Below are 143,566 nucleotides of genomic sequence, written 5' to 3' on the forward strand. Positions count from 1 at the left end.
GGTGTTACACAGTCATAGCACCTGGATAAGCTCTTCTTTTCCCTATCTTGTTTCTCTCTCCTTTCTCTCTCTTTTGTCTCTGTCTCTGTATGTGTGTGTGTCTCTCTCTCTCTCTCTCTCTCTCTCTCTCTCTCTCTCTCTCTTTCTCTGCTTCTGTTTTGGCTCAGAAGGGGACAGTTCAGAGGAGGACTCAGATGAGTGTAGTTGTGCCAATGGTCGCTGTGTGCGTTCCTACTTGGGCACTATGTGTGAGTGTAACACAGGCTTTAGGCTGGACCACTCCCGCACCCGCTGCACAGGTATGTCTACAACCCACCTATCTTTCCTCTCCACCTCACCCATATGCAAACATACTGCCACTTAAAGTTTGGCCAAAAAATGTGGATAAAGGGCTCATACTTACGAAAATAATTTATTCGAAAGTGAAGTCAAAAGGCCAATTGGATGCTCATCAATTCTTCTAACCAGTTTTCCTTTTTAACCTGTAGCTGCTGTCCAAGTGTCTCACAATCAAATGTGGTATTTAAAGGAACATCTGGTTGTTGATTTTGTATGTAAATGCATGTGCAGGCAGATGGCAAGCACTCCCATTATTGCCCTCTCATCTCTCTCTCTCTCTCTCTCTCTCTCTCTCTCTCTCTCTCTCTTTCTCTCTCTCTCTCTTTTCAGATATTGATGAGTGTGCCGAACCGGGGGTCCGTGTTAATCCATGCAAGAATGCCCGCTGTGTCAACACCATAGGCTCGTTCAAGTGCTACTGCAAACACGGCTTTGTACCTGCACGAAGGCCCAACATATGTGTCCGTACCAGGGCTCTATAACGTCTCTGTGTCTATCCCTATGTACAGTGCTGCTTGGAAGTTTGTGAACCCTACAGGGATGGTCATTATTTTTGTATAAAACATTAAAATGAACTCATAATAAAGACATTCCAAATAAAGGACACAAACAAAAAAAATATGATATATTTTCATTGTTTATTTAACGAAAGTGGTTTATTTAACTAAAACTTAATTTCATGTAAAAATATGTGAACCTCTTCAGTCAATAGCTTGTGGAGTAAATGTCTCATATAGCCACTAATCAGTCTCTGACATCTGTTTTTAGGGATTTTTGCCCACTCCTTACAGAACTCCAATTAAGTGAGGTTGCATGATTGGAGTGAGGTTGGGTGTCTGGCATGAACTGCCCACTTCAGGCCCACTTCAGGTCCTGCCACAGCATCTCGATTGGATTTAGGTCAGGAATTTGACTTGGCCAATCCAAAACACAAATCTTCTTTCTCCTGAGCCATTCTTTGGTAGATTTGCTTGAATGCTTTGGGTCATTGTCTTGTTGGAAGACTCATTTTCAGCCCAGCTTTAGCTCCTTGACTGATGGCTTGACGTTCTGTTCAAGAATCTTCTGTTATACCTCAGAATTCATGGTTCCCTTAATGATGTGGCGTCGTCCAGGTCCAGAGGAGGAAAAGCAGCCCCAGATCTTGACATTCCCACAACCATGCTTGACTGTGGGATAAGGTTCTTTTGGTGGTAGGCAGTGTTGGGTTTTTGCCAAACATTGTGGTTTTGATTGTGACCACAAAGGTAAATTTTGGCTTGTCTAGGTGGTCTCTGGCAAAGTTAAGACGGGCAGTTTGGTTCTTTTTTGACAGCAAAGGCTTCTTCCTAGCAACCCTCCTAGGAATGCCATTTCGATACAGTGTTCTTCATATTGTTGAAGCATGCACAGTCACCTGAGATGCAGCAAGGGAGGTCTGCAAATCTCTACATGTTATGTTTGGGTTGGCTTTTACCTGATTTATTATTATTATTATTATTTTTCTTGTGGCTCTTGGGGATGTTTTGGAAGGGCGTCCACTTCTAGGCCGAGTTGCTGTCATGTTAAATGCTCTCCATTTGTAAATTATTTGCCTCACAGTGGACTGATGGAGCTCAAATCTTGTTGAGATGATTTTATAGCCTTCCCCAGACTGATGTGCAGCTCTCACTACCCTCTTCCTGATGTCCTCTGAGATCTCCTTTCCTCTCGGCATGGCGTGTTTTGCATTCACCTGTATGGGTAACACAAAACTGACCAGGTTTCTTATCTCTATTTATCCAAACTCCCGCCCAAACTCTTTCCTAAAGATCTCTCCTTTGATTGGTTCATTTGATTTAACCAATGCAACTTGGGGTTCACTTATTTTTACACCTGCACTAATTTCTTTATAATTTAGTTTTTCTAATATGCATGATTTCCTCTAAACCAACATATGGAATTGGTAAATATAAACCTGTTATGTCAGATAAAAAAGACTGGTTCTGATTAAATAAAGGTTTCATGGTAAAAACTAAAAAAATCTATCATTGCACAAGGGGTTCACATACTTTCAAGCAGCACTGTATGTCAAATACACACACAAACACTCACACACATACTGTTAAACTCAGCTGTCTTAAAAATACGCTACTCAGTGTTCCTGTCTGTCCTTGGAGTGTCCCTCAAAACATATTTTCTTTTGAGGGGCTTTGTCCCTCAAACGGTTATTTGAAATCTACAAAATGCATTGTTGTCTGCTTCACTTTGAGATTAGATGCAGAACACAGTTTGTCTCTTTACTGTCATATTTCTTTAGTAAAAACTAAAGTAACATATTGGTTCGGTTTTTTTATGTATTTTTGTAATTATTATTTTTTTAAACTGTTTGTGTCTATTGACTGTTAAATTTGCGCTTTGTTTATTTGTTGACTTGTCTCCCTGTTCCTATCATACATCCCTGAATCTTAAGCCATCCTGCAGTTGGATGAGTAACTTCATCTTTATTAAGTCCACTCTATTGCCATTATTAGTAATGAATCTGAGCTTCTGTGAGTGGATGTCATCCATTTTGGTAATATACATCTCAGCATGTTCTCCTTCCTTGTGCTCCTCCTTCATTGTTCAATAACTTTGTACAGTTTGTAAAGTGGAGAATCCTTTGTTACCTGATCTATTGGTGCCTATCCTGCCCCTGCAACCCTCTGTTGTATGGGATTTCTAATCACTCCATCGGTACTGAGAAAAAACAATGTAATGGGAAACTCTTTTACAATGCTTTTTAGAATTTTGACATGTGCACATTTGAAGCTAGACAAAAGCTTCAGCCACCGGCTTAAAGGAGATCTGGATCTGTATGAGCAAGGCAGAGAATCGAACCGGAAATAAATGGATTGACATGATTAGTGACTTCTCTTGACAAAATGACAGCAATTGTTTGCCTATGCATTGTGAGGAACCAAAGAGGCTTTTGAGCAAAAAATAAAAGACAGAAGTCAGCCACCCACGTGTGTGTTTGTGACTGTATTCTTTATGTTGCAATTAACTTCATTTATCCTGATATGTGTGCTCCCCGCTGCTGGTCCTGTTCTGTCTGGTCTGAACACATGCAACAGAGGTTGTTTAGTAGAGCTGGTTGCTTCATGAATTAATAACATGTTAAATGTCCACTTACTGTAGTATAACCAAAATAAGGGCCTCTTAACTAAGAAAGGATATGTAACTGAAACTGTTTTAATATTTATTTGATTGTTGAATAATCATCTTTCTCTGAAGACCTCTGGCTGAGAAATTCTGATACTCTGATACTCTGTGTATGACATCAAAGAAAGCACATCTGACAGATGCATTGAACTGAAGAAAGGAGAGTTTTTTTTTCTGTCTGTCATAATCGATGGAGAGAAAAGAAGACATAACTTCAAAGAGACAGCCCAGCCCTGGCTGGCAGAAAACTCATATTGTGACTCACACAGAGACGGAGAGGAACTTATGTGTGTTCATTCATGAGTATCATTCTGTATGCCTGTCAACATCATTAGTGTTCATGAGAATGTTTATTATTCAACATCTTTGCTAATATACTGGAGCAGTCTGCAAAACGTTCATCATTTTCAGGATAAAATTCAGCAAAACTTTGTTTTGATTCTAATTCTAATGTACTTTACATTTTTATTTTATTTAACCTTTATTTATACAGGGGAAACACACTGAAACCAATGCCTCTTTTGGAGGTGCACTCTGTCCACAATATTTACACAATAACAAAACAATACAACACAGTTCAATACAGAAATCAATACATCATATAAAACCACAGTATTTGCCCAAGCGGCACCAGAACATCCAACAGAATTTTTTTCTATAGACTGTTCCAGCAATTAGGTTCACCATAACTAAAAGCGGATTTACCCAATTTGGTGGAGACCCGACGAACCTCAACAGTTAGCCAATTCTGAGAACAGGTTGGGTAATTTATGTCCTTGAATTTTAATAATGAGGTTAGGTAAGCTGGGAGTTTACGCAGTAAGGCTTTATACACAAATTGAGTAATAAAGCGATCTACAGGATTTTAACGAGGTCCAGCCAACCTTTTGATAAAGAATGCAATGATGATTATTAAAACTACCACCTGTGATAAAGCAAAGGGCGTTGTGGTAGATGGCATCCAAAGGTTTAAGAGTAGTGGCTGCTGCATTTTGGTAGATGATATTACCATAATCAAGTACTGGCATGCAAGTTGATTGCACAATCTGCTTTCTGCTGTTCAGGGAAAGGCACGATCTATTCCTATAAGAGAAGCCCACCTTAATGGGGACACCACCCAAAGTACATATGCATAAATCAGATACATTTTTCTATGATTTGGTAAATAACATATATTTTGTCTTTCCAGCATTAAGCACCAACCTCAGCCCAACAAATGCTCTCTGCAGGACAGTGAATGCCAACTATAGCTCAGAAAGAGCCTGGTCAGTCGTGGGGGCAATAGCATATACAACAGTGTCATTGGCATATAGATGCAGTTTACAATTATTTACAGATAACCCAATATTGTTGATGTAAATAGTAAAAAGAACCGGACCAAGAATTGATCCTTGTCGAACACCCATTGTTATGTCCAGAAAACCTGATTTAACATTATCAGACACACTGTCCAGTAAATAATTTTCAAACCATCTACATGAAGCCTGATTAAGGCCAATTTCAGACAACCTCTGAATGAGTAGATAATGGTTGACCGTATCAAATGCCTTGAAGAGATCTATAAATAAGGCAGCAAAATGTTTTTTCTGATCTAGGCAATTTAACAGATCTAAAATAAGCGTAGCAGCTGATTGTGCCATGACCAGGTCCAAAGCCAGATTGGTGCATATCTAGAATAGAATGTGAAGATAAAAAAGGTTCTTAGCTGGGAGTTGACCAGGGACTCTAATACTTTGGAAAGGCAAGGTAGCTTGGATATTGGGCGGTAGTTATCTAGGTCAGAGGGGTCACCACATTTATGGAGAGGGAGCACATGAGCTGCCTTCCAAACCTTGGGGATAGTACCTGAGATAAGTCAGATTAAAAATATGCGTCAATGACTCGGCAATCATTTAAGCAATTAAATTATTACATTGTAACAAAGTCCGTTGTACACAGAGGCAGACGCAGTATTTTAGTGAGGGATTTGGTCCCGTTTATTTGCACACTCATACACAGGTTTAGCTTTTCAGCCCGTCTTAAAGTTCTAGCGACTTTCCAGCCGTCAGTATCGGAAACCTCCGTCGTTCCCAGCCCACCTACTGAAAAAGCAGAGGCACACATCTTAAGCACTAGTCAACGAGGCTTTATTTGCAACAGGTGTGCAACGAAGCCTCGCCGACACAACCCTGGCCACGGTCCTGTAGCTCCCTCTACAGGCCGAACGCTGCATGTCCCCCCACATACCCCCACCGCCCGACACAGGCCGGGGACACGACGGCCGATAACCTACTCCCCCCCCCCACTGCACGGGAGAGGAAGTCTGCCACGACCATCTGCGCCCCCGGTCTGTGCACGACCGAAAAGTTGAAGGGCTGCAACGCGAGATACCACCGGGTGATCCTCGCGTTCACATCCTTCATGCGGTGGAGCCACTGGAGGGGAGCATGGTCGGAGTAGAGGGTGAAGGCGCGACCCAGCAGGTAGTAGCGGAGGGCGCCGACCGCCCACTTGATGGCCAGGCACTCCTTCTCCACCTTGCTGTACCGGCCCTCCCTCTCTGATAGTTCGCGGCTCAGGTACAGCACCGGCCGGTCAGCCCCCTCCACCCGCTGGGTCAGCACTGCTCCCAGGCCTCTATCCGACGCGTCCGTCTGTAGGGAGAAAGGGAGGTTAAAATAAGGCGCATACAGGACCGTTTCTCCACAAAGAGCTCCCTTAAGGGCCTCGAACGACCCCTGGCACTGGCCCGACCATTGGACCGGATCCGGGGCACCCTTCCGGGTGAGGTCCGTCAAGGGACTGGCCAGCTCCGAAAATCCCGGCACGAACTGCCGGTAATAGCCAGCCAGCCCCAGGAAGGCCCTCACCTCCTTTTTCAGTCTTTTCAATCTGCGGCCGCACCTCCCCCCGACCCAAGTGGTACCCCAGATACCGGATCTCCCTCCGCCCGATCACGCACTCCGGTAGCCCTCTTCACCGCTTGAGGAAACCCCTCCCAATCTACACCTAGAATCAGGGGATGCGTGAGGCGTGGGCTAACCGCCGCCTGTACACTGTTTTTTTCCCCTCATAATGAATTTCGATAGCGACCACAGGATATTCGTGAATGTCCCCATGCACACACTTCACCAACACCCTCGACGCCTTCAACAATGCCCCCGGTCGAACCAGGCGCTCCTGGATCATGGACTGCATGCAGCCCGAATCCAAGAACGCCTGGTGCGTATCATGCTGTATCCTTACCGGAACACGATACGCCGCTCCTGGTCCGGGGGAAGGCCCGGTATGTCGCCGATGCGGACGACCTGCCCCACCTCCATCACTGTGCACTCGGCCTGCACATGGCCCGGCCGTCCGCATCGCCAACACACCCCCCCCTGTCGCTCGGGGTGCTACCTGTGGGGCCAGGGCTAGCTCCGGATGGGTGCGCCCCTGCCATCTCGTCCTCTGGGCGGGCGCCGGCCTTTCCCCTTCCGGTTCCTCGGCTCCTCCCGGGCGCCGGCCCCCCGCCCCCTGGCGCGGGGCCGGGGTTGGTCGTCGCAGATCCCGCGGTGGGAGGGAGAGATGGTCCTCTGCTAATCCCACGGCGGCCGCGAGATCCTGGGGTCGGTGGTACTGGACCCAAGCGGCGGTTCGGGCCGGGAGCCCCGTGAGAAACTGTTCTAGAACTACCCGGTCCCCGACCTCCTCCGCCGAGCTGTTCCTTGGGTCCAGCCACCGCCACGCGCTGTCCCGCAGCCGCTGGGCGTAGGCGAAGGGCCGGCTCCCCTCCTCCATAGTCAGGGCCCGGAACCGGCGACGGTGCTCCTCCGGTGTGAGGCCCAGGCGGTCCCGAATTGCCCGGGCCAGGGACGGGTAGTCCCGTTGGGCGGCCGCTGGTAGGCTGTGGGCCGCGAGCTGCGCCTCCCCTGACAGGAGGGGCAGCAGATGGTAGGCCCACTCTCCGTCCGGCCACCCCGAGATCCTCGCCGTCCCCTCAAACACCGCGAGGAACGCCTCCGGGTCGTCCAGGTCCCCCATTTTCTGGAGGTGGATCTTGGGGGGGCCTTGTGCCGACCCGGCCGCCGGCCCCGACTTGATGGCCCCGGCGAGGTCCCGGAGGAGGGCACGGTCCTCAGCCCTCGCCGCTGTCATCTCTCCCACCGTGACCTGCTGGTTCTGCTGCAGGAGAGCCTGCTGCTCCAAGACCAGCGTTATCTTCACTATGGCCGTCGTCAGCGTCTCCATTTCTGTGTCCCAGGTTGGGCGCCAATGTAACAAAGTCTTAAAGTTCTAGCGACTTTCCAGCCGTCAGTATCGGAAACCTCCGTCGTTCCCAGCCCACCTACTGAAAAAGCATAGGCACACACATCTTAAGCACTAGTCAACGAGGCTTTATTTGCAACAGGTGTGCAACGAAGCCTCGCCGACACAACCCTGGCCACGGTCCTGTAGCTCCCTCTACAGGCCGAACGCTGCATGTCCCCCCACATACATTTTAAGCAGGGTGTCTAGTACATCACAAGTAGAAAATGGTTGAAATAAAAACAAAGATTCGCTAGTAGTTGACTGATCTCTTATCGAGCCAACTGGGGGCTGGGAGATGGGAGCGTAGTTGACTGATAGATCATGGTCAGCCAAACAACCATTTCTCTCAAATAAAGAGCCTGCTGAATTTTCTCTGTATTGGGGCCAGAGTCTGACAAAACGTCTTTAGGTAGGGATGAAGAGGAATTTCCACGCTTCAGGGCATTAATTGTTTTCCAACATTTTGTAGGATCACCAGCAGAATCCGAGATAGCACTTAGGAAGTAGCTTGATTTAGCTTTCCTAATTGATGAGGTACATCTATTTCTCAGTTGAAAATCAGCCAATAGCTACTGAGTCTGTTTTTCTAGCTTTGGCCCAGGCCTGGTTTCTCAACAAATGAGATCTGAGAGTTCTGTGGAATACCAAGGATTAGATCTATTCTTAATTCTAAGGCGTTTAAAGAGGGCATGCTTGTCTGCCAGAGATGTAAGATGAAAAATGTTCTAGAGCCAAATCGGGGTCAGGTATGCAGCTGATAAGAGAAAGATTTGACCAATAAAGATCATGTAAAAAACTTTGCTCACTAAAATGTTTAAAACTTATTTTTGTAATGAAGCGTGGAGCAGATTTTTTGTATCCTTTCATCTCTAAAGCAGGCTATTGGACAGTGATCGCTGATGTCATTTGAAAAAACACAACTGGATATATATTTATAAGGCCTATTTGTTAGAATGATGTCCAGAAGGGTGGATTTATCTGGATTCTTCAAGATAGGCCGTGTTGGTTTTGAGATTAACTGTGATAGTTGTAAGCCATCACACAGGTGTTTGATTTTATCAGAGGTTGGAGACAATCAGTCTAAATTAAAATCACCTATTATTACTACTTCTGAGTGTACATAGGAGGATAGAAGTGCAGCTAAGTTATCAAGGGTACTATGATGAGCAGATGGTGGGCAATACACTCCTATCACAGCTTAGAGTTATTTCCAGAACACACACTTAAGAAAAAACATTCATATTGATTTGGTGCAGTGGAGGACAGCAGAACAGATGCAGTAAAACAGTTTTTGACAAAAATAGCCACCCCCTCACCTGTCCCTTCTCTGTCTGTCCTAAATATGGAATAGTCATTTAAGGACACATCATTGTCAGGCACTGACAAATTTAGCCATGTTTCAGAGATCACAAAAAAATAAGTTTGTAATCAGGTTTGCCTGACCATGTGTTAATGAAGTACATTTTATTTATTTGGCATTTAAATGTAGTAGTCCAAGCCCATTTCTCATTTTAAAATCGTCTGGTGTTTCTAGGGTGGGTAACTCCCCTGAGGCGTAGGCCAATTTGCTAGCCTGTACTGAAACAGGGTTTTTTGGCAGTGAATGGAGGAAATGGATTGGGGTTACCTTAACAGGGCTAGGACTAGCGTCCCCTCACCATTTTAACAGCTTCTCCATGTTGTTAGGTAAGGGTTAGAGTTAGGGTTACGGTTATCTCTGCTCCTCTTCTGTTTGGGTGTACTCCTTCACATTTAAAAAATGCTGGTCTCTCCCAAAACAGGTCAAAATTGTCTACAAATGGAATGTCCTCAGTGTTGCAGAATGCTTTCAGCCAGTGATCCAGTTTGTATATTGTACCTCCTTCTAATAGGATTTTTTCTCAAAAAAGAAAACAATAACACTTATAACAATGAACACTACTAAGAGGGTAATAAAAGTGATGGTCACATATAATTCATTATTTAATATTGATAAGGGTGTAACTACTGTAGTTGTAGATACAGTTTGGCGTTCAGTTGAGACATCTCTGACCATTACACTTGCATGTTTTGTGATGACTGAATCTGCTCTGACTGTTGCTGTTAGATGTGTTGTTATTGTTTGATTTGCAACAGCTATGGAAAAAGAGGTGGATGTTTTTGATGACAAATTATGAGTCAAGGTTGCTGAGAGGACACTTGATGTGGTCATCTTTTCTGACAAAGCCGCAAATGCTGATGTAACAGGCCTGGTTGTGGTGGAAGATGTGTTTACAGATTTTGAGGGTAGGACTGTAATCATTGTGTTTTCATGTGAGGTTGTTGCTGTTCCAACTTCTGTTGTAGCTGATACTCCAGGGAGGAATCCCTCTGTGGTTACTGGAATGGTTAATGATGATGTCTTATTTGTGGTTTTGGTTGATGTTTCAAATGTAGCTTTGGATGTCTTTGACATTGATTCTACAGATGGAGCTGTAGTTCTCCTTTCTGATATAGTAAAAGCTGAAGAGTCAGTTGTAGACCTTGGTGTTTCAAGTGGTGCTATGGTTGAGATTTTAGTTGCACTTGTGGTTCCAGATGTTATTTTAGGGGAGGTTGTTGACAGTTTCTCAAGTATGATAGTGGTTATAGTTCTATCAGTGGAAAAGGATGTTTCAGATGTGACTTTAGCTGAAGTTTCAGGTTGGTTTGATGGGGAAGTTGTTGTGTATGGGATTCTGGATGATGTTTCAGATGTAAGCCCTGTTGTTGATTTAGGCCTAGTTGTAATGGACACAGGTATATTTCCGTCTGTTGCTCCATATGTATTTGCAGCTCTAGTTGTAGGTGTGTTTTCAGCCATATCTCTCTCAGTTGTACCTTTAGCTGCACCTGTGCCTGTGGTCAAAGTTGTAGGTATGATGGTCTCAGCTGATGTATCAGGTGAAAGAGAGGTTGCAGAGGGAGTTGATGTCACCATTGTAGAGACTGTTGTTGTTTCCGATGTTGTTTGAGGGGAGATTGTTTGAGGGGAGGTTGACAGCTTCTCATGTGACATGGTGGCTGTGCTTCCATCCATTGATTTAGGTCTTTCAGATGTGATTTTTGTTGTAGTTTCAGATTTGATTGGTGAGGTGCTCTCAGCTGTACGTGTAGCTTTAGTTCCATATGGATTTGCTGTTGAAGTTGATGCAATGGGTGGGACCATAGCGATGCTCTCTGATGTAGACAATGTCTCTGAAATGTTAATTGACACAGTGGAATCAGATTTAGATGTTGACATTGTAAATGATATCACTTTAGCTGTAGGTGGTATTTTGCGGTAGGTGGTTGATACATTTTCAAGTGAGATAGTGGCAGTGGGTTCATCTGTTTCAGATATACTTTTTGCTGATGTTTCAGGTTTGGTTGAGAGGGGTGTGGCTCTGGATGATATTTCAGGTGTCGGCCAAGTTGTTGATGATGTCAAAGGTGTGATTGGCACAGGTATGTCTCCATTAATTGTTTTATTAGCAGCTGTAGTTTTAGGTGTGTTTTCATCTGTACTGTCAGTTGGACCTGTAATGTTAGTGTGAGGTGGATTTGCTGATTCAGGCATTGTAGTAGTAACTGATACAGTAGTGGGGGCTGTAACTGTGGACAAAGCTGTATGTTCTGTAATTGAAGCTGATATATCAGGTGAAAGAGAGGCTTCAGATGGTGTTGCAGATGCTGTTGTGTTTTCTGATATCCCATCAGGTTTTTCAGTTGATGTTTCTGATGTGACTTTCACTGTAGTTTCAGGTTTGGATGATGATGATGATGACATTCCATAGGTTTTGGTTGATGTTTCGAATGTAGTTGATGTTCCATGTCTGGGTGGAATGGACACAGTCATGGGTGAGGATTCAGGTTTGTCGACATCATACAAGTGTGTCGCTGTAGTTTTAGGTCTGATTGCAGCTGTTGTTACAGGTGTGTTTTTAGTTTTCGTAGCTTTAGTTTCAGAGGGAATTGCCGTCATAGTCCCAGCTGTGAATGCAGTCGATAGGTATATAGATATAGATGGGGGTTTGGTTATCCTTTCTGATATAAGTGTAGGCAATGTCTTGGGTTCATTTGTCGCTTTTGTTGTTTCTGACAACTTTGGAGCTGCAATTTCAGATGTTTCAGACATTGTCTTTGTGATGTGTGCTGGTGTAACAGTGTTTGTCACGACATGTGAGGTTTCTGCCATGATGTGATTTACAGGTATGGTAGCTCCTGAAATTGTTGAAGGGGGGCTAGACTTCCCTTGTTGAGATTTTGTAAATGATGTTTCTTTGGTGTTTGTAGACAGGTTTTCAGGCATGGTTGTTCTTTCAAGCATCGTATTGACAAACTCCTTGAATGTGTTTGTAGATAATATTGCAGATAATACAGTGGATTTAGTATCTCCAGGATTTCTAGGATCAGTAGTAGGGCTGGGACTGCCCCTGATGTCAGCATAGGTGCCATGTTCATTTGGATTCACCCTAGAAATCAAAAAGAAAAGAAAAGAAAATGTACTATGGATCTTTAGGTAAATAAGCATAGTACGTCATTATGTTGATATGTTTTCAGTCAGTGGCAAAAATGAATTGTCTGATAAGGAGACAGAACAAAACAAGATAAACCATAGAATTTGTATACCTGATAGTAGTGACCGGCAATGGGGAACCAATGGACACCATTCCTGTAACAAGAGGCATTTGAATTTATGGTTTAATAATTCATCAGACTGTTTGCTCATACTCTCCACACGTCATTGGGTATCTCTGAAAAAGACAAAACAGTCATTCGCCCTTTTACATTAAATTTGCAAAAACAATCCATTTGACAAGCAATGCAATATGTTGCTAATGACTATTTACAAACAAATGCATTTGGTTGAAACTATGGATTGGGAAAGAGGATGCTTGTCCTGCATACCAACAAACCGCTACATCATCTCTGATATCTGAAAGTGATCTGCAAATGTTCTTGGATTAAGCCTTCTTAAACCTCTCTTTAGTGGAGATGGAAAGAGGTATTACTTGCCTGTAATAATGAGGAGGTAGAGGGTTTTCTCTGCCATATTGAGCACAGGTGTTTCCCACATGTATGTTCCTAGAGAGCACACAAGTCTGTGTTCAGACAATAAACACCCATTGCTATCAGATTTATGACTTTTAAAAAGTGTTGATGTTCTGGGAGATACATCATTAAGGTAGGTGCTATTAAGCAAATACAATACATTTGAAAGTCATGTTCTTCAAAATAATAACTGTCAAACTGCCAAAACAATCAGAATATCATGTTTACTTTTACATTTTCCAGCATTGTGTTTTCATAAGAATATCATGTTTGATTTCAGATACATGCAGAAGATTACCTATGTTAATACTTTCAGCCCCAGTGGATTGTTATTTTGGTCAACTAGACTGAACATTGCTTTGTCAAAATTGTCTCGCAGAAGAGTTGCATACAGTACATTCATCAGAGTACAAGTAAGGCTTCTTTATGGGACCTTCATTTGCCTTACAGATACAGTAGAGATGTAGCTGGCCTCATATAACACTTAGTCTTTGTTGCATTAGGCTGGAAAACCAGCGTTCAGTTTGTTATGCCTCATACAGGATCAGGTTTTACTCCCATGTTTCCATTAACCAAATATCTGACATAACCTCATAACATCATTTAAATATTTGTTCTAAGATTGTGTTTGTATTGGCATTAAAACTCATTTTAGACTAGTACAAACTTGTAGTTTACGCATGAGTTGGTGTACTTTTATACATGTTTATATTGGGAATAGGTTTAAGCTCAAAATCTACCCACTTGGTAAATAGATTAAATATTGCATCTGTAATAAATCAAGAAATACTTGTTAATCATATGAAACATTTTAGATCTTTAGTATAAACATTCATTACAATATTCTTATTAGACACATTACACTCATATTATACATTATTATTCAGCTGATTGATGCAAATATCACAACTAAACGGTTCTCTCTAGCCCCTGGTTCTAGTGTAGGATAGACATGTCATATTTACTTGAGGTGTGATGAGAAGCAGGATACTGGTACCCCTGGCCCGTTGGTTGGTCTCACTGTGAGTGGCACACATAGTAGTGAGCAGAGTCATATAAAGACTGTATATGACTGGTCGACTTTCACACCCTTGCTCTACCTGTTTTGCATCCAAGCAGGTCATTCTGTCTGCCATATACTCACTTGAACGAGATGAGAAATGTACTCTGTACAATACACACAGATTTTTAACAGTACAACAACACAATCCTACTGATCCACAAACACCTCTTGATTTGTATTTGTAAAAATGCTAAATTATTTGTGAGTAAATGCTCTAAAATGTATAAACAAACATCATGATGTGTGAATAAAAACGAAAGCACTTTGAAACATCTTTTCAAAGTTATAAAAAAAAAACATTGCGTTGAGTTAGAACTGTTGAATCTGCATTTACGGATCATATTACGTATGTGGATCTGTTTACATTTGTTTACAGAATTTTGGCACTAACATTACGCCTGTAACATGCAAAACTGTTTCACAAATGGATGGCTTTTACAACTCAAACAGTGATTACAAAGACAATGTCTGAAATATATGAAATGGCAGCTCCAAAGTTGTCAGAAACAACAAAAGCGACAAATGAACCCAAGACAGTAATCTATTTCCATGTGCTGGTTCAGTTTTCAGATGTTTTATTGATCTTTTATCCACTAGGGGGAACCCTTGCTTAAAAATGCTAAGGGGTCAGTATCATAGCAGGGAATACTTGATAAGCTATCAATACCAGTACATTTATAATTAAATGAGGTATGTGTATTAATTGGCATGTTGTTAGTGACTGTGTAATGGGGATATATTAAATTTTTCAGTGTTTTGGAAGCAAGTGAGGCTAGACGTATCTGATTGACTCCACATCATTCAATCAAAGAATAAATGTTGGGTAGGAAAAGTTAGGACCATTATTTTTATAAAGGGGAACACTCTCAAATAATATCACCCTATTATTCTTAGACCGCTGCAAACATATTTCTAGATATTTACCATTCAGGTTTATTCATGCTGGTTCCAGAGCCAGCTCATAGCCACTCTCACTGCTCAGTCTACTGGTCTCTAGCTCTAATCTGCTGCCCCTGTGGGTCAGATGAGTTACAATGACCACCTGTGATGGCTGACTTATGAATCCGTTTTTACTCCAGTGTAGATGGGAGTGGAGTGGGTGGGGATAGGGGGTTATAGGTTGTAAAAGGCTTAGCTGGGCAGGGTCACTAGGTGCAATGAATGGCAAGAGTATTGTAGGAGGAACAGGTTCAGAGTCAGCCATTTACTAGACATAAATACTTACAAGACAGTGATAGTGTTTAGATAGAGATTGGCTAAAGCGCCACTCAAACAGACCTTTCAGAGCTTTCACATCCACGTTGACTTGGATGCATTTGTTCCTCATTTGATTTGAGGAGCTCCATGTTTCAACTTGGCTGGCTGGTGAAAACCAGAATGAGACTATAGTTGCATAGCAACAGGATCCATGTTTGACTGGTTAATTACCATTCAAATAGCAGGGATGAAAATAATGTTGGAAGGTAACGAGTGAGAATCAGCATGGAAACTAGGACTGTAGTGGGCTTGTCTGCATACTGTCTCACTTCCTGTTTCACAGCCCACTGTTATTCTCAAAGATCAGTTAAAGAAGCCACCTAGACGTCTTTCTTTAAATATTGAAGTGATTAAGGCCCCATAGGCATGGCACCTCGTTAGGGTATAATTAGTGAGGTTTGCTAACGAGGAGGAGGCAGCAGATCCCTATCCACAAAGCTCAGGGTGGTGGTGGGGGTGGGGGGCATTATAGATGTGGGCCAGTGCCGTGATTTTCACTCTAATAATACACACTTTACACTAGGGCACACTTACAGTACAGCAATACTCACCTACACTACTCCTACACAAATACAATGTCTGTTACACAAGAGAACGCCTACACTTACTTGCTTATCTATTCCTGGTAACACATATCCACTACCGCAAAATTGGTATGAAAGAGCAGTTGTACATTATTTTTCACAAATACATACATACAGTATTGTGAAACACACTTTGCTAACATTGCACGAACATTGCATGCTCCATAGACTTATATGATGCAATACAATAACAGTTTACATAGACACCATTGGCTTGCTCAAAGACCTGTTCTGAAAACCCTCAGCAAAATAATTGACATAAACAAACCCACATAACCATGTCGATACACAAAGGCGTCAATGCTCACCTACTGCCAGACATTGTGAGAATGATGTCATTAACTGAGCATCTTTTTACAGACAATCATAATAACAGATGTCCATCTGAGAGGTGTAGTGAGGGGTGATTTAGTAGTGAACAGGACAGTGTGTGGGGATACATAGGAAGACTGCTGCTGTAACCTGTTTATGGGCCTACTGGCTTATGCTTTACTGTAACTCATAAACACATCTTGCCATTGGAGCACATCATTGTAGGAGTTGTCCTGGAAACAGGAGCTTGCTGATGATGGAGAGGAATAGATGGTTTCAGTTTATTAGGTTCTGTTCCACAACGTGCTGATTCTCCTGTGACCTGATTTAATCATTCACCCCACCCACAAGAGTAACAATTGCTCTCAAATCAGGTCATATCCAGGCGAGATCTCTGCTGTATCCTCACTCTAAAACTGGATCTCTCTTTCTCTTCTGAGCCCAAAAAAGTGAGAGATCACGTTAACTGTGTGATGTATGGACTTGAATGCGAGCATGCACTGGTTCTTGGAAAGAAGAAGGGGTTTCAAGACGCATGACGCTCAACAATGGCTATACAATTCTCTGACATTGCTTCTGTTTTTACATGTCCAGGTCTGTCACAAAAAAAAAAACAGCCACTGCCTGAGAAGGTGGGCGCAGAGAGGAAAGGTGCTCTTCTTCACTTGCCAAAACTGACTTTACTGAGACTCATGTTATCATAATTGTACTAATGCATGCAATCATAGCGATCAATAGATTAGGGGATAACATTGTTGAATGTTATCAGGACACTGAGTGTTTGTTGTTACAGTACTCTGATTTGAGTGTTGAACTATGTAATATGTCTATAACAAGGCGATTGTAGACATGCAATCGCATCATGGCCACAGCACTACCCAGGCCCTCTGAGGGCCACCTATCTTTTATAATGAATGTTAATTGAGGGGGCGATCCTAAGATATGAAAGGGAAGAAACTATACATTTCTCAGGATACTCAATCTCTATCTCTAAAATTCAATGACACTTGCTGTTAGTCTTCTTCATTTAGACTTGTCTATCTCTTACACCACACAACCCTCTCCCCTTGACACAGAAACATAAACGTGTACTGCATGTCACACCAGCTGTTTGTTTGCTGGTTTGCAAATCATGAAACAGATGTGTGTGCTTTGCTTGTGCTGTAACTCTCTAAGCTACATCAGAGAGACCTGCGGTCCTCATCCCCTGATCTCACTGAGTCACGTTGCTGTGGCACCCGCTCTCCTCTCTGTCCTGGTTTCATTCTGTCTAATTATTCTCAAAGTTCAAACTAGAACAGCAGGGTGACCTTCAGCAACTAGTTTGGGGAGGAAGAGAGGCGTGGGGAGGGGAGGGAGCAAGGGAGAATGAGCAAGAAAGACACCAGAAATAGGCTGGATGTCCCAGGGAGATGACTCGAAAAAGCAGTGGGAGGAATATAAATATCTTTTTAGTAGGTCGTATCGACCAGAGAGTAAACCGTTTGATATTGGCGGCAGTTTGCTGGAGACTGTGACTTTGAAAGTTTCTCCTTTGTACTGATGTGTTGATGAGTAAGGGGATGTGATGTCAATGTTAGATGTCAATGAGATTGCAAAAGTAAGATTGATCAATCATTGTCACATGGGATCAATCATTGTCACATGGGGTCAATCATTGTTACCTGTTTTGTGACACTGTAACCTTAAGAATAGTGATCATTAGGGGACACCCACACCTCTATCTTGAAAGGAGTGTCTAGACTAAAATCAATGACAAATGTGTTATGAGGAAAAGTTGTGGATCTCTGTATGGATTAATCCAGCTTCCCTCAGGAATAGAGCTAGGCCATTCAACCGCAGTATCCCGTTTTGCAGGAGTGCTCAGTGTAGGTGCTTATTCTTCTGGAGAAAATCACATATCTGAAGAAGTACTGGGAGAAAGACAATTAGGTGGTCATGATCTTGGGCATTGTAGTAGCAGGCCGTGTGTCTTGAGCACTCTCTCCCTCCCTCTATTCTTCTGTGTGTGTGTGTCTCTAGATACGCCTGTCTCCTCCTCTCTAGTCTATTGGGGTTTGATGCAGCAGTTCGAACCATACAGTAGCTGATTGAGAGGCCTTGGGGAGGGGGGCAACATGGAAGGCCCTGCTACTGGGCTACTGTAGTCACATGCTTCAGCCCATAGGGTAGGATTATCAACTGCACACACACACCGTACACGCACACACACAAACACACACATGCACATACGCACGCATGCATGCACACACAGGTGCACACACAGACACACACACACACACACACACACACACACACACACAAATACACAAAGGCACACACTGAATCGCTCTAAGGGAAAACCGTGTGCATACAACTGTGATGGGCAGTAAAACAAACCACAATCACAGGTGGCAAATAAATATGACTGACTTTGTCTACCCAACTCCACCCCATCCCTCACACTCGTGATGCCCTCCTCCCACTCCCCCTCTGGGATCCGTCCATAGTGAGTGGACAGAGGGGGGTTTAGCTTAAACTGCTGCAATCTGCAGAAAGCACCCCTGTGTAAGCACTGTGCCGGCCAGAGTCTGGCTGCCAGTTGCACCCTGATATCCTGCACTCAGCTCTTTCCCTTTGTCACGGTGGATTGTGGATGGGCCCTCTGTTAAAAGAGGGGACCAGGTAGGGGTGGGGACGGGGGCAGGAATGGAGAGGGGGCTGTGGGGGGATGGGGTGCTCTATTGAGCACTGGTTAAATTCTCTGGATTGTTTCAGTCTTTAGTTCATGTAGAGGGAGAGATAGGAGGTAGAACAGCATGTATATTTGAAGTTTGGTGGTGAGTTAGCATACAGGTTGTTTGTTTTTACAAATGTGCATGGAAAGAAAACTTTAAAGCTTGATTGTGTGAAAAAATCACTATAGCCTTACACATGATTCCAGAAAAGATTATGGTTTTGATATTCTTTTGATATTTTGCTATTCCTTTTCACAGTAATTCAAAATACATTTTCTTTTGCCATCTTACCAACATTAGCCCGTTATACCTCTTAGCCCATTATACACACGTGTTCACACACAATTAAGCAGGTACTGTATGCACAACATAGAACAGCACTTACAAGTGCATACACACACGCATGCACACACACACACACACACACACACACACACACACACACACACACACACACACACACACACACACACACACACACACACACACACACACACACACACACACACACACACACACACACTCATCCCCTCCTTATATAGAGCAGCCCAATGGGTCACTCTCTCTCTTCTGATATGGTGTCACTCCTGTTGATCTGGAGGGAGAGTCCAGATGGTGATTGTCTAGGCCTGAGGCCTTCCCCTCCTGCCACCCTGTCCTCTAAAGCCTGAACATACTGGTGTGTTTTACTCTCCACTACCCCCTGTCAGATCTCAGCCTCAGCCCAGCACAACACACACCGACAAGCAGCCATCTCTCATCTCCTAATAACTGCAGTGCAAAGCCATAAGGAGCTTAGAAAGGAGAGAGCCGGTAGTTAGCTCACAGACATAGGCCTCAAAGAGTATGCTCATACAGTTCGTCTCAAATATTTCATTTTAGACAATAGTGTTTGGCTCTGTCTGCAGTCATCATGATGCTGCTCCTAATAAATGTAACTTAGAACAGTAGAGTTGTTGATAAATCAAACAACAAATTGTTGTGCAGCTGTGGAATAGGTCTTCAAAATTGTGTCATGATGACTAGTGCTGACATGAATAGCCTATATGTTCTGAAAATACATGATCAGATTAAATTTGACAAGATTGAGCAAAAATTACTTTTTTAAGCCATGTTCTGTTTCAAATTGGTTGGTTTTAGAAATGCAACATTTGCTGGTTTATAAGCAAAAGAAGAATTCCTCTGTAGCCTATTTTCATTGGAACACAGATGAGCACCTATGTTAACAACAGGTTTGCTGTTCTCGTGTTGTCACACCCACAATGGGGTTGTGCTGTAGGGCCTATCTAGGATACATATAAAAATTCAACTAAATCTAGGCCGCCACCATCTCACCTTGGTTCACATTTGCGGGAATAACACATTTATGTATATAGTTTTAACCATCTACACAAATAACCGAGAAACTGAAGGTATGATGAACCACTAGCACCAGGGACAGCAGCGGGGACAGGGCATCCTCCTCGCGCACCCCAATTATTGTGTGGAGGCTTGCACGCGGTATTTGAATGTGATTGACTGACTGACTGAGCGGGATCAGCCCCCCGGTATTACATTCATTCTTTCTCTCCCTGTTGAACGGGAGTAGGGGACGACCGTCGGAGGTTAGAGCGGGGAAGCTGCGGACATCTGTCTGATGTTGACTTTAAACGATTTTTTATATGCTAGGCTTTGCGAGTAGCTACGACCATTCTTATTCTGTCAAATGTAGAACACCGCTTTTTATGTTCCGAAAGCGTAACAAGCCGTGCTGCACTAGCAGCGTGAAAATATCTGATTCAAGGATGCGGATTTAACAGAAATGCGTTGTCAACTGGGATTTTAAACATTAACATTGAATTAAGTCACAAATACTAGTAGCCAGAAAAGCTATTTATGTTTGTTTTACATCTTATCAGTGACGCGTTAAAAATATCGAGAGCCTCCCACTAACGAAGATAACGGGAACTGGTAAGCGTGATTTTTTTTTCCTCCACCATCATCACCACCACCTATACCAACACGCTAGCGAGAGAATGTGATGAGCTATTCCTAATATTCAGGTAGCCAAAGACATTATTGGGATTTCGTTTTATTCTCTCATTTTGAAGGGGCATGTTAGAAACATTTTATTATGAAGACAGGCAGTTATTAAACATTTGCTTCCAAGTTGGGTATCAAGGTATTTTGTTGGCTACCTCGCCATGCTGTGTGTCGCCTTTGTCTGAGTCGGTGTACGCCAGCTTGCTAGCCTACCCAGCCACATCCTCTCTGCTCTCCTGTGTGTTGTGCGCTTAGCTAGCCAGCTACCCAACCTGGCGCTGTGTCACTCCGACGTTCGCTATATGGCATTTAGATAAACGTTGAGCAAGGTTACTACTTCTCCTCATGTCATGTGCAGCTGTATTGATACCAGACCCTCACCATTATTATTATCATTGTCAAATGTGTGTTTGTATTGCCGCCATTGAAAATATTTTTCTGGACGAGCTTGGTGTTTTGATTTGTCATTCGTATCGGGTTACCTGGCTGTTGCGCTGTCTCATGATGAGACCGAAAAAACATTATGCTAGAATTCATTATTTGGGACACGCAGGTAGCCGTAGCATCAGCTGCTGCCTGCATTGCAAAATAGTGTTATTTGCCTGTGGAGATGAACCATAAACAGCGTCATAATTTGCAAGATATAGCTTGCATGCTTGTTAGCTAAATCAAGATCATATCTCAAATGGTATAAGTGGTTTATTGATACCCTTTCTTCAAGTGGCTTCCCTTTATGAAGCCCGTGTGGCCTATATGAAGAGCATCAGGTTAGAAGCATACAGTAGCACAGACTAGGAAGAGAGAATGTATGGATAACAAACATCCGATGTCATATGGCCAGTGTTATGTATGTCGTGAGTCTGTGTCTGTATCAAGTTTTTGTCCTCTTTAATTTGACCATTGTGAATATGATCCTGACTCCCCCCGCCCCCCCCCCCCCACCCCAAGAGCCCCTGTCCTATAGCTTTCAATACCATTCCTAAATTACCTATACTTAAATATTCTCTAGTGTCAAATAATGTGTAGGCCTTTTATTATACATTTTATGAGTACTGATACTAGGCTCGGCAATCAGCTATTCAATCTGGATGTTGTCCAGCCATTGCTAGAGAAGATTGCACTGTTAATATTTATGGATTTTTTTTTCTTCATCATTCTAGTCAGTGTTGTTTTCATTTTTATCACATTTAAAGTCTAGGCTAATTTGTTTACTGATGTTGGGAAATGTTCTTTTTATTGTTTTGGAGGGTGAAGGTGGTATCTCTCGGGTAGATGATGAGAGGGATGAGCATCCTCCTCTAGTTATTGCCTACATTGGCTTGAATCTATGCAGACCATGAAAAGGCTCTGTTCAAAAGTTATTGAGACACTTCTTAATTTAATTAAAAGGAGACCATGATGGATGCTTAATGTAGATTGTGTGATGCAAGTATTCCATAAATACAACTCTGACCTGAAAAACCTGGAGGGCATCAAGAATTCTTCTTGTGAGATCCACAGTCAACTGCTACTTGACACTGGCATAGAAAGGATAAAGGGTGCAATTCATGCATTTTCAGAGCTTGAACACTGAAGTACTCCTGGAAGCTGTACGACTTGTGCTCCTGAATTTGGCCCAGCTATTCATTTTTAAATGCCTTATATCCTTCTCAATGCGTTCTGCAGATCAATTCATAGAGTAGACTGAGTCTGTGCTATGATCAAATGTTTTTTCCATTGCAGTTAAAGGGAACATTTAGTGGGGCAATAGGCTGTGAGGAGGACAGATGGATGGATGGACAGCACGAGCGATGGAGGTTGGGGAATGCCAACATGGGCCCCCCATAGTGCTGATGCTCGAAATCCCTCCCATACAAGCTTGTTTCAACTCCTGCCACTCATGGACTCATTGTGCGGCAGTGAACCATGTCAGTTAAGCTAAGCCCCGTCATTATAACTACCGGTGTTATTGTCTCCTATCAGATGTGCAGGTCTTGAGGCAACATTCCTCTAAAGTACAGCCCCCCTAGTTTGCCATTGAGATACAAAGGCAAATACATTTTCTTCTTTCTGTTTACTCTCCAGTTTTGGATGGATTTTGGTTGGAATTCGATACTTGAAACAAGTGGCCTTCATTTTAAAGTCACAGTTCAGGTCTATAAGTCATGTTACAATGCGGGCATTAAATCACAGCTGATTGAAACACAGCTTCAAGAGTTTAGAGATGAAGAGGGTCTAAGCCCACCTGATTGTTGGCACCCCTGACATGTTTCTTTCCCCCTTCTCTTCTGGTCTTGGTGTTATATGGGGTCTTGGAATCACTGGGCTGCCAGTAGTGTTTACAGTGTACTTGGTTCACATGCCCACAAACTGAGTAGGCTAAGTTGTTTTGAAGACCCTAGCGATCTACATGAGCCACAGAGCTTCATGGTCTATCATAGAGAGGCCTATGTTTGGGCCTATTTTAGGCTTTGATTCTCCTCTCTTTAATTAAGAGTGCTGAAATGACATCTCTTGAAGAATGCTGTAGAGGATGTAGATTTAAGAGTGGGATGTTAGCCCTTGAATGCCCTAGTATTTAGGTCTGGTATGAATGTATGTTCTTATTATTTCACAGGTTGATTTTGCTCCTAATTACAGTTGCTGTTATGCACATTTTTGTCTTGCATTACAAAACAACAGCCAATGTTACTAATCTTGAATATGTGTGGGAAGGAGGTTTGCTGTCTTTATGTTTATCACATCCTTGAGGTGATTGTTTTTTCGTTTTGCCTCACACACCATCCATTCTATGGTAGAAGTTTGGTCTCCTTGGAATCTAGGCCTACATTTAGGGGTGGGGGGTTGAATAATTTGCAAGTTGTTGACACATCTGTTTGCCCCCACGCCTCCTCTGCCCTCTTCACAGAACACGTGTTCCTGGTTTTTCCCTCTGAAGTCCATGCTGGGTTCAAGGAATTCACTCTAAATCCCCCCAGGTTTTACTGCAGCTTGGAGAAAAGGCTGCGCACAAGGCCAGCAGAGCTCCGATGAGCCATCTCAAATAAAGAAGCAACAATCCGTCCATTTGATCCACCACTGGAAGTGTTCCTGGAGCGTCCATTGCCTTAAATGGTGAAAGGCCCTCTGGTTCAGAGGTGGTACATGGAGCATCCAGAGCAAGGGCTTGGAATGATTGACTGTGAGGAAATCTGTTGAACGAGCCCATATTGCAGGCTCAGAGAGACTGAGTAACTGAGATTAGGCTAAAGGTCTTTTACCCAGAGGAGAGCCAACCCTGACCCTCCTCGTATGTCTTATGACCCAGGCTCCGTGGTTTGTGCTGCAGCAGATCACAAGACTGTGAAGGAGAGCAAGGAACACATTGGAGAGCGCACTTCTGCCAATTTGGCACCATCGCTAATTCAAAGAGCGAAAATTAGAAGGAGGAAGGTGGAAAAGATGAGAATAACAGTTAGCCCACCCTGCTGGTTTTCGAAGACTGTGGCTCAATCCAGAAACAACCAATATCGGTTTCCTTCTAGAAGTTCCTAGAAACTTGCGTAGATCTGTAAGGACTGGATAGATAGGCCTATAATAACATGGTAAACAAGTCCCCGTAGTCTATCATAGGGCCAGGTGAAGCTATGACTATAATTGCTTCCAACTATCCATTATTTGATCTCGCCCATATAAAGACCCAAGGAAGCTGTGGCCAGGGGTTGTTTTGTTTCATAACCGGGCTTGTAAGTTCTAAGTATCAGGGAGTTTACTGTAGCATTCGATTTTATCGATTGTGTGAATTCAAGAACATTAAGACAGGATATTTCCTATCCTGTCAGTACTATTTCAATGCTCAGTCATGTAATTTGGGTTAGGCTACATTGCTCAGTCCAGCAGAGTAAAAAGCATACCTTCAGTGTGGAGAAATTCATTCTGGGAGGTTGTCTATGTATATACTGTAGCTCGTCCCGGCCTGTACAGTATTGATCCGCTCTGGTCACCCTTTTCTGCACAGTTGCTGTATCCGTCATGGTCTCAAGGTGTTCCGTTTCAAACATAAGTGATGTAGCCTAGGGATTATCATTAAGCAATGAGGCACGAGAGGCTGTGTTTTATTGTGAATAAAATCACAGCTGAGAGGCGTTGTTAGTCAATCCGTCAGCTTTATTCATGATAAAGCAAGGAAACAAGTACCTTATTGCTTTTATACAACGGTTCCAAATCAAAGAATTGTGACAAGGAAACAATGCCTTAAAGGTCCAGTGTGTAACATTCAAGCTTTCTAAAAACGTCCTAATGGTTGTAATGACTATGTTTAATCGCTAGCGATTGGGGAATGAGATTCCTTGAGAGAAGTATTTCATTAACAAACGTTGTTTTGGTCCGGAAAAAGCGCCCTCGAAAATGGAGTGTCCTACCCGACACGTGGTTTGCATACAAACATGTTGTTACTGGCCAGAGGGGTGTTCTAGGGGAGTAGACTCACCGACTCACCTTTCTGTCTCTGGTCGCTACCTCTTCAAATCGTGCAGACTTGCAGAAATACAACAGCTAATGTCCGACACTGGAAGTCTATTTGGGGGGTTATAATATTATTATTGGGAGGATGTTGTTGTTTGAAACTTCCAACTGAATTTCTAAAAGGTGGCCAGAGGTGGCAGATTTCCAACAAACGTACGCCCAACTCCTTTATTTTGTAATAGATTGTGATGGTTTCTGCATGGCGCCCCAAAATAATAATGCATGGCTTCGAACGCCTCTCAGCCGATCACAGTGCTCGTTCTGATCAAACTGATGTGTGGTGAGTCATCATCAGATGTTTACTGTAATGTGTTAAAGGCGACTTTGTATAACTATAGTGTTGGAGTGTGCGTGCAGCCTGTATGAGTCTCTAGGGGTGTGTTCTAGTGGATTAGGCTTGTAGATGTGTCTACCATAGATGTGGAGGTGTTTTATGATGTAGGCCTTGAGTGCTAGTGATGTGTGTTTGCCAGGTCAACATGTGATGTGGGTGATCATGATGAGTGTCCAGTGTATGTAGGCGAGGCTACATATTTCTCACGAGTGTCGGTTTGTCTGGCCACCAATGGTAAAACTGATGTTTCGTGGAGAGACCCATAGGTTAGATGTGTGTGTTAGAAAGGAAGACACATTGGGATTGATGGAGAGTTGAATATGAGTATGTCACAGTGGTGTGTGGAGGACCCTGAGTTGGTGATTGAGATGGGGTGGGGGGGGTGCGCTGGAGTGTTTGATGAATGTGATGCTACAGGCTAACAATGGGCTGCCGCTGCCCTATTCAGCAAAGCATTCAGGCCTGGATCAGCGCCTGTGAGCAACCCTCTGATACATGTGTGTCTCTGGTCGCCTCATTTCTGCAAACAGGAAAGGCGCAAGCTGCTGGCCCCTCTCTCTGCTGACTCCTCCATTGTGTGGGGCCACAGTGGCGGGACAGGCTTTGTGCTGGGCTTTTTGGGATCTCGCCCCCCCACCTCTGCCCCATCTGAGTCTGACAGACATGTGGACGCTCAGCCAGATAGGGGTTACCCCCCCAGGAGAGGGCATCAGCTGGTGTGAAGCGAGTAGAGGGGTTTGCTGCAGTGATTAGCATTTGTGATTATTAGCATAACAGTCCTAGTGAAATATCATGCAGTGTTGGAACGGTTGGGCTGGTCATGCAGCCTCCATTGTTGCTGTGCACACAGTTTGATCTTTCTGATTGGCAGAACAAAACACAATTATTTTAGGCAGTCAGCTGTGTGTGTGTGGTCTCCTTTCTTCTCTGAATAAGAGAACTACAGGATTTGTTGTGTTGAGGGGGGATGCACAGTAAGGCTTCTAACCCACTCTCTAACTCTCTGAGTGAGTAGGGGAGAGAGGGAGAAAGGGAGGGAGTGAGTGAAGTGTGTGCCCCATCCCCCGGACGTAGGGTGTGCGCGTGCCCGTCTGGCATGTGTGCTTGGGTTATTCCCCCTGGGCGACTGTGCTGGGCTCCATTTCTCTCTCTCCCTGATTAACTGGTGCAGTGAAAAACAGACCAGCTAGACAAAAGGAAAACAGGTCAGGGGGGGGAGGGGGGGAGTGGGGGAGAGGAGATCGAAAGAGAGAGAGAAAGAGAAAAAGAGAAAGATGGGGGGTTGGTGATGATGCTGCCTCTGATGTTGCTTACTATGTCCTGCTCTCCCCAGTTCCTGTCCTTCTCCTCTAAGTGATGCCATCGTGTCTGCCTGGTCAGAGGCTAGGCCTGGGCCCACAGGCATCCTCAAGGCCCCGTTTTCAGTCTGGGTGTTTCTAAAGAGCCATTCTTCTGAACCATTGCACTGATATTCCCCCCTTACATTATGTTTGTGTTAAATGTAGGCCTGTAGAGGGCCTTTCACAGCTTTGTTGTTGATGCAGAATTGCCACCAACATTCAAGCCTTATCCTAATTAGGCAATATAGATAACACTGGGCTAATGTAAAATGACATATCTGTCCTCCTCCCGACTCTTTGAGCAGGGTTTTTAATTTGGAGATTATCTTGTGGGCAGCAGAGCAAGATAAGAGGTTTGGAAAGCGTAAGGCTCTCTTGTATGAATATATTCTCATGTTCATCTCAACATGGCAGTGAAAGACTGCTGCTCTCATCTCCAAACACTGCAGTGTAATCTATGGGAGCAATTCATCTCTATCATCTGTAATATCATCTGTAATTGATTACAGATGTATAACACTATCATTAAGCTACACTAATTTTACATTTTTCAGTCACATTTCAAGAGGCTATTTTCCTCTCGAGCATAGTATGCCATAATCAAGACGTCACATCGGGAGGAGTGAACTGAAGATAACACTGATCCTGTCGGATCTCTCACTTTCTCTCGTTCTCTCTTTCTACACACACACACACACACACACACACACACACACTCACCGTTTCCATGCTGATGAATGGCATACAAGGAGAGTTCCATGGCGTTTAGTGTCTAAGCACTCCACCACTCCATCTTGGCACCCCATTCCAGCTATGACCAAAGCTTGGAGGTCTGATTATGAACGCAGTCTTTGTGTTTATTTGTTTGTCCCCTTAATATGTCTGTCAAAGGGACAGGGGCAGATTATTCAGGTCATATTGTGTGGCACATTAAGATTAAGACCATTTTGTAAATCATCCATTATGTGTTTTTTTGGGTCTAGGTGTCAGGGGTTTGACCCATAAATCCACTCTGGCTCCACAGATGTAGGCTAAACATGCTGGGGGACCATAATGGCTCTCAACACATACCCCACACATTAACAGGGGGAGGTGGGGACTAATAAAGCTCAGGATGGGGTCAGCTGCACTGCAATGAGGTCACACAAATTCTCAATATAAGTGCTGTAGAAAAAAAAACCACGATCAGTGTGATGAGGTGCTGTGTCTGTGTGCGAGGGGGTGGGGTGGGGATGAGTTATATGATTTGTATGTGTGTGGTGGTGGTGGTGGTGGGGGGGGGGGGGGGGGGCTTTGTGATAGAGAGAGCTCTGGGTTCTCCAGTCTGGGTTTTCTGTGCACCAGACGGTCCTAACAAAGCCCTGTCATCTTCCCCTACAGGCACGACTTGGTCCGGCCCTCTCCTGCTCTAAGACCTATTGATTTATGTCCCCTCCAATTCCACACCTTATCGGCAACCAGGAGAAATAGTAATTAACAGATAATGTCATTTAAACTGCAGTTTTTCTGATGATGAATTGGCTGTATTTTAGGACTAGTGTCACATTGACTTTTTAGGGCTACGCCTACAGGGGCGGTGACTGTTATCATAATGAGAAATGGCAGGCTGGAAGGCTGCCTTTTTGCCTCGTTAACTTTATTAATTAAACAAAATTATTCTGGTGAGCTTTTTTTCTCCCTAAATGCTTTTTGCTCCAAGCTGGACTTTGGACTCGTGGCACAATCACAAGCACAAGCAAGTGTGCCCCTGTGGGAGGCTGAGTGTGGGAGGCTGAGTGTGGGAGGCTGAGTGTGTCGTACATGGGAGATTGTATGTTGTTGGCTGGGTTCGGAGGCTGTGTGGGACTGGGGAAAAGGATTCTGTGTCTGATCCAATCAGGAGTGATTAGTCCAGACACTGAGCCCTGGCTCCTCCTAGCCACAACAGGGATTAGGCCTACCCCTACTCCACTCCCCCCCTTCCCAAACTCCCCCACCCTGCTCCACGGACAGGAAGTCATGGTCGCCATGGCCACCCGTCCGGGATCACTGTGTCCTCTGGGTGGCACATGGCTCCAGGCAGGAAGGACCTGGTGACACAAGCAGCATACTGATCTCAGCATTAGCCCTGTCAGAACCACACTGTAGCGCCACAGATGGAGAGTGGCACACAGCTTATTTAGGCCCAGTGAGGCCGTGCTGATGATTACATTGTTCTGAACATTGAGAGAGAGCTGTTTTATAATTTGTGATAGTTTCTTAGCGTTAGATTATTGTATCACAAATGAACTGTTTAGTTGAGTTGCTCTGTCTGTGTTCATTTTTGATGTCCTCCTCTTTCAACCAAGTGCAGCATTGTTTTACCTGCAATTTTTGCAATTAGCTGGCGCTGAGTCAGTAATTTAGTCTCAAGCCTGGTGATGAAGAGTTGAGCCATGAGCCATCTGTCAGTGCACACACACACACACATATACACACACACACACACACACACACACACACACACACACACAATGTCACGAAGACAGAGGAGAGCAGCCCTAGGCTTCAGGCAGGGTCCTGGTCAGTCCCAGAAGGCCCATGATGTGTCTGTCCTGTGAGGAGGTAATGGGGTCGCTGGGGCAGTTAGGAGGCGTTGCTATGTCTTAATCCTGGGATAATTACTCTGTGCTGTATCTCTATCCCGAGCTACTTCCTAATCTGCCTCTAATGGGCTTTGCCTTGCTTTTTTTCTGTTTGTTTTGTTTTGATATTTACGTGTGTGTACGTGTGTTTGAACTTGCCCGTGTTATGTTGTGTAGCAAGGTGTGTGTTCCATTCCGTCCCTGGTCCATTCCGTAGGCTGACACATTGATTTCTTGATTTGATTTAGAAATGTGAATTCAGGATAAGCCCCTTGAGAGGAGGCAGCTAGTCAGAAGAATGGTCCTGTGAGACACATTATGGACAGCTTTTATACTCTGGCTCATCAGTCTCAGTCACATCCCATCCCCATGTTTATCAGTCACAGCGCCAGGTATGGTCCCATCCCATGAATGCATTTAACCTCATTACTGGATGCACTGTGTTGTTTGGGTGGCCCAGTTTGTCTCCTCTCAGGCACCGTATCCTGGACTATAGGGCAGAGTTCTATCTGAAGGTCTCTCGTTGCTCAGCCTCAGAACTGATCCACACCTTTTAACAAACCCTCTGTCCTGTGTGTGTGTGTGTGTGTGTGTGTGTATCAGGTCTCTCACCATTGACCACCCCACCCCCACATTGACTGCACCCGTCCCTCCCTCTGCTGTCACACCCCATCCTCCATGACACACCACATGTCTCCATATCATACAAGTTCTCCTCTATTCTCTCCATCATCCCTGCCTGCCCTCTGCCTTTTGTCTGCTCTTTGTTTTGGAAGGAGGGATTGGGAAGATCTCTTTGAAACGTGTCAAGAAATGTCTTTGAAACGTGTCCCCAGTTGTCATTTCTTCTTCCTGTTAATACTGCAGGGGGAAAGGCTTTACAGTATGCTGACACTGTGGTTGAGGACAGAGAGACTCGGAGAGCAGAGAAGACTGTGAATGCTCAATGTGTGGAAGGCATCACACTCTGCTGTATCTGATGAATATATGACAATACCGCATGAATATATCAGACTTTTTTTCTCACTCTCTCTCACAACGTTGCTCAGGTAAAACTCTGCCTGTACAATCTGTGTGTGTACTGTATCCCAGGGCTCATTCGTAGAATACGGATTTAGCTATTGATATGTCTGAATTAAGCAATGTGTGTGTGCTATACAGTACATGCTTGTAAGCATGTTTACCACTGTGCGTTCACACAGCTGTAGCTGACAGGCAGGTCTCCCCATCACTCTGTCCCAGTCCAGGTCCATGCAGTTGTGCTGACATGGGCTCAGGGGACATTCCATGTCCCATTGCCATGTTACTGGGCAGCCAGTTGACTGATGGAGCTGTCGTCTAAGGCATGATTGCGAGGCGTGAGGCTGTGCCTGGATTAGAGCAGCCCCCTGCAGGGAGAGAGCCTGGAGGCCTGTCAGCCTGATGGAGGACAGGAAGGGGGGAGCAGCCACCCGACGCTCCACCCCCTACACACCCCCTTGCCCCACCCCTACTCCTCCACCCCACCCCCAACCCCCCGCCCCTGGATCCACAGCTAGAGATGTCGGGCACAAAGCCAGACGCAACAGAACAAACAAACAGGCCTTAAGTAGACAATAGATCCAGTCGGTAATCTGGCCCCATGCTCTTTAAACAAACAATAGGTCACGTATCTAATGGGCCTTTTGGTTTGCTTTGCTGTGGGTTTAATCTGAATAGATGCCCCATGGGGAGTGTGTGAGAGGGACCAGACCCTACTATAGCTGTCAGTGGGGATAGAGCGGGGGGGGGGTTGAGCAAGTGTGGCCGGGGAGAAGCCTTGTAGTGGAGGATGTCTCCACCCCCTCCCCCACCCCCTCCCTTCCCCATGGTAGTGCTTTGTGTGTAGACTCTGACCGTGCCACAGTAGAACACAGGGGACCTGTGAGTTTCTGGGAGTAAGTGCGTGCCGCTGCGTCTCTCTCCCTCTGATTTTCCCATCTCCCTCTGCACTCCTCTCCTGCTTTTAAGCGCCATCACTCTGAAATATTCATCACCAAGTCTCTCCTGATCAGAGTTCAGTCTTCCCCCTGGTAGGTGCCTCTGACCAGGACTATAAGGAGGAGTGCACCCACCCATCCCTCTCCGTATCCACCACAGAGTGAAGGATGTTTTGTTTAGGATTTCAGTATTCTAGCACTGTACTCTGATGTCTCCTCTCATTATGAATCCTCTCTGAACAAGGTGTTCTGACACATGGTGAGGGTCAGTGATGGACCTGGGCTGTTGACGTTTGTCAGGGATGATTGGTGGATTGTTGGCATTGACCCCCCAGACAGGAACAGTCAGTCTTGGCTTCCCATTGGATATACAGCTCAGTGGAAGAGGACAGATGCCAGAGTGGCATCATAAAAAAGAGTGTTTGTGGTGTTTGGTGTTTAGGATTGTGTTTGCTTGTGAGGCATGTGTGTCCCTTGAATGCAGTTTGGCCTGTGTCTTTCAAACAGATTTCTCTGTAAGACACATCACAGTTGCACAAGTATCTGCCCACATCATCATTTTGCGCGTGTGGGTGTGTGTTAAGTTAAGAGGTCTTATTCATGTAGCTACTCCTCTCATCCAAATCGAGATAAGAATGAGATTAACTGCTCTGCAATATAAGAGCAGTAGCATTCAAATATCTAGCTAGCTAAGTAAACGACCAATGACATAACAGTTAAATGACAGTTAAAGTGCTTAACAAGCCTTCCCTCCCCACGTTCCACCTCTGCTGATATTTTCATCAGCCTTGTCATATCCAGCTAGCAACTGTAGTTGAAGTGTGAGTCTGTCAGGATGCAGCTCAGTAAGGGAGGGGTGTCTCAGTGCTATTCAGGGAAGGACTGATCTAAAATCATTTCTCAAGGTCTGAAAACTCTATGCTATTTTAATGTGCGAGTCTTGCAATCCGTATGTATACTCAAGGCTCATTTATCTGACTCAAGCCTCAGCTCTGCGTGTGTGTGTGTGTGTGTGTGTGTGTGTGCGCCATGCAGGTTGGATGGTTTTTCCCCTACCCCGGACATCATGAGCACCATCTCGCCCACCGACTTCGACAGCCTGGAAATCCAGCAGCAGTACAATGACATCAACAACCGCTGGGACCTGGCCGCAGAGACCGACTGGGACAATGAGAACAGCTCGGCACGCCTCTTTGAGCGCTCACGCATCAAAGCTCTGGCAGGTAGGACAGGCCTTATTATTAGTGTGTGTGTGTCTTGTCTCTGTGTGTGTCTGTGTCTTGTGTCTGTGTGGGTGTGTCTGTGTGAGTATGAATAGGTGTTTGTTCAATTCAGTGTTCAACATCCTCTGGTGGTCTCTTGATCTCCAACCAAGCAGGTTGCAGTAGCATAGAGGCCCCAGCAGAGGGAAGCAACAGGCAGCACTGCAGTCAGAGGCACCATTGGGTCCCTCGGTCTGCTCTCACTCTGCCAGTGACACAAGCACATCTCACTGTGGTCACAGTGAAACACAGACACACCCCAGCACTCTCAAACTGACACCAGAACTCCAGACTGTGTGGATAATGATGGTGTGCTGCAGAGGTGAATGCTCTGCTCTCAGGGGGAAGCCTCATCACCCCAACAAAAGCAGCTCCACTCACTCACTCACTTACTGTGGTAACAGACTCATTCAGACCTGTTCTCTCTCACTCACAATCTTAATTGCATATCCATGTTATTTTGTATGATATTTTGTATGTAGATCTGTGTAACTAAATGCCTTGTGCTGCCGATGAGCTCATGAGCCCTCAGACAATTCTGAAAGGAGCACGAAGCCGTCATACTGTTGGCTGTTTGTCACCCACTTGGCAGGGCTTCACACACCTCTGGAACAGATCACACTGAACTGAGTAACAAAGCAGTGTGACCTTGTGTGTGTGTGTGTGTGTGTCTTGGTGTGTGTGTTTACATAGTGTTTCCCGCATTTGCTGGAGCCGTACCTGTGTGTGTGTGTGTGTGTGTGTGTGTGTTTGTGCTTTACTCATCTCCCTGTGAATGCCACTGATATCATCTTATTTTTGACAAGCAGGGGCTTGATGTGCACATTCTTTGACACGCTGTAGCAGCTATCCCCCCCAGGCCCAATGCCTCCCTTGCTAAACCTCCTCCTACAACAGCTCCTCCCTACATGTCAGCCCCTCCTGCATTTCTGTGTGTGCTGCTGTTCACTTCCTTTCTTTCTCTCTCTCTCTCTCCCTATGAATCTATTCCATTCTAATTCTCTCTGTCACTGCTTGTCTGGTCAGTCCTTATCTCTCTCCTCCTGTACTCCTCTTCCCTCCCAGTGGAGGCTGGTCATCCTCTCCTGGGCTTCAGTTCATTTACATAGATGTGTCCCTCATTTGTCTGGACTCCTCTATGCATGGCCACAGTTATACTGCCTCTAATTGGTCCCTCCCTAGTCTGACACTATAGCACTATTATACCAAGACTGTAAGGAATCATTATCATGAAACAGTTAGTTGAAAGTGCCCACGGGCATGTGACGTCCATCAGCATCTCTCAGGTCACCTGGTCTCCATTTGCCTGCCATGACCTTACAGTGCCTTCTCTCTGGTACTCGTGGAAATTGTTCTTGTGACAGTTGAGCTTAGGTCAACGTGTGTGTGTGTGTGTGTGTGTGTGGCGACTTATCTACCCCAAGGGTGGGCTAATGAGGAGGACTAGTGTCCACACCAGACATGGTAGTTTGTCCGTGGGGGAAACTTAAGAGTGTGAAATGCCTCCGTGGTACATTCCAGGCCCAGGTACAGCACACACACCTCACTGAGAGCCTCCGGCTGGGAGCTTTCAGAGAAATAGGAAGTCATGAAGCCAGGGAGAGTGTGTGAAACTGCTGCTAATGAGCCCCTCAGTGTGATGGAGCCTGAGGAGTGATGAGGGCCTGAAATCTGGAAGCATGCCTCTCTCTCACCTGCAGTGTGTATGGCAGTTGGGTGTGAGTTCCAGTTTTAGGCTTGGCTACTCCTGTGGGTGTCTGTATTCTCTCCCCCCCCCCCCCCCTCTCTCTTTCAGAGGAGTGGGAGGTGTATCAGTGAAAACGCCCATGTGAGTGATACCTTCTCTTGTCCTCCCTTCCGGGGGTTAGAATGCCCTGAGCTCCGTGCCTCCACAGGGGCAGAAGTGTGGTTCGTCTAGGGAATGTTCCGGGCCTCTCGCCCTCCTCCCTGGCTCCTTGTGGAGGAGTTGTGGAATGGGTGAGATGTGTTTACTCTCACAGCCATGTCAGTGGATCACTCCCCCGCCCCCCCCCCCCCTTTCTCCCTCCCTGGTCGGATGTCTCGGTCATGTCCGTAGACCAGGCCATTATCTGTAATTGCAGCGTGCTTCATAAAGGCGCTCCTGCCAAGATGCTCCTTGTATACCTTTTTTTTTTCTCATGCAGAAAGTGGTTGTTTGTCCCTGACTGTTTATCTGGCCATCTGCACAGCAAACAGACAGCATATTTATAGAGGAAGCAAGCCTTCTTATCCTGAGGCATGTACGCACACACGCACACACACACGCACACACACGCACACACTCACACGCACAAACATGCCTTCCTCATCACCCCTTATGTTAACAGGGATGTTTGATAGTCATGACCACGATGTGTCTGCCTCTGAGCTCTGCTCTCTTCTCATCACCCCTGGCGACGGAGACAGACCCCCCTCACCCCCCAATGAGAGGTGTCTGTTCTCTGGGCCTCATTAGTCCACTTCCTCCATAAATTCCGGTCACTCATTGGCCCTCGGGCCGCTCACTCCTCTAATGAGTGCAGCCCACTGGTTGGGAGCTCTGTCCAGGTCAAACAGGCCAAACACAGCCTGTAAATGTATCCCTAACCCTAACCCTACACACCAGTGGCCCCCGGCTAGGACAGTCTGCACTCCCTGTCCAAAAGGACATCACTGACTGACAAGTTTGTTGATGTGTGATGAGACCTCATCTATGTGGCTGTTTCTGTGTTCACTTTTATGTGTTGTCATTTATAATGTCATGGCAGAACATAAAACACTTAAGTAAGTTAGATTATTCAGGTTGTGTTCAGTAGGCACGAAGTGCAACGTTTTAAAATGTTTTAGACATTTTGAACTATAACTTTTTCAGTTAGAATGCTCATTTAGTTTTTCCCATTTTCTCCTGTTTGCTCCTTCTGAACGCGACCCTGAAACCAGGTCATAGAAAGAAACACTCCTGTTGCAGCAAATAGCTTATCACAGCAGTCGGCGCAATGCACACACCTGCCCCCTTCATTTTTCATTTTTACACATTTTTACTTTAGTAGTGTTAGGCAGTGTTGTCTTTCAGGACATAAAGACAAGCAGTAAGGCAATCCTTAGATGTGTTGATTGTGGAAAGTGATACTTCAGTGAATCACACACATGCATAGATATAAACTCTCTCTTACACACACACACACACACACACACACACACACACACACACAAACACACACTGCTCGAGCAGGAAAGAGCTTGTTGTTGCTGCAGCTGACTGTTTCTCAACTACTTCCTTCCGGTCTTAACGCCTTATTTTAGTCCCATGCAGTGAAGCGGAAAGAGTAAAATAGAGAGATCAGATGTAGGACAGAGACACATGGAGAGGATGAGAAAACAAGATCCTAGGCTGGTTTGTGTGATGCACCTCATTGGCTGACCACACCTCCCACCTCCATGCAAATCACAAGGATTGGAACAATCCACCTCCTGCCTCACCCTGGTGTACCTTTCAGAATGGTTTATTCCGCGCCTCCCCTCCTCCACTCCTCCACCCCTCAGCCTGCTCTTCTCACTTGCTCCTCCCTAAAACACACCTTATGCAAATGCCACAGCTTTGAGAGAGCAGCAGGCTCTGTTTACACAGCCATCCGTCGTCCACGGCCGTTTCTCTTGCTCTGCTCAAACAAGGTGTGTGTTTCTGTGTGTGTGTGTGTGTGTGTGTGTGTGCTTGAATGCGCGCTCAAAGTTTGGAGAGAAGGCAGGGCCAATGTTCATTTCAGAGTGAGTGTGTGTGAACGTAAACGTGAGGAGCTCTACTGCACTAAAGGTTTCTACTTTTGCCCAGAAGCCAGGAGTGTGGCAGGGACTTCAGAGGAGGTGAAATAGAAGAAGAAAAGAGAACATTTTGTTCTTAGTTTTGTCTGAAGAACTCCTCCACCCCTGCAAATACCACTGCTTTTTTACTGGTAAAGAAGAGAGCGAGAGAAGGGGGAGAGAAAACAAAGGAGGAGGGGGGAATATTTGAAATTGGAGGGATAGCATGGCGTTTTCTGCAGATTCACTCTGCTAGAGGACAAAGACGGTATCTTACAAGGAAGAACTAATTCGCCAATTCTGGGATCTTACGAGATTTTACAAGTCTTACAAGTCTGGTTTCCATAACCCTCTTGTTGACTGTAGAGGTAGATCGCTCCTCTGTTGGAGAAAGCCCTGCTGGCCCTGTGCTATGCTGGAGAGCCTCTTGGCCCCAGCACCCTGCAGAGCTCCACACCTAAGGAGGTCATTGAGGTTGAGAGTGTGAGGAGGAGGTCCGTTGGAGGGAGGCATGGAGGTGGATCACCAGAGAGACAGAGAGCCCTGTCTCTCCCCGGCAGCGTTTGTAAACCAGGTGCAGTACTCCAACATCCTGGAGGGACGGTTCAAACAGCTGCAAGGTAAGAGCTACACTCACCAAGATTTATATTATACACCTGGTTTGTTCTCTTTAAAAACCTGGAATAGAAAATGGAGAGAAGATTTGGCTTATGATGTATTAGACATGTCGAAAAAAAATGTATTTCCAGCACTTGTGTGATGAGAGAGTGAACAAATGAGTCCCAAAAAAAGCTTCATTTTTTTCCCTCTCTCCTGGTTTTCACGGTCACCTCGACTGCGCGAACATTGTCCTCGTTAGAGTGTGTGTGTGTGTGTGTGGGTGTGTGGTGTTTCAGAGTGTAGTGACGCTGCATGGCCCCAAGCTCCTGTCCCAGATCTTGTCCTGAAGAGCAGAGACACTGCGTGGGCATCAGGTCAGCTCTTTAAGGCCAGCATGGCACCTGATCACTGAGCCACCTGTCCCTCCATATCCAATTACAACAGAGGCTTCTCCGTCTGTGGCCTAAGCCATGTGAGGTCCTGGGCACGGAAGGCACTGTGGCCATAGTAAGGCACCTGTTCAAAGGCCAGACAACTGGAGTAAGTCATTTAGCCCTAGACACAGCATGTAAAAGGTTTAGATTATTCATGACAAATTCCCCCACAATTCATCAAATGTTCATGATTCATTTTGGGGTGTGTCTTCGAGTGTAATTGTGGTAAATTGAGGTTGAGGTAGCAGTAATGAGCAGGGAAGGGTTCGTTTTAAGAACTCCCTGAAATAGTACTTATGTGTCGGAGTGTGTACACTGTGTGTGTGTGTGTGTGTGTGTGCGCTCATCACGCTATGTTTAGTTTGTGTGTCTGGGTTGTGTAATCAGGTGTGTGTGGCTCCTTTGAGCAGTATGCCTCCCCAGCCATGGCAGGGTGGTTAGACATGCAGGAGTGTTTAAAGCTGTGAGGAGGGGGAGGACAAGGCCTGTCAGTCAATGAAGACCACTAAGATCACAATGTTTTGCCAGTTTTCTCTGCCTCCCCTCGCTGTCTGTACGATTTAAGAAACTCCGTCTGGAGATGACTTGTGGGGCAAGTCCACACACCCTACATGTTTGACATTCTTTCTGTGCACTAACAATATTTCACGTCCTTGATTGAGCAATCTGTCTGTCGTCACTAAGGGAGAGAGGACATTGTTGAAGGATGATTTATTCTTTTAATGCCACAAGGTGGCATCTCCCCGACTTGGGTGTGTGGGTGTGTGGGTGTGGGTGTGTGTGTGTGGGGTGACATTTGGCCCTCCTTTTACTTGTCAGTGTGATCTTTCTCTTTGATACACCCCACGTGAGATCATATCTGTGAGATTCCTCTGTGTTCAAAGGAAGTAAATAGTGTGGGGGGAGAGAGGGGGAGAGAGAGAGAGACACACAATGGCTTAACGTGAGAAAAAAGGGGTAAGTAGCGCAGGGTGGGCTTATGCTATCTCAAACCTCTTCACTTCAAAGAAACAACCACCAAACCACCAATTTGGTTAAAGGTCGGAGTTGCTAACAAGTGCTAGCTTGTACAGTAGTAGCATGATCCTACTCTTTCTCGGCGGGCAGGTGTGTGAATTCAGAAATGAGCCGTCTGGCCCTGTCAATCATCTCCAATCTGTGTGTGTGCGTGTTGGTAAAACAGAAGCCCCGTCTACTGATGCCTCCTTTTCAGACATGTACGCATCACTCACATACTCCTGAGTGTTGTGCGGTGACAGACGGTAGAGTCTACTGTTTACAAAGATGTAATGTCTGGAGAAATGTGCTGTACAAGAGAGCCTGATTGTGTCTCTCTGGGAAAGGGGTGTTAATGTTCCTGGTCCCTGATTCGTCCCGTTCTGTCCTCTGTCTCGTCCCACTCCTGTAATCTCTATAACTGTGTGTTCCGGGCATTACAGCCCCACAGGCACAGAACACACACACACTGTTGTAATTCCGGTCTGACTGCCCTTGAGGCTCCATTCTCTCTCTCTCTCTCTCTCTCTCTCTCTCTCTCTCTCTCTCTCTCTCTCTCTCTCTCTATGGCGCTCTGCGTCTCTAAGACTGGGGACTGGGATGCTTGGTTTGTTTCTGCCGGGACACTAGTAGCATAAGGACCTGTGTAGTGATGTTTAGTGTCATGTCACTTCACGTTAAGGCATACCAAACGTGCATGGTGTGAGAAAGAGACATCATACCTGTTCTGTGACATTCTTGCAGTGTCATTGCCCCACAGACGGTGTTTGAATATGGCAGGGATTAGGGGAATAGGCCATGCAGGATAACAGTCCAAACTACTTTGAGCTAGCCCCCATCCCTAGGAGATGACCATTCATCAAGTACCTGCTTGATATCAGGAGTTGCATCTCTTGTGACCCCTCACATAAAACTGTGATGCAAGTATTTCTTTCCATTGAGAAAAAATATTCACAACAATGGTAACATATAAACCATCTCACCCGGGTGAATGTGTAATGGTGGTAACTGTGGCAGGGTGACGCCTATGGTTGCAATGTCTCTGGCAGTGTTACCTGGAGGAGCCAGCTGTCTAGGTTGTTTTACACAGCAAACATTTCAACAGTCATCCACCCTCAGGCCTGTTCATCCTGGCATACCTGTCTGTCTGGAGACCTGTCTGTCTGGAGACCTGCTGAAATGGCTCAACTTCCAAATGATAGCACACATCAATGCCCAAATCAATTATTATCACAATGAATAGCCTCTTGAAAGGAATTTCATCAATGTCCTAAGCTACATAGTATTATAAAATGTTGGCTTTCAGAATAATTGTTTTCAGGCCCAGTTGAATCCTCAGCAGGGAGAGCTGGTGTTCTGCACAACAGGGTCACAATCCCAGGTGCCAGTGACCTCTGTCTCCACCGCTGTGTGTGTACACACACACTGATGTGTGCTTTAGGAGGGACTACTGCCCGACTGACATTCGCAGTGGGTCTGTTCAAACAAAGGGAAAACGATGATACACCCTTTGAAGAGAGCACAAAATATCTACAGTATCTATCATCTTCAAAGGTTGTTGTTTTTTAAAAAGATGTGTGGATGGGGCGGTTAGGTTTCAAACAAAGCTCTGTGTGAGGGGAAACAACTAAGCCCAGAGTGAAGCTGACCCACCTGATCGAGACACACAGGGTCGTATAACCATTGATTCAACATCATTAACTGCTCAGCAGATAAGGTGGGATCATAGTGTGTCTGTGTAGGTACTGGGAATAGTGATAAGGGTCGTTCCACACCTGTGAAATAGATTTTAAAATGGTTGTGTCACACTTTATCTACGGTAACCTATGTGAAGTGTGATAGCTGTATGTGTATGATAACGGTGTGTGCTAGTTCCTGGTCGGTATGTAAAGGTTAACCTGATCATGGCCCATACAGATCTTTGTCTCAGTAAAAAGTACATCCAACTCAAGGGTCACCAGGGTGATTGAATACTCCTTAGCCCTGATTGGCTGCCTATAAGCAGCGGTAGGGAAGTGACTATTATTGTGGCCAAATGTGGTCAAGGGCAACCCCCTGCTATGTAACTGTAGTAGTATTACTGATGAGTAATTCTCATCTAGATTCAGTGGAGTTGTTCTCATTGGCTCATTCCCTGGGAGAGCCTTTGAGCCCTGTGGTGGAGTTGAGTGTTCAGGTAATGAGAGACTTGGTCTGGTCGTCCTAGCTCAAGTCATTTACACGCTTGGGCTCTAGTTCTTAAGCATTTTGTTCCTTTACTTTATTTAACAAGTTGAATAGGCACTTGTGGAGATCCATGTCCTGTTTAAAGGTCAAGTTACAGGTATACAGGCTATACATTTACTCTATAGTAACTCTATATTACTAAACCTCCTAGTGAAAACACTGAGTCTAGAAGCCTACAGCTCAGTCACATTTCTATGGTAAGGATTTACCCCCACACACACACACACACACACACACACACACACTACCTTACCAAGAACATTTTTGTTGACACAGTTCTTCTTTTATTTACCGTTTCCTACTTGGGAAAGTAGCAGAAAAGTGCAGATTTTGGGGTTTCAGGGCAATTAGTGCCTCCCTGGCTGTTGACACCCACTCTGCGTCCAGATGTTATGGCTGAGGAGTGCCTCTGTCTCCAGTCTCATGAGACTGGCCTTGGGTTCCCCCCTCCTCCTCCTCTCCCTGTTATCAGAAGCAGATGCACATGGCAGAGAGAGTCCTTGACCAGGGCAGGGTCCACCTTCCCCAGCTAGACTGGCCATCCATGTATTGCCACTGTTAGAGCTGTCCTCTATGACTAGTCTGGTGCTCTCTTTCTCCCAATCTCCCTCTCCGTTTCTGTCTTGTTATAGGGGGTTTACTTAGACAGAGTTGGCACCAGATCAGGCGACACACTGCATTTGTTTTTATGCTCATGCCCAAAAACTGTAAAGAATTAAAAATAACCGGCGTCACACGTGGCTAGTCTGTGGTGTGCAGCTTAGAGGGTTGGGTCACATCTCAGTCCTACTCTCTGAAGTCTAAAAGAGGATGGGCGGTTATGTTGTTGCAGAGAAAAGTGCGTGCGTGCGTGCATATTTGTTTGTGTCTTTCTGTGCCTTTCCTTCAGCTTGCACTTCTACAGACAAATGCCTAGTTTATGTTCTGATTTGAATGTCAAGTCCTTGCCCATATGCTTAGTTTTATAAATGTGACAGCGCACACTGTGTCAGTGCAGCCATCTTGCTGTGCTGTCCTTGACTAACCCACAGAGGACATGTTAGCCTGCGCTAACACAGATTAAGCATTCTTGTGATGGGTCAAGCTGCATAGAAATATGATCAGTTGTATTGAGGCCCGGCACCAAGTCTAAGGTTTTTTGGGGTGATTCTTTGCTGCCCCAAGGTCATTACCATGCAACTTCTGCTCCGTTGCTCTGTGCTGAGGTAGAGCCTGCGTGTGTGTGAGGCTGTGGGTGGTGGTGTTTGTGGTCTAACCTGTGTTTTCTCTCGAAGTGTTCGCTGTGCTCGGCCAGACATGTTTGTGGTGGTTGGTTGCCTACTGTTTCGATTCTTTGGACAGATTAGTCAACATCCCTGTTCTTTGTTATACATTCCTGGTATGAAATGTAGACGTCTTGCATGCATCCAAGTCCCTCTATCTTAAGCTGCCCTTGTTGTCGAAACTAGTAACTCTGTAAGTTAAGATTGAACTGAAATTGAACTTTTACTTTTCAACATGTTCCAGCTTCACAGCCTTTTTACATTCCACCTTGTTCTTGAATGGTGACATCGCCTGAGAGGCAGGAGAGAAAAATGGTGACCAGACGCGAGAGGTGTTGTTGAAACCCTGATGGAATATCTCTCCCTCAACGCTGCCACCTGTGTGTTTGTGTCATATCATGACCTGATATTTCTATGAGTCTGTTTATGTATATGCATTTATTTTGCCGTTAGCTGTGTGTGTGTGTGTGTGTGTGTCTGTGTGTTAATAAGTACCCTGGTGCTAGTCTCTAATCACAGGCTGTATGGCAGCAGCTGGAGGGAGCTGGCTAAGAAACAGATCCTTCAGCTCAGTTTGGGGTTCAATTACAGAGCTGGAGCATCCGAGACTGCACTAATACTGCCCTTCTGGCGGGGGGGATTATTCTCTCACACACACGCACACACTCCGATAAACAAACAAACAAATAACACATCTCAGTGCCGTCACAGTGAATGTGTACTTCTTTCTCACACTTCCTCAGCCCAGTACACATTCCTCACACACACATGTTCCCAGTATTGTGAACTACACATCACTTAAGTACTCTATTTTACAAACACCATTACCCAGAGCAGCTTACAAGTCAAGGCACATTTTTAGTGAGAGCTGAACATTGGCATTAATACGGAATAACAAGCAAACCCATTTGAAAGCTAAATGTCACTACACATTCACAATCACAATCATTCCACTTGAATTGAATGAATGAAAAGAGCTGAATAAAACAGTAGCCACAAGTGCAGGCCGTGGTTCTTGAGGCTTTGGTGTATTTTTAAAAAAAACATGTGACAGTAATATAGTCTGAAATGGAAAGGCAGTCATTTTTCAATTCAATTGTTGATTGATTGATTGAATTGTGTACAATAGTTCTCTAACCAAGTCTCTAGGCTCACAGACCATGCTGACCACACCTCTCAAAAGAGAGCTGCTTTGCTTGGATCAACACTTGGTGTTTTCCCTCTTGACTGCCACAGGGAATGTGTAGCCAGATTAGGGAGTTTGTTGTTGATTCTTTCTCTTCAGATGATTCCAGAGCTGAATTTACATCCACAGGTTCAGAGGTGGAGGCCGTTAAACTGGGGGCCACGGGTGTGTGTGTGTGTGTGGGGGGGGGGGCTCTGTAACCCTCCGTCCCCCTTAATCCTGTACATCAGTGGGGAGTGTGTGACAGAAGGTCATAAAGGCAGACGGACTGATTGGTGGTGGGAGTTTAGGTATTATTTCTGAGGACGAGGTGACCCCAGAGGCTCTGCTTACACAAGCACGGTGTGGGTCAGTGGAGATAAGGAGGGAGGGTAGACTTTTTACAGGGTCGGACGCATGCAGAACTGGGCCTGGTAGGAAGAAGCCGTGAAGGGTGAGAAGGGAGTGAGAGGGCCGGAACAGCAGATGAAAGGAAGAAGGAGAAGAATGATTACCAGCCAATGCCAGAGCCAGACGCTTGTTTTCATGCTTGGCCGTAAACCATGGAAGTCGGAACTAAATCATTTGCAGAGGGGGAAAAAATGGTCAGTGTTAGGAAAACAGAACCCAGGTGAGAAGACTCACACACACACACACACACACACACACGCACACAGTGCAGCTTACCTGTCACAGTTAGGAACTGCACAAAGTATCTATTGCATATAGTAGTCTAATCCTACGCCACCCCTTACCTGAGGTCTATGTCATGCACTCTCCTCTGTACTCACGTCGAGGCCAGCGAGCGGTGCCAGGGTTGGAGAGCTCACTGAGGGATCGCCCGCCTGTTTAGAAAACAAGAGATCAGCAGAGCCACCTGGCACAGCAGTGGAGGGTGACAGCACGACTATAGGACATGCTGCACCTGAGAGAGAGAGAGAGAGAGAGAAGGGCGAGAGAGACAGAGAATACTGTAGGGGGACACAGATGAATAGAAGGGTTAACGGTTGATATGAATTTGAGTCAGGTTCAATTCCAGGCGTCTGCGTGGCACTCCACCTGACTGTTGAAGTCCCCCCCCCCCCCCCCCCCCCCCCCCTCTCTCTCTCTCTCTCTCACTCAGACAGGATTTAATCAGGTCCTGGCGCAGGGATGCTGACATATTGTGTCGGGCCACAGAGAGTGTGTTGTGTGTGTATACCTTGCTTAGTTTGCCGTCAATAAGGCGCGATGACACTGCAAATGACGTCAGCTTTCTCAGACATCCACTGACCCTGAAGTCTGCCCCCTTAATGAAAAGCTAGAGAGAAGTTAGTACAACTTCTGTTCTGTTTCCTGATCAAACGTGTCATGCTCTGTTTAACAGCACAGTGAAGGCATTCCTGAAGTGAGACACGTCTTCTTATTGTCTTGCAGGCCATAAACTGTAACCTTGCCAAGGAACCAGATGGCAGAAGTCTTTTATGAAGGGCAGACAAGTTTTCTTTGGAAACATCTTGATCAGCTCAGATGCAGATATGGCGTATGATTTCAGCTGGAGCCAACTGTAGAAGCGCTTAAAGACCTGTAGTCCTCCTCATCTGTCATCTTGTACCTGTAGCTGTGTAGCTGACAGATGGAGCATTTGTAGTGGCATAACTCATGAGATTGGGTTATGATAGCTAAGCTTTCATTGGCAGTACAGCATCCACTTGTTGTGTCTGCCTGGAGAGTGTGTGTGTGTGTGTGTGTGTGTGTGTGTGTCAGCCACAGGCCCATCCCACCGGTCCTATCTGTACCTGCGCTGCACCTCACAGGCCCCCAGCCTGCATGAGCCACACAGACACAGGATTAGCACTGGTGGCATTCGTGCTTGGATTACCTGCTGATCATCATTATTATCAGAGTTGCACAGATGCTATCAGGGTGTGTTTTTGGACGTTAAATCAGCGGGTAGCAGGGCGGACACAGGCAGGCCTAGTATTCAGTGGGAACCACACAGGGCCTTATTATGAAAGCGCCCGGGGAATGTTTCATACAGTACTATGGATGATGTAACCCCCTCCTCCCCCCAGGGCAAATACCTACAGTATACCTGCCTGAGACAAACAAGACCAAGGTGACTATACACAGTCATGCCTGCAATTGAATACACACACATTCACACCAACATTCTTCCTGTACAGGTGATTTATAAGGAAACAGTACAGGTCAACGGTGTATGCTGTTATGCATTTAACACAGCTGATTATAGGTTTGTGTGAATTTAGTATGATGAGCAAAGTCAGCGTGTGTGTGTCGGCCCTGTTATTAGGGCTGAAGCAGGGAATCTGGCTGCCTAGTTTCTGTTAGGCCCCTGCCACTACCACCACCTCCTCCTCCTTAGGGCTGGGTGCTGTCACAACACGACCAGGCATCAGGAGGAATGTGGTCCTCTCCACCTTCCCACACCAGGCCCACACCCAGAACTGTAATCCACCTCAGGTGGCTCATTGACCAGGCTCTCCCTGCAGCTCCCTCCTGTAGAAGAGGTAACCGCACGCCCGCAGGGAAACCCACACGCTATTATGTAGTGCTTGTTATGTGAGAGAAGCAGCGAGAGTGAGCGGTTATTATTGCCCGGTGAGTTGTGTGACATCGCAGATGTTCTCACAAAGACTCAAGACAAACAACAACTATCAAGAAAGGCTGTGCCCTCTTATGAGGAGAGAAATATCTTTTACATATCTTTAAGGAAGAAAACAAACTGCTTTTCAGCCATCGAGATTATCTTTGTCTCATACGTACACATTGTGCTGTCCTTCTATCACTCTTGTTTACCTTGAGAGCAGGACAGTCAATCGGAAGTCGGTGTGTGTCCATGGCAACAGTCAAGGCTAATAGTCTTGTGACTGGACCTTGAGAAGCCCTGTGCTCTGATACCAGAGGCTCCAGCTTGCTGTCCTGTCTCTGAGTACAGCTGGTATTAAATCAACCATATGTCTCTCCTTGAGTGGGAATAGAGTGTCAGGAGATCAGTCTCGTTGTTACCAACATTAATTTGTTTTTTGTACTCATTAGGATGACTTTTATCTGTGTGTGATGTGATCATTGTTCTGAATACGTTGTCTTTATCTCTCTCTCTCTCTCTCTGGTTGGTTAAGTTGGCCTACATGTGTAGATTTATTACATGACTGTTTTTGTAGTAAACGATTCAAGTTTTGTCTGTGTTTGTGAGTAGGTACAGTGTGTGTGTAGGTGTGCATGTGCACACACATACCATTATTATCCATGTGTGTGCATGTGTGTTACAAGTCAGGTCATTACCGTCCCTAAGCCAAATACTCATCTCTCTGTTTTAATCTGCTGATGTGTGTCTGCCACAGGTTTATCTGCCTCTCTCTCTCACTCTCTGGCAAAGCCCTGAGGCTGCCAACCACACAAAAGAATGGAGAGGGAGAGGGAGAGGGAGAGGGAGAAAAAGAAAACAGGACAGAGTAAGGTATACCATATTGCTACACAGGCACATGAAACCCAAGACTCACGCTGAGGCAGAGGCTTCTGAAGGGTTAAAAAAGAAAAGAAAGAAAATGCTTTTGAAACAGGAAAAGGTCACCTAGAAAAATATATAATCATTCACACCTGAATTACAGGTAGAGGTACAGCCGGGGGGGATAATACTGTGTGTCCACGAAACGTGTCATTGTCTGGCTGCCTGTCTTTTCTCGGTCTTATCTGGTGCTCCTGGTGGCAGAGGGACTTAGAGACCCATCTATGCTGGGGGAGATAAGTGGTGGTGATGTGATTCAAATGCCGTTTAGCATTTATCTGGACTCAATCACAAATGCATCACACTGCTTTTACTCACTTCTCTATTTTTATGCCCCCCCCCCAAAAACCGTTTTACCAGGTTTTGCTCAACATCTCATGACAGTGAAACCATCTCTCTTTTTTCACTTCCTATCTGTCTTTGCAATCGAAGATAGCTCAAGGGCGTGGCTGTCACTAAAGCCACACACACACACACACACAGTGTCACTTAAGAGTGGTGTGTGTGTGTGTGTGTGTGTGTGTGTGTGTGTGTGTGTGTGTGTGTGTGCGCGTGAGCGTGTACGCGCATGCACACTATGTACTCTCTTTTTTTAATCTCTGTATTGTGTAAACACAGTCATGAGGTCCTTGGAAGAACATACTGTTTGTCGAGATGTTGACATTGTTTTTGTCACTGTCCTCTCAGCGTGTTTATTGCATAGTTTGTAACGGAAAAAAAAGGTGCAATTTCCTGCACATAGTTGAGGGGCCTTTAGTCAGAACCCATGCCAGAGGAATTATTTTAGACAGGCTGACTTCACTTAAAGGCTGTGAGAAGGGTTGCATATTGTAATGGATGAGTGTACTGTCCATGAGTGGCATAGTAGGCTATGTTTGGATGTTTTTTGTGTTTGCTTTGTTTGATATAGAGTGCTGCTTTCTGGCCCCCCACTCACCCTATTCCCTAAGCAATTCTGGAATGCTATGGGGCGGAATGTGTTACTGTAGACTTTTTATTTCCCTGTTCTCTTTATGGTCAGAACACTCTAGAACACTTCATTTCACTGCTGCACACCTCAGGGCATCTCAACGGTGGTAGACTAATATATCAGCCCCTCGGATAGAAAATATGAACGTGTATGATTGACCACTTGTCTGGACTTGAATCCTGTGAGTAACCGATTAAGCTGCGAAGAAAGTGCTTTTGCTCACTTTGTCTGGAGGCGATTGGCTGATCATGCTCATTTCATTGACTGATTGGCTCTCTCTCTGTGTGCTGTACCCATGCCCAGATCCTGCTTCTGACAGCTACACGTCGTTTGCATTGCAAAGCAGTCCTGTCCTGATTAAATGGGTCACCACCACTGTACTGCACACTTGGCCGCTCTCTCACTGGGCTCATACAGCAGTCTGTACTCTGAAGGATTTCTGTGACTGACTGACTGATGTATTTCACTGTGACCCATTTCCTCCAGTTCTCCACTTCTGTGCCGTTGATTGTTTGTGTCATCAATGTGAACAAGCTGATGGATATGAATGACGCAGTATAAAGGTGATTGTGGAGAGGTGAGATGCAGGTCACCCTGTCTAGGCCACTACAGCCAGGCTTAGTCAGGACCCTGAGACGTTCAAGGTTGCCAGATCCAGGCAAAGAACCAGCGCCATGAGGGAGTTTGTCCGCCCTTCATCCTACCAAGATAACAACTACCAGTGCCTGTCTCACACACACACACACACACACACAGAGAGGAAGCTAACGGCAAAAGAAATGCATAAACATAAAACAGACTAATAGAAATACCAGTCATGCGTGATGACAGAAACACACACACGCGCATGCATGCACACACACACACACACGCATGCAAAGCCACTCTAGCCTCCCTAAGACCTTTTCCCTGATAACCTGGTGAGTGCTCTGTTTTAAACCCCATGCATCCAAGCATCTGCAGCCAAATTCACAGCCCCGGAATTCCATTTATTTCTTAATTGCTCTCCTTATCTTGTGTTTAATAATTCATGAAAGTCAGACAGCCCTTTTTTAACTCTGCATATCTTACAGTGACTTACTGCTATGTGCATCCCATGTCCTCCCTGGAAGTGTTTAGAGTGGGAGAACATTCCACATTCCTCCCAGTCAGGGGTAGTGGAGTACTGGAGGTGTCAGAGCTGCTTCATAGCGGTCACAGGTCAAGCCCAGGGGGATTTAATTGGGATTGGCTGGAGCATATTTCCTGGTCCACACCAGAGGCCAATCTGTTTACTGTTCATTTTATGTTCTGTTCTGTTCATATGTTTATTTTTTTACAATAAATGGACCGACAGACCACTGTTCAATGGAAGAGGGAGAGAGAAAGAGAGATTCCAGAATCGGTCATCTCAGTTTGGTCCTCCTGTGTTGAGGTTGACGAGGTGTAGTAGACCTGTCAGTGTTCGTGTTGTACCGGTATGACGTACTTCAACGTGAGACGTAAACCAGCTGGACTCGTTTCTGAGCTCTATGCAGATGACACATTTACCAGGTCGTCATGTGATATGCGTGCTTTGCAAATAGGGGTTTCAGTTAGATTGAATGGTTCAGCATTATAAGAACTGATAAGAACCGTCTAATTAGAGTAATCCTATAAAAGGACCCATTTCATTCAATAAGGGGCTGCTGCTTAGTCCTGCTTTGAGTTTGCAATGACTGGTTACTCTGTCCATGTTGACATCTTGTTGGTGAGATCCGTTTAGAATATTTGTGACAGTGATCGTTGAGTGAGTGGTTGTTGGGTTTGTTTGATCATTGTTCGAGTCTCAAGGCAAATGTTCACATTGCTTGGACAATAATGTTTTTCTATTCTATTCTTTATACATTCACTGAGCACTTTATTAGGAGCACTATACTAATACTGGGTAGGGCCTCCCTTTGCTCTCAAAACAGCCTCAATTCTTCGTGGCATTGATTGCAGATTTTTCAGGTGCACTTTCAAGCTGTGGATCTCCTGTTCTACCACATCCCAAAGGTGTTCTATTGGATTCAGATCCGGTGACTGGGAAGGCCACTGAAGAACACTGAACTCATGAAGTCATGTTCATGAAACCAGTTTGAGACGACTTTTGCTTTGTGACATGGTGCATTATCATGCTGGAAGTAGCCATTAGAAGATGGGTAAATTGTGGCCATGAAGGGATGCACATGGTCAGCAATAATACTCAAATAGGCTGTGGCATTCAAGCGATGATTGATTGGTATTAACGGGCCCAAAGTGTGCCAAGAAAACATTCCCCACACCATTAGACCACCTCTACCATGAGAAGGTGTACAGGTGTTCCTAATAAAGTGTTCGGTGAGTGTATGTATTGAGTTTTTTAGTAGAGTGTTTAAGACTCCCTCTCAGGAGAGTAAAACCCACCTGACCTCTCTTACAAATACTTGTTGAGTGTTGGACAACTGACCAACCCCACCTCCTCCTCCTTCATACCACACTCCATCATGAGCTCTGAACTGTGCAGGCTGTCATCTTACTCATGCTGGCCTTCTCAAGACCTCAGAACAGCCACCTGACCAGCCGCCTGACCCCCCCCCCCCCCCCCCCCTCCTCCTGAACAAACCCATTAGCGTTTGATTGAAGGGATCCTCAGCAGGGAGAGGGGGGCTTTAAACCTTGTAAAGTGGCCACCTAATCCCTCAAGTACAACCATAGATCAGCTCAGGATTACCTAACACTCTGCCACGCAGCCAGCTGCTCTCCCACCCGGCGTGCCTGTCCGGCTGGGTGCCATAGGGCCACCACAGAGCCACTGCCACTTTGGCCAGGCCATACTGCCTGTTCTGTCCCCTGTTCCCCTGCTCCAGCAGACTGGTAGCTGTTAGTCTGGGCCCAGGTGGAGCCCAGCTCAGCCTGATGGAGATCCAGGGCTGAGACGCCTGTCTGAGTCAGAAGGGTGGCATCCTGGCCAGGTGGGGCAGCTTTTCCTGTGTCTTTTAGTGCCAGTCTCCCTGTGTTTGATGCGACTTTGCCTACAAGTTTTAATCCACACTTGACCCCATGTCTAGGTCACATGTCACGTCGCCTTTTAGCCTGAGGAGTGTAGCCTGTATCTAGAAGCAATAGACTAGAGTGTTGTCTCCAGTCATACGATGTGTGATACAGCACCTAGGCCTGTATCACACATTCACACAAGAGGTCAAGGAGTTTTCTCTGTCTCACACTGTCTCGCATGGAGAACCGTCTCACTGTGTCTTACAGATATAGTGAAGCTTTCGTTAACACCATGAATCAAACCCCTGTGTGTTGGCTCTGTGCCCTCAGTAACCTGTTTTAGAAGAGGAATTTTAGATCACAAAGCCATGACGGTTTTCCTGATTGAATTTGGAGATGCTTTAATCTTTACCTTGATTACTGCAGTCATTTTCACACAGTCAGAAATGATGTGCTCATTTAACTCACCGCCGCAGGATCTGATCTTTTCATTCTTTCTTGTATTTACATGTGTTTGCGCACTGTGTGTGCGGGCCCATGCTTGTTGTAACGACAATCATTTCACTCTCAGACTATAATGTTTTTTTTCTGCCATAGATTCGACCTAGCTCACAAAGAGCAAGACCATGTTACCTGGAAATGAGGTCACCTTGTTAGGTGGCAGGTATAGCCTCTGCTCCATATGTCTATGGTGCCGCTGTGGCATCATTCATTCTATCCCTTTATATTCCTGTAACATGACTTTCACCCATTTCTGGTGTCCTGCGACATTGCATCACGGATTTTGACCCTCACCCTTTGCATGTTTTGTGTCATTCTGAGCCGTAAGCTGGGCTCCCATCCAGACCTGTGCTGTCTCAGGCTAGTGGCAGTGCCCACGTCAGCAGTGCAGTCACTCACTCGGGTTCACTAAAGGGTCTGAGAACCCTTCCTAAGCTGTCACATCAGTGATCTCAATGACCTAATGGCATAGCTCATCTGTGAACTGTACTGCGCTGCACGGGGGGCCTAGGTCCACATAATTTACTGACTCTGTCGTCAGACTCAGCAGAGGAATGATTGAGGCTTTTTAATGGAGGTATAAGGCTACATAAGTGTTTGTCTAGAACAGATTTGCATCCCCCCCGAGATATTTATTGCCATAACAGTCTCGGTTGGGGAATAGTTCAATTACAAATCAATGCATGACTTCACATGAGGGGCAATGATTGCTCTGTCAGTCATTTGGAGCAGTTTCATGATTGGTGTAGCCTTGCTTTAACCCTTTTCCTTTCCTCTCCTGTTGTGTCCTCTGCAGACGAGCGTGAGGCGGTGCAGAAGAAGACCTTCACTAAGTGGGTGAACTCTCACCTGGGCCGTGTGACCTGCCGCATCGGGGATCTCTACACTGACCTGCGCGATGGACGCATGCTCATCCGCCTGCTGGAGGTGCTGTCAGGAGAACAGCTGGTCAGTAACTAACTTTACCTCTGACCTCTGACCCCTGATTCATGACGACTCATCAAGTCACCTTGTTGTCCTTCCTACACAAACCCCATCACTCCTGCATTCCCTTGCCCCCTCCTCCCCTCACGCTCTCCACTCTCCCTCTCTCTCCTCCTCACTCTCTCCTGAATATGAAATCTCTCTATCATTCTTACACTTCTTTTCAATCTCTGCGTTCCCTCTCTCTCTCCCCCTCCCCTCTCGCACACCAACCTGACACCCCTTCCTCCTCTCTCTGGTCTCTACCTCCAGCCGAAGCCCACAAAGGGCCGCATGCGAATCCACTGTCTGGAGAACGTTGACAAAGCCCTGCAGTTCCTCAAGGAGCAGAAGGTCCACTTGGAGAACATGGGCTCCCACGACATTGTGGACGGGAACCACCGCCTGACCCTGGGTCTGATCTGGACCATCATCCTCCGCTTCCAGGTAACATCTGCTCTGCCACCCCAATGCGCCCAGTCCTGTCCCGTTCTCTCATGCACATCCGGCTCCTGCCGCATTAACTTTCTTTAGAGAGGAACTGAAGCGAAAAACCCAACAAAACGGTCTGTGTAGCATCGGTACAGGGTTCTCCCCAGGATTGAACCGTGTGGCTCTGGACTGCATTATCAAAGCCCGACTCTTGTTTATTCACGTCAAAAGGCAAGAAACAAATCTCGTTCTCAGTTGCATTTTTGAGAAGGAAGAAGAAAATCAAGGCGAAATTAGTCAGGGCAGTCTCTCTTTAAAACCACAGCCTGGGTTTGAGACATCAGGTCTCTGCATGTAGCTCCGCCCCGGGCTACCTAATGGGAATGGAAGCAATTACTGCCTGGCTGTGGTTTTCTGGGCCGATTCTGTTTTCAGATGATGTTAATATTCTGATGAGATTTCAGCAGTCTATTTTTCTCACATGAAGCAGGACATAATTACAATTATGACCCGTCAGCTTTTTTTACTCTCCACACTGATATGGATCAGAGAAAATCTCTGCTGTCAAGTAGACTGATTAGATTTGGGTTGTGATTTATCATCAAACCGAATATAAAAAGAGCTGTAAAGCAGATGAAACTCCAGTGATGGGTCAAGTGTTAAGTAGGCCAGGTGTCTGACTGTGAGAATGCTCTCTCTGCTTACAGATCCAAGACATCAGCGTGGAGACTGAGGATAACAAGGAGAAGAAGTCGGCCAAAGAGGCCCTGCTGCTCTGGTGCCAGATGAAGACTGCTGGGTGAGAAGGGGGAAGAGCGAGAGAGAGAGACAGAGCGGGGGGGGGAGTTTGAGAGATTGAGGATGTGTTACACATACTGTAAATGCAAGTTGTTTGTATTGAATCAATATAATTTTAGGAATTTCCAGTGTTACTTTGTCACTGTTAAAATTAAAAGATATATATGTATATATATTGCTGAGTGCAGTTGATGACCTTCGACCTTCCCTCTGCAGGTACCCCAATGTCAACGTTCACAACTTCACCACCAGCTGGAGAGACGGCCTGGCCTTCAGCGCCATCGTCCATAAACACAGGTAAATGACCTTTCCCCTGTACTCTTGTCACCACTGTCATACCAAAGAGTCAAATCATCCATTCCACCTGGGGGCTCTAATGTTACCCATCCCCTGAGGTGTTCTCTGTCCAGTGATATATTTAGATCCACGGCTGTTCCCCTGGATGGATAGGTGTTCCCAGTACTTTGACCTGTTATCCCTTCAGTTCCTTTGCATAATGAGGAACACCTGTCCTGTTATCTACCTGTCCCGGGGGTTCGGGTATCTGTATCCCCGTTTTCTATTTGGGTCTGTCTTCAAAACCTACTGCAGTTTGGCTAAATGGATGAAAATACATTTGGAGTAAGTTGACCTAGATAGCAGAAATAAAACCCACTCATTACGTATGCAAGGCCACACTTTGGTGACTCATCGGCGCACTCTGCTGGTGGCACAATGTGGCACAGCAGTGGGAGCCCTCAAGTGTCAGTTCTCCTGTGGCAGCTCTATATGAACTGGAAGAAGATGGATGAACCTCATCAGTCAAATACTGACACATAAATGAAGGCCTGCAGCTAACTGCTCACTGGTGCCCTAATGTACAAGTCGATAGTTTGAAATCTCGAATGGCTGAGCTACAGTTAGTCATGTAAATTCTGGCATTTCCATTTACATGATCTGATCGGATTCAAAGTGGGAGGAAATGAAATGAATAATCAAAACGGTATCGCTTTGGATAAGTGGACACACGATAGGGCCACATTTGGAGCTAATGTAATCTTTACAACTTGCAGGTCTACTGATTAAACTAGAATTGGATTGTTCCTTAGATAAAATCTTTACCCTCCAAGCTTCCCTGAGCTTTGTGTTAATTCAAAGCACCAACTGTTGTCCCCCTCCCCCAATAGATCGGACCTGATTGAGTTTGACACCCTGAAGCGGTCCAATGCCCACTACAACCTCCAGAATGCATTCAACGTGGCAGAGAAGGAGCTGGGACTCACCAAACTCCTGGACCCCGAAGGTGAGTGGTGTCCAGCACTCAGACAGTGGACGGGGGTTGTGTTTGTGTCACCCTGGGGTGACCGTCCTCCTCCCTCCCCCATCCCCCATTGTGGCCATCAAGACAGTACTCCTGTGCTGGGGTGCAGGGGTAGGTAGGATTACAGGAATTAATTACAGATTAAGTGAGAATAAGGGAGCGGGTGGACAGCCTGAGCACAGGGATGGGGCTTAGAGATGTTGTTGACATCACTGGGCCAGAGAGGAAGTCCATACATGGTGCAAGTTTGGCACAGCTCCTTAGCCACTAGTTAGTCTGGAGACAAGCACCATGTGTGTTTGGATGCGTGTGTGTGTGTGTGTATGTGTGTCTGTGTGTATGCATGTGTGTGCGTGAATGCTCTGTGGAAAGGAGATGAAGATGACAGAGAATCAAGTGCAAATGAACTTGGTTGATGAAGCAGTCCCTCTCTCTGTCCAGATGTCAACGTTGACCAGCCAGATGAGAAGTCCATAATCACCTACGTGGCCACTTACTACCACTACTTCTCCAAGATGAAGGCCCTGGCTGTGGAGGGCAAGAGGATTGGCAAGGTGGGGTGTGTGTGTTTGGTGTGTGTGTGTGGGGGGGTGTGCGTCTGCGCGCACGGTGTATTTTGTGTGTCTCTGTGTGTGTCTCTTGCAGTCCTTCTCACCCTCTCTCTATCCATCCCAGGTCTTGGACTACGCCATTGAGGCAAACCAGCTGATTGAGAAGTATGAAACCTTGGCGTCAGAGCTGCTGCAGTGGATTGAGCAGACCATTCTAACCCTTAACGACCGGCAGCTAGCTAACTCCCTGAATGCTGTCCAGAACCAGCTCCAAGCCTTCAACACCTACCGCACCGTGGAGAAACCCCCCAAGTGAGTGGGGGGCATATGTGGGGAATTTAGAATCCAAGTAGCTGAATGGTGTCTTGAACATGTACTGTACCCCTTTCACCGAGTTAGTTTACTGCATATATGATTATATGATGATCTGACCAACGTGAGGTGTGTGTGTGTGTGTCAGGTTCACAGAGAAAGGAAATCTTGAGGTCCTGCTCTTCACCATTCAGAGCAAGATGAGAGCCAACAACCAGAAGGTGTACATACCGAGGGAGGGCAAACTCATCTCTGACATCAACAAGGTACTGTATCACATTCACTGTGCACAGGGGCTATGGGAGGGTGGGGAAACGTCATGCAAAAGTACATCAGTCACCTTCTGTTTAGATGTATGACTTCTCATCACTAGAGCATATATGAACACCAGTTAGTGTGACCTGCAGGTCTCTAGAATTATACAGGAGCAACCTTGGTTTAGTGATCTCCCTGACGACCAGCTTATGTGTTATGATTGGCTCGGCAGGCATGGGAGCGGCTGGAGAAGGCAGAGCATGAGCGGGAGCTGGCGCTGAGGAACGAGCTGATTCGCCAGGAGAAGCTGGAGATGCTGGCTGCACGCTTCGATCGCAAGGCAGCCATGAGGGAGACCTGGCTGAGCGAGAACCAGCGACTTGTCTCTCAGGTAACACACACACACACACACACACACACACACGCCTGGTCTATTTACGGGTCATATATTTGGACTCCGGAGGAGCCAGGGGAGAGATAGCAGTAGGGGCTGCATATTGCCTGTCTCCCAGATGTGCAGCGCTTACAGATAACAGCAATCATAATCCATGGTTGTGATGACATTATTTTAATTGAACGGACAGTTTTAATATCATGCTGTCCTGCGGATGAGCGATTGTAATTATCTCTCTAATGCACGTTGAGAGTGATTTACGTAAATGTAGCTTGTGTCCACTCAATGGTGTTTACATTCTGTGTTTGTTCAGGAGCCTACCTCTCGTATAAGGCTCATGTCATGACAGGATGTGTATTTAGCCATTAACCCTTTGTATGCCTTATTGAACATATTGACTGCCATGAACACACACATACAGCATCATTTCCATAGTGAGAAACACACTGACTTTTCTTACTTATGAACTCAAACTCGAACCCTAACCCAGGACAACTTTGGAGTGGACCTGGGAGCAGTGGAGGCCGCCACCCGTAAACACGAGGCCATAGAGACGGACATCGGGGCGTACGGGGAGCGCGTGGCGGCCGTGGAGGCGGTGGCTCGGGAGCTGGAGACGGAGGGATACCATGACGTGAGGCGTGTGCTGGCGCGGAGGGATAACGTGCTGCGGCTCTGGGAGTATCTAAAAGAGCTGCTGGCTGCACGCAGGGAGAGGCTGCACGCACACCGCGACCTGCAGAGGCTCCTGCAGGAGATGCGTGACATCATGGACTGGATGGGAGAAATGAAGGTAACCGTAGCACTGTATATAGTAAAAGTTAAACTCCAGTCCATTCCATACACTTAAGTCCATTGGATGCTGAGTTTGTAACCCAGACAAACTGGACTGATCTATAAGCTGTAATGTAATAGGGTACATGTCCTGCACACACAACCTGTCCACCCCTTGCCTCAGCCCTGTTCAGAAGTCCATTGACTCCCACAGCACCTCAGCCACCTTCCAGGCCATGTCCTCTGTAGCCCCCATGGCCCTGCCGGCACTGGGCATTAAGGGTTTGCACAAGTTAACTGAGGTAGACCTGACTGGAAGTCGTTTGGAAGAATGCCCTGCTTGTCCAGTATTCTTAGCCCTTTGGTCTTGGCCAATTCTGTTTCCCCGGCTCACAGTTTGATGTTATTGTGATTCAGAGAATCTAATCTCATCAGTACCAAATGAGAACTCCCCTTTCTCAAGATAAAGTCTCACTAATCACTAATCACCACAAAAACTGGCCGTCTTCATTTCAGATATTGATGTCTTTGCTTAATCTATAACTTTTAGTGGCTGCTGGAAGCATGAATGTCTTACTAATACAGCCTTCCATTAACTTCTAATTAGGAGTGTCTGTAAAACTGCCCTGGAATCCCAGCATGGTGAGCTTGTTGCTGATGTGGCTTCTTGTTGTGTCGTCTCCCAGGGCCGCCTGCAGTCCCAGGACAGCGGAAAGCATCTTCATGATGTGGAGGACCTGCTGCAGACACACACCCTGGTGGAGGCAGATATCTCAGCCCAGGCAGAGAGGGTCCGTGCGGTACAGGGGGCCGCACAGCGCTTCACCTCCGACGAACAGGGTGAGACAACAAACCTCCAAACGCATACCGTACTCACATTGTACTGCTACATTGGCATTTGTATAAAGATTCCACTCGGTCTAGTATGGATTCACTATGCAGCTATCATGCTGTGAATAAACACCCTAGTATTGAGTAGGACTGAATTGGGACATTTGTTTGGAATTCTCTTCATGAACTCTGAACTCTTCCTCTTGTTTCCGTCTCCGTTTCAGTCTATAAGCCCTGTGAGCCAGCGCTGGTCGGCGAGAAAGTGTCTCTGCTTGGCTCGGCCTATGAGGAGCTGGGCCAGCTGGCCGGGGTGCGGCGGGAGCGCCTGGAGGACTCCCGACGTCTATGGCAGTTCCTGTGGGAGCTGGGAGAGGAGGCGGCCTGGATCAGGGAGCAGGAGCAGATCCTGGCTGGCGGAGACTGCGGCCGTGACCTCACCTCCGCCCTGCACCTGCTCAGTAAGCACGAGGCCTTCAGGGACGAGATGGCGGCCCGCTATGGCCCTCTGGGCAACAGCATCGCCGCCGGGGAGACCCTGGTGCAGGAGGGACACTATGGATCACCAGAGGTCACAGAGAGGATCCGTGACGTCCGTGAACAGTGGGCCCATCTGGAGGAGGTGAGTGAACAGGGGAAAGAGCATGAAGGGAAGTCAGTCTAATACGTCTTAGTACATGTTTGTTCTTGTTGTAATCTCATCCCCTCTCTCTCTCTCTCTCTCTCTCCTCCCTCCGCAGACGTCCCAGCTGAGAGAGCAGCAGCTGAAGGAGGCTGTGGCGCTCCACCAGTTCCAGACAGATGCTAACGACATGGAGGCCTGGATCCTGGAGACGCTTCGCCAGGTGTCCAGCCAGGAGGTGGGGCACGACGAGTTCTCCACCCAGACTCTGGCCCGCAAGCAGAGGGAGGTGGAGGAGGAGATCCAGAGCCACCGCCCCCTCATCGACTCACTGCACGAGCAGGCCCTCTCCCTGCCCCAAACCCACGCACACTCCCCTGAGGTCAGCCCACACTTTCTCTTCATCTCTCCCTGTTCTGTGCTCTTTGTCTTGTCGTTGATTCTGCTCAGAGCTCTCAGCTAAGTGAACGGTTGTTGGCTCCGCAGGTGGAGGGACGTCTGCCTGCCATTGAGCAGCGCTACGAGGAGCTGGAGTCTCTGTCTGCGTCGCGGCGCCAGGCCCTGGAGGGGGCGCTAGCGCTCTACCGGATGTACAGTGAGGCTGGCGCCTGCCAGCTGTGGGTGGGGGAGAAGGAGCAGTGGCTGGACAACATGCAGATCCCCACCAAACTGGAGGATCTGGAGGTGGTTCAGCAGAGGTGAGCCTGGAGAGAAGACGTGTTTCGTAGAGAGGGAATGCTGGAGAAGAAAAGAGAGCTCATATACTCAGACAATAATCACTGACACTGTACTCATTCTGCCTTGTTCAGTGGATGTCAAACAATCTCCTCTCATCTCAACAACGCTACAATCAGATGTGAAATCAGATCAGTGTTTTTTGTAGAATTTCAATGTTGAATCTAGAATCAGCTCCACACTCGCATTAGAGGCTGTTGCTTTTGGGATCCCTTTCCCTTCCTCTATTCTCCATTGTATATAGAGAGACAGAAAGATGAATGGATAGGAGTGGGAATCACTGTGTGAGGCTTTGAGTTGATGATGTGTTTTTTGTGTGTGTGTGTGTGTGTGTGTGTGTGTGTGGCTGCAGGTTCGAGACCCTGGAGCCTGAGATGAATAACCTGGGCACTCGCATCTCTGATGTCAATCAGGTGGCTGAGCAGCTGCTGGGCTCTGACAACCGCAGCAAGGACCAGATCCACCAGACACAAGATCAGCTTAACAACAGGTGTGTGCCCAACAAGACAAACAGAATGCATACGCATCATTACATAACAATATGAAATGAGATGCTCGTTACCACTCTGAAATAAGCATATAAAAATACATGTACATACAAACACAACAGTAATCTAATAAGGGATTTATTTTTTGGGGTTCAAAGTTCAGATTTTACAACTGGGCACATTTACAGTTTGTGGATTAAAGAAATGTCCACAAGTACAGTACACTACAAGGTCAGTCTGTACACTCTAGGCAGAAAGGACAGTCTTTTTGTTTGACTAATTGGCTGTGTATTGTGTCCCATTGTGCATGTTTATAGTGGTTTGAGTTAGTGGTCAGAGCCTGGAGAAGTGGGTGCCTATCAAACACAGAGATATTACACTGTGTTCATTGAACATTCCTCTTGCTCTTGTCCCCCCAGATGGACCGAGTTCCAGCGGCTGGCGGACCAGAGGAAGCAGGCCCTGGAGTCGGCCCTGAACATCCAGAACTACCACCTGGAGTGTAATGAGATCCAGACCTGGATGAGAGAGAAGACTAAGGTGATCGAGTCCACCCAGAGTCTTGGCAATGACCTGGCTGGAGTCATGGCCCTGCAGCGCAAACTCACAGGCATGGAAAGAGATCTGGAGGCCATTCAGGTACGGCAGAGATAGGGATCGGGGTGAGGGTTATGGATTAGGTTTAGGAGATTAAGAGTTTATCTAAAAATGAGAGGGTTTTTACCATTCTGTATTTTTGCATTATTTGGATTTATTATGCTTTACTGAGCATTATTACAATAAGTGTAGGTCAGGTGATGTTGTCAACGCCCCCATATTTATTTATTTCCTGAATCATTTCAGGGCAAGTTGGATGACATGAGGAACGAGGCAGAGAAGCTAGCTCAGGAGCACCCAGACCAGGCGGAGGAGATTTACGCCCGTCTGGCGGAGATCCAGGAGGTGTGGGAGGAGCTCAACGCCACTATGAAGCGCCGCGAGGAGTCTCTCGGAGAGGCAAGCAAGCTGCAGGGATTCCTCAGGGACCTGGATGACTTCCAGTCCTGGCTGTCACGCACCCAGACAGCCGTGGCCTCTGAGGACATCCCCACCTCCCTGCCCGAGGCCGAGTGCCTGCTCACCCAGCACGAGAGCATCAAGAACGAGGTGGACAACTACAAGGAGGACTACGAGAAGATGCGTGCGGTGGGCGATGAGGTGACCCAGGGCCAGACGGATGCCCAGTATATGTTCCTGGCCCAGAGGCTGCAGGCGCTGGACACCGGCTGGAACGAGCTGCATCGCATGTGGGAGAACCGCCACAGTCTCCTGGCCCAAGCCTTCGACTTCCAGACCTTCCTGCGCGACGTGAAGCAGGCAGAGGGCTTCCTCAACAGTCAGGTGAGGAGGAGGATCAGGAGCCTGGGGAAGAATGGACTTTCTTATCGTGGAAATATCTTACAGAGATCATGTTTATTTGAATAAGTTACTAAGGATCATGTCCCCATGTGTCTCTCTGTAGGAGTATGTGCTGTCCCACACAGAGATGCCCTCCAGCCTGGAGGGGGCAGAGGAGGCCATCAAGAAGCATGAGGACTTCCTGACCACCATGGAGGCCAGCGAGGAGAAGATCACTGGTGTTGTGGAGGCAGGCCGTCGCCTCGTCAACGACCTCAACGCCAACTCTGACAAGATCCAGGAGAAGGCTGACTCCATCCAGGAGAGGTGAGAAGAGAGGGGGATGAAAGAGATTAAACCTCATTCGTTTTCTGATTGATTTTACTATGGAAAGAGTGACTCAATCTCCTCTTTTCTCAATTTTCACCAGACATCAGAAGAATAAGCAGGCTGCAAACGAACTCCTGACTAAATTGAAGGATAACCGTGAACTTCAGCACTTCCTACAAGACGGACAGGAGGTAAACATGCAACCCTAACTTAACTTATACATATTAATATAGGTATATACATTTTATGGACGTGTGTCCTGTAACTAGAAAATCTTAAAGCAGTTGTAGTTAGTAGTTAAGATAATTCATCTGAAAACCCATTCATATCGTTCTCTCCTGTCATTGCAGCTCACTCTCTGGATCAACGAGAAGATGCTGACAGCTCAGGACATGTCATATGATGAGGCCAGGAACCTCCACAGCAAGTGGCAAAAACACCAGGCCTTCATGGCAGAGCTGGCCTCCAACAAAGACTGGCTGGACAAAATTGATAAGGTATATTACCATTGTACATTAGATATTCAAGTGAAAAAGAGGTGTATGCCCATGTTTTGCTCTGTCTGATCCTCTGCTCCTCTCCCCCTCTCTTGGTCTCTCCTCCATCAGGAGGGTCAGGCACTGGTGAAGGAGAAGCCAGAGCTGGAACCTGTGGTCCAGCAGACCCTGGAGGACCTGCAGCGCCAGTGGGAGGAGCTGGAGGGCACCACACGCACCAAGGCGCAGTGTCTCTTCGACGCCAACAGGGCAGAGCTCTTCACACAGAGCTGCTCTGCCCTGGACGGCTGGCTGAAGAACCTGTCGGGCCAGCTGCAGAGTGATGACTACGGCAAGGACCTGACCAGTGTCAACATCTTGCTCCAGAAGCACCAGGTGGGTAACATTGTCCAGACCATCCAGAGTCTGTGTATTTCTCTATTGTAATTCTCCTCTAAAGCCATTTTGGGATTAAAAGAGTATCACTGTAGTAAAAACAAAAGAGTAATAGCTAACCGTCACTGGCAAGTGATAATAGAAAAAAACATGTAATTTGATAGCTGATATGAATCATCTGAAAGGCTCCATATTTTTGTCCCTGTCCAGATGCTGGAGCACCAGATGGAGGTTCGTGAGAAGGAGGTGCAGTCGCTGCAGTCCCAGGCCGTAGCCCTGACTCAGGAGGATGCTGGCCTAGCTGAGGTGGACGGGCAGCAAAGACGCGTCACTGACAGCTTCTCCGAGCTCCAGGACCCTCTCAACCAGAGGAGGCAGCGCCTGCTCGCCTCTAAAGAGGCCCACCAGTTCAACAGAGACCTGGAGGATGAGATTGTGAGTGGGACCACATTACTGCCTGACTCCTAGTACAGAGAAGTCGTACTGTACATATCATTTGTGTGTCTCTCTTTGCAAATTTTTATATTGTTTTTGCGTTCTCAGCTGTGGGTGAAGGAGAGGATGCCCCTGGCCACCTCCACAGACCATGGGAAGGACCTGCCCAGTGTACAGCTGCTCATCAAGAAGAACCAGGTACAGAGATGGGGGCAGGGAGGAATATAGGGGAAGGACCGTGAAGGGTAGAAATGGTAGATGGTTGTATTTTGAACATTACATATGTTAAATATATTACATGTATTTTAAAATATTTCTCTCCCATCTCTCTTCCTCTCTGCTAGACTTTGCAGAAGGAGATCCAGGGCCACCAGCCACGTATCGATGACATCCAGACCCACCGGCGTGGCATAGCCCTGAGCCAGGAGGAGGTGGACGGGGAGAGGCACTCGGCTCTGGAGGGCCGTCTGGCTGAGCTCCGTGACCTGTGGGCCCAACTCATCGCTGAGACAGATGAGCGCCACGCCCGCCTGGTGGAGGCTAACCGTGCCCAGCAGTTCTACACTGATGCAGCAGAGGCCGAGGCCTGGATGGGAGAGCAGGAGCTGCACATGATGTCAGAGGAGAAGGCCAAGGTGAGTGGAGAGATGAAGGGCCTAGCTCAAGTTAGAAAGAAAAAAGGCTTTATACAAAGTAGTGCAAAGCAAACATGCTATAGGTTTATCGTGTTTTTTCTAATGATAACTATTCTGCTCAATCTGGTTCTGTTTTTATTTTTATTATTTGAGCTTTTTATTTGTATATTATTTAAAAAAAAATGTTTTTAGCTTGATGATGCTAACCTCATATCTGTTTGCATACATCTCTGTGTTTGTCATTCAGGACGAGCAGAGTGCTTTGGTGATGGTGAAGAAGCACCAAACCTTGGAGCAAGCCCTGGAGGACTACGCCCAGACCATCCACCAGCTGGCCAACAGCAGCAGGCTTATGGTGACCAGTGAACACCCAGAAAGGTGTGTGTGCCCCGGCCCAGGGGACTTAACAAAGGCTCGGGTAGCAGGGACGCTCAGTGTCATAGGGATGATGGAAGAAGAAAAGATTATTGCTTAAATATCCACCACATAAAACGAGTGCCACTTTTTATACCCCATAATGTGAGTTTTAATTGTATCACTGCAACTGGTCTGAAGCTCACTCTTATTCTCCATCATCAGTGAGCGAATCAACCTACGGCAAGCCCAGGTGGACAAGCTGTACGCAGGGCTGAAGGACCTAGCCGAGGAGCGTCGTGGACGGTTGCAGGAGAGGCTGAGGCTGACCCAGCTGAAGAAAGAGGTGGATGACCTGGAGCAGTGGATCGCTGAGAGAGAAGTGGTGGCCGGCTCCCACGAACTGGGCCAGGACTACGAACATGTCACTGTGAGTGTCCTTCCTTTTACTCACTCACTCACTCAATCACTTACATATTGTATGCAGGAACACTCACCTGTTCATCTCCACTGGAATGTTGTTCATTTCTGATTTATCATCAATGCATTTATTTGATATCTTCCTTTGCCTGCATTCTCAACCTTCAGATGCTGCGGGACAAGTTCCGGGAGTTTGCCCGGGACACCAGCACCATTGGCCAGGAACGTGTGGACGGGGTGAACGGGTTGGCGGATGACCTCATTGAGTCGGGCCACCCTGAGAACGCCAGCGTGGCCGAGTGGAAGGACGGGCTGAACGAGGCGTGGGCGGACCTGCTGGAGCTGATCGACACGCGCACCCAGATGCTGGCCGCCTCCTACGAGCTGCACCGCTTCCACCAGGACGGCCGCGAGGCGCTGGGCCGCGTCCAGGAGAAGAAGGAGGCGCTACCCTCTGATCTGGGCCGCGACCTCAACACCGTCCAGCACCTCCACAGACAGCACAATGCCTACGAGCACGACATACAGGCCCTCAGCGGACAGGTCAGCACCCTACCTGAAAGGCTACGCACAGTTACACTAGTGGGAGGAATGATACCAGTCCAAACATGTTGGCTCTTCATCATCTAATCAGTCAGGGAAGGGTTATTGTACTACTCCTTAAAGGAGATTAGGAGTTTGGCATTAACACTCTTCTGTTGCAGATAACGATAGTATACGTTGTAAGGAAAGATGTTTTGTAAGTGGTTGGGACCTTTTCTCACCTGACTGTCTCCCCTCCTCGGGCCCTCAGGTGAACCAGGTGCAGGACGACGCAGCGCGGCTGCAGAAGGCTTATGCTGGGGAGAAGGCCGAGGAGATCCACAGGAGCGAGCGCGCTGTGACTGAGGCCTGGGAGGGCCTGCTGGCGGCTGGTCAGGCCCGCCGGCTCCTCCTGCTGGACACCGTGGAGAAGTTCCGCTTCTCCAACATGGTGCGTGACCTCATGCTATGGATGGACGGGATCAACCTGCAGATTGACGCCCACGACAGCCCCCGGTGAGGACAACAGGCCTGCAAAATTACCGCTCAAACACAACATCAAAAAAAGATGCATGCCCTAATCTGAAATATCATTCTAAATAGTATTTTCCTCTCTCCATCCCTCGCCCTCTCAGGGATGTGTCTTCTGCAGGGCTGGTCATAGCCAACCATCAGGACATCAAGTCAGAGATTGAGACTCGCGCAGACAGTTTCACCGCCTGCAATGAGATGGGCAACTCTCTCATCAACAACAACCACTACGCAGCTGATGAGGTATGGATCAGAACATTGTCACAGCCGCCTCCAGGGTTGGAATTGGTGAATTCCAATTCCGTAATTGAAAAAGGGGCATTCATTGTCAATGACTCTTCAATATGTTGCGATCGGAGTACCTGGGTTTCCTGCATCTAGTCAGCAAATCAACTGTGTGTGTTCTTTACATTCTTCTGTAAATTTAAAATAAAAAGCTTTGTAATTTGTAATTGAATTGGGTTTCAAAAAGAATTTAAAAGGAATTCACCCCAACCCTGGTTACCTGAATGCACACTCTCCTGGGTATTTATATATAATAGTATTGAGGTAGGCATGAAACTGCCTCTTGAGGGATTCTCTCTGTTTGTTTGTTGAAGCAGAATGGCCTCTGCAGTTTTTTCATATTATGTTATTCACCTGCTGCCAACTGTCCCACAGATCCGGGAGAAACTAGATCAGCTCCAGGGTAGGAGGAACGAGATCAATGACAAGTGGCTGGACAAGATGGATCACCTTCAGATAGGTGTGTGTGCGTGTGTGTGTGTGTGTGTCAGCTGTTTGTGTATGCATTTCTCCTTTCCCATTGTCTCATACTTATTCTTTCCCTCTGTCTACCTCAGTGCTGGAGGTGCTGCAGTTCGGCAGGGATGCGAGCGTGGCAGAGTCTTGGCTGGCAGGGCAGGAGCCCCTGGTCCGGGCAGCAGAGCTGGGCTCTAACGTAGACGAGGTGGAGAGCCTGATTAAACGCCACGAGGCCTTCGAGAAGCTGGCCGCCGGCTGGGAGGAGCGATTCGTCCTGCTGGAGAAACTTACTACGGTGAGTGGAGGGGGAGGGGGGCAGGACAGGGCTGGGGAGGCGGTAGTAGAGGGCTTTAGAAATAGAAATAAACCATGGTTAAATGGTGGGGGGGTGTTAGGACAGTGGGTTGGACTGGAGTGTGTGGGGACTGGATAGGAGTGGGGAAGGAGGCATGGAGCGTTGCATAGACACGCCACTGACAGGGGAGGAAAGGTGGACCTGATGGCACTACAGACTTCTCCATAAAGAGTCCTCCTCCACTAACCTGGGCTTCTCTTTCAGCTGGAGGAGCAGGAGTTGGAGAGGATAAGGGAGGAGGAGGAGAGAGCGCGGCGACCCCCCACACCACCTCCAACAGAAGAACTGGCACAATCTGAGGCCGAAAGCCAAGCACCTGAATCTGCAGCCAGGTAAGAATGGAGTGATTCCTAAGAGGTTGAGGAGATATTTGGACATGAGATCATTGGTGGTCATCCTAAAGTAAAATCTTGAGTATATCTATACTGTATCTCTTGAATATCACCAACTAGATGACGCTTTCACTCTCTTCCCCCCCCCCCCCCCCCTTTCTCTCTCTCCCTCTCTCTCCTCTTCATTCAGGACCAGCCTGGACCAGACGACACTGAACCAGTCAGTATCAGTGAATGGAGTCCACAGTGACGGTGACACTTCACAGGTGAGAGAGGTCGTTGGGAGAGAGCACATCCCATGACAATGTCCTTGATATTCAATTACATCCATTCAAAGGACACACTTAACTGCTGTTCAGACACCCCCCCCCCCCCCCCCCCCCCCTTAGTTTAACTACCAAATTCAATAATTCCAGTTTGCTAGAGAATGTTGGTTCATGTGTTAAGTCTTGTCCCTCTTCATGTTGTCTTTGTCTTATGTGTCAGAGGAGATCTGAAAGAAAGATGTTCTAAATGTTCTATGTGTGACAGAATGTATGAGTCATAATTTAATTAATCGGTATTTTTAAATGGAGACCAATGAACCCGTAAGTATACATTAGACATGAGTCACTGTATGTGTGTCTGTACTGTGTTTATATCCTTGTGTGTCTCTCTGTACCATGTACGTGTCTGTACTGTATGTGTCAGGGTCTATTTTAGGCACATTAGCATTAGAGAGCCACCTCGACGCACAAGGACTTCTTAACTATTTCTTGTTGCATTTTTACCTGCAGTCGTTGTCAGTATCGTTGTCAGTGGGAATGAAATCTGAGCCTAAACCTGTCTCTAAGCCAAAGCAGCGGGAGCGTGTGAGTACCAAACATTAGCCTTAGCCTAGCTTCCTCATCGTCCCCATCACTGCCTGCGCTCAGCTCCTGGTCTACTGCAGTTCCTATGCCTGGCCCACCAGAGGGCGTCATCGTCCTCTGTCACTGCTGCACCATTGCTTTATTTGAACACATTTGCACATCTGAGCCAAGTCCCATTGCATTGTTGAGGCCTTCCAGTCTTACGCAGATTCATGAACTCATTCTGCTCATGGATCAAAGGTCGTTCAAGTCTCTGGGTGCTGGTCCATTTTTGCTTCAAAACGACCAGGACATGAGTGTTTGTAAGAGCAGTTATAGTACAGCAGTAGTTTCAGTGCAGTTGTTTGTGTTGTCCTAGATTGTTAGTTTAAGCTCTTCCCTAGATTTACTGTTCCTTTGATTGGGTGTGTGGTTACTAGCTTGATGGTGTTGTTTTGATTGTTAGGTGTTGGTAGGAAAAGGTTTTTGACGAGAGGAAATGTTGATTTCCTCTAAAATCAAATTTGATGTTGTGCCAGGAAACAAAGATAATAATGTCATGCCCCCACTAGAAAACATTTGGAGCCCAATGCACTTATCCTAGCAAAATTGTGATTGTGCTTACTGCTGCATTGTCATGATCCAAGTCTGGATTGTATTAATAAAACCTCATTGCTCCATTTTTTGTTGGGTGCTGAGTCAGGTGTGTGTGTTTGTGATGTACAGATGAGGGTTGGCCGTTAATGACCGTCATCAGTGTGTTTGGGGGTGAAGAGCCCATAGAGCTGAGCTGTGTACCCCATGTGTCACAGGTCTTGCACGCACGTGTGTGTGTGTGTTAGTGTATTTCTGTGCCAGTGTCTCTCTGTGTTTGTTATGTGTTCCTGTTTATATGTTCATGCTGTTAATCGTCACCATAATGCATATGAATATGGCAATTTTGCTATCATCTCAGACAGTCAATGACAGGTTTACAACATTGTTTGTCAAGGGTCATCACGGCTTGTTTTGGCTGAAGAGAGAAAAGAAGCTCTGTTTTTGCTCCAATCTGATCTTTTTGCTCATCTTCTATGCTGACTGCCATGTGTCTGCCATTTTGAACCCCAGGGTTCAGAGACTGAGTCTGTGAATGGTCCGGGTCGAGACAGCGGGTTGGCGTCCTCCCGCCTGGACCCGTCTGCCACGCTACCCAGCAGGGGGGGGGCCGAGTCTGGCCCAGACGCCATGGAGGGCATGCTCTACCGCAAGCAGGAGATGGAGTCCCACAGCAAGAAGGCAGCTACCAGGTGAGCCACAGAGACGGGGGGGGAAGGGAAAGGAGGGAGGGAGAGTGGGAGGGAGAGTGAGTGGGAGGGCATTGGTCAGCTCTGCTGGAAAGCTGAAATGGAAATTTAAATCTTTATGAATATCAGCAGATGTTAATGGATGTGGAATGCATGAAATACACCCCATTTTGTTTGATTAAGGAGACGGAAATAACTCCTTTGCTTGTCACCATCAACTCTTTGAGGAAAATGTGCATTTCAGACATGACTCATCTCTCTCTGACTCCTCTCTCTCTGTCTGTCTCTCTCTCTCTCTCTCTCTCTCTCTCTCTCTCTCCCCATAGATCCTGGCAGAATGTATACTGTGTCCTTCGTAAGGGAAGCATGGGCTTCTACAAGGATAACAAAGGTGCCTCCAATGGGATCCCTTACCATGGCGAGGTCCCCATCAGCCTGGGAGAGGCCGTATGTGAAGTCGCTAACGACTATAAGAAGAGGAAACACGTCTTTAAGCTCCGGTGAGAGGAGCTTCTTACTCAGTTCATAGATATTCATTCATATACAAAGGACTGGCAGCTGTCAACTCTGGGATCCGTGTCCCTGTACCTTCTTTTAGACTAAACTATATATGATACACTGAACCAGTTTTACATCTAATCAAATGATATTATTATTATTATTATTATCTGAATGTATACAGACTAAGGCTCTGAATTCTACCCTGTGTGTCTGCAGGCTAGGTGATGGTAAGGAGTACCTCTTCCAAGCAAAGGATGAGGTGAGTGTCACATGTCAGTCTAAGAGCAGTCCCTGGCCTTGTTTCTGTTGATGCCCCTCCTGTGGTGTTAGAATGTTTTGTCCTACTGGTGTCATGAGGAGTAACCCCTGCTGTCTCTCCCAGGGGGAGATGAGCTCCTGGATCCGCTCCATACTGTCCACCATCCCGCCCAGTGAGTCAGGGGACCACTCCCCCGGTGGCCCGAGGGCCATGAGCCGGGCCATGACCATGCCCCCCATCTCCCCCAGCTCAACTGAGGCCGCTGGGGTAACCATGCGCAACAAGGACGGGAAGGACAAGGACCGCGAGAAGAGGTTCAGCTTCTTCGGCAAGAAGAAATAAAACATTTGAAACACAACAACATCAATGAAAATTATATTTGTCAAAAAATTCCAAAACAAACTGAAACAGGCAGAAAAGGAAAGCCCTCTTGTTGCATAAACGCATTGCTCTCAGCCCTGGTCCTAAGGAGTTTGTCAACAACTACATGTGGCTCACACAGAGCTTACTCTTTCTCTCTCTCTCTCTCTCTCTCTCTACTCTCTCTCTTCATCTGTCATATATTTCCCTTTCACATCTCTCTTGTCCTCTCCATCGTTCACATCCAGCAACCCACCAATGTAAGCCCTTGTCCGTAGCTTTAGTGGCATCTTCAGCCAACAAGCGGGGTTTGTTGATCAGAGTCACTAATAAGAACTTTCTTTGACCTCATCATTGGGGGAAAGGAACCCCAAGGTTTTATGGGAGAGGCGAGAGGTGGTTCGCACTGGTAGAGACGAGAGGCACTGAGGGTCCCAAGAGTCAGTTCTGTTCCACCGCACTTGATTGTTTTACAGTTCAAATTAGTTTAATCTCAACCAGCCTTGAGACAAGCAATCCACTCTAAAGCTGTGTTACCTATATCCACAGTCAAAACCCACAGTAGAGGGTGCTATCCCTACTGTCCCCTCTCCCTGTTTCTCTCCTTCTCTCTCTCTTTCTCTCTATCTCTCTTTCTCCTTGGGAAGGACCACATCATTTTTTTTTTTTTGTTTTTGGTATTGATGTTATTAACATTACCAATAATATTGCTGTTATTATTATTATTTATCTTTTTGCTGTTGCAGGTTTGAGAAAAAAGAAATTATTTAAAGTATGTCAGCAGATATCTTGAGTCATGTTGCGGAGCAAAACAAGAATTCGGTTTAAACTACAAGACCATGTTGGTCTTGTTTCTGTTTGTATTGTTTTATTTTTTTCTAGGAAGAACAGTTTATGAGGTGTATTTGAAAAAAGAGGCTCAGTCAATTTTAGCAGTGTGCATTAATTGATCGCAAGTTTCACCAGTGGGAAAATGATATATATTTAAAGTGGTTTTATTTTTTATTTTATCTTGGATCTTACCTGTATTTGATTTTGTTCTTCTGAGGGATCATTTCTGCTTTGATTTTGAGTTTCATTGTTTCTTTCCAAAGCAGAGATCATTAGTTTTCTAGTGAGGGTGAGAGTGAGTTGTGGTGCTGTGGGTTTTGCACGTTTCTGTTATTCTTGATCAGAGCCATCCAGTTGGATGCTGCTTTTCTAACTTTACACACGCACACACACACACACACACACACATACACACACAGAGAAGTTTTTGGGATGGCTTTCTATAAGGATTATTGTTTGTTTTATTGGTTTGAATATGTAGATGACAATGCTAATTAATTAAACGTTCCTCCTAGATTATTTTCAGACTTCAGTTTCACTCTTCACACACCTTCTCCTGGTCTCTCCATTTTGTTTGATAATGGGATGGGTTGGCTTAACACTGACTGTCCAAAAGGAGCCGAAGCAGAAGAGCACATCTCTCTGGTGTAGGGAGGTGGACTAGCAGGACAGAGGGGGGGCTGCTGGGGTCGGACCGCTGAGGTCTGAGATGGGATTATGGGGTCAGAATGTGCAATGTCATGTGCTGGATGAGGGAGAGAGGATTGCTGAGCCTTACTTGAGTCCATTGACATACCTTTTACTAACCCAGTCTTTCCTACTATTTGAAAAGCGCTAAACCACAAAGGAAGCTTTATCGTTTGTGAAACGAATCTAAGAAGAATGTTTAACATGTGCCCCTTGGCATTGACTAAGTGTGTGTGAATGGATTCTATACCCAGGTACCCATACGCACATAGAGACAGACAGGCCCGCAGCAGCGGTTTAAGGAAGTGAACTGCAGGCAAAGCTGTGTTGGATTGGAAGAGGAGTAACCACAACGAGCTTTCCTCACTTGATGGTGACAGAGAGAATAGTCTTAAGTTGTTATTGTGGCATGATTTCATGTAGGATTATAATTGTTTGTGTCTCATTGTTGTCTCCAATTCTACTTTGATGCATAGCAATGGCATGATACCATGAAGCCCATGCTGTGGAGGGTGGAGTATTACACAGGAATGCCCAGGTGTACCATTATCAGAACGATTAGGGCAACAGGAAGAATTCCTAACCCTAACTATCAAAATAACAGTAAACTGAAGATGAATTTGAAGTAGACAGCACAGTCCTAGCACAGTCAAGTAATGGTTTATTTTCCTGTCTCAAGAGTCATGGAGGGTTTCTTTGTAAGAAACTGGTCTAAGCATGGCAGAGTTTTGGAACCGGGTTTCTGTGGTCCAAGGTACTTATTAATCAGTGGCAGGCTTATCTGGGGAGGGGGCATAGTAAAATACCCTTCACTTTTTTTATACGACCAATTGCTCCCCCCAAACCAGAAATGGAAAGAACACCATCGACTAAGTGTAAGAAATGTGCAGCTTTTCAACATTTAAGATGATTAGCTCAATTGGACTGATCAGCCAATGTGATTCAGATGATTCTCATTCAAAATAAGCAGCATAATAGGCAGTATATTGCTTTGTCTAGCAGAGTCTCAGCTGTGAGCCAGCATTAATTCTTAGTTTCAGCCTGATGTACTGAGCTAACCCTCTGGCTGCCTAACCAAAGTTAGGAGCCTGTTCACATGATCAATGAGGGAACTTAAGCAGTGGAGCTCAGTGAGTAACCAGGTGAGCCTTGCTTCATCATTATTCACTGTGACAAACTGACCAGGGCGGTGCGTAATTGGCCACATCGCTTCAAAAAGTAGCTTCTGTCGCCCTCTACTGGGTCAACTGATCTTTGTGACCCAGTTTAGATCCTGCCTGATTCAGGGACAGGACCAATGGACAGTCCAGGCAAGTTGAAGTCGATGAATCTCTGAGGATGGGTCTACTATGTACATCCTAGTATGACTTCTTATGAATGTTTATGGCTCTCAAAGTGGGTTGGCCAAATTGGCCATGTGATGCAAAAGAAGGACATACATGTAACTTGGAGCCAGTATTTCACGTGCGTCTCACACACACACCTTTCTACCCACTCTCTGTTGTTCTTTCTCTCTCTCTCTCTCTCTCTCTCACTCACACACACACACACATACTCACTCACTCAAATATAACCAATGTAGGATGACCCTAACCTTTCAATCAAGCGGAAATCTGTGATTTGGTGTCACATTTGGGTTAATGTTGTTCAGGCACATTGTACTACTGCTGAGCGTTGACCGGAAAAAGGACAGCATTATTGATGGCAAAGAGGTGGAGAGAGCTTACGATGGTTTTAGTTATAAGAATAAAAAAAACTGTTGAACACTTAAAAAGAAGAGCAGGGTTGTTGTTTTTTAACTTGAAGAGAAATAGAAATACACAAGATAGAAGACTGATGGCAAATTTGAGCTTCCTTTTTTAGCGTTAGACAGGAGGATATGCTGTCTCATGGGGGCTTGTATTTTCTCATCCAGTGATCTGTTTTGCAGCATTTGATAAGCCTGTCTACCGATTCTCATTTCTCATTACTTTTGAAGAATGTCAGTTCTTTCTTCTGTGACTTAACTAATTCCGAGTTGTTAATACCACTACTATGATTGATTATTATGATTATTATGATTATGATTATTGCTACTGTTATTACTACTACTACTGTTACTACTGCAACTTACTTATTACTACAACTATAACTGCTGTCCATTTTCAGGTACGTGTCTGTAATACCAGACCCTTCCACAAGATGTCAGTGTGCTGTGGAGCATTTTCATTACAGATCGAATAATGTTTGTTGACTTGTGTATCTACATCTAATATTAGGAATAATAAAACATGGTTTAAAAGAAAACAAAAACTGAATATACAACTGTGGTATTATTGATTATTTTGTCATTTGTTATCAATGTTATTTCTGTTTTGTACAAAGTGCTTTGTTTAAAAAAGTGGCTTTGAAACAGCAGTGCATAGAAGTACAGTATTGGTATTTACTGGAGTTCTAGTCCTGATCCTCTCATTGCCCACTATCTATAGCTGGGTGGGAGACCTGCAATCCCCTTTAACCTGCAAGATGCATGGGTGAGGTTGACCACTCTCAATGCCAAAAACACCTGCAGCAGTGTGTTACTACAGTCTTAACCAGTATTTTATCTGTGACAAAAGACACATCTCTTTTTTCTGTCCCCACTTCAGGTACAGGAATGGTCTAAGATTGTAAAAAAAAACATTCATAGAGTTCATAGAGTATATCATGAGTATATCATGCTGGAGTCATTGGAAGTTGTGTAGACCAGGGAACATTGTCACATCTTCAAGCCAGCGCTGACGCAGAGAGAGGAGGAAGAAAAAAGAAAAGGGATTGTGGACATATCCTGTCTCACGTTGGCAGGAATGGAACAAACTGCTCTGAAAAAGCACTTTGTACTTTGTACTTTTCTTTAACTTGGCTGCACATGCTCTCCTCTATGTACCTCTAATGCCCCGTCTGAGGCAGCTTCAAATAATTAATAAAAAACATGTCAGAGGCCCAGATTACCTGCAAGTCTTCCATTTTCAATTACCTAAATAAATCATACTCTGCTGAAATATTGCTCCTCTCAGACTTCTGAAATACCTGGGATTTGAGTTTGAGCAGGAGACTGGTGGAGGTAGAAATCAGAGGACGGGCTCATTGTAATGCATGGAATGATATCAAACATGTGTATTTGATACCTTTTCTTATTCTATTCCATGCATTACAATGAGCCTGACCTCAGGTTTCTACCTCCACCAGCCTCCACTGAGTTTGAGAAGATTAAGCTGTAGAGGTCCTGTTTGATCACAGTCATGATAAGTGACCATACAATTTGTCTTTGTCTTGACCTATTCTCAATGAACAGCTTATTTATAGAGTTTAATGCCAAGAGGCTAAATGACATTTACATGGTTCTGTGAGGGCTTTTAGGTATAACAAATGCTCTGATCTAAATAGTAACGGTCACTTTCACATCTTCATTCCCTCTGTTAAAGATGTGTCGATGGCCACAACGACTTCAAGTGTCTTGGATACCTTGGCAACTGCAATATGGAGAGGCAATTTAAAAAAAATCGTCTGCACCCCCCTGCCCCCCTCCCCCCCTTCCCTCACTGGCTCCTCACTTCATTAACCTAACAATAGGCCCGTTACCCAGCGACCGTTAAAACTCCTAGAGAAAAGACAAGGAGGTCACAGTCCTTTGGAACCACTTGGCTCAGTGAAGCAAATTGTCTTTGGCATGGTAGCCTCCACTTGGATATCATGGAGCTAATACATGGAATCCAGTGCAGTAAGTTGTCTAAAATTATTTGTTCTATCTTTTTGTTGTGATATGTGGACCAAGAATATGTTTCCACTGCCTGACCTGGTTTCTAACAATCAGGGCCTTCTTCAGTCAAACTGGCCTTAGATCCCAGGATAATGAGATGAGACTCTGTCTGGCCTATGAGAAAGAATAATTGAACGTTATTTCATTTTTAAATTACTGTTTTCTTAAGTATATTTGTGCATTTGTGTAATGCAAATGTATAGGTAGTTTACTTGTAGTTTAACCTGGTTAATAGATTTGACAAAATTGTGTCCATAATCTTTCAAACTATACTTAACTATACTGTTTTAAAATAACTAGTTGGCGGAACACCGGTGAGTCTATATTGCATAGATTTTCTTTTCTTAAGCCCTAATGCATTATGCATGACAGCAAGCACAGAGGGGGGTGAAGTCTGAGCACTGGGGAGTCTGAGGAGACTTTTTTCCACTAACCAGTCTAAGGACATGGGTGGAGAAGTAGAGCTCCTGAAAGTACCCAAACTCTGGCTACCTCAGGAACACAGGTCTTTAAACATGCATAACATCTGGGGTGTGTTTAGAGCTGCATGGGAAGGAAGGGGAAAATACAATAGTAGTCAGCCCTTATCCGGGACAGCACTCTGCTCCCTCTCCAACACCCCTGCTCTGTTATAGTGCACCCTCTCTCAAACAGATTCAATGATTAGCCAAAACCATGTCTACACTGGGGATATATACAGATTTATTTTATTATTATTATTATTATTATTTACAGATTGATTATGATTGATTTCTACAAGAATGGTCAACACATGGTTGGGTAGAAGTTCAATATAATTAAAATCATGAATGTTTTTGAATTGAAGACAGATTTGATGACATGTTTGTTGAACCAAAGCCCAAATAGCTAGAGCCCTTGGCGGAGGGCTGTGTAGCATTTTTGAAATGCTGCCGTCATTGCACTTTGGGCCTCTCTTATGGTCACCATATGTTTGCTATTGTTGCTCTATCAAGAGAGTTAAAAGTGTTTAATCTCAATTAAGTTCTTAAATCAATCGATCAAATGTATTTGTATAGCACTTACACAAATAGACAAATGTCGCAAAGTGCTTCACAACAATAACAATACGAAACAATATAAACAATAAATACAATACAAACAATATGATCTACCAAACCATAGACCTCCAAAAAGCAAGCCAAGGAAAAAACTCCCCAGAAGGGAGAAACATATAGGGCACAATGGCAAGGAAAAACTCACTGGGAGTCATAGACAATGTTGTTGTTTACCCCATACAGGTATAACGGTGACCTCTGTAGACTGAGAAACATTGTTTGTTAAATGTGATAGACAGTCTTTGATTACTGAATTGGGTTGAGATTTAACGGTTTCTCCTCTCAAGTGGCTGTAGATTCCGACGAGGGGCTTATGATAAAGGTGAGTTATTAGGTGTGACAGTTATGTCTTATGTGATTAGATTATGATTGCACTATTGTTGCAAGTGTTTGATTGAGAACATCAAAATGTGTGAACAGCTCTCCACCTCCCCTCTGTTTTTAGAGAGGGGTGTGTGATGCCTCTAGCAATAACAGGGTGTAACGGTGAGTCAGTGTGCGTACCCGCCGTTGTGCGTGCTCATGTGGACGGCGACGGAAGCGCTTGATGTGTTGGAATTTGCAGCGAGAAGGAAGAAGCGAGATTCCACCGGAGACGTACAAAGCCTGGCCTGGATTTCTGCACTGTCGAGGAACAGTCGGTTTCAAGTTCATCTATACTTAGAATTTGGTATGATGGCATTATAGGCTATTTACACGTTGGTTTCATCTGAGTCATTATCGCAAACATTACCCGTCATATTTGTTCTGCGCGTAATCCAGTTCCATAGTTTCTATCTATTTACCTTGAGTGGGAGCGAGAAAGGGTGTCAGATGAAGCGCATCTCTGATTCTACAGTATCAGCAGATCGTCGCTGCGTGGAACACGGTATCAAGTGAAGAGGGGGTTATTTTTATGGCGCAGGCACCTCCCGATTGCCGTGCATTGAGAGTTCGGATACTGCTTCAAACCTCGAGATCATAGCACTGTCTATCAGAATGAGACTTTTTTGGGTGAAATAGTTCTGTATGACTGTTCAGTGGCTGTCATAACGGACAGCAGTCACACATGAGGTAAGATTACTTTTATATTCTGTTACACTATGGTTTCTCTCTATGGTTACTGCCCACAACACCTTAAAATGTATCGTGCGTAGGCTAAAATGAAAATGTGAGGTGCAGCCCGTAGATTAGAAAATAAGAAGTTGAGTATGGCAGAAAACTGACACCCCTTTTCTTACCATATTAAAAGTAGGCTGTAAGTATACTTTTCAGGAGAGTTTTGATGACAATGCATGACCTCATTGAACTTATCTCTATAAGAGGCCACTTTTTTGTCATCAGCCCCTCACTTTGTGGTCAAGTAGGATACCCCCCCCCCCCCCCCTCAAGTCAAGTAGGATATCCCCCCCCCTCCCCCAGTCCCCCTTTTAGGGTGTGCGTTATGGAGTGTGAAATTAATAAGAATACATGAAATCGTTAATGCGTCATGAGATGTCATGATAAGGAATCTCCCTTCCCCCTCAACTCCCGTGAATGAGTCCACATGTAGGCATGCATGTAGGCCTACCTGTCTGTTGTAGATAAAGGGTGGAAGCATGAAATGTTTGTGTTGATTGAAACTCTGGACAGAGATTGAGGTTATGTAATGCACAAGGAATGCTCACATTTAGTGTTGCAGATTTTATTGCTTCATTATTTTTTACCTTTGATAACACAAAACCATACCCCTTTCCCTCCTGGCTAAGTATTCCTTGCTATTTCATCTTAGGAGATGATTTTTGAAAATATTGTGTGTAGGATTACGTTTATCTCATGAGAAAGGAATCTACAATGCCATCCAAAAAGCTCTCAGCTCCAGATCTACTAATCACTTCCTGGAGATGCTTGTGAAGATTTATTTTTTAACACCTGTCTTTTTTCAAACAGACCAGATTTCTCCAGCCCTGTAGCAGTGAAATTCTTTCAAACTTGGAATGACGTGATCCCCCCTCGCCCGTTAACGCCTGTCTCTCACTGGCCTTCTGTGACGGAGTAGTTTGAATGGTGACAGTGTGTGCATTGTTCAAAAAGCGCTCAGTTGCAATCAACAGTATGTGCCGGCTGAACAATGTCCTCCTTAGACCTCTGACAGTGCTCTTTGTGTGAGCTCTCAATGGCTGCCTGGGCCAAAAATGTTGTGACAGTATGTTCCATGTATTATCTAACAAATGAACAAGCTTTTCAAGGGCTTCACCAAGCATTTTGCTATTTCAGCTCTGTCCATTAAAAGATTGCTACTCCTCCAGACCAAAAAAAGTGATTAGTTATTTCATGTTTTCAGCTCTGATATTGTGTGTTGGTGGCCAAGTTGGGGAACAAGGCCCATCTTGTGTACAGCATGTCAAAACAGCCCTCTCAGATTCTTCAGAAGTGTTTGTTTTAGCAATGTATTTTTGAAACTGAAAAGTGCTGTAGTGCTCTTGATTACAGCTTATTCTGTCTGCTAAGGTGTTCCTCAACTGAAACCAAACCTTTAAAAGGGTGGGGAATGCTGGTAGTAAATGTCAGGAGGTTAGTCTGGAAATTAGCAGATTTTTGTGCAAACATGTTCTTCAGTCCCATCTCCTAGTCTCCTGACACCTAACAATGACATTAACATGAACTCATATTTCCCTCTACCACTTTTCACCCTGTGCTTTTGACCAGAGGCCTTGCCTTAAAGGGATGGTATAGTGTGGTGTAGGGCTGCAACTATCGAGTATTTTGGTAATTTAGTATTCTGTCGATTATTCTGATGATTCATTGAGTAATCGGATTGAAAAAACATTAAAAAAAATAAAATAATGATTATTAAAATCATAAATTAGGTAGGCTATAGCTGTTGCAGCTTAGAATCATTGACTTATGCCTATGCTTAGAACCAGATTTTCTTTCTTAACATGCCATTTTCAGCATGCTGTATAAAAAAAAAGATAATGTTTTTTTGTAATGGAGTTATTCAGGTTATTCATCATTATATCATATCATTTCAGCCCTAGTGTGGCGACGGGGGACATGGTGTTGCTTGTGTTGACTCCCCTGTGGTCAAACTCTGGCTTTGTTGGAGGAAAGAAGGACATTGTGTCTGCAACCTTGGCTGCTATTATCTTGGATAATAAGACAGTGGCGTCAGAGACTCAGTCTGATGGCCACTTTATGTGTAGCACCAGCAGTTGCTCCTCAGCTTTGGCCTTGGCCGTGCCTGTTGCTGAGGTTGTGATGTCGACTCTGGTGGTCCCTCTGCCCTAATGCACACCTTTCATTTGAGCAGCTGTCACCCTTTATGTCTAAAGCGGTGCAAAAAAGACCAATTAATGTCATGTGACCAGTATGCTTAACCCAGTGGTGCTCTCAAGGTCTTGAGGCTGCTTTGTTACGTGTAGGCTAAGCAATGAAGCATGCTTTCAGACCTGGGATTCTTCGGGTGGCTGCTCACCCAGACCATGCAGGGCCAGGTTGGCACACACTGAGTGTGTGTGTATGTGTGTGTGTGGTGTGTATGTGCATGGTGTGTGTGTGTGGTGTGTACGTGCATGTGTGATGTGCATCTGTGTGTCTGTGTGTGTGAGACAGAGAGAGAGAGAGAGAGAGAGAGAGAGAAATAATGTGTACTCACATGTTTAAAGACAGTGTCAATCTTTTGGTCATTTGTAACTTCTGTCTGTAAAACATGTTGCCAGGCCCAGGCTTGCATACTATTGAACGGCGATGACCCTGTTAACTATGACACATGTGTCTTGTGGAGGCAAGTGATTTTCACTGCAACGTAGCCACATATCTCAAGTTTAAACCTGTGCATCTCTTATCACTCTCATTTGAATGAATAAGATTGAGTCTGTGCTTTAGACCGTAACAAAGTATTCACGTACACAGTCGGGATCCACAATGGCAGCACAGAGAGGCTCCCTCACTCTGGCCAAACAGAGCAAAGTGAAGCTAGTAGATGTGGTCCATAACAGTCATTATCTTCACAGCCCAGTGATTCAGCTGGCACTGCTGCCCTCTCGTTCTCTGTTGGTTAACAATGTCTATCTGTGCCCATTATGAGAGGCATCTGTCAACACCCAGAATGCACTGTTCTTTGCTCAGCAGAGTTCCAACCTAGTTGGTTGGACGAGCTACTCTCGCTCAGCAGCACTGACATCATGTGACATCACATTGTCCCTCCTGGTACCTTTTGTGACTTTAATACTGTGCTCTACTATTGTTTACCCTCATGGTGAGGTGAGGCATTGTTTTTTCTGCATGCTGTCATAAGGGAGGCTTTGTTTTGTTTTGTTTCTATGAGTGATCTGTGAGCACAGTAGCTGACAGTGAGGGATTAGCCTATCACATAAACATGAACAAAAAACCCCTCTGTGAGTGACTGGGGCGCAGGCTCCCCCTGTGAACTCAGTAGTGGTGTATCTCATAGCTGTAACCTAAGAAGCGTGAGTTAATGTCAGCGGTATGCAAGTCATGCCCTCTATCGTAACCAGGTTCTCCTGCTCTGCCAAGCCTTCGGGCCAAGGCTCTCACTGAGTACAGTCTAATCTGGATCCATCAGACCTACTGTATGTCTGTCACTGTCACTGTCCTACACGCTACCTGGTGGCTAAAGCTCCCTAAAGCAGTTTAAACCAGCACTGAACCACCTCTCTGGTGTACTCCTTAGCCACTCTTATTCACACCCTCACACACACACTTGCCCCTCTCACTCCCCTGGTCCACACACATCATCTCTGTATGGTTTGACGTGATCTCCATCAGCACTGGGAGACTGGTAGAGATAGGATTAAGAGGTCATCATCAACTTCATAGGTAAACACATCACAGCAAAGTATAGTGATTGAAATGCAGCAGTACAATAGATCAGGATTCACTCAGACCATCACTCCAATAACGTTATTCCCACGCTCCATTGCCAATGACAATATGCTGTGGGATTGTTGATGTCCTGTCCCCAAATTATACCATGGAAATACAGATTTATTTTCTTTTAGTTCAACTTATTAAACTCATCTTCTATGTGTTTGGTGTTGCATAAATAACTCTTTTCAGAGATACTAATCCAACATGACCCAGGGAATCACAGATGTTGGTTGCTGGTGTTGTTTTTTTTGCAATTGTCCCCCTGCATCTATCCACATTTTAGTATCACATTCTGTTTAAATTAGAATGTATGCAAATGTGGAATGTAAGACTCTGAATTTACAAAACATGGGTAGAGATATCCGCTACTTTTGGAGCATTACATTTTATAGCGAATTTATCAAATTGCTAATGAGAGTTGTGTATTTGTATTGTATTCTAACAGCTTTCTTCTGCTTATTTCCCCAGTTGGAGTTGTGATTGACGTTGTAGATACTGTCAGCTGACCTCTCTGACAAATCTCACCAGCAGTCCGCCAAGCCAACGCCATGAAGACTTTGTTTGGAGAGAAAAAACAATCTTTTGGGACTTTTTATCACTAAAGCAGAAGTCATCCTTTGACTGCTAATAGCTCTGCTCAACCAGCCAGCCTGCTTCTCTCCCCCAGTCGACCTGTGAGTCAGAGAGGAGCACTCCCCTGCCTCCTCTCTCCACCAACCTCCCTCACATTGTTGCAGGGGCTGAGTCTCTGCTGCCCAGGGAGGGCTCCTGACATGTCCACCAAGGCGCCCATCTACCTGAAGCGGCGGAGCAGGAAGGGGAAGAGAGAGAAGCTACGAGACATCCTCTCCTCGGACATGATCAGCCCTCCTCTGGGGGACTTCCGCCACACCATCCACATTGGGAGTGGCGGAGGGGAGGATGACCTGTTTGGGGACCTGTCCTTTCTGCAGGGGAAGTTCCACCTTCTCCCTGGGCAGCAGGGCCACAGCCTTTCCCAGCGCTCCAGCATATACGGGGATCCCTTCCAGTTCAGCCGCACTGCCAGCGCCAGTGGCCACCTCCCTTCCTCAGAGAGCTCCCCGCTGCTGAAGAATGCCCTTTCGCTGCCCGTCATCGGAGGGGTGCAGGCCATCACCCTGCCCGTCACCTCTGCCAACCCCCCTGCCCCTCATCCGCCTCCCAACACAGCCCCCCCACCCAAACCACCCAGACTGCACCTGGATGACAAGGCCCTGACAGCACAGCATCCAGCCCTGGTCCCCTTCTCACCAACTGGCCAGTCTCTCAGCAGGATGTCCCGGCTCAGCCCGCCCATGCCCAGGGTCTCATCGCTTGACGATGTGTGTATCCAAGACCCCTATCTGGAGGACGGGGGCCAGGAGCGTCCCTACCTGTCCCATGCTGGCTCCCTGCTCTCCCTACACCTGGACCTGGGCCCCTCCATCCTGGACGACGTGCTGCAGATCATGGACAGCCAGAGGTTGAGTGGGCTTAACGGGACCTGTCTGCAGGGGGGCCGGCAGGGACTATATACCTGATGATGTGAAACCCCCCCCCCCTGTGCCCTCTGTCCCTCTGTTCCTTCTTAGTGTAAGAGAGGAGATTCTGACCTGAACCAAGCCTTGCTGGATCACAAGGCTGGGCCGTAGTGAGCTCATATTAAGTGCTTTTTCTTGGAACTTTTACTTCAGTTGCTGTTAGTGTTTAATTGATATTGAATATCTTTCTACACTTTTACACATATGCCTTCTAATGTAGTTTGTTGTACTATGTTAATGACGTTACGTGAGCCAAAAGCTCGGCTTCATCCTCCAAAGAGGGTATGGAGGGTTGAGGTGAAAGAATAAACTGCTGGTCAGGAACTTTTGTCAGCGTGTGTCTGACTGGGAACATATTTGTAAATGAATAAAATAAGTCATCATAGCACCTGCAGGTCGCTGTTTGAAAATGGATTTTATTACTGCACCTGAGCTGCACTGTATTTGCTCCTGACATCAGATTTGGCAGCACATGCTGACTTACCCAGCTTACAAAGCTATACTGGAACAGATGTTTTCATACTCTACTTGGTTTGGTTGATGATATTGTTCTCAAAGACACACCCATGGAAAACTGAACTGTACAAACGGGATGATGTCATCCCCCTGCAAGGACACAGTAACAGGGCCACAGCGTGTGAGAGGAGGTGACCTCCCCGAGTCTCTGTCACACATTTTCCAGTGAATGTTTAAACTGTAAGTTTGTATCAGAACAAACACTGGATGTTGGAGGAGGGGGCAGAGCTTCTAGCAGTTCCATATCTGTTTTCAGCAGATATGCAGAGCAGAGCTCTCTGCTTTAACTGGCCCCTCTGGGCTTGGATCATTGACATGATGGACGCACTAAGGAGTGGAGTACGGTTACCTTTTCATTCACAACCAGACTGCTTATAGAGATTCTGTCACCACTGAACTTTCACTAATCCTTGTGTGATTCTGTTTTCTGCAACAGAGTAGTACAGCGCCAGGCTTTTGCTATCTGTGTCTTTTGGGAATTCAATATGAACTGGGTCATAAACAGTAGCTGTATTGTTGAGATCCAGTAAGATGATGCATGTATGTATCAACATGCAGTTAATTGTGTTCAAGACTTTTAATACAACACAAGGTAGAATGTCAGAATCACCAATGGCTGCATGGGTTTTTATATTTCTTTCCTTTTCTATTTTATTAGTACATGAATTAGAATTTAGCTTATGGCTTATGATAATAATTAATGATAGTTCACAAACCCAATGAAAAGAAATGCATGATCATTTGCACCCTTACTTAGAGGTCCACTCATTCACTTTGATGTAGTAGAATACCTTGAAAGGTGTCATATTACAGAGTATGATTTAGAAAATATACAGGGTGCTTTTCTAACGATGGACCGTTCTGTTGAGGGAGGACCAATGGCATAAAATATTTGATAGCCTTTCTTGATATTTTACCCAGCAAAGATCCTAAATAGTGGTGGCACATGGCAACCATGGAATGCATAACACTAAACAGTATCATTATAGTCTCACATTAGATAATAATCTGTGAAATGTACACATTTGCAATACACCTGTTATTACAGCTTTTGAATTACAGTACTACTCTGTCATTTTATATACTGTACAGCTGAGCCTGTGGAGATGAGAGCCTGTGTATTCATAGTTGCATATCAGACATATAGTACTGTATGCTTCAGCTCAGAGAGGATGTGATAAGATGTACTGCAGTCTGTCCGGAGCCTGGTCCAGATACTGTAGCTGTCCAAGCATGGCCTGGATGGTGTTGCGTAACGGTCTGTTTACACTGGAGATCTGCTCACTGTTCGTCAGCTCTGTGGGCCATACTGCAGGCAGACTGTCCTGCAGCATGGTGGACAATACCTGTTGGGCTTCTGCTGAGTGGGATAGACAGATGTTGATGCTACGACCCTTCACTGACACTGATACAGATCTTTACAATCTAGTCAATGTTGGATACATAATGACTTTATGTAAACAAGCCTCTGTCTTCCTTTTTAAAGCTGTGACATGTATGCCTCCTGCAACAATTCAACTCAAGTTTGGCATTGTTTTTTTTAAATAATTGCATCTAGAAACTTGTCTTGATGAATACCTCCGAAAAAAGGGTTGCTTTCAAAAATGCTTGCAGCATACTGAGTCATACACACACACACACACACACACACACACACACACACACAAACTCCTGTCGTGTCTTGCCTACCAAGTTGACAGTTCTAGGGTTTTATAAATATCTGAATCAACAGATAAGGTTCCATGCAGTGAACAGGATGCACCAAACCTAGTAAGGTTTTGTAGATGACCCCCCCATCATTATCTTTGCTGGTGTTACATTTTGCACACGTATTCTGCGTATGACGAGGACTCTTATCTTGCTGCTATCAATTGGCATATTTTACATGCTCAGAACAATTGTTTACTGGCATCAACAAATTGATTCCAAACTATAAATGTTTGTGAATAAATGCAATATTATGGTTAGAACAAATCTACATCCTTTGTTATGTCTCTCTGTGAGTGAAAGGATGGGGGTGAAAGAGGTGTGTGTGTGTGTGTGTGTGTGTGTGTGTGTGTGTGTGTGTGTGTGTGTGTGTTCTTGTTTGCCATTGCCCATCAACTTTTTGAATAGCCCTGGGAATTGCTCCAACTGGCTTTATTAACACAGGGCCCTCAGCACACAGCCACTGACCCTGAGAGCAGAGGCGGCCTGGGAACACCACTGAGAGGGGCCATGGAGGGGGGGAGGGTCTCAAGAGGGGGTGATGTAACAGCCGTAGCGGATGAGAAGAGGGAGAGACTGAAGATATTTGTAGCCTTTTCTCTCAAGTTCTCTCTCAAGAAGCCAGTAAAAAAAAAAAAAATTGTGTTGTGCCCATGTTTACACAAAGCTAAGCATCACCAAGAACATGCCTGGAGATATCTTTGGTGACCTCCAACATTTCTTTGTGACAATTCTTGCTCCACAAAGTTTATTCTTCTCTGAATTAATCATACTAAAAAAACTCATGCTGTAAATGGAATGTTTCTAATGGCTTTGATATTATATAACTCAATACCAAAACAAACCCAAACAAAACTAATGAGAATTTAAAGGGGACCACTGGTAAGTTTCACAACCAAACAATTGTTGTTTTGTTTCCTGGTCTCCCTCACTGCCTGAGTTGGTACATTAGAGGCAGTCTTAGTTACCAGCCATGTCTCTAAGCCTGGAGTGGCACATATTAGGGCACAGTGAGGAAAGGCTTGCCCATTTCTCTCCCTAAACCTCGGTAAGGGAGGTTAAGTGGGCTGAGGTCATGCTCTCCCCCTCAAACTTTGCTCTCTGGAAAAGATCTGAAAATGAAACGTGGAACAGAGCTAAAAGTAGATAGTGTCCAGGAAGGTTGATATGTGTTGATTTATTAATGAATGTTATGATTAGAGAGGTTGTTATGTCATAAGTTATTGCGAGTTTTTTCCTGTCCACGTGACCTGACCAGGAAAAAAATTAGTTACAGTAATAATGTGCCAGAGCTTTGCTCCTTTTTATACGTGTTGACATCGCCATCTGCTGGAATTTTTGCATTTCATCACCAGAAGTTAGTGCACACAACAATTAATAAAGAACTAACTATGTTAACAGCCACACCGTGGCTCCACCAATGATCTACACACATTGACCGCGTCTCAAACTGCAACCTATTTAGTCGGCGTTTTCCAATTTTAGTCCCACAGTTCAATGGAGCAGACAGGAAGGCGGGCAGTAGCGAAATTGAACCAATTACCATGAACAACATAAGAGTTACAGATGTACAGGCAGTACGAACATTCAGAGACGGCCATTGTGGTTTTATATTCAAGCAATCACTAGGCAAACTAGTAATTAGGTGACATCTAGTAGTAATAACCATCATATCTGGTTTATTTGTTTATTCGGGAAGAAGAGGAAGTTAAAATAAAAATAGACAAGTATTGAGTTATGTATTTGATTGTTCAAGACAGAAGAAGCAACACCATACAAAAGTGTTTTAAACCGGGAGGTTACCTCATAGGCCTTGATGTGTAGAGGTTTGCTTCTCTCTAGTGGCTGGTAGTTGCATGTGCAAATAGCCTACATACACACATCTCTGCTTCCCTGATGACAGAGGAAATACAACAGACCTGACTGATGAAAATAACTTGAACACGACTATAACAGTAAAATGATTATACACATATTACATGAAGAGAGAAAACAGAGATAATCTAAAACATAGAGTCATTGGTAGTACAAGTTCGGCCAGAGAGATTTTAGATCTATGTATTTTGAGAGCAGTTACAGTATCGTGTTAGTTGAACTAATGTTGCCCAGAGAGTTTCAACTACTGGGATGATCACTTCTTGGACGCCACTTGGCCCTGCGCATGCGCAAATTAGACTAGTGAGTTAGTGGGCGAACCGAGATGGCGGCTGTAGTTGAGAATGTTGTCAAACTGTAAGTGGTTTTCTTTTTCTCCAGTCAATGCGAATGTATGTAATAGTGCTAAGGTCAATGATAACTGGTTAATGTATTTGGTAGTGAAATGGCAAAGACATTCAGCAAAGTAAACGAGTAACGTAGCTTTTTATCTATGAAGCTAAGTTAACGTAGCTGTCAGTGTCACCGCTATCGAGTCGGAGTTGCTTGGTCAGTGTCAGCAGGTTAGCTATCCGGTACTATGGTAGCAAGTCCGTAACAATTTCATCGAAAATAATGGATGATCTGGTTATCTACTCATCGTCCTGAAAATGTTTCTGTCGGTCGCCACACACTGTCAGGGAGAACTGTCATCGTGGTTGTTGCGCGTTATAACAAGCCAGCTAGCTAGCTATGTAGCTGATTAGCTAGTCTGTGTTTTGAAACTCCCCGTGGGATTTGATTTACGTTAGTGATCATCGATAGAGTTTAGCTAGTGAGACACTGGGATGCCCTTGCAGATATTCAGTGAGCAAGTCTAGCTACCTTGCTCGTTGCAACCTTGGTTGCTTGATGATATGACTAGTGGGCCATCCAACAAAATTGAAATAAGCAAATGCCTCCAATAATGCAATTTTCACATGCAGAGACACCACTTAATTTATATACAGTGTAGCTAGCTATCTGTTATCATGTTGCCATTCCATGAGAACAGCATTACATTTTCAAAACTTGTTTTGAAGATAACATTTGTCTACGTAGTCCATCTAGTGTTTTGGTTATGATAAAGTAAAACAGTTTAGTAATGTCACCACGGTATCAGTCATATATTCATGTCCTTGAAAATCAAAAGGTATATTTCATAAATATTGCTGAATGCACCTACATTTACGAGATTTGGCTTTCCTAACATATGACAATGGGTAGATATGTTGCCAATGTTGGATGCACATTTGATCCAACATTCCTACAGGAATATCATGGGTCACTACATTGGGTTAGTCAACAGCTAGATAGATAGATAGATAGATAGATAGATAGATAGATAGGTACTTTATTGATCCCTGAGGGGAAATTAAGGCGTTACAGCAGCTCACATCACAAACAACAACAAAAAAATAAAGTGACAATAGAATAAAAAATAAAATAGATATTGAAACATTATACACAGTAAGAACAGTCCAGTATGATTTAACATCCCCCAGCCTGACTCAGATCACCCCGATCAAGCCAGCCGGAGGAGGAGTTGTACAGTCTTATTGCGGCAGACAGAAAAGATCTCCTAAAGTGCTTCTTAGTGCAACGTGGTTGTAGTAATCTGTTGCTAAAGGAGCTTCTCTGCTCTGTCACAGTGTCTTCTAGGGGATGGGAGGGATTGTCCATGATGGCCAGGAGTTTGGTCCTCACCCTCCTATTGGCCATCTCCTCCACAGTGTCCAGGGTGACACCGAGGACAGAACCAGCTTGGTGTCACCTTCCTTGATGCTGCCCCCCCAGCATACCACTGCGTACAGCACAGCTAGCTATGTCATTGGGGCAGTTTTAAAAATATCTTTTGCTAAATGAGTGCAGTAATATGAATCAGATGTGGTTGCCCTGGGACGAAGATCAAGATACAAAGCATTTATCAACATTTTCTTGACATGCAAACAAACATACAAAGTAAATAAACAATTCCAATTATTTGTATAGGCACACATCCCCTCTTTATTTATTCTTTATCGCAATTATTATTTGGCCAACACATTGTCTCTGTCAGTGTGGGAACAGATCAAAGCTCTAAAGGTAGTAAAACATTGGTATTAGGCCTAGACTACTGAAGCTGATTCCTTTTGGAATACATGAGCCAGAAGACCAAAGGCTGCACTCTCTACCAGGCAAACTGCTGTTGCCACGCCAACAAAAGAGCACCTGCTGACACATTCTCACCAGTGACTGAGCCCATGCCTGCTGCTTTGAGGTGCCAGCACAAAATGAGTTTTATTTTTTTTAGCTGAGGCTGTTTTTATGTTTTACCAATATCCCTTTTCACAGCAAGTTAGTAGAGCGGTAGAATTCAGACAGCATGATTTGGCTTAAGGAGATGGTTGGACCACATGCCCCATGCTCGAGGTGTCATTAGGCACATTGTTAATGTGTTATTTTTATGAAGCCCTTATACAATGTTTGCTTCATTGTGTTAACTTGTCCCTGGCTGCTCCTCTGACTGTGTGTGTGGTGCAGGCTGGGAGAGCAGTATTACAGAGATGCCATGGAGCAGTGCCATAATTACAACGCCCGGCTGTGTGCCGAGAGGAGTGTCCGAATGCCCTTCCTGGACTCTCAGACTGGCGTGGCTCAGAGCAACTGCTACATCTGGATGGAGAAGAGACACAGGGGACCAGGTTAGAAACACACAGTCACAGACGTCTTATTCACTTCTAAAACGACTGTCACATACTCAAGTAGTGTCTCATCAACAACAGTGAGCCCAGTAATTCAAGCACTAATATAACAGCATTGTTTGAAAGTGAACTTATCCAAGTCATTCTTAGGAGTTAGTGTGTGTCAAGTTAATGCCTACTGTATGTATTTAGAGTGGAACTAAGTCAGAAATCACCTTTTTTTGGTTTGTGAGTCAGTGCTCTCTCACACTGTGCTTTCTCAGGGATGGCCCCAGGACAGCTGTACACATACCCATCCCGCAGATGGAGGAAGAAACGACGAGCTCACCCTCCAGAGGACCCCAGACTTGCATTCCCCCCCCCTAAGTCAGGTACAGCTCAGCCCAACAACATCTCCACACTGTTGAAGTGCACACCTCCTATTGTATGTGCGTGTTTTCTGGTTGCACTCCACAATTTGTGTTGTGTTTGATTTTTTAGAGCTGGACCTGGGGTTGAAGAAGGATGCCCTGGCATCTTCTGATGGCAGCAGTCTAGAGGCCCTGCTGAAGGGTGAACCCCTGGACAAGCGGGGTCCTCCAGAGCTCCGAGGTCCTGAGGAGGAGCCTACCCTGGCAGACTATACTAGTGGGGTAATCAACCCTTCTGCCCGCATCAGAAAGGTAACAGCAGCCATTTTGTGTTTCTTTCTCAACAAACTTTATTTCAGCATAATAGATTTGGTAGCTTTAAACAGTTTGACAGGTATGAACCTTACAACAGGGAGGTCTCACTGGTATGCATTGGTATTTCCAGTCCTCACAACTCCCTCTCCTCTATCCACAGAGGATCCTGGAGCCAGAGGACTTTCTGGATGACATGGATGATGAAGACTATGAGGAGGACACGCCTAAAAGAAGAGGCAAAGGAAAGGGGAAGGTGAGAGGCTATTTGGAATTGAGTGAACGTTGGTACAATTGTGGTAGTGTTATGGGCAGGTCATCTGTCATTTTGTGTCGATGAAGTTTGTGAGTTCAGGATTATTCTACATTCAAGTGTTCGTTGTAAATGGGAAACTGCTATCCGAGATTCTGAGTCTCAGAATCCGCCGAATAGGGAGCTCTACACAAATCTAAGTAGGTGGTTCATATTTTCAAAGGAGCACTACATTACACCATTAGTATGATGTGTTTGTTCCCAGGGTCGAGGAGTGAGCAGCGCTCGGAAGAAACTGGATGCTGCAACGGCTGCACAGGAGGACAGGGACAAGCCGTATGGCTGTGACAGTGAGTTTCGGCAGGAGGTTGAGCTGGAGCTAGGGGCTGGGCTTCGTAAAAGGGGGTCTGTCTGTGGCCTACAAAACCATTTCTCTATACACTTGGAACTCACGCTGGGAAATAATCAAGCAAAGTCTTGACTCAACACCCTTGAATGTGTCAGCTCTATCTACTATCAGGCTTTCTGTTCTCTCTGTCTTTCTGTATGTCTGGCTAGATAGAGGCCAACGTGAGATGCATTAGCAAGACAACAATCCTATACATTTGCAACAAGCACGTAAAAGCTGATGATTGGTGAGAACTAAATGGACAATACAAAGATAAACACACTGAATGTACAATTTGAACCCACATTTTTTGTTGTGAGGATAACACAACCCTCACCGTGGCACAAATCCTCACTCTGTCTCACAACATTTATGAATGAGGTTTCATACTGATATTCTCAACCACTAAGTTCAGATATCAAGTCCGATATATGGGCAGGAACATCTGTCTTCGGCCTCTTGGGTGCTTTCAAATGGCTGCTAACTGTTGGTTTTGTTCACTATTAAAACTGTCTTGACTTACAGCTGAAACTGCCAGATGTGACATTGTTGACAGTTGTCTCTGTCAGTCTATGAGGGGACTTCTCTGAGGGCTCCAATTTGCTTTTGCTAAAGAGCGCTGCGCAACATTAAACCCACACAGTCCTAACAGTGTTTACAGAGATGAAACAAAAAGGTTTGAAATGATATAAATACATGCATGTAGGCAACTGTAAGACTACACTGAAGTGGCAGGTAATTATGGTGATGATTGCTGGTTGCGAGAGATAAAAGAGAATAGCCTGTTTATTTAGCTCATGCAAATGATGAAAACATGAGAAAAGTAGCAACAGGTTCATTAAACCGTTACAGCGTTTGGAGACGCACAGCAGGTTTATTTGGCACACCACAGTAGACTTGTTGGGTCCTTAGATTATGATATCATAGACACTTCATCTTGTGGTTACCATCGGCCTACAACCGATAGTATGGTCATTTTATTTGTCAAAAACGATTATACCTTCCAACATTCGCAGTGAAATCTGTGTCATATTCAGTTGTCCCCACCCACTCATTGCCTGCCCTCCACTTCTAAGCTAACCGCTGAACGAAATGACCGTCTCGCAGCCATGCCCACTTAAAGTTAGTGTTGCACAGCGCTCTTTAGCGGAAGCAAATTGGAGCCCTGAGTCTCTGTCTATGCTCTCTCTCCTCTTTCTCTTTTTTCTCTCTTTCAGACACTATCAAACAAAAGCATATTTCAAAACCTTCTGAACGAGGTATATTTCTCTCTCATTTTTTTTTACTCCAAACTGCCCCTGCCTTTTGTCTCCAATCTGCTCGCTGCCTGTTATGTTCACCGTGTGAGTGTGTGTTAACTTGCTTTCAGGTTAGTAGAGCTCATAGGTTAAAGGTAGCTGCCTCCACCCCATCCTCTGAATGTGTTTTATGGCTGTCAAGATGATACCTAATCGATTCTAGATGTAAATGCTCAAGGCGAATTGTAAAGGTGTGATGTGGAGACATTCCTTGTGCTTGATTTCCACCTCACAGTAGGCTAGAATGACCTGTGTTTTTTAATTCATGCTTGGTAAAATTGCATGTCCATGTTTGTATAGTGAGAGTGTCTAGACTCACCTTGCATTACTGGTATACCCTTAGAATAGTATTTTAGTAGAAAGAAATATGCCTACATTTAGGTTTGTTAGCGCAGAGTACTGTAACTTTGCTTGCTAGTGCAAATTAGGCCACTGCAATTTGGTTTTGAACATTTGTTTGTCAGAGAAAAGCATAACAATGGGTTATTATCTCCCTAACAACGTATGTAGCCTAAAGGCCTAGCCAGTATTTATTGTTATTCCGACATATCTGGGCTTAGTATTACAGCCTGACATTAACTACAGCCAATGTTTTTCCCTCCGTGTTATAATCTGGCTTTGTGTCTTGTGTCTTGATTTAGTTTTTTCCATCTTACTGCATTCTCATTTGCATTTCTTGGCTTCCTTTTATTTTTTTCTTCAACTCATCTGCATCCTGTCCTGTCTCGTCACCCTCCCCTGTTACTTTAGAGTGAAATAGTTCCTCTGCTTTTGCTTTGAACCAGCTTGAAGTTTGGGCTGTGTACTACTGTTATGGGTACCTAATGCGATGCCTGTAGAGGGTACAGGCTATGAGGAGCAATACCTGTCCAAAATGCTAACCTGGCTGCTGCATGAACAATGGCCTTTGACTGGCAGTCTGACTCATGAGGAGGTTATAACCGGGGCAGGGGACTGACTGAGAGTGGTTTAGTCCCTGACTGTACAGTATCAGCTGTAGAAACAGGATGGGAGTGCATGTTGCAATGGGTGAATGTGTTGGTCTCTGCTTGGGTGAGGGATGAGCGTGGGAGGGAGTGAGAGAGGGAGGAAGTGTTTCATCAACGGCTGCTGCTGCTGTGTCTCATCTTATGGTAGACCTCATACACGCGCCCTGAGGCCAGGACTAAACACTGACATCTTTGTGCTTCTCCATGGCTTGCCTTGGACGATCACACCACACATACAGCTATTTAAAACCCAGCGTATTAGTCTGAATTTACTGTACCATACCACTTCTAAAGCATCACAATTCTCCTACACTCACACGTTTTGCTGAACAGTTTTTGTCTGTTTGAGAATGCAGACTCTTTTGTTAATGTTGAAGTTGAATACAACAGATACAGTGATTATGTCTGCTGAAACATACCAGAGTCCAAGACAATCAGGATACTTGGAAAGAATGATCTAGCCTACCACTGCAGCTGTCTGTTGAAATGGACTGGAAGCGCACAATGGTCACTCAGGACCACAGAAGATCTCTTGCCTCCAGCTGTTCATTACATTGACTTATTTTAGTTTAGTTTTTTTAAGAAAAAGGAATTTAGATATAAGGATTTTTTTTGTTAGACTGTAGATATTCCAGTAGACCAAAAAGTAGGACATTTGTGTAGTACAGGCATGAGGACATAAGTGCATATAGTATATATCGGTATCAGCAAAGCCTCTTATTATCAGTAAGGTTGGATCTGGGTGATTACATTTTTCTGGAGGAAATAACAGTAACATGAAGGCTCTATGGTACTCTATGGTTCACATATATTTAGTTTCACACGTGTTGTTTTTCACCGTTTCTTTGGCAGTCTGTGGGAAGCGCTACAAGAACCGTCCGGGCCTGAGTTACCACTACGCCCACTCCCACCTCGCAGAGGAGGAGGGAGATGACAAGGAGGAGGCGGAGGTCCACACCCCCACACCACCCCAGCCTGAGGAGCCCAAGAGTAAGTGACGGATCAGGTTAGAATGTACATCTAATGTGCATCTGGACCCTGGTGTCAATATGTCACCTTACGCATGACTCTTGTAAAACAGTACGGTTGCACCTCAATACTCATTACGGGTCATTTATGCAGCCCATTGTTTCTTTCCCGCTGTCTCTATCTCCCTCTCCCTCTCTTTTCCAGCACCAAAGAAAGGCCCAGATGGACTGGCCCTGCCCAACAAGTACTGTGACTTCTGCCTGGGAGACTCCAAAACCAACCATAAGACTGGCCAGTCAGAGGAACTGGTGTCGTGCTCAGATTGTGGACGCTCAGGTAGCTCCCCCCCCCCCCCCCCCTCCCTAAGAATTGGAGGCAACGTATTTGTGTTTGTGAGCATGCCGCGTATGTCGTGTATGCGTTTGTTTGAGACATGAGTATTGAACACAAATTTGCTTGGGTGACGTTAGTCAACAGTGTCAACAAAGTGCAGTGGTACTGACCCTGTCAGGCAGGCTTTTTCCTGTGAGCCCATTATCTCTCTCCAACCCAGGCCACCCCTCATGCCTGCAGTTCACCCCGGTGATGATGGCTGCAGTGAAGACCTACCGCTGGCAGTGCATCGAGTGCAAGTGCTGCAACATCTGTGGCACCTCGGAGAACGATGTGAGTTAATAACCTTCAGGGTGCACAATCAGATCTACACCTCAGCCACCTGCTTCACTCATTGAATTCAACATGTTTTCCCTGGTTTGTTTATGAATGCCTGACGATGGTAAAGGTGTTGGTTTCTTTCTGGAGATGACATTGAGTTATTTTAAAGGACTGTGGAAAGAACTCTTTCGACTGCTTTTTTGTAACACACCTGTTTCCCATTTCTCCAGGACAAGCTTCTGTTTTGTGACGACTGTGATAGGGGCTATCACATGTACTGTCTCAGCCCTCCTATGGCTGAACCTCCAGAAGGTAAGACTGTGTGATGTGTCTATTGCATGACGTGTCTGTTCCATGATGTTCTCTCTGAAATGTACTGTTTTGTCAAGACACTGAGTCACTTGCCTGGCTAATAATAATAATGTGGCTTGAGTCAACAGCTGTTGAGATTTTGATGACGTGTGTTTAGATTTTATCTCTGAAGAGATTCTTTCCCTTAGTTTTATCTCTGGAGTACAATTGGCAGGGCAGAGTGTCCATGTAAAGCTCTCAGCGTAGCCAGACAACGCTCGCACGACTGGATTTTTTTCTGATGAATCATCGCTTTCAGCAGTTGGTGTTGAAATGCTTAGTCAGTGCAAACCCTCCGTTACAGCAAAAAACTGCCTCTACCCTTAGCACCAGTGACCTACTCTGAGCTAACTACCTAAGGTGAAATCATGAACGAAAGAGGACATTTACAGCACTAACAGAACTACAGACGTGTGTGTTTCATTAACTACAATGTTTGTCGCTACCTTTATACAGGGAGCTGGAGCTGTCACTTGTGTCTGGACCTTTTGAAAGACAAGGCGTCCATATACCAGAACCAGAATGCCCCTCCGTCATGATGGCCCCCACCCTCACATACACGCAACCGTCCCTCTGCAGTAAAGATCTCCCTCAGGAAAGACGCCCACCCTCCCACCTCATCCAGTCAACAGAGAGGAAGGGGTGGGATGGATCAGTCAAGGACTTGGGAAAAGGGAAGGACACAATACCAAACCCCCACTAAAAAAGGCCTTGGTTTGGTTCTTATATGACTGTTACACAGTTCCAAGCTCAAATGACCCATAGGCTTTTGTTTTCAACTATTTGTCGATATACCCAACTCAAACGATTCCTGTTTGAAACCCACAAACAGCAGTTGGCAGCCAAAACACCATACATGCAGTCTGACAGGCATACAGTACATGCACAAGCACACACACACACACACACACACACACACTCGCTCCTGCGTTTTATCCTATAGAAAATATTAGTTTTGCAAGTAGAGGAGAGAAATAGTTGAAATCAATGAGCATGCCAGTGCTTGTTCATACAGTTGTAAGAAAATGTTTAACGTTTTGTATATTTATATATTTGTATAGCATATACACTCACTGAGCACTTTATTAGGAACACCTGTACACCTTCTCATGGTGGAGGTGGTGTAATGGTGTGGGAAATGTTTTCTTGGCACACTTTGGGCGCATTAATACCAATCAATCATCGCTTGAATGCCACAGCCTATTTGAGTATTGTTGCTGACCATGTCCATCCCTTCATGGCCACAATTTACCCATCTTCTAATGGCTACTTCCAGCATGATAATGCACCATGTCACAAAGCAAAAGTCGTCTCAAACTGGTTTCATGAACATGACAATGAGTTCAGTGTTCTTCAGTGGTCTTCCCAGTCACCGGATCTGAATCCAATAGAACACCTTTGGGATGTGGTAGAACGGGAGATTCACAGCTTGAAAGTGCACCTGAAAAATCTGCAGGAATTACATGATGCAGTCATGTTATCATAGACCAGGATCTTAAAGGAATGTTTCCAGCATCTTGTGGAATCAATGCCACGAAGAATTGAGGCTGTTTTGAGAGCAAAGGGAGGCCCTACCCAGTATTAGTATAGTGTTCCTAATAAAGTGGTCGGTGAGTGTATAAAGGTGTGAATTATTTAAAAGTTGGAATGAGGTTGGTTATGTAATGGTCTTTGATTAGTGCTCATCTTCATTATGAAGGGATAATCCATAACTACAGATTATGACGTTGCAACCCTGAGAGAGCTGGAAAAGCCTGAGAGACCCATTTCTATTTCCCATTTAATTTGTATAAGGATTTAGGATTTGGAGTTTGTTGCTGCGGAGGAAAGAGAGTGGTGTGACTGAGGTGAATTTCAGTGTATTTGAAGAGTGTCCAGTCCCTCCCTGTGCCCACCATCTTTGACCATAGTTACCACATTTTTCATACTCTCCCCTGAGCTCAGTGGCTGTCCCTCAAGTTCCTGACCTGGAACACTTTTTGCTACAATATAAAATAAAATGATGTGATATATCATTACTGTACTGTATATCAATGATGTATCCTTTGACTTCCTGTGTGTTTGGGAGATATAGACAACCACCAAACACAAGATATTGTGTTACCCAGACCCTCTCCCCACTCCCCTTCACTGAGCCCCTGCACTAAGCTTCTATTCCCTAGCAGTTGGTTGTTAAGTCTGGGGTGAGTTTCCAGAAGGCTTTGTAGCACTAAGCTCATCTTTACATCCATTGCATACAATGAACATAAGATGATTAAGTTATTTCTGGAAACTCACTCATGTTCAGTTTGATTATATCCAAAGCCCTGCAGACTAAATTGTATTATCCCCTTCCAGTCACAGCCAAAGGGGGGCAGTGGTGAGCAAAGCCAGAGTTGATGGGGTTAGATGTGAGATTATTGGGGTGGTGGGGAGCCATCAGAGAGTCTGGTCAGACTGAGGTATCCCCACAAACTGCAGATTGATGTCTGTACATGTGGATGCTATACTGTAATATTTTCCTTGGAGGAAAAATTAATTGTCACAGATGTATTTTACTGCAAAGAATGATAATGAGGGATATCTGAACTGTTTTCCCATTTTCTGTTTCTGCTCTCAGTTTAACATACGTATGCACAAGCTGGGCCCTATCCTCTTCACAGATGGCATGGATGTTTTGCAATTATTTTACCTCAACTAGTGACAGTATTTGAAGGAAAGAGGAGACATTTGATAGACATTGAGAAAAGACAAAACGGTAATTGAAGCTAAAGTGTCTAGTTTAGCTGCATTCTCTATAGACAGTCAACCAAGTGCATGTAAATGTGTGTGCCCTCAGGCTCACATGTGTATTGATGGTGTACTCAGCTTTGGGTTGGTCAAGGTGTTGGGAAGTTGTGTAATATAATTTAGCTATACTATCATGTTATATCAATAGCCAACTAACAAATACTGAAGCATTAAACAAGTGTAACTTGGTTTTCTTTCTCATTTCATTAAGAAAAAAAAAAGGTTTATTTAGAGACAGTGGCCATTGGATTATTACTGTTTTGGTTGTTAATTAATTTTTTCATATTCATCAATGGCATTTACTCAGTTAATGTCAAACATTTTTGGACTTTACTTGGATTGTGATAAAATGTTTCCTTTATGGTACAAGGTTTTGTCTTTTTTTCCAGGAAAATAAAATATTTGCCACTGACCGTACTTGGTGGGTGTATCCTTTTTTCACTATTTACAGTTTGTGTTCAGGATCTATGAGGCACTGATCATATCAGTGATGGAATTATAGTGCCAGTGAAGCCATGATATTTTTACTGTATACAAGACCTGTACTTAATGCTGTTCAGATATGACAGTAAGGTACATGGACAAATTCTGAACACTACAGTTTCTATAAACAAAAGCCATTTCCTCTGGCCTTCACTGCTGGAGAAAAGTCAAGACCGGCGAACAAACTACACCATATCTACAGTCTTGAGTGTTGCAAGTGCCTGGATGCATGTGAGACAGTTCAGACACTGCTGCTGGTCTTGTGTGTCCGGAAGGACGTCTGATTGCCGCGTTGAGTCCTACCCCAGCTCTTTTGGCCTAACCGACAGAGCAGCAGAGTCTTGAAGGTGACTCTGAAGTGCTCATTGCAGAGGGCATAACAGACAGGGTTGACAGTGCTGTTAATGTAGCAGAGCCAGTAGCCCAGCTGCCACAGCTTCTCAGGCACACAGTAGGAGATGGACACCAGCACCATGATGTTGTAAGGTGTCCAGGTGAGGATGAAAGCCAGCAGGATAGCACTCAGGGTCCTGGCTGCCTTCTTCTCTCTGATGATCATGTTCCTCCTCCGCTTGGATTTGGGCTGCTTGTGGCGCCTGGAGTCAGAAGACGTGGAGCCCCTTTGGGAGGACTGCCTGCCTTTTGGGCTAGCTGCACAGTCCTCTACCCTGGAAGTATGTGCTTTGTGGGCTCCTACTGAGTCCCTTTCTGGGATGTCTTTAAGTCGGATCATGGATGTGGGGCTTACCATAGTGCTGGCCTCCTGCTGCATCTGTTCCGTCACTTCCTCCTCTGAGGAGACAGAGACTGTAGCCTCCTCCTCATCCATTTTCCAGCTGCTGTTCCTGCAGCCCTCCTTGTAGCTCCCCCTGGTGGATGACAATGAGAGTGTTGCTGTTCTCCTCCCTCTGCTCAGTTTAGGCTCCTTCTCTCTTACAGGGAAGCAGCTCTGTGATCCGTCACTGCTCTGATCCCTGCTGACACTACTCTTGGTGCTGCTAGAGTAGACTGGCGGTCCTCCAGACCCCTGGGATGCCCCTCCACTGCTCACAGACCCCAGCAGGCCCTCTAGATCCTTGGCACGTTTCTCGATCTCCCAGTAGATCTTCCAGTACAGGATGACCATGATTGTGACGGGGAGGTAGAAGGCAGCTATGGCAGTACCGAATGTGAGGGCAGGTATAGTCAGGAATGGGATAGAGCAGACACCCTCAGACTCTGAGGCCCTGCCCACCACGTATGGCCAGAACAGGATGGCAGGACCCCATAGTATAAAGGACACAGCCCAGGCCAGGCCAATGACTGCAGCCGCCCGACGGGTGGTTCTCTTAGCCCGGTAGGTGAGGGGACGCGTGACAGAGTAGAAGCGGTCAAAGCTGATGACCAGCAGGTTCATAACAGATGCATTGCTGGCCACATAGTCCACAGCCAGCCAGATGTCACAGGCCAGGTCCCCCAGGGCCCAGCGGCCCATGATGATGTTGACAGCATAGAGGTTCATAGAGATGGCCCCCAGGATCAGGTCAGCCACTGCCAGGCTCAAAAGAAAGTAGTTGCTGACGGTGCGCAGTTGGCTGTTCACCCGGAAAGAGATCAGAACCAGTAGATTGCCAATGACAGTGACCAGAGACAGAGGTCCTGTGATGAGCACAATCACCAACACCTCCCATATCTCATGGCCCCCCAGTGGATCTGTTGTCAGATTGGTAATTGGGGAGACACAGGAGTGGTTCATCTTCCATAGAACAAGACTGAGGGAAGTGCTGGGGCAAAAGTCATTCTTCACAAAAGGAAATTAAAGCAAAGTTGACATCTGTGATCTTCCAGTGTTGAGTATTCATCTCAGGACCAACTGCAGAACAAGTGAACAGATGAACAGGCATGATTTGGGGAAAGATAGTAACCATGGCTTTGTAGGTCATATAGTTTCATTCATAATTATTTAAGATAATTTAGTGATTGTTAAACTGGTTAAATGGTCCACTGGTACAGTATAATAACAGTAATCTCAGCCTGTGACATTATCATCTCCAGTAAGGCCAATTCTGAGAAACTCATTAAGTATATAAACCCCTTCGTTTACCCACTGTGTTTGATGTCCTGCCTTTTTGTTGACTCTCACACGCTAGGTGACATGCAGCAACTAAGATAAGTTTCTTTTTCATAACACTTGATGGGTTTGCTGCTTTAGAGCAGAGGAGCAGATTCTAAGAAAGAATTTGTCACTTGTTCCTGATGGTAAAGTACATTGAAATTAAGATTTAGTTTATATATAATATATTAAGACTAGTTTACCAGTCCATGACATAATTTTGACTAGCCACTTTTTGGAAGTGAGTAAAATATAAATTGCAGGCTTTGCATCACCTGTGTACGCTAAAATATCCCTAGTGAGAAATCTGCCGCTCAACTGTACGCGCTAATTCATCCCTCATCATTATCCTAAAATAAACTGTGTTTCAGGACACGTATCAGCGGCAACTGTTTGTATAATTACGACCAACCATGCTTGACAATTGAACAACTGTTTAACATTAACACTTACCAACTCTGATGATGTCCATAAAACAACTGGTTTCCCCATCATCACATATAAGCGGCCGTATAAGTCAAGTTATTGTGTCCATGGTTTATCTGTTGAGAGAAACTACATTGCCGCCGTTGTCTCTTTTGGTCAAAATTAGTGTCCGCAGGTCTTGCTTCTTGTGGGGATTTTTATTATGCATATGAATTATTGCTCCTCATATGGCCTGGCCCTGTCTAAGGAGGGGACATGGCGTGTACTCATAGAGAAAAAAGGGATGACAGAAACAAATGAAACCAGAGGCTCTTGCCATAACACGTGTAAATAATGTGTCAGGGAGGCTACTGTACAAACTCAAGAAGCTGCATTGAGTTGCCACCCCCCGAATTCCCTTCAACTTATTTCCTGCGCTACTCGTCTAATTGAACAGATGTAGATAAACACAAGTCACTTGTCAATATAGGCGTTAATTAAAGTGTGGGATCAAAAAGTAATTTATTTTTCTTTCAGGACTTCATATCTAAACCATATATCATTATTCAAACATTGCCTACTGTTGAGGGCAACAATGCTGACTTAAAGTGTGCTTGGATAGGCTGTTATATTACAGTGCTACAACTGAGACACAGGATACTTATGACAAAGAAGATGGAATGACTTATGCTACTGTTTGGAGCCTGGGTGTGTGTGTGTGTGTGTGTGTGTGTGAGAGAGAGAGAGAGAGAGAGAGAGAGAGAGACAGAAAGAGAGAGATTAGTCTCTATTGTGCCATGATCACGTTTTATTGATTGTAATGATTTTCCTTTTAGATTTGGAAAGGAGAAAGTGGAATATGGGATGTTTTTACCTGAATGGTTCTTTATATTGTGGGTCTTCTTGCTTACACACACTAAGTGCAACTGGGTATAATTTACTCTTTTACTATCTCTAAGTAAATGAATGCAGTTCATTTACTGCAGCTGGAAATATATATAAACAAATTAGTCTACAGACAATATATAAATGATATTTCATATAATTGATATTTCAGTAATGTGAGATATTTTCCTTGAATTGAATATGTATCATACACCCCCTGTTGTTTAATTCTCATTTCCTTCTTCCTTGTTGTTGGATTGTATAATTATATGAAATGCCTCTGTGAAATATTTGCACAGTAGTACTGTACACAGTAATTTAGAAAATTGCCACAAATTGGATGATGCCATATTACACATGACATGGTGTAAAACAGTCTTTTTTAATAACAGGGAGAATTTAATTAACTTGTTATTTTCAATTTCCTTTGTCTACCCACAGCCACTCATCCGTGGGCCCAAATTAAGCTAAATAAATCTGAGGTTTCAGTCATGAAATAATCATGCGTACGTGTGTGCGTGCGTGCGTGCGTGCGCGTGCCTGCCCATGTGTAAGTGTGAGTGTGTGAATGTGTGCACAGTATGTAAGTCTGTGGCTGTGTGTGTAGCATATGGTAGGCCAGGATGAGCCTCTCTCTGGGCTCTTATCAGAGGGATGTGTTTGCTTTGAGAGGCTAACAGGCTGACTGCAACTCCTGAGGGGTTAATGAGTAAACGACAGGTCTGGAGTCAGCGAAAGAGAGACCTAGTGGGAGAGCAGAGAGAAGGAGAGAGGAAGAGAGACATACTCTGCTTGTGGTTCTGTTAGAGAAGCAGCTATGCAGTTCTGGAAAAGAACCAGGGAGAGAGGGGGAGAGAGAAGGAAGGATTGAGTGTCTGTGTAGCATCTCACTGTGTGATTATTAGTGGCTCATTGAGTTGGCACTCAGTTCTCTCTGATGGGTCTTGTGGACTATACAATCCCTTTGATGAGGGAAAGACACTGGAACTGGTCCACCTGTCCTGTCCCACCCCTCACTCCTTAGATCTAAACAGCAGCACTCTGCCTAAAAGAACTTAGCAAGGAGAGAGAAATGGATTGTTATTGCACTGATTTTATTTATTGCACTCAACAACATACAAAAAGTTCTCTATAATCAGAAATCATCTCTATAGAAACAAATCTCAGCTCTAAAATATCTGTCCATTCCAACCCTAAGAGAATAAAACACTGAGGAAGAACACACGTCAAGCACGGCTGTTTCATGTCAGGTCTAAATCTTGGTTTTATTTGGTGCTGTGACCTGCTCTGTTAACAGAGGCAGGATTTATGAGTGACTGGGAGTTTGGGACTCCTTGGTGGTCTTTCTGTCTCACCTTAATACAGGTGCTTAAAGCAGATGGCTGACCAGCCATGTGACAGCTAACTACGCCTGGGATACTTAGCAGCACCAAAAAACGCTCTGTGCAACACTCAACAGTCTGGACTCTTATTACAGTATAGCACTGAGCTTCATTTGAAATGTTATAAATGTTGTTAGAAGGGAGTCACTGAAAGCATAGAGCAGAAATAACAAGAGGCTCTAATTTAAAACAAGATAATTCTGCAGTCCTTTCATTTGGCAAAAAGTTTGAGTCATTTGATCAGTGGAATTGATATCAATAATTTCATATTATTATATCTAACATAAATTACTTTTGTGGTCAAGAAGTGGTATGACTTTATCATTCTGTAAATAAATACATATAACTATCCAAGTATGATACACATTTTTTGCAGGGAAACCCATTGCTTGTTGTAACCACAAACACTTGACAGAAATAAAATCTCAAAGAAATAATAAATACATTTTATAAGTCAAGGTGTTTAGTGCTATATGGGTTAGACAACCTGGTAGTGGCTTAGAAAGTGACAGAAGAGACATTAAAGTGATCAGATTCATAAACAACAAAAATATACATATCTTTAAGTTACAGTGTATGATATTCATATCATGGGAAGTACATGTTATTTAGTTTTTATAAATATCAAAAACATCACAAATCTAGTTTCTGTCTGACATTCATATTTTGTAAAACTATGTAAAATATTTAGTAAACATTTAGAAACAGTAAAAAGTATTGTCATATAGACTCAATAATAGTTGTACAGTAATACTGAAAAACTCAAATGTACAGAAAGATCTTTACAAACATTGATCGTACCTAAACGTAGTGAACTATAACAACAGACCCGTACGCATGTTATCAAAGGTTGTGACACTCATATAAACATATTCAATAGTAATAACACCTCTAAAAATGCTAAAAATATTAGATTTTACGTTAGTCTATTGAAGTTGTCTGTAACAATACTTGCTCAAAAGCAGTGAGGCAAAAAATAATTCATAAATCCTCATTTATGGAATTCAGTCAGTCACATACAAAATATAGTCACTTACATAATAATCTGCATCTCATATTAATATTTTCTCTGTTATTATGTAGTCTATCCTGACACTTTGATGGTGCCCCTTTGTCCTATGATAAGTTGCTACTACTGACTGTACCACAGTTCTTCTCAACTGTTTCCAGCACTGCTACACATTTTCACACATGTACATATCACCACACAACAAAGTAACTTCAGCTAGGGCATACATTCAAAACAAACAGGGGTGTTTTAAACATAAGGTCAAGAAACGATGACTAATCTAATGTATTATTACTTCATGGTGATTCATATGTGTTGCTGTTTCAAACACTGCACTGTACAGATGAGAGAGGTTTGTGCTACTGATGAAAAGATTATAGGTTGTGTGTGTGTGTGTGTGTGTGTGTGTGTGCGCATGCAGGTGAGTGTGTGTGTGTGTGTGTGTGTGTGTGTGTGTGTGTGTGTGTGTGTGTGTGTGTGTGTGTGTGTGTGTGTAATGTCACCCGGACATATCCTGTTGGTGGTACACCTTAACTTGAGCACTTTTTTTGGCTTTTCGGAGTGAGGCTCTCAGGGAGACAATTCCTCGACGTGGCATCTGACAGGAAGGCGAATCAGGGTTAACCTTTGACCCAAAGGCCTCACATCTGCCCAAAGAAGATGGAGCAGAGCAGGAAGATGGCATAGAGGAACAAGAGACCCAGGCCCAGCCGGCGATCTAGCTTCCAGTGGTTCAGATGTACACTCATCACCTGGAACGAAAGGAGAAAAGGGGGGGAGAGGTTGAAGAATTAAATGGGGATGAGCAGATGGAGAGTGGCGAGCGGAAATGGAAAAGATGGTGTGATATGTTAAGAGGGACAGGTACAGAGGGAGACAGAGAGCTTGGTTATATTGCTTTATGTACCCACACCTTTATCCTTTATCCTGTTTGTGGTGTGTAACATATTGTATAAAGTGCAATACCAATAAAAGTAATCTTGCGTGTGTACGTGTACGGTAAGGCCTGTGATGATGCATGAATGATGCTCAGAACCAGATGTCTAGTGACACACACATACACATACACACACACACACACACACACACACACACACACACACACACACACACACACACACAGTAGGCACACCATGGCTGTGGTCCAATTCTACTCCCTTCTCCCAGAGGTGTGCACCCATTCACTCGCATTGGATTGGATTAAGGGTAGGCTGAAGGGAGTTCCCAACATAGTTCTTATCATACTGTATACCAGTACTCCCCAACTGAATCCATGAGGAGGAGGAGTGAATGTGGGCAGAGAATCAGACTGCAGACCAGATAAGAGTCTTACTGTGAGGAAGACCGAGGCCAGCAGCAGGACAACAGAGTACACCAGGCCCTTGTTATTGATGCTGACCTGTGAGGAATAGAAGGTGTGATAGAAGTCAAAACAGATGGGCGCACCAATCAGAGCACATTTTCATTTTTAGGAATAAGACTATATATTATTATAGTTGTACAGTACACAATGATATCACCACTTTGATGCTCGGCTACACGCACTTTCATGAGTGATAGCTGCAACAGAATACTCTCAGCTCAGACGGACATAGATGAGGTTTGGATAAGAGGGATATATACAGTGTATAGCATAGTATAGACAGAGAGAGAGAGGAAGAGGAAGAGGAAGAGAGAGGAAGAGCTAAGAGAGAGGTATGATAAACGATATTGAAGACCAGGACTCTATTTTTGAGGTGCTTAACATTAGCATTTTGTGTGAAAGGAATGAGAAATAACTAACTGTTTTGCTAATAATATTACTGTTGTGCTCATGTATGTTATTGTGGTGGGCATGTGAACTCCAGGTTCATACAAACGGTGTGGGCGATTAAGAACAACTGTATTCATCATCAAGAGGGAATCAATAGGCTACAAAGCTTGATGAAATTCATTTACAAACATACCTCCTGCCCACCGGCAGCTCAAATCAAATTCAAAGTCTCTCTACACTCTCTCCTCCTCCGTATCTGACGATACTGCACACACTACAGTAGATCTAGCGTCCTGCCTAGGCCTCCCTGTGCAACTTGGAAGCAACCACTTACTAAGAAGAATGGGGGGGGAGGGGCTGGTCCAGTCAGTGTGCCCCCTCTGCAAAATACCGCTGACAGATCTTTTTATAACTAATGTGCTTAAAAATTTAAATTCAGTAATTAATTTAACATCAGAAAAATGTTAAAACAGGAAATATCTGCCTTTGTGCCCCCTATGGGGACTGCAGAGAGAGGGATGGTTCTAAAGAGAGAGGGATGGTTCAAATGAGAGAGTGCTCACCGATGAACCGTGTTCCACCACCAGGGTGCGCAGAGCCCAGGGGAACCCCAGGCCCAGCAGGATGTCAAAGATGTTACTGCCAATGGAGTTAGACACCGCCATGTCCCCCATACCTGAGGAGAAGGAGAGAGGGAGAGGAGGGAATGTGAAAATGTGATCATATCACCCGCCATTGCATCGGCTGGCAACAGTAAAGCAGCGCACTGACTTCAAGCTCTTGCTTTTAACATATAAAGCCCTAAATGGGCTTGCGGCTGAGTATTTAGCAGGTCTCATCAACTCCTACCAACCCACTCGCAGCCTCAGATCTAAAGTCTCAGATCCAAAGTGTAAAATTGCTTGTCATCCCCCGCATCAAAAAGAAAACAGCTGGAGACAGGGCCTTGTCTTATCGAACACCACTTCTGTGGAATAGCTTGTCCTTGTTAGGGAGTCTGTTACCTCTTTTAAATTGAACCGCAAGACCCACCTGTTTAGATCTGCATACGATTTCCGGTTATGTAATGTGTTTTCTTATTGTGTTTTGTTTTTATATGATGTATACTTTGTTGAGACCCTGGTGATGCATTTTAAAACGAAGTAAACTTGAAACTTGAAACTAGAGAGTAAAGAGAGAGAGGGAGAGGTTAAGAGAGATGGAATCATACACATGACATGTGGACACAATATACACACCTGTCTACACTCGTTTACACAAGGGCAAAATACCAGAATGGAGGGTAAATAGATATATGGACATGTCGAGGCTGGATAAATCTAAGGATGGGGAAAGAGAGAGACGGTTTAGAGGGAGGATGATAGGTACAGTACCTTGCCGAGCCACGATGAGGCTGGCCATGCAATCTGGCACGCTGGTGCCCGCAGCCAGGAAGGTTATGCCCATGATGTAGTCTGGGATGTCTAGTGTGTAGCTGATGATGGTGACCTAGTGGTGGGCAGACACAGCTGTGTTATGTCACCAACTGCCAAGAATTCTGGAACATTCACCACCTAGAGTGCCAAGTGTTTTATGTGGTATTTACCTAGCAACAATACTTTGATTGGCTACAAAATGAAGCATAATCATTTACGCATTTATGGTGGTCACCCTTGTCACCCTTGGCACTCTAGAATATTGACAATTTGGGCGACTTGATTCACCGGGCACTAAATGAGTTAAACACACAAGAGACCCCTCCAACCCTCATTCACACCCATTCTATGGCTCCTTGAGGCAGACATTTCCAAAGCCCTGCCGTTATATATGTACAGTTGAGAGTTTCTCTCAGCTTATGAGTTATGCTGCGGGTTCTTACCATCCACACCATGAGGTAGGAGAAGATAGCTATCCACAGTGTGGAGCCCAGGAAGGTGACCATGAACCATCTGTGCCATCGCGGGCGCACACAGTTAGGCACGGTGCAGTACAGCAGCAGGCCCAGGGGCCATGAGACCAGCCACCTCACCTTGGCACAGCAACCACCTGGCACGGAGCAAGAGCACAATCAGTCACACACCAGGAACACACAGTCAGTCACACACCAGGACACACACACTCAGGAACACACCAGGAACACACAGTCAGGAACATACCAGGACACACACTCAGGGACACACCAGGAGCACACAGTTAGGAACAGACCAGGAACACACACTCAGGAACACACCAGGACACACACTCAGGAACACACCAGGAACACACACTCAGGAACACACAGTCTCAGGCACATACAACTGTAATGGGACAGACAATAGTACTGCGTGACCAACTTGAGCACATGTAATAACACAGTCTTACAAGTGCACACACTTAAACCAACATCACGGTCATCCTCACCTGGCATGTGCAGAGGCCTGAACAGCCCATCGTCATAATCATCCTCTTCCTCAGACCGACACCCTTCCGTCCCTGGCTTCTCCCCATCGCCCACACTGGCCCCCTCGGGGGTCTGCCTCTCCACACTGCCCCCGTTCTCCAGACCTCCAGAGCCCACTCCTTTCAGAGCAGAGCCCCCTATCCCTGCCCCTGAGCCTGGGCTGGCCTCCCCATCCAGCTGGCTCCTGGGACTCCTGATCAACCTCTGTCTCTGTGGGTGGATGAGGGGAAAAGAGAGAAACAGAACAGAATAAGAACTCCCTTTTTTGGTCCCTTTGCTCTGCAGCACAGTTGATTACAGTGGCACATTGCTCCTCTGATATCTAAGTCTGGTACCTCACTGATGACCACGCGTCCTGCCATGCTGAGCCTGGTGCGGGGGGAGAAGTGGGGGGTGATCATGATGCGCAGGCCGGCCTCGGAGAAGGACAGCTGGTGGGGGTTGAGGATGAGGAGTTCGTCCACCATCACCACTGGAGGAGACTCCTGTCCTTGGGGTTGGCCTGCAGGGTGAGGGTAGTCATGGCAACAGCGGTTTAGAGTTATTGTACTGACACAATGACAGAAACGGCAACACAATACACACACACACACACACACATCATTGACAGACCAATCATTGACAGACAGTCTGACAGTTTCTATCTCATGCAGTCAAGACCTCTGGTTATCTCACTGTGGTTTCATTATCCTGTTTGTTTTTGATTTGTTTTTCCCGTAAAGTGCACTGTATTACCTTTTGTGTATGAAATGTGAAAGTAGAAGTAAAGTCTGATTGATTGATTGATTGATTGATTGATTGATTGATTAAATTATTGATTGATTGATTGATTGAGGTGAGACACACAGACATTGACAGAGAGACAGTGACAGACACACTCTCCAGACCTTTCCTGAGCAACACCATGGAGGTGTTGCAGTTGGGTCCGTCCTCGACCATCTCCTCATCTCTGTGTCCATCACTGCCCAGGCAAGTCCCCGGACCCACAAACCGACGCTCCACAAACCCCAACAGCTGGGAGTTGAACCTACAGCCACACAACCATTTTTTATATGCCAATACACACATAGATGTCTGATTGTTGGATTGTTATATTTCTGTGAACCTGACATTTTCTATGTTTTTTTAAATGTGTGTTTTTATATGTTTTTCACCAAGCAGACACAAATGTCATGTTTTTGTAAATGTGACGAATAGAAACTCTTGACTCTTGATGGTATTTAGCTGCTTTATGAAACAGGACTGTTGTGTGACAGGTTACAGACTGGTGATGTGGGTTCCGCATACTCACTTCATGATAAGAATATAGACCCCATACATGGAGATCAGGAGCAGGGACTCCCACCTGCAATGACAGAAGCAGACAGATCAAATAACACCCAACACTAATAATCTGCTATTTCACAGTCAGTGCTGTGCTTTTTGCATTCTCACACAAATAGCGTGAACAATTAGACTCACCAAACAACTTTGGCATCATAGATCACCTATATAGAGAGAGAGTTCTCACACATGAGTCACACATTTAATGAGTGACAGCTCCAGTACATTCTAAGCCATGATTTCACTGTACAGCACTATAAATGGAGAACACGAGTTAGCAAATGCATTTGATTGGTTGTATGTGAAAGTGGTAGAGAGCGTGGATGGTCTCACCAGGATGAGAGCCAGGACAGAGAAGATGTAGTAGAGAGAGTCCCTGAACAGAGACCACCATGTCAGAACCACCGTCTGTAGGAGACAGAGACAGAGACACACACACACACACACACGCACACGCGCACGCAGGCACCCACGCACGCACGCACGCACACACACACACACACACACATTACTGACAGTCAATCAACACAGCAGCATAGAGAGGTTGTCATTGTGCTCACTGAATAATACCCCACAAAAGAACTATGTGTGGGCCAGAGTTATATTTGAGAGTTCTGTACCTGGCCAGCAAAGATCCCACACACACCAATGATGACCAAGATGTTGAAGACCGCTGAGCCCACAATGGTACCAACCCCCACGTCTCCCTTAGTGATGAACACACCTGAGAAAGAGGAGGGGGAAGGTGGGGGTGCATGAGACACTGTCATATTAGAGGATGAAACCAATTATTATCCAAATGTGTTCGAACATTGTAGACTCTGCTGACATCTGATGGATATCTGGGGCATTACATGACCTTGTGCACCAACAAGAAGCATGAGGATAGGCTGAAGCTTTAATCCAATAAGAATCGCCAAGCAATACCAGGTAAGTTCCAACACTGACACATGACAGAGGAGGAGATATACAGTAGTACAGTATATTGACCAGTCAATGAACTGAGATACAGTACACAGTGACATAGATACCAGGGGAGGCTGGTGGAGGTAGAAATCGGAGGACGGGCTCATTGTAATGCATGCTTGCTACCATTCCTCATTCCGTTCCATTACAATGAGCCAGTCCCCCGATTTCTACCTCCACCAGCCTCCCCTGTTAGATACAGTATGAGATCAAATTCCCAGTTATGCTGACCAATGAGAGAGGTGAAGAGCTCTGGTGCTGAGCTCCCTGCAGCCATGAAGGTGGCCCCCGCCACATCCTCACTGAGCTGCAGGTTCTGGAGACGGAGAGAGAGAGAGACAGGGAGAGAATTAAGAGGATGAAAAATGAGTCAAGTAACCACCATATCTTGAAGGCATGCATAATGTTTACATAAAGTACAAGGTTAATAGAGAGCTTGCTCAGCCTTTAGGTAAAAGAAAAACACATCGGGAGGGATACCAAGCAGCATAATAATTCATCTCTCTTCTTGTATCTAAAGTTAATTGGTGTTTTTCTCACCTCAGATATTTTCTCAAGGGAAGGGACAAAGTAGTCGTCACAGACAATAGCAAGAGCGTAGAACATGTAGATAGCCTAGGAGGCAGAGGCAGAGATAGAAATAGAGACAGAGATACAATCAGTTAAAAGGCACTCCACGGTGTGAAGAGATCATTCTGTGAGTATAGATATGACATGGGCAGGTATACACAGCATCATCCCAATGCCTACATATGTGAAAACTGGGATTTTCTACGTTCTGTAGTTAAAGAGATATGAGAAAAGGTCCTAGGGAAATTACCCCTTATGATGATGACACTGGGGTAAAAAAAAATCATTCAGTTATTTCAGAAACTACAGTACAATCCGTTTCCAGCCAGTGGGAGTGTGTTCGTGGCTGTAGTTTTGAAGATCATAGTGGGTAATTTCCTTAGGACCTTTTGTCTTATCTTTTTGACTACGCACTGTAGAAAATCGCCGTTTTCACATACATGAATGTAATGTTAAACATGGGTGAAGTGCCCCTTTAACTGGGTGTGTGGTTAACAGATAAGAGTGTTTTATGTCATATTAATAATGTTTAATTTGTTTTATGTTCAATGTTTTATACAAATGGTTTTGTAAGGATGTGGCCGCAACACTGCAGCATCATTGAATAAAGCAGTGTCTCTGTGTGGAGGGTGTGATAGCTGTACTCACACATAGCACGTGTAGCAGCACTGCTCCCCCTCTTAGTTCATCCTTGGTAAAGATGTCTGTTGGAAACTCATGGACGGCTGGGGGTGGGAGATATAACAGACAGTGTTTATATGTCTTTAAAGAGATACCATGAATGTGGAAAAGGATGGTAACAGAAGGATAGAGGGGAAGAAACAAGAGTCTTGTACTAATCTGACTGAATGGGAGTCATGCTCAAGATCAAGATCAAATCGCCACATTTGACACAAGCACATGTGGAGGAGAATACATGAAAAAAAATCAACCTACATGGAACTAATTTAGTCGATCCCAGTGGAGTGAATCAGTGAGCATGAAGCACAGAGATGCTACGTGGAAACATTCCTTATGGCCAGGCTGTCCTCCCACTGTTTTATCTCATCTACCCTGATCCAGGGAGAGCAATATGCCACAATAGACTTTCTGGAAGAACACACAAGGATTCTGCCATATTTCTTTCTCAGATCCACTCCTTTCAATTAAATTAAATTTAATTCAAACTATTTTATTTATCTCCTGAGAACAATTCCTTTTAGGGATACAGCGGCACTTCAGATTTCAGACAAATCCGACAACCATGCACACAGAGACAATAAATAGACAATGACTTCAAAGTGCAGTATAATAAATATTAGAACGTGTGCTCATGTTTTATACTAATCATTATCAAATCTATCACACTGCACTTTCAAGTCATTCTCTCTGTTCTTTCAGAAGGATATACAAAGGAATAAAACAAAAGGAAAGATGACACATTTAATGGTTTTCTATCAGGCTCTGCGTCAGACTCTGCGTGTCAGGCTCTGCGTCAGACTCTAACACATGTCACATTAAAATGCCACAGCTTCATCTACAATCTTTGATTGAATTTACCCCTTGCGAGCAGCTGGACACCTGTACCGGCTCCCAGATGCCTGGCCCCCCCTGGGCCGTGTCTGGAGGAGCACAGCTCTGAAGGGGAGGTGTACGCTAACAGTACGTACCAGCTGCTTCCTGTCCCTCCTCAGGTGTGAATGAGTGTGTTAATGAGAGGAGAGATTCCCCTCTGTTCCCCTGGCGTGATGAGACAGCCTGGAGAGCAGAGAGCAGCTCCAAATCAGCACTCAAACGCAAAGGGAAAATGAACTTTAACGACTGGGGAGAACTGAACCTATAAATAGCTCTGCGGCAGCTCTGAGTGTACAAGCGGCTCTGAGTATCACGGTCACACAATGCACGCTGCACGACACACAAGCTCCACAATACACACCTGCTACACAACATACAGGCTCTATGACTCATGCTAGATACATTTGTTTTCTTTGCTACAGTAGATATTTGATACATGAGAATGCACACTGCGTGACATGTGCTGCAGCTGCGCTGTAAGTATGTGTCTGTGACATCACGCCATTCTGAACCCTCTCCTTGTGGATTAAGAGCACGCCTCTCATGTGATCAGGGATAATAGATTTTGATCCTTGCATCTGTAGTGTGAACGGAGGAGAGGAGAATATGCCATATGGTTGGTCTAAAGGCATGGAGTATGACAGTGTGTATGGCCATGTTTGTTCTTCTGCTGTGTGCGTGTGTGTGTGTGTGTGTGTGTGTGTGTGTGTGTGTGTGTGTGTGTGTGGATGGCTTGGACTGCATGTGTGAGTGTGTGTGTGTGTGTGTGTGTGTGTGTGTGTGTGTGTGTGTGTGTGTGTGTGTGTGTGTGTGTGTGTGTGTGTGTGTGTGTGTATATGTATATGTATATGTGTTTGTGTGTGTGTATGTGTATGTGTGTGTGTGTACATGGATGCCTTAGAGTACATAGTAGTGTAGCTCTCCTGACTCAGGGTTGGTGTGGCTGACAGTGGGTCCCTGTCTCTTGTTGTCCAAATGTTCCGGCCTTACAGAGAACTGAGGAGCTTATTTTCTTTTCTGGCCAGCTGTTGCACTGGAGCAGGACTTGTACACTAAACCATCCCAGCTTAGCATGTAAACTTTCTGTCAGATTATCATAACAAAGAGTGAGGCTGAATCTTCACTAAAGAAGGTGGATACACATCTGAATCTTATCAGAGCAGTCTGAGGACATCTGTGCTCTTGTTGTGGTATTATTCTCTCTATTCATTATCCTATACTGTAGCTCTCTGCTTTCAGACCCAGATCTGGAACCTTTCCCCAGGTCCCTAGGACGTCTAGCCCATAAAACAAAAGCCCCAGTTGAAACTGTCTATGTAAATCCACTGCTGCAACACGCGGCTCAGATGAACGTTTTGACGAGTTGCTTCGGTGAAAGCAGTTGCCATGGCGACCCTCTCCCTGGGGGCAGCGGTTTGTTGACGGGCGGCAGTGGGAAGCCAATGGCGTCTGCGTGAATAGTGAGAAAGGGGGAGGGGGGAAAGCGTGTTTCCCATGGTCTTGGCTTATGAAATATGAAAAAAGAGAAATGACAAGCAGCAGCAGCACCAGAGCGAAATTTCTAAAAATATTCATTTTCCCTTGCCAATCCTCAGGAGAGAACTGACTGAGAGAAAGCAGGAGAGAGAGAGAGAGAGAGAAACAGAGAGAGAGCGCATACAAGCGGGTGTTGGCCTGGAATTGTCTTTATAAAGATGCCCATCCTCTGTTTCCCCTTACCAGACATTTGTCATTGCATGCAGGATGGGACTGCTTTGAAATGATTTTACATTTCTGCACTGGGATTCCAACACTGGGCTCAGGATGTTTAATCAGCTCTCATTCAGTTGACACTATTTTGATTACAGATCCAGCGAGAGCCCCGAGGACTGAGTGTTCACGTCAGCCTGGCTCATGAGTGACTCCACCCTCTGTGGCCTTAGGGAGGCGTGGGGGGCTGCATGGTTCACGTGTTGCTCCTCTGGCATCACAGGCTTTCCCACCCAGACACATCTCTCTGTTGCAGCACATCCCGGCTCTGTGTCTACCTCCCATTGGAGAGGGATGCAGGATTTCTCTCTCTCTCTCAGTAGCTCTCCTCCTTTATTCTCACTTTGCCTGTCTGAGGGTTGATCTTATCAATTTTCACAGCTGATCCAATCAAGTATCTAGAGAAGGGCTCAAAATGTGCTTGTGCCTTGTTGTGTAATCTGTGTGTGTGTGTGTATGTGTGTGTGTGTGTGTGTGTGTGTGTGTGTGTGTGTTTGTGTGTGTGTGTGTGTGTGTGCGTGCGTGTATGTGCGTGTGTGTGTGCCTGTGTGTGTGTGTGTGTGTGTGTGTGTGTGTGTGTGTGTGTGTGTGTGTGTGTGTGTTTAATGCCATATCAATCCTGATTAAAAGTGAAACCCCCACTAAATGAAACCACTAAAGCTGTGAGCTGCTATCCATTTGAGTCACTCTACAAGGGACCTCAGAGTGGGACCGAATGACAGGCAGGGGAAAGGAGAGCGAGATGTTATTGATTGAAAAGTCTACAGGGTTTCTTGGAGTCATGCTATGGTATTGAGTGAAACACAGAGTAAAGCAGTCTCACACACCAACAGAAACAGCTCCGCTACATGGACTGAGAACACTGCAGCATCCTTGCATCTTTAATGAGGAATCAAAAATGTATTTCACCCATGTGGTGGAAATTAAATAATGTGCAAAATATTCCTATGATGTGTTTATTGTTAGGCAGAGAAGACTACGACATACATAAATAAACCTAATACAGTCCAGCCATTCCACTCATAAAATAACAGAATAAACACCTTGCATCAAACAAAAAAACTGGATCAAATGGTTTTAGAAAACCTTGGGAGACCTGCAGTGGGAGGAAAATCAATAAGCTTCCCTCCCTCACGACAGATGACTCCACCTCTTTAAACATGTCACATGACACCATCCAAGATTACACAATCTCAATGTCTCAATGTCATTTTGGTGGGAGGGGAAACCACTCTATAAAACAGTCATCGAGCAACAACAAATACTACCAAAATGAAGACAGAGTTGCAAGCAGCATGTAGTTATAGAATAGTGTTTTATTATATGAAACCACACACAGTCCTCTGTCAACGTACTATTATGAGCCTGACTTCTAGCCTTTAACCTGTAACCCCTGTCATCACTTGTCAACAATGTGAACAGAAAGAGAACTTGGCTTCCAGAGAGATGGGATGGGAGTGATTGAGAGCTAAGAATATTACACCCAATTCCCACAGACAAAAGACAACTACTGTACTCCCATGTATAATGGCCAAACGAATGGCCATTTGCTTTATTTGACAGGCATAATAAATGAGTCCCCTGACAAAACTCAGGGACCGTTGAAAGGAAATATCGTTAGAGTGTCTGCCAGCTTTTTTTTTTCAGTATTCTCCCTGAACCACTAAAATATCCATGGAAAAATCATCTATTTAATTCAACCTGAGTGTTTGCCAAAATAAACAAAAATGAATGCATAAAAAACATATGAGCAATCATTATTGACACTTATGAAAATGCGTTGGCTTATCATTTTTGTTCCCCCTGGTCTATTTTTAGCTCTTTCCACTCTGTGTGGTTGTTCGGCACTTTGAATGCTTGAAAGACAGAATTATCTGGGTTTCAAAATTTAGCATTCAGTTGCTTAGCAACACTGGCCTCAAAGGGTTGTCGACTGAAGGCAGACGCTGTCTTGTTAAGCAGTGGAGGGATGGAGGGAGAGAGAGAGAGAGAGACAGAGAGAGAGAGAGAGACAGAGAGAGAGAGAGAGAGACAGAGAGAGAGAGACAGAGACAGAGACAGAGACAGAGAAATAGGGTAATAGGGGGTAGAGGTTATTTAAACCATTCTTGCTCTATCCCCAAGATGGTATTCCTCGAGGTCTGAGTAGGTCATTTGATCACACTATGGATTATGTAATGATAAGCATTTACAGTAAGCAGTAAGCTTACATGCAGATAAAGAGAAGTAGCCTGAGATCATATTGTGTGCAGTGCAGCCTCACTGATCGGCTTATCTTCCAGTACCTGACCACAGTTCGACCAGCCTTTTGTTTCGCTGCTAGATCGGTGTATGACCCCATCTACATACAGTATGTTTGTCCTTGTCAAAGATGTTGAGGGAGGTCTATCTGCAACGACTGGTTTAGATGGCGAAACACAGAGGGGCCATACCTTTGGTATACTGATACAGCTCCACTGTATGTTACATTAACGTTCTGGTTCTCCACTAAGAGAATATGAGACAAATACGCAACAAATAAAGGTTGTGCTAGAGGTATTTGCAAAGCAATGGCATCCAATGCAGTTGACGATGTATCCTGTAGCAGTTGAAGTCATTGCACTGCACCATTGCATGGAGTTCCTCCATAGCTGTGTCCCCCCCAATGTCCTCCACTGTGTTTACTTACTGTTTATCTATTTCCTTGATTCTTCCATTGCGCACGTCTGGCATGCTACTCTAACCACTCCAGACAGAACCTTTCCCCCGGCCGGCCAGCCAAGTTTAAGACGCACAGTTTACAGAGCACAGATTCTTGACAACCACCACTGCTCGGCCCACATGACCTTTCCAGTTCACCCGCAGGGGAGAGGCAGGGTTCACCAGCACACAGCCCTCCCTGACTAACCAACTATCCAAAACACACACACATACGTCTACATAAACACACACTTAATCACATCTACAGAGACACACAGAGACTACCAAAGACCCCCAAAGTGTCTTAAATGGCTTAGAACGGTTTGGAAAAATACTGTATATCTGCAGTCAATAGAGCATCATGTATGTCTTGAGGACTTTAAAGGTTCTGAGCAAATCCTTACTTAGCTTTAGAATAGCTTTAGAATAGTGCTAAATGGCAATGATAAATCAGTAGCCAAGGAATGAAATCACATGATAAAGAACATTCAGAGAGCGCTGTATTGGTCCATACGAAGCGTTTTCTACAATTTGGTGTCATGGTACGATACTGGCCTTTTACATGTCTATTTTACGTAAAAATGCACACGCAAAACGACATGCTGCACCTTTAATCGTCTAACACACAGTGACCGTTGCTGAGAGACTATGGTGTGATAAGATGGTGCTTATGATTTGTTATTCTCTGAGATATATCTAAGATGGGTACCAGAGGACCTGTTATGGAACATAAAGCCAGTGTTTGTCTAGTGGGGGGAGGGGGGGCAGTGGGCCTCCCAGGCAGGTGGAGGTGAGAGGCTTGGGGCTGCGAGGTAGAGTGACTCACCTGCTCTAGGCTGATCCATGGTCTGGTTGTCTGTCCTCTCCTGCAGCAGCCTGCGTCTGGAATGGACCAGCCCAGCAACTTCACCGGGGTGAGACCCAGACGAGTCCGTCTCTGTTAGAAGAAAAGATTATGGTTTTGGAGCATTTCATTGCACTGAGATGAATGAGACTGTTCAGAAGACTAGTCAAAAGACAAAACACTACCTAAATGGACACAACATTGGAACTTTGGGGGCTATAACTCTGACGGGAATCACACACTTGTGGGGATATATTCGGACACCTTGTCATAGAGGCTCGAGTAAGCAGACAAGAGGGGGGGTCAGAGAACGAGATTGTGTAATCTTTCATGAGAACACTCGCATAAGCCATTCATATCAGCGCTGAAATCTCTTTACGGTGTAAATCCTGTCCTGTATCCCTCTCCTTGATAGCCAATCTCTTTATTTGGGCTTCAGCTTTGCACCACTATATAAGGACAGCATCAACAGTGGGACCACCACGACACCATCTCCTATGGAAACAAAAACAGATAGCCGCTACCACCCACTGAGATCTATCTGCCCAGAGCCAGCCAGGTGGGGGGCTGTTACCGTTCTGCATCGTGCACTCTGTTCTTGCTGTCCATTTTATTTTTTTCTGTCCAATGTGTTTCATGACCGCCAGGTACGAGCCCCTTTGTTTTATGTTTACCGTCCAATCAACTCGTTTCATGAGAGCGCCGCACTTGGTTGAGAGTGGCGACACAGAGGCTTTCATGTGGAGGCGTCAAGGGGAACCTGGGTAATATGAAATTCAAATGGGCCCCTGTCACAGACGGCGCCTCCATCGACACCACTAACAGCGATCTGCTCCGTCTCAGCACACAGTACTCCAACCCATACTGGGAGAAGGATCCTCTGTTCCACAGACACATCTCTCTGACACACTGAGGAGGCGGAGGGAACAGCATATTTGGGGTTCACATCTGGGGTTCATATAAGTCTGATGCACTGAAGGCACAGGTGCAGTGGCCAAGCCTTAAATAATCAGAATTGACTATCAACGTAACATCTTTCAAAACCAGTTCATCACTCACTACCATACTATTAGAATGATGGGTGTACTATGATTAGCAATAGAATGGTAAAACAGTGCACTGCACTGTCGTTTTTTGCCACCTGATCTGTGATTATTCAGTGTGTCTCTAAAGATTTGGTCTATTAATTACTCTATGGCATAAAGAGCATGATGATAGCCGCAGAGATGAGTGAATGTAGTGGATGGAGTGTAGTGAATCTAGACAGTGGAGAATATTGAGCATAACACACGCACACACACACGCACACGCACACATCTCTTTGAAGGATTGAACCTGATCACCTGTTGCTTTACTGTTGAAGCCCGTCCTTCATTGAAGATTAGGAAATCAATCACCCAACAGGTCTGTTTGATGCTGCACACTAGCCATACTCGTGGAGGAAATGGATAGGCCTAAACTGTCTGTCTTTACAATAAGGCAAAGACTTTTTTTTTTTTTTTTCACCATGCATAATTTTATGATTTACATGCATTTGTCTTTCATTAGGACAACGTACATTTAACTACATTTAAATCACCAGTTACAGTCATGTATGACACGACTCTCTCTCCTACCAGAGTATTTGGTCAGGCTGCAGTGAAGGTGATTGGTTAATAGCAGAGGTTGAGTGGGGATAACATGCTGGAAGCAAGGTGGTGATGATGCTGAAGGTATTCTGATTATGTGACGCAGGTGTCAGACTCTAGGTGAGGAATATTTGGAAGGGGGCGGGGTGGAAAAAGAATCCTCCGATGTGTAGCTAAATATGCGCATACATTGTTCTCTTTGATCCGTCCCTATCATTATGATTGCATAAAAACTCCTGTAAGAAGACATTGCTAGGCATATTTAACCTTGAATATTCAATTGGGAAGGCTACCTGTCTTTAGTAAAACAAACGTTCTTTTATCAAAACATTAAAATATTATCGAATATTCAGAGTAGTAAGTCATAGAGAATTTACTATATTCACCCATCATTTGAATACCGGTACCATCCTTAAGAAAAACTCACCTGTCACGTGCAGGACCTGTGCGAGACAAATGACCGCGAGAAGCCCAACTCCACAACAGCAGAACCGCTGGAAGGGCCGCCGTCTCCTCGTCTGTGCCTTCATTCCGAAGTCGGTTGCAGACCCGTCAAAACATTTCTGTTGCTCTTGCCGACAGGTCCGTTTCCACTTTCACTACAAGCAGCTTTTGCGAGACTCTCCCCTGCGACTTGATTGTCAAGTTAGCTGATGATGTAAAGCAGTGTTAAATCCTCGCAGACTCTACTCAATTCGGGTTACAATATTTTATTCTGCCAAGGCGCACCGTGACATCCATGCCTTGAGATCACACAAGATTTCAAATGAAGAGTGGGTGGAGAGGTAACGACAGCACTTACGGCCTTCAGATCAGTAGATTGAAAGGTCGGCGACGGCAGATTCACGTTCCAAACCGCAAGTTGAAGCAGTGGCAAGCCCCACAGTGGTTCTGCCTTGACACCCCACTCACACTCTGGTTCTGAAGTCGTGCCCGTCGTCGTGTTGTGCGCGTCGATGGTGGGAACCACTAGGCGGCGACAGTGGCGTCATGTATGGAGTAAAACTAAACAAAATATTCCTACAACATGCACAACTGTGCCAAATTTCATTTCGAAAGGCAGTGTGACATTTTTTTACGGGAACAGAGTGGAAGAAGTACGTCATAGCCTTTTAATTTACAACACATTACGATGTTATTGTAGGCTATTCATAATCACAAAACAAGAGTAATGTTCTTCTTTGACAAGGTGTAAAAATGGCCTGATCATTTAAAATTCTTCAGCCATTGTATCCTACACTCCAGTGGAGGGAGGACAACTCTAAACATAGCCATAAATCACTGACTCTCTCTCTCACGCACACACACACACACACACACACACACACACACACACACACACACACACACACACACCAGTGCATGCTGTCTATGTTTACAGAACATCGATGAGTCAAACCTGTGTTAAGCCCTTGAGCTATGTCTGACACACGTTTTGCTCTGGCCCCTAGTGAAGATCCTACACGGCGCTCCAACCCCAAATAAAGACATAAGCCCGGGTATTGTTGTCATCAGCCCTTCTCCAGGTGTCAGGGCAGGGAAGATAAAGAGCTTCGCTGTGGCCGGTGTTTAGGAAAGCTTTCCAGAGGACAGAGTCCAGGGAAATGTTTGTGTTATGTTGTCGTGCCGGCCCATGTTATGGATCAAGCTTGTGTGGAGCAAGACTTGGAAAATGTATTTGTCTTCCTTCATACTGTATGCACTCAGGAAGACATTTAACATGTTCAAATACGTCTGGTTGTCTGTCCAGTCCCAGTTTTCTGTAATATTTACTTATTGTGTGTGTGTGTGTGTGTGTGTGTGTGTGTTTTGCCATATCAGTGTAATGTAATGTAATTGTGAAGTCTAAGAACCCCCCAGTACGGATTAAAGAATGATGCAGTTCCTATGTTGACACTTAAAACCTAAACTCCAGCAGGTGTCATCAGCAATTCAAGCTAGCCAACATTGGTAATCTGCTGTTATCACCACTGTTATGGCAACATCTGATGGACCACAACGTTTTACCTATGTGCCATTTTCTGACATCAAGAAAACACTCCTTAGACATGAGTTTAAGCCTGAGATTACTTAACAACAAGGGTATACCAGCTTCCCAACACTGGACTTTCTTCAGGACTTTGAAGAACTGTATTATTCTCTTATTATTCCTATCCTTATGTTTACTCTGCACCGTTGAGAGGTTGCTCGTTACAAGTATTTCATTGTACCGTTTACATCTGTATCCTAACCATATGCTAAATAAACTTTGATTTGATTTGAGGATGCACAAAAAAATGACATTGACTAACAGAGCACTGACAGACCCAGTATTTTTTTTTTTTTTTTTAAAGATACAGAGGATTCTTTATTGCCAGGAGCCCTCCAGTTCACAGTACATGAACAACATTTAATCCATTTTTTTTTCTCATGAGTGAATGAACAGGTTTGGAAATGGCATTACTGAAAACAGGACTTTGTGTTTTACAATACATTCCCTCGGCGTGCCGTTGGTCATGGTCAGCTCTGTAGCTTGTTAAAAGCTGAGTGCATAATGTGTGCTACCATTCTCACATCATGTGTGAGCCCAGGGCTCCCCTAAACCTACACTGGGGATATGGCAACACAGGTATGTGTGATTCCAATCCACCACATAGCTTAACAGCAGGATCCTATATACTGTCTTCCCAAAAAGATTAGATTACAGAGGAATATCGCTTTAACAATAGCAACAAAGAGATGACATACTAGCTTGGTGTAAAACTAGGGCACATACTGGGTGCATGGTTCTCCTGTAACAATGGTGAGATGACATAATAAGGCAAAACAAATAAAAAGGATAACAGAAAAACAATGGAACGTCTTAGAACACGGATGGGAGGAGGCAACAACATTTCAGTCAATGATCGTTCTCACATTTTTTTGGACATTTGTCATTTTATCTGGGTGGTGATTCATTCATTGTGTCCATGGGACTTGAGTGGCTGATTATCTGTAAGAGGTGTACTGTATTGTTACCATTTGCAATTTATTATGTTGCATACGTTTTTGGGACACATATATTATTTTTTAATACTGCACAGAGCATGTGATTTGGAAAACCGCTCATACTTATCCAAATATTTGTGATTGTGATAAGGTTTGTCAGCTCAGATGTTATGGTAAGCAAGGACATGGTGGTCTTTAACATGACCGTTTATCAAACAAAACACAAATACACGGTTGGTTTCCAAGCTGTTTTATCATCTTCAAATCCTCATGACACTTTCTGTCCCAAAATGTTTCTAATTGTATGTATTCTTTTGGACACAAAGTCCATATTGAAAGTATGGAGAACTGGTCCCTGGACATATCCCATAACGCCCCATCTCCCACTGTCATGTAGTTCACCTGTTCTGGAGCACACAGGACAATATACCTGCCAAAATGCAACCAAATACCATGACAAACTGAAATGAAGACACCAAGCTAGGGAACCATACATTACAATTTCAGGTAGGCACAATGTATGGGAAATAAGCCTAGATTTGACCAGTATCCTGTTCTCACTGGAGAGACTGAGTGTCACTCATTAAGGCGTGCCTAGTGGCATTAGAGACCTTATTGAATGTGAATGTTGGAGCTCTGAATGAAACAGCTCACTACTACAATGATAATGATAACCATTATCATTTTTATTCCAAGAAATACTATATGCAAAGAACATTGCTGAAATAGAATTCCCCAAGTTTTCTTAAGTTTGGATCTCTACAAAACAAAAAATGATTATTTACCCTTTTACTCTATAGCACATGTATTTGCTGCCTCCCTCCCCTGTATTAAAACATTGAACAAGGAATTCCACATTTGCAAGATTAATAAGTTATTACATTTTTTTATACATACATACATACACACATACAGAGGAGAGCTTGGAAGTTGCTTGGCACATTTTCATGTTTCCACAACCTCCTACAATCTAAATAACTATACAGAACACAGTAAAACAGAAGATATTCTGACACTTCTTACTTCATGTCCAATGAGGCCTCACCACTTCAGACAGTATGGATCAAACAGCCTGCATGGGCACATGTACTGTACACCTGTCTGCATAACCGTCCTGCAATGGAGGGCATACACAACCCGATGCACTAAGGAACACTGAACAGTTCAGCTGTACTGTACATGTCTTCACATATAGATAAAGTTTAGATTTATAATTTAATCTGAATATATCGTAATCTGCTGGTACCGGATAATCACAGTGACTCTAAAATAAAATGACAAGAGGAAGTAAAAGAGTATATACATCCAACAAACAAGAGCATTGAGTCGGAGTGATTGACGATAGTTTGGCATCCCTTCCAGGGTTGGGGTTATTAAGTGTGTGTGACACAGCCGCGTCGAGTGGTTTCTGTTGGGTGCAGGAGAGCTGCCTTGCGGGTCTGTTGGCAGAACAGTCTTGGAGGAGGAACAATCCCTCTCCTCTGATCACACATTGTTATTGGCATCATCATCGTCAGTGGACCTGAAGGTGAGGTGAGGTGAGGTGAGGTGAGGGGGTGAGATCAAATCCACTTTCATTTTCAAGCAAGGCATAACCTGGGCATTTTAAATATGTGCCCTGTCCCATGCCTATATAGGTTATGCTAAAAGTGCAAGAACAACGCAGAAACACACAAACAAACACACACTAGGGTGGGGTGGGGAATCCCCTCACCCACAGTCCATCTCTCAACCACGCCAAAGCCATACTTAATCAATTACACTGATTAGGCATTGTAGACAGCAATCAAACACAAAATCTATCAGAATACAAATGGTACAGTTTCACTGTTAGATAGAGGAGTCCTGTCCATTTCAAGGTAAATCCCTACAATGTTTTGTTTTTTTCTCTAAAAGGAGGAGAGCTGCCGGGTGGCATTTTATGGTTCAGTCCAGCAGGAGAAGCACTTTTGTACAGTGTAGCTGCTACAGTCAGTCTTTGAGAGATATGTAGAGCGACTCTCTCATAGTTTCATCTTCAGCAGAGGTAATATCCGTTTCAGCTCAGTCAGAAATACTTGCATGGAAGAACACCAGTTAGTTCAGTTCATTCGAGCAACACTTCCAGTGTGTGCAATTCAATCATAACTCAATTGCATCTCTTTCTCTGGAAGCAGACAGTGAAAATACTCTCTTTGTTACTGGTCAGTTCGAGTCCAAAAAAGCCTAAAATGATGCTGAGGAGGTAAAGAGGGGTGAGACTGAGGTCTCTACACACACAACCATCCTGTGTGAGTAGGCGTGCAGAGAGGCAGGCCAGTCTCCGTCTGCATCAGCCCATCTTTTGAAGCAGGAGGCTGCCTGCAAGTATGTCATTGTCATTGTCCCTTTCTCTGTGTTCATTTGGCTCCAAGGCCCTCCACACTAATGGTACACAGCTGATCTGTTCCCAGTCTGTGAGACGTTGCATATAGAGTGGTGGTGAGCAGAGAGGAGAAGGACACTACTCTTGACATACATGAGATATACACGCTTTTGGTCATTTCAAATTTACAGCCGGCAAACATGTTGTATACAGTGTCTCTCAATCTTAATCGATTGGGTTTTGTTGTTTTTTGTTTTTTTTAAGCAATTGCTATTCTGCCCAACTTGTCAAGTATGTGAAGCAAGATAAAAGAGCTATCGTGAAACACACGCACACACACGCACGCACTACAAAAAAACCGAACACGCCCCTGAATATGCTGAACAATTGGTCATTCTATGAAGAAAATCATGAGATGGTGAAAAAGGTCTCAGGGTTGTTTTTTGAGATTTTGAAATTTGCATACTTCTACACCCATGGTCTAGCCCAGGGTACAACATAATGTTTAAATGGTCATAGAGAATGCAGAGTATGCATGTGTTTGTTTGTTTGTTTGTTTGTTTGTTTGATTGTGTGTGGGTGTGTGTGTGTGTGTGTGTGTGTGTGTGTGTGTGTGCGTCTGTATCTGTGATGGAGTTGGAGTGGGGCATACTTATGTGTGTTTGTATATAGTATGTGTACCGTTTATACTGTGTGTGTGTGTGTGTGTGTGTGTGTGTGTGTGTGTGTGTGTGTGTGTGTGTGTGTGTGTGTGCGTGTGTGGTGTGTGTCCGTGTGCGTGCGTGCGTGTGTGGTGTGTGTGTGCGTGTGTGGTGTGTGTGTGCGTGTACACAAACACACACACAGTATACTGTGTACTGTGATGGAGCTAGCAGGGCTTGTTGACATTGCACAGCAGCTCGGTGACTTTGATGAGGCGTGCCACGGTGCTCTGGGATTCCTCCTGCAGCCGCTGGTTATTCTGTCTGAGGCTCTGCACCTCGGCCTGCAACACCGCCTTGTCCTCCTTCTCCTGCCAGGGAGTGGCACACAACAACACCCGCCTGTCAGACCACCATGGCAGGGATGGGGTGAGAGGGGGCTGGGTTTCGGTGGAGGTGGAGGTGGAGGTGGAGGTGGAAGTGTCGGTGGAGGTGTAGGTGGGTGATAGGTGAAGGATGGCCACATGGATGTTTATACAAGACAGCAGGCACACACTAACACACTAACACACTAACACAGGGTTCAGAAACATCCACATACATTCCCTACTGCAGTACAAGACAAGGTGCTGGAGAAGCACACATACACACACACAGTCACTTTCACACTCATCCATCATTCTCATCTAATCAATACACACACACACACACACACACACACACACACACACACACACACACACACACACACACACACACACACACACACACACACACACACACACACACACACATTTGCTTCCATAAAAGCATTTCATGAGGTGTAGTGAAGTATGGAGGAAATGTTTTACACAGGTTTACTAGGGCAATCACGTGTTTAACACCAATTAATGAATCAATCAGTCATTAAATGTGAGTGCATAGCAATTGTCTGAATGTCTCTAATATACCTGATTGTAATTTAGTGAAATTTCGATAAAGAATCAAGACCCAATAGCCTTCACTCTGTTTGTTTGCATGTATTCTCATCTAACAAACAGTAGGGGTCACCCAGAACTCTGTCTCTACTTGAATGAGAGTTTGCAACTGTCAAAACGGTGATTTGCCTCAGTAAATGTTTCCTGTTCACTAGCACAAAGCAAAACTTGTGACAGAGACAGGAAACAAAAGCCGCAGGGTTGACAAATAGACAGAAACCACCCAAACAGTGTTGCCAACATGAGATGACTTTTAAACTACAGCTTATTAGTAACCATCTATGAATGGAAACTATTCACCTCACAGCTACTCTGCTGGTAATGTAAGCTTGAGGTTATTTGTCACAAAGCTCCAGTGGAGAAAATGGTGTGTGGTAATAGATTTGCATTGTGTGAATAAATCGTCCGGCCATTTTCAGAAACAAAGCAGGCCAATTGATTAATTCAATAGGAGGTTGGCAACACTGTATCATAGACTTATAGACTGCAGTGTGAGTGAGTGGGGTGGGGGGAGGGGGGTTAGGGGACTGAGCAGTTGTATGTATCTACGCTTATTGTAACTGAAGTTTCAATAGGTGCAGCATGCCATGAGTGAGTGAGCTATACTTAGATGGCATCATGTCATGACAGGAAGAGAGGGTGGATTATGTTTAGTTGGAAGATACGTATATGAGTTTATCAGTTTGGTATTATCATCAATCTGGGTCATAATAAGAATTCTCTGTGGAAGCAGCACTTGTATGGCCTTGCTGGTTACAATCCCCAGTGGAGCATAGTGCAAGTCAATTAACCTGAATTGCTTCAGTAATCAGTTTTATAATTGGAAAATGAAGAAAAGGTAGAGATGTAAGCCATTCAGTGTCAAATTGTCTGCAAAGCAAAGAAGGAACAATAAATTAATACTACTCTGCAGGCGACTGTTTGTCTTCCATCAACTTCCATCAACCACTTTTACTTATAGACTCAAAATAAAGAAACAACCCGATACTTTATATGACTGCAATATATTACTCCTTCATGTCATCTGACTGTAAGTGTGGACCTTTCCCCACCACCCCGGCTACAGAGTCCTACTGTACCTGTCTTGTTTCTGCTGGACACACTTGGGGACATACCATAACCAACCATGCTCACTCTCCCAGGGCAGAAGGTTAACACTGCATGAAATTCAGAGAAAGGGAAATGAATCATCAGACCTCACAGTTCCTCCAATTCGATCCACCTCCTCCTTGTCAGTTCATTGTCCTCTGTCAGTGCATTTTTCTAGATTGATGATAATACTATGTTATGTTAATGGTGAGTGTTAGGAGGAAGAGGGAGTCACAGACACATACAGAGGGTAAGACCTTGGTTATGTTGGTGTTAGAGCCACAAGACGTGACCGAGTTGGATTTGTTTGTGTGCTTCGTGTCTCACATGTTTCAAGAACCAAGTTGAGCGAATAGCATTTGCACTAAAATCCTTGGAATGACACTCACTCAAGTTAGGAGCCAGTTTTACACATTGATTGTGGAGATATTTGAGTAGTGGGAAAGGACTTGGTTTGAGGGGAATTGGGGCACTGAGCACAATAGGGCTTAATTTGACCAAAGTGATCAAATACCCTAGAAATCATGTCTCATCCAATTAGGAGAGTGTTTGAGAATGCTCAGGAAGATTACAAACCCTCTACCCTCTTTCCTTCTTTCTCTCTCTCTTGTCTCACCCTTTTCCCCAAATTGCTCCCGTCCTCCTCTTCCACTCCAACAGATTGCTCTAGATTTGTGTAATCAGCCTAACACTACAAGAGAACCTAGTCAGTCAGCTGTTGTCCATGTTTCCAAGAGAAGAGTCTGTCAGTGGAGTAAGAAAAGGGCTGCTAATAGGTCTTGAGGCTGGCCACAGAGATGCCTGAAGCTGCCTGTCCTGGCATCAGGGTTGTGGAGAGCTTTGTCTCTTATCAGTTTCTCCTCCATGAAGGCCCCCATTAGAGAAGGTGGTTTTTGGGTTATTGGGTTAATGAACTCTCTCGCTCTGTCTCATCTGATTGCATGTTTAAAAGGTCTCTGGTCTTGTTTTTTTAGTAGTTCTGTTTCCAATTGTTATTGTTTTGTTGTTTTTTTGTCACAACACAGGAAAAATCTCATGCTGTACTTGCCTCTACTGCCACTGGTCGCTTAGTGTTGAGAGAGTGAGCATGGCTGCCCATTGTCCCTCCAGCCAATCTTCTCATCTCCTCTGTTCACCCTGCCCAATGACAAGACAGGTTTCTTTTGCTTGGCCCACCTGCCCACCCTACCTCTACATTCCTTCTGTCTGTTTGTGTGTCTGCAGTACAAGTCAGGATTGGGGGGTGGGGGGTGGGGGGTGGGGTGGGTGGGAGGGTAGGGTGGGGGCAAGGGGTGGGGTTAGGTATACGGGGATGGGGGTGGGGATGGGAGAGCAGGGGTGGGAGGGTAGGAGGGAGGGAGGGAGGGAGGGAGGGGGTTGGGTCACTGTGTGGGCAGGATGCTGTGAGGGTGGTCAGGGGAGGGGCTGTGGTTGGCCATCTGAATGGGGAGTACCTTTTGCAGGTCGTCCTGCAGCCTCTTGAGCATATCCTCCAGCTGGGACACCTTCTCCTCTAGGTGACCTGGTGAGTCACTACAGGAGAAAGGGACAGATACACACACACACACATGCTCAGTGGACACATACACTAGCAGGATAGTAGCTGTATTGTGTATGTTTCGTATATGTGTGCACTTTCTGTAGTGCGTGTGCTGTGACGAGACACTGAGTCAGAGTGAGTGTACTAAATGCCATCGCACTGAGTCAAACGGAGGGATGTTGATGCACTGAAGAGAGAATGAGAACACATGACAGCAGGAGAATGAGTGAGAGATTTAGTTGAAGAAAAAGAAAAAGTGAGAGATGATGAGGAAAGAGTTATGGGCAGGGAATATGCCAAAAAAGAACCGGAATCAGATGAGCAACACAGAGGCTGAACTGCGCAAACTGTTCAAAACTCGATCTCTGAATCAGACACTCACACAGCCACAGAACAACACTAACAACAGGGGCTGATGAGTCACACACCATTTGGAATTGACTAAAAAGATCTGCACTGACCCAGCCTCAATCTGTGCATGCATGCGTGCGTATATGTGTGTCTGTGTGTGTGTGTGTGTGTGTGTGTGTGTGTGTGTGTGTGTGTGTGTGGATGGACACCCAAACCCACCTATCCTTCATGTCCTTTAGCTTGCCGTCTGTCTGCTCATCTCCAGCCTGGGTCCCGTCTCCTGCTTTGCGGTCTGAAACATGACACATCACTCACTCATGTAAGTCACTGAGGTCAAGTCGGCAGAGGCAGTGTCTTAACCCATAGATATAGAGTGAACAGAAAATGCACAACCTTCCTGTTTTTTAACCTGACGGTCAGATAGAATTCTATTGTACTATTGCTTAGGTCTCTCAAGTCAACTGTGAGGTGTTGTGATCAGTGCATATCTTCCAATAACTGAAGTATTCACCCATCAAAATCACCTGTATGCTTTCATTGCAATTTACTTCATGTTAGGGTATGCTGATCTCCATTCAATCCATTCCATTTTCGTGGGGCTATGGTTCTAAAAGAAGCACCAGGGTGACTAATGCATCACAAGGGCCGCTCTTTCCTATTTCCAGAGCATACGAGTGACAGGTTTAGATCCATCTAATAAAGGACACAAACACACACACACACACACTTGTCCCTTATGCGGAGACCTTACTTACCCTCTCGTGACAAGGCCTCTAGGATGCTGCGGCAGGCTGTGGCCAGGTCAGCGATGGACTGCCACTCCGCCTCAGATGAATCTGTGGTCTCTGAGAGAACTGAGAAAGAAAAAAGAAAGACAGGTTTCAATGTGTTTTTAATAACAAAGGGATATCTATATCTCAGAGGAGAACAGCAGATGGGTGCACTGTACATAGCCATACAATACTACAAGACAATAGAACTGGGGGATTTATGAAACAGGCACATTCATTCTCACGACGAGGCCGGATTCATAATGACAAAGAGCCATCACCAGGGGGTGCTATCACAATGCTTTGTAGGCTCTGTGGAAATACCCGAATAGGTGCAGTGAGAAGGAGAAGTGGGCCCTTTGAAATCCTGTGTGTGTGTGTGTGTGTGTGTGTGTGTGTGTGTGTGTGTGTGTGACTGATTGCCTTCTGGAGTGTGGTGAGGGAAGCAGATATACCAACATCCTCCCTAAACTCAAGTATCATTTGCTGAGAGGATGATGGTGTGTGTGTGTGTGTGTGTGTGTGTGTGTGTGTGTGTGTGTGTGTGTGTGTGTGTGTGTGTGTGTGTGTGTGTGTGTGTGTGTGTGTGCGTGTGTATGATGACTCTCATAGCCTCGCAGCAGAGAAAGAGAGAGAGAGCAGATGGTCTAAAAGAGGGCTCCTTGATTTGGGGCAGCCTAAACCCCACCCCTCCCACCACTCCCACCACTCCCACCCCCCATCTGTCCCTCCTTTAGTCTGGAGCTGGTAGGGGGTGGCAGTGGGGCGGGGGGATATTGGGTTAGGGGGATAAGGGGCAGCGTAGATGAAAGACGAGGGACAAAGGGATGCGAGGGAGGGCTAAAAGAGGATAATGAGGAGAGGGGTTTAGGGGAGAAAGGGTCTGGAGGCTAAAAAGGGATTTGAAGCTGAATTACAGCAGAGGCAAATGGTGAACAGTCGTAATTGTTCAGTTTCAGCATCATTCTGCTGGTGCTATCAGCTGTTCCCGGGTCTGCTGAGGGGGGGCTTTTGTTTAAAGGTGTCTGAACACGATCCTCTGTCCTTATCTTCATACTCCTCTTATCAGTGCTATCCACAACACAGCTATCTTTCTTTTGTTTTGACTGCTCTCACTCACAAGCTATTGGAGCTGTGACAGAGGCCTGTTTACCCTCCATTAGGAATGTTGTGCAGGAACACAGAGCAGAGAGATGATGGAGGTGTCTCTGGGCACTCGTTTAGTCACACCAGGTTTAAAGTGCTCTTTACTACAGGAGAAATGAATAGCAACCAGGATTCAGAGGATACCGTCGATACTGAACCGATAACAGTGTCTAACAGTTTATTAGTTTAGGGAAGGTCATGGAGAAGAGGTGTGTGTGTGTGTGTGTGTGTGTGTGTGTGTGTGTGTGTGTGTGTGTGTGTGTGTGTGTGTGTGTGTGTTTGTGTGTGCGTATGATGAGACATTGAGTCAGATAGACGGTACTAAATGCCATCATGTGTGTGTGTGTGTGTGTGTGTGTGTGTGTGTGTGTGTGTGTGTGTGTGTAATACCCACTCTTGGTGATGGAGTTGTGAAGACTCAGGGCTCGTGAGTTTCTCTCTGCTCTGTCCAGACATGACAACCGAGAGGACAGGGAGGGGTCACTGGCTGACGCTCTCTCTTCACTCAACACAGCCCCCTCAAACTACAAAGGGAGCAAAGAGAAAAAGAAAAGAGAGAGAGATTGTGTAAGAGAGAGAGAGAGAGCGAGAGAGACAAAAATGAGAACAGAGGCCTTCATCAAATCATTCTCCAGAGTTGAATTTTTTTCAGTATATCTCTCTTGTCTCTGACCTGTTCCTCCTCCAGGGCCATCTTCGGTTTGACGGCGAGGATGAGGTCGGGTGTGGCGTCTCTCAGCTCCCCCGGGTTCTCATAGATGTGATGCTCCACCTTCACACCCACATTGTCATACACATGCCTGGCAGAGAGGGACAGGGAGATTGGGACAAACGGACACACACACACACATACGCACGCACACGCGCACGCACACGCACACGCGCGCACACACACACACACACACACACACACACACACACACACACACACACACACACACACATACATATTAATCTGGTGTTTATGCTGAATGCCTTTTGAGTCCAATTTAGAGAGCAAACAGAATCTAGAGCAATCAAGAAGTCTTAAGGATGGCTGAGATTTGATAGTCTGTTTTTTCTTACAACCTTAAACACACACACACACACACACACACACACACACACACACACACACACACACACACACACTAACACACAGTAAAACCATAATGGCTAAACCATTATGGCTTAATGTGAATCTATGATATAAAGAACAAACTGAGGCTTGTGTTGGGGGATGGGGGGACGTACCCATCACATATATCCCAGGGCGGGTGCCTCTCTAAGGAGTAGCTGCGTGTTAGCTGAGAGGGAGTGATCTCCTGGGTCTGGTTGGGGGGGTGGTCCTGCAGCGAGGTGGCCCGTAACAGAGGCAGGCTGGCTGGGGAGAGGAGTGAGCTCTGCTCCCCCGCACTCTGTCCTGTCTCAGATGGTCTGTCCTCACCCTCTTCTCCCTCCACCACCACCTCCATCGTCTCCGCCTCCTTGCCCTCACCCTGCTCCCGCTCCTCTTCCTCCAGCTCCCCTTCCTCCTGCACCTCTTCCACCTGCTGCTGCTCCTCTTCCTCCTGCTGCTCTTCCTCCTCCTCCTCCTCCTCCCTCTCGTCTAGGACCCAGGCCTCTCCAGACTGACCCTCCCCCGGCTTGCGCTCTGCATCCTGGATGGCTTTCTGGTACAACTCAGAGAAACTCCTGGAGCCACCCAAGAGAGCAAGAGAAGAGACACCAAAACAAGATGTTATCACTGAAAGATTGAGGATGTCTTCATACAGTATTCTAGAGCTGCATCTCAGAGCAACATGGATGAGGGGGGGGGGGGGGGGGGGGGGGTTGGGGGGTGGAATAAAAAAATATATTTATCCAAGAACAAAAACATGGTTCTCTTTGAAATCCCAAAAAAGTCATTCCCTATCATAAGATGTGACAACATTGTGACAGTCCAAACATCTTTTTGTTCTTGTTCAAAAATATCTTTCTGCTGTTTTGTTGTGGCTGTCAAAATGGAACCTACTAATGAGGGGTGTTCTCAGGAGATATTTTTGCCACCCAGTTTGACGTGTTGAGAGCACTTTTGTGAAGCTAATTTCCTGTTTAGTGATGCTTTCTGAGCAGTTCCTCCTTTATCAGCCTCTAGTTGCACTGTCCATCTGCCTGACATTAGGAGAATGCAAAGGGTGCTGGCAACTGCCACTACCTGGGCCAGTATCATTAGTGGCCATTAGAGGAATTGATTGGTGGTTAGCCAGCTGGTGGGACATTGATGACAGCACACTATAAACAATAGACTGAGCTGTGACCTTAGAATGGTGGCCTCACTGCCTCCCTTGCCTTCTGAATTCATCTGTTCCCCTCACCCCTCCCTGCTAACGCCTCCCTCTCTCTTCACCACCCACACTACACACTACACACACTACACACTGACCCCCTTTCCCTCCATCCATCTCCCTCTCTCTCTCTCTCTCTCTCTCTCTCTCTCTCTCTCTCGCTCTCTCTCTGTCTGTCTCTCCTCTGGCCTTCCTCGACTTCCTCACCCCTCAATCTTCACTGTTACCCTCTATCCTCATTCATCTCTCACCACCCCTCATCCCCCTCCCCTCCCACTCTGCTCCCCCTTCCCTCCCCCTGTCCCCTCTCTCTGACCTGCGAGGCTTGCCGTTCTCGTCCGGGGGGATGACAGTGATGTGGATCTTGTGGGCGGTGCGGAGCAGCCTGGACCTCTCCTCTGGACCCAGATGCACCAGGGCATGGCCACACAGCCGGACGACACGAGCCCCCAGCTGCAGACCCCCGCTCTCAGCGTAGCCAAACCGCTGCAGCTCTGTCACAAAGCCCTCCTCGCTCATCAGGAAGCCCGGCTGGCCAACCCCGTCACGCAGCGGGGTCACCTCCCGCGCCTCGCAGCCCCGCGTCACCAACTAGGACCAACCACACGCCACAATGAGTTACATACTTACCTTATCTGATCAGAAATGATGAATCAATAATGCTACATAATATCATATCAATAAGGAATATTTGTTCAGCATCGATGTTTCAAAACCTTCCCACCCACCTCCAGTCTCTGCACCACCTCTCGAATCTCCTCCACCTGGCTGTCCATCACACTGATTGACACGGCCTCCCCCCTCTCATAGAAGATATCCAGACAGGGCCCACCTTGGGCCCTAGTCTCTGTCACTGCCTTCCAGCCAATAACATCGCGGCAGCAGCAGTTGAACACCACCCTTCGTGTGTATCTCTCGATCAGCACCACTGACTCAGCTGAGACTCCCAGCAGACAGGGCAGCCTGTGCCCTCCTGCCTCCTCCTCATCCCCACCAGTGGCCATCACGGCCCACACCAGCGCCCCTGCACTGTGCAGCTCTGCCCCCTTGGCCCCCTTCAGTTTGTCCTTACGCTTGCCCCCCAGGGACAGCAGGGGGAACTTGGTGGAGGAGTCGATGGGTGTGGTGGTCACATAGTTCTCTGCCAGGTCCTTCAGGTACTCCTGCCGCGTGCGCGTAGCCATGGAGCGGAACTTCTCCGACTTCTCCGCTGCGTTCTCTGCATTCATCGCCTTGGCTATCAGGAAGTCTCTGAAGGCAGGCGAGCGGGGGAAGCGGGCGCCCTTAGGGAACAGAGGCCCGAATAATGGGATGTCTTTGGAGCGTGTCACTGCCACCCTGAGGGAGAGAGAGGAGAGGGAGAGGAGGGGGGAGAGAGAGAGTAGGGGTGGGGATAGGAGGGGGGAGGGAGGGACATGAATATTCTGGAAATACAGTATATCATTGGTCTCACTTCACAAGTCTTATACCATGGTCTAAACTGAGTAAGTACAGAGTCATTACAGAGTCGGTACATGTTGTTACATCAACACTGTCCTTACAAATGTTGATTGTGATTGTGGTTTGTGGAATTACACATTGCAGTTTACAGTTACATGCATTCGATAAGCAAACCGACAAATGACTTCAAATCTTCCACATGTATTGTTGAGGATTACATGGTACATCTGCAATGCGCATGCCACAAACAGGGTGTAACAGTTGTGTTAAAAAAAATTGAGAAACAAACAAAATCCTCTCCAACAAGGACAATCAGACAAGGCTATATCAGGGAAAAACAAACAGAGTGTGTTCATATCTTGAGGCTAGATAAGAGCCAGGTAGAGAGGAACAGCAGAGGAAGGCTGGACAGCAGGAGCCTCTCTCACCTGTAGTAGGTGTGATCAGTGCAGGGCTCGTGCACTTGAACGATGATGAAGACATGTTGGAAATGGGAGCGGATGGCCTTAGGTGTGAAGGGCAATGCCCCAGGCTCCTGGAACACGATGGTCACTATGTCATTCCCAATGTGTCTCTTCCTCAGCAACTGCACCAGAGAAATGGAGAGAGATAGAAAGGGTTAGAGAGAGGGAGATGTGAAGGGAGGAGAAGAGAAAGAACAAGGTGAGGAGGAGGGGGAGGAGGAGGAGGAGGAGGATGAGGAGGAGGGAGGGGGAGGTGTTACTATGTTTTGGTTATTTAATCCACAAACGATCATTGATATTTTATGTGCAGTTATGTGCGATGTGTTGTGTTTCTAAATCACTACACTGAATGTGCTGACAACACTGAGTCTGACTCACAGCCAAACAGGGAGGCTGTATGAAGGCAGACATAGCATGCATCTTCAGAGTAGGAGGAGGATATTGAAACAGAGAGAGAATGAAAGGATTTCTAAGTCATGCTTATTGAAGGACACGGAGGCATTTACTCAAGCATGACAGCCTAATTCTAATGTGGTATAATGGAGGAATGTATAGCTTTTTCTCTATTTTTTTTTAAAATAATGGTAACACATATTCAAGTAGATTATGTTTTTTATGCTGTGAATTTCATGGGTGATGCTTGGTTTGGGAAAGTGATTAGCTATCTATCTTCCATATTTAAGCCTGCAGTGAAAAGACAAGACATATTCCTGGGTTGCCATGTTGTTGTTCATTAAAGCCATAGATTGTTGTTGTTGTTGTTGTTGTTGTTTACCTGTTGTGTGTTGTTGGCCGTGTAGGGCAGCATGGTAGACACATGGAACATGATCTCATAGTCCTGGTAGCGTGTGTAGAGGGAGTGGGTCCCAGTCGAGTCAGCTGTGTACGCACACATACACACATACACACAGACACACAGAGACACACACACACACACACACACACACACACACACACACACACACACACACACACACATACACAGGTTTAAACACATCACTCCCAGCCTCTATCTACAGCTTACAAAGAGTGACAGACAGTCCTAAGATAGTGTAAACAGGAGAGGGAAAAAAGCTGTCACTCATGCTGCGCTCTAGTGCAAGGTGTTGAGATCACAGAGTGATAGACATTCAGATAGGGAACAGTGACTACACGACAGATCCTCTCCCACCTTTACAGGCCGAGATTACATAGTGGGAGATAGAGTTTATCTTCTGTGTTCAGTGGACTACAACAATGCCCTCCTTGATAGGGCTCCAGTGACATGTGGAGATCTGGTCTATAGATAGGGTAGGGTAGGTAATGAGCTTACTCTTGATGTCCAGCTGAGCTCGGTATTTCTCCCAGCTCTTCAGCCGCACACGTTCCCCAAGTAGGTCCAGGAACTCCTCAAAGGCAGGCCCTGAGCTCTCGTTGTTGTACATGTCCTCCTCAGAGCTCTGGTTGGCACGACAGTACATCACCCCAACCTTTCGCTGGAAATTCAGCTACACACATAGAAAAGGGAAGGAGAAGACGAAAAGAGAATGATAGAGATAGAGAGAGTGAGAAAGAGGGAGAGAGAGAGTGAGAATGATAGAGATAGAGAGAGTGAGAGAGAGAGAGAGAGAGAGACAGAGAGACAGAGAGACAGAGAGAAAGAAAGGTTTATTCAGGGGTCCACATTTCACTAAATCCACTAAAACACATTGCTAGTAAGTAGTGATCATACAGCCCACAACTTCCTCGCTTTTGTTAGTGCCTGTTCACACCATACAGAGATGGACACATCTCTCTAGACCAGAGGAGGTTAAACGTCAGCCATCTTACAAAGTATCCTGATGAATTCAACATCCTATTGCGTAGACCATACACAGAACTAAGTACAAAGAACTAGGAGGAATCAACCCAGCCCACACACACACATTGCATGAACATTCAATTGAAATATGTTGAAGAAAGATTACTTGATCCATGTCTATTCATTTTCTATTGTAGTGAACGACAGGGTAGCTTGCCCTAAGCGTGTATGGAACTCACAACCTTCCGCTTACAAACTGGCCGTGCTAGCTACTGCCCCGAGAGAATGAACTCACTTAGCGAAGATGCTAATGGCCCTTATAGAGGGTTGTTACAACATCGTCCTTCTCTTGGCCTCTCAGTTCTATTAGCGTCAGTGTCTGTGTCCTACTCAGTCCTACTCACCCCTTGCTCATCCAGCTTCAGCAGGGTGTCTCGGACCTTGGGCGAAGTGGAGGCCAGGCGCAGGCAGTGCAGGTTGAGGTCAGGGATGATGAACTCCAGCAGCCTCTTGGGAGACAGGCCGCGGGGGGTGGTGTGGCGGGCTGCTGAGGGCACCGACTCCTCTAGGATGGAGCCTCGCAAGGTCTTCAGCTGGGAAGGGAAGGCCATGTTGGTGTGAGTGGATGAATGTGCATCTAAATGAATGTGTGAATGTGTTTGGGCTGGTGGAGGTCGAAATAGGACAGGCTCATTATAATGCATGGAATGGAATGAGGAATGGTATCAAACACATGTTTGCATTACAATGAGTCCGCCCTCCTATTTCTACCTCCACCAGCCTCCACTGATCTGTATGTATGTATATGTCTGTGCTATTTTAATGTATGTATGCCTTGTACATGTGTTAATAACTGTCTGTCTGTAGACAAACATTGTGTGTATAATTCAGTCTGTCTGATTAAGTGCATGTACAGTAGACTGACCTCTGTGGTTCTGAAGATGATCCTGTAATTATACTGGGCTCCACTGGATCCCTCTTTCTCCTCTCTGCGGAAGCTGATGGCCACCGGACCAAGACGGTCATCCATGCCAAAGAAGTTCTGATGATCTGAGGTACGGATAGAATGTAAAAAATGTTATCATACATCGAAAGCAATGTTATTACAAATCTTCATTTGGGATACATAACATTGACACACCACACACACACACACACACACACACACTCACTCTCACACACACACACACACACACACACACACACACACTATCAACTAACACACACACAAACACACACACACAAACAAACACACACACACACACACACACACACACACACACACACACACACACACACACAAACACACATACCACATACACAAGTAGCACTCACCTTTCATATAGAAATATTTGCGGTAGTAATGGGCTCCCAGGTCTGCATGTTCTATGAAGTAGTTGCTCTTCCCCTGCTGCTGGACGTGGCTCTCTCTGGGCTCCTCCAGGACTGACACAGCATCATTGGGGTTGCGCAGGCTCAGCCAGAGGCCCCCTCTGCCCTGTGTAGGCCCGAGACCTGCTCGCTCCTCTCCCCCCATCTCATTACGGAAGTGGGGGCAGCTGAGCAGGAGCTCATTGTCGTTGCCATCGCCCTCGTCCAGCAGGAGTGATTGTTCAGGGTCCTCCGCACTCCCCCCACCACCACCCCCGCCCTGGGAGGGCGAGGAGGGTGAGGCCTGGGAGAGGGGGCGCAGCTGCGAGGCAGCTGACGCCCCCGAGGTGATGTTCTTTTTGCGGCCAATGCTGTCGCGATTGGTGGCTGCTTCCGTGAGATCCAGCAGAATGCTCTGAACATCATAGTGAGCAATGTTCCGCACCCAGGTTCCGGCCCCCTGGTTGTCGCAAGGGCCTGGTTGGGGGATCTGAGGGGGGCTGGGCTTGGCCTTCTTACCCAGGCCCTCAGGCTTGGGGGGCTTGGCTGGTTTCGCAGGGTCTCCTGCAGGAGCAGACAAGGTGCGGAAGAAGCCATCGGGCTCAGGGGGTGCTCCCTGCAGGCCCAGAAGCAGGAAGGGGTCTTTGAAGCGGAGAGCATTGGGGCTCAGGGCCCCCTGGTCCTCAGCACTTAGCTCCAGGGCTTGAATCTGTCTCTCCAGTGAGGAGAGGCTGCCATACTCTCTGTGAAGCACCACCCCTGAGTCTCCCTGGGCTACTACACCTGCCTTCTCACCCACTGCCCGCGCGGCTTTCCCTCCCGCCTTCCCAGAAGAGTCCAGATCGCCCAGTGTCACGTCGCTGTTGCTTCTCTGCATGACGTGTCCCCGGCCCACCGATCGTAGGTTCAGGCCAACACGACCGGGAGTAAGGCTCTCCCCATCGGTCCCCTCGCCGTCCCTCCTGGGGGGCCACTCAGCCACCACCCGTGTCCGAACGCCTCCGTCCCGTTTGGAGTCAAAGGTGACAGTCGTCAGAGGGGTTCGCGGGCTCTGCCGGCGAAACTTGCGGATGAAGAGGTCGTCAGATTGCATGGTGCCTCGGACTCTGACTTCCTCCAGCTATCTCTCCTCACTATCCCAGACCTCTCTGTGTGATGTCTCCCTCTGAGCAGGACCTCCACCTTTCTCTCTGTGGTGCCAATGGGATGACGATCAGGTGACCAACACACACACTCGAGTGCTGGCCATGTAGAGGAGAAATCCTGATGAGTAAAGGTTCTGATCGTGGTCCTCATCCACACCAGTGACAACTGTTTGGACTATTCGATGACCCTACAAAGTGCCACAATCTGATAATAAGTTTTAGGGTAGGAAAATGTACACCCATCACAATAACTTTTGAGACTCCCTCCAGCTTTTCAGATGTCTATTCTGGGGTGTTCTAGTTCTGGTGTGATCCAGTTTTCGGTTTGGCCCCTGCTGGTACCATGTACAGTGAAGGGGGAGTGTGACCATCACAAGAGCCCAGCTCTCTGTCCTCTTGGTTGGGGAGGATGGGTGTGTGTCGTTCTCTCTGGCCTGTCATCCATCAGCTCTCATCCCTCAGCATCTACAGCTTCTCTTTGGTCTCTTCCACTGGCCACCTGTGAACAAAGATAAAGCAACGGTCATGTTTCAGCCTGGTTTGACCTCTGACCCCCATCTCCCACCCACACTGATTTTGTTCAGCCTCTGAAGCACGTCTTCTATGGTTGCAATGGTAACCTTTAGACTAGTGTTTTTCAAGCCACTTTGTAGAGAAAAACAAAAATGCTAAAAAATTTCATTTCCACAATAAAGCATGGCAACATCAATAGGCAAAACAAGCAGGTTTGATGTGTGTTGTATTGTTCTGTATGACTGTATACCTCTGTTTTCTTTCATTATTATTCTTTCTTTTCCAAAAATAGCTCCACAGCAGTCTCATGGCAGACCACATCCACCCTACAGACAGTCACAATAGAGCACTTTGGCCTGGGGGAGGGGGCCTTCCTGTCCTAAGACTTAAGAATAAAACAGTCATAAATATAACAATGCTGGCCAGCTTGCTAACAGGCTAAGACCCCCCCTAACACACACACACACGCACACACACACACACACACACACACACACACACACACACACACACACACACACACACACACACACACACACACACACACACACACACACACACACTTGCATAGAATGTTTGGCAATAATGTGAGACAAATAGCCACTGATGACAGAGCATGCCATCTATTACTGAAATATGAATTCTGTTGCTGCTCCCCTGTCTATTTACAATGGCAACCATCTGTAGGCTACTAGACATTGGCCGCTCATTCTTCATCTCTCTGTCATTATTTAGGTGGGTAAGTCTCAAGCCCGAGCGCCAAAAACACTGATTGAAGTGATTGAAGTGATTGAATGATTTATGTTCCGTCTGTAAAAGTGACCCAGCCAGCCTATGATCAATGTTTCATATTATTCATCATCTAAAAATCCTCAGCATGCTTATTCATGACAGACTATATTTCTAGTTAGTTTTCTTTTCAGATTAACTCACCCCGACGAATGAAAATAAATAGTTTGTAAAAGAATCTCCCCAGTTACTGTCGTCCTTTTTCTCTTTTCCCCTTTCTCTGGCCAAATTGACGTCAGTCACCCGAAGTCGGAAACCAGTACGTAGTTACCGCGAAGGTGAGATTGAGTGTTCTTCTACATTCTCAATGCCGCTTCCTGTATCGCTATTTCTCATGCATCTCTTGTCTCGAGATGATTTGCAGCCTCGAGAGCAGGTGTAGTGATGCAGCTCAGCTCCCCGCCGTGCGCCAGCACAGCATACAGAATGCTGCAGAGACTGTTTTGGTAAGTGAGGAAGTACTAGCTCTCTCTTTCTCTCTCTCTCTCTCTCTCTCTATCCCTATCTCACACACACGCGCACGCACACACACACACACACACACACACACACACACACACACACACACACACACTCTTAGGTTATATGTGCAGAAGATATTACACATCAGTTACAATCCAGCAAACTGAATTAAATTAATTATTGAGGAACAACTGTTCTCTATTGACAATGTATAGACACAATTATGGTAGAATAATAAATGGCTGACAATCTCTCTCAAAGTGAATGAGTCGATGCATTGTTACGCTAATTTCACCAGCTGTGCCACTATTAGAACAACTGTAACTACTCTTATAGACCAATTTGGACAGGCCTTCTGAAATGAAGCCTTGATTACATTTACAGAATTGCTGTAGTTATGTACTAGATGTCATCTTGCTTTTCTGGATAATATACATTTATTCAGCTGGATATTTTAACTAAGGCAAGTCAGGTTAAGACTGGAGACAGTTCAAGGACAGAGCAGCAGCATCTATCCCCCTCCTGGTATCAAGCCCAGCCACTTCACTCTACTATACTAGGATATAGTACTACATGCTGTGTCAGCTTTGTGGAAAGTTGTATGAATGTGATAGGCAGCTACAATACACAAAACATTTCAGGCTTGAGTTTTCTGAATAAAGATATATACCAACATGTCTGTTGGTTTGTTTTGGAAGTGTCAGGGTTATCATTGCATTTTATTTTCTATCAAAGGTTTATTTTTGACGTACTTATTCTCTTTTATATCTATACTTTTTTGTGGGATATGAAATGTGACATCAGATTTTTTTTTTTAGCAAAGCCTGCGCTCTTACAGGGTCCTAGTGTGACTGATGTAACACAGAGAACCCACATAAGTAGTGCACCTGCTGTATACCAGGTGTTGTCTTTAGTTCATACTGATTCATCTACAGATGGCCATGCATCCACCCTGAACCCTCTCCCAAAGAGACAGCTCCCCAGTGCCTTTCATAAACCACTGGTTTCACTCAGTCTGCTGCAGCCAGTATGCTAAGCGTCAATCAAAAAAAACATCAAAAGCTGCACGCATCTCCGCCAATTGCTCATAGATTTAGGTCATCTCTTAACAACACAATAACACATGCTAAATATTTGATCAATCCAGAGGAGGGGGGATTTTTTCAGTGTCATGCATTATATATTGATTGCCATCTTATAAACTGGAAATCTAGTGGTTCTGTTTTTCTTCAAAACCACATGAAGACCTGCAGAAGAACCTGAACCTGCAGTCAAGACATTTGGTTTGTGTGTGGCTTGTCATGATACATGTGTGAAGTCAAACTGGTAAGGGGAAGCAGGCTGTGTTTGAGATGGCTGGTTAAACTATGCAGCACCAGACCATAGTGACCACGGCTTCCTCCTGAACTCACTTCTGTTCGCAGCTGCAGAGAGCCTCACTTCTCCATCCTTCATAGAAGACCAGCAAAGATAACATATGGGGGTTTTGTGTCCAACAAGGGTAGTGAGTTTCCTCACCAAAAAGGCCTTGGGAACCATGTTGTGTTCATGCTTTATCTTCCTCTTATCTAACACATTCAATAGCTAGTTGCATATTGACTTGGATCCCCGTATAAGGCCTCAGTTCAAACAAAGGAGAGGGCGCGGTATGTTCGTTTCCAGAGAAAAGTTGGTCAATGTTTTTAATGTGAAACCCCTCTCCATGAAAGGAGATCAATATGCAGACCACTATATAATATGCGTAAAGTGCATATTACAATAACCCACAATTTGCACAGTTTTTTTTCTCCTCTATCAAAGGCTTAAAGCAAAGAGGGATTACACAAGACATGCAGCCAAGGGATTAAAATGCTCTCCAGGACTTTCTGAAGATTGGGAGTGTTCATTGTGACCGTTCAGCAGTCCCACTCCACACATCCTCTCATGAAACCAGAGAGCAGTCTCACCCCCTCAGAAGCCCAACCAGGCATGCACTCCTCCCTCACTACAGTACATCATTAAACAGAGACGCTGGTGTTTGATGCAATGTCTAACAGTGCTGATAAAAACAGTTAGCAGTGTGTGTAATGA

General features: G+C 45.4%; 7 protein-coding genes across 16 annotated transcripts in view; 4 read left to right on the forward strand and 3 right to left on the reverse strand.

The window, feature by feature from the left end:
• Positions 1-3,298, forward strand: part of ltbp3 (latent transforming growth factor beta binding protein 3) — a 27,373-nt gene extending 24,075 nt beyond the window's left edge. For 3 of the 4 annotated variants that reach the window (XM_083692226.1, XM_083692228.1, XM_083692229.1), the window contains 2 exons: positions 168-299; positions 670-3,298. In XM_083692226.1, coding sequence (XP_083548352.1) covers positions 168-299; positions 670-821 — 284 coding nt within the window. In that variant the 3' untranslated portion in view covers positions 822-3,298. The remainder of the gene's footprint in view (positions 1-167; positions 300-669) is intronic. The other variant, XM_083692227.1, reaches the window with a different exon arrangement.
• A 33,115-nt stretch (positions 3,299-36,413) lies between these two features.
• On the forward strand, positions 36,414-72,489 carry sptbn2 (spectrin, beta, non-erythrocytic 2). 2 transcript variants are annotated; one of them, XM_083687094.1, is made up of 39 exons: positions 36,414-37,153; positions 51,968-52,119; positions 52,408-52,581; positions 53,274-53,365; positions 53,581-53,661; positions 54,531-54,646; positions 55,106-55,218; positions 55,340-55,527; positions 55,676-55,793; positions 56,015-56,173; positions 56,667-56,969; positions 57,637-57,790; positions 58,006-58,400; positions 58,519-58,782; positions 58,887-59,098; positions 59,488-59,625; positions 60,043-60,262; positions 60,467-61,003; positions 61,125-61,327; positions 61,431-61,521; positions 61,681-61,827; positions 61,939-62,202; positions 62,413-62,637; positions 62,746-62,835; positions 62,982-63,272; positions 63,520-63,650; positions 63,852-64,056; positions 64,215-64,589; positions 64,840-65,084; positions 65,204-65,342; positions 65,760-65,844; positions 65,942-66,138; positions 66,403-66,530; positions 66,721-66,796; positions 67,307-67,393; positions 68,468-68,646; positions 68,970-69,143; positions 69,361-69,403; positions 69,527-72,489. In XM_083687094.1, exons 1-39 carry the CDS (start codon positions 37,045-37,047, stop codon positions 69,743-69,745), a joined length of 7,119 nt encoding a protein of 2,372 aa, XP_083543220.1. In that variant the 5' UTR covers positions 36,414-37,044; the 3' UTR covers positions 69,746-72,489. The 2 variants fall into 2 exon arrangements, with proteins under 2 accessions (XP_083543220.1, XP_083543219.1); XM_083687093.1 differs by lacking the exon at positions 67,307-67,393.
• Positions 72,490-77,030: 4,541 nt separating this feature from the next.
• Positions 77,031-85,015, forward strand: cdc42ep2 (CDC42 effector protein (Rho GTPase binding) 2). Its single transcript, XM_083687225.1, has 2 exons — positions 77,031-77,188; positions 81,455-85,015. The coding sequence occupies exon 2, from the start codon at positions 81,760-81,762 to the stop codon at positions 82,525-82,527; it is 768 nt and encodes a 255-aa protein (XP_083543351.1). The 5' UTR covers positions 77,031-77,188; positions 81,455-81,759; the 3' UTR covers positions 82,528-85,015.
• A 1,930-nt stretch (positions 85,016-86,945) lies between these two features.
• dpf2 (double PHD fingers 2) lies at positions 86,946-98,067 on the forward strand. The gene is made up of 11 exons (XM_083687212.1): positions 86,946-86,982; positions 89,167-89,327; positions 89,591-89,698; positions 89,808-89,989; positions 90,153-90,245; positions 90,508-90,592; positions 93,770-93,907; positions 94,091-94,222; positions 94,440-94,552; positions 94,771-94,852; positions 95,348-98,067. Exons 1-11 carry the CDS (start codon positions 86,951-86,953, stop codon positions 95,428-95,430), a joined length of 1,209 nt encoding a protein of 402 aa, XP_083543338.1. The 5' UTR covers positions 86,946-86,950; the 3' UTR covers positions 95,431-98,067.
• Positions 98,068-98,384: 317 nt separating this feature from the next.
• chrm1b (cholinergic receptor, muscarinic 1b) lies at positions 98,385-99,878 on the reverse strand (the record flags this gene model as incomplete). The annotated part of the gene is made up of 1 exon (XM_083665220.1): positions 98,385-99,878. One exon carries the CDS (start codon positions 99,876-99,878, stop codon positions 98,385-98,387), a length of 1,494 nt encoding a protein of 497 aa, XP_083521346.1.
• A 4,679-nt stretch (positions 99,879-104,557) lies between these two features.
• On the reverse strand, positions 104,558-119,931 carry LOC310801226 (sodium/potassium/calcium exchanger 3-like; the record flags this gene model as incomplete). Its single annotated transcript, XM_083665221.1, has 17 exons — positions 104,558-104,668; positions 105,250-105,315; positions 106,233-106,345; positions 107,043-107,157; positions 107,528-107,694; positions 108,049-108,298; positions 108,424-108,590; positions 108,976-109,115; positions 109,380-109,433; positions 109,550-109,575; positions 109,745-109,819; positions 110,032-110,135; positions 110,609-110,693; positions 110,918-110,992; positions 111,596-111,672; positions 117,756-117,866; positions 119,829-119,931. 17 exons carry the CDS (start codon positions 119,929-119,931, stop codon positions 104,558-104,560), a joined length of 1,839 nt encoding a protein of 612 aa, XP_083521347.1.
• Positions 119,932-123,238: 3,307 nt separating this feature from the next.
• The window catches only part of sipa1 (signal-induced proliferation-associated 1), a 29,927-nt gene continuing 9,599 nt past the window's right edge, over positions 123,239-143,566 (reverse strand). For 2 of the 6 annotated variants that reach the window (XM_083687112.1, XM_083687113.1), the window contains exons 2-16: positions 138,552-140,231; positions 138,142-138,266; positions 137,621-137,809; positions 136,749-136,923; positions 136,212-136,315; positions 135,401-135,558; positions 134,261-134,870; positions 133,849-134,123; positions 132,460-132,900; positions 131,900-132,026; positions 131,621-131,750; positions 130,066-130,164; positions 129,530-129,602; positions 128,874-128,952; positions 123,239-125,724 (exon numbers count right to left, since the gene is read on the reverse strand). In XM_083687112.1, coding sequence (XP_083543238.1) covers positions 125,581-125,724; positions 128,874-128,952; positions 129,530-129,602; positions 130,066-130,164; positions 131,621-131,750; positions 131,900-132,026; positions 132,460-132,900; positions 133,849-134,123; positions 134,261-134,870; positions 135,401-135,558; positions 136,212-136,315; positions 136,749-136,923; positions 137,621-137,809; positions 138,142-138,266; positions 138,552-139,680 — 3,858 coding nt within the window. In that variant the 5' untranslated portion in view covers positions 139,681-140,231 and the 3' untranslated portion in view covers positions 123,239-125,580. Of the gene's footprint in view, positions 125,725-127,409; positions 127,488-128,467; positions 128,557-128,873; positions 128,953-129,529; positions 129,603-130,065; positions 130,165-131,620; positions 131,751-131,899; positions 132,027-132,459; positions 132,901-133,848; positions 134,124-134,260; positions 134,871-135,400; positions 135,559-136,211; positions 136,316-136,748; positions 136,924-137,620; positions 137,810-138,141; positions 138,267-138,551; positions 140,232-141,178; positions 141,288-143,566 lie in introns of those variants that run through there. The other 4 variants (XR_014554662.1, XM_083687114.1, XR_014554663.1 and 1 more) reach the window with 4 other exon arrangements.

Source organism: Argentina silus (assembly GCF_951799395.1).
Source record: "Argentina silus genome assembly, chromosome: 2".
NCBI classification, from domain to species: domain Eukaryota; kingdom Metazoa; phylum Chordata; class Actinopteri; order Argentiniformes; family Argentinidae; genus Argentina; species Argentina silus.

Bases quoted from the DNA above. Each gene is read 5' to 3' on its own strand.
- dpf2 (XM_083687212.1), top strand. From the start codon at position 86,951: ATGGCGGCTGTAGTTGAGAATGTTGTCAAACT. The intron at 86,983-89,166 runs GTAAGTGGTTTT...TGTGTGGTGCAG, and splicing joins GTTGAGAATGTTGTCAAACT to GCTGGGAGAGCAGTATTACA. The intron at 90,593-93,769 runs GTGAGTTTCGGC...TTTCTTTGGCAG, and splicing joins CAAGCCGTATGGCTGTGACA to TCTGTGGGAAGCGCTACAAG.
- cdc42ep2 (XM_083687225.1), top strand. From the start codon at position 81,760: ATGTCCACCAAGGCGCCCATCTACCTGAAGCGGCGGAGCAGGAAGGGG.
- sptbn2 (XM_083687094.1), top strand. From the start codon at position 37,045: ATGGAGGTGGATCACCAGAGAGACAGAGAGCCCTGTCTCTCCCCGGCA. The intron at 53,366-53,580 runs GTGAGAAGGGGG...TTCCCTCTGCAG, and splicing joins TGCCAGATGAAGACTGCTGG to GTACCCCAATGTCAACGTTC. The intron at 62,203-62,412 runs GTGGGTAACATT...GTCCCTGTCCAG, and splicing joins TCTTGCTCCAGAAGCACCAG to ATGCTGGAGCACCAGATGGA.